The following is a 139277-nucleotide window of genomic DNA, read 5'->3' on the forward strand; positions in this document are numbered from 1 at the left end:
GCACAGTGCTCTTACAGCCTACCGGGAACATCTCTTCCAAAGGCCTGTGAAACACAGTTTCTTTGCAGGCCTGATCTGGTTGAAGAAGGACTTCTGCTCTGGGTGTGCTACATTGCCCTAGATCTGAAAGGCACAACGAGCTGGCTTCTTTCCAAAGGGCGAGTTGGGCCCCACAGCATCTTGCTTCCAGCTCTTTGGGAAGCTAAGAAACAACTCGCTCTGCATGGTGCTCTTACAGCCTACCCGGAACATCTCTTACAAAGGCCTGTGAAACGCAGTTTCTTTGCAGGCCTGATCTGGCTGAAGTAGAACTTCTGCTCTGGGTGTGCTACGTTGCCCTGGAGCTGAAAGGCACAATCCGCAGGCTTCTTTCCAAAGGGCGAGTTGGGCCCCACAGCATCTTGCTTCCAGCTCTTTGGGAAGCTAAGAAACAACTGGCTCTGCAGACCTCTCTTACGGCCAACTGGGAGCATCTCTTGCAAAGGCCTGAGAAATGCAGTTTCTTTGCAGGCCTTATCTCGCTGAGGTAGAACTGCTGCTATGCCATATCCTACTTCGGCCTAGAGTTGCAAGGCTCAAAGTCCTGCCTTGACTCCTCAAGGGCAGACAGGCCCCACAGCGTGGGGCTTCCACCTCTTTAGGCCGCTAAGAAACAACTTGCTCTGCACTGGTGTTTTACAGCCTACAGGGAACGAGTCTTGCAAAGGCCTGTGAAACGCAGTTTATTCCCAGCCCTGATGTGGCTGAAGTAGAACTTCTGCTCTGCCGGGTCCTACATGGCGCTAGAGCTGCAAGGCGCAAAGTCCTGCCTTGATTACACAAGGGTAGACAAGTCCCTCAGGTCCAACATCCAGCTCTTTCGGCAGCTAAGAAACAACTCGCTCTGCATAGGGCTCTTACAGCCTACCGGGAACATGTCTTACAAAGTACTGTGAAACGCAGTTTCTTCAGAGCCCTGATCAGGCTGAAGTAGAACTTCTGCTCTGGGTGTGCCACATTGACCTAGAGCTCAAAGGCACAACGTGCAGGCTTCTTTCCAAAGGGCGAGTTGGGACCCAGAGCATCTTGCTTCCAGCTCTTTGGGAAGCTAAGAAACAACTCGCTCTGCACAGTGCTTTTACAGCCTACTGGGAACATGACATACAAAGGCCTGTGAAACGCAGTTTCTTTGCAGGCCTGATCTGGCTGAAGTAGAACTTCTGCTCTGGGTGTGCCACATTTCCCTAGAGCTGAAAGGCACAACGTGCAGGCTTCTTTCGAAAGGGCGAGTTTGGCCTCAGAGCATCTTGCTTCCAGCTCTTTGGGAAGCTAAGAAACAACTCGCTCTGCACAGTGCTCTTACACCCTACCGGGAACATCTCTTCCAAAGGCCTGTGAAACGCAGTTTCTTTGCAGGCCTGATCTGGCTGAAGTAGGACTTCTGCTCAGGGTGTGCTACTTTGCCCTAGAGCTGAAAGGCACAACGTGCAGGCTTCTTTCCAAAGGGCGAGTTGGGCCCCACAGCATCTTGCTTCCAGCTCTTTGGGAAGCTAAGAAACAACTCGCTCTGCACAGTGCTCTTCCAACCAAGTGAGAACATCTCTTCCAAAGGAATGTGAAACGCAGTTTCTTTGCAGGCCTGATCTGGGTGAAGTAAGTCTTCTGGTCTGGGTGTGCTACTTTGCCCTAGAGCTGAAAGGCACAACGTGCAGGCTTCTTTCCAAAGGGCGAGTTGGGCCCCACAGCATCTTGCTTCCAGCTCTTTGGGAAGCTAAGAAACAACTCGCTCTGCACAGTGCTCTTACAGCCTAGTGGGAACATCTCTTCCAAAGACCCGTGAAACGCAGTTTCTTTGCAGGCCTGATCTGGCTGAAGTGGAACTTCTGCTCTGGGTGTGCTACTTTGCCCTAGAGCTGAAAGGCACAACGTGCAGGCTTCTTTCCAAAGGGCGAGTTGGGCCTCAGAGCATCTTGCTTCGAGCTCTTTGGGAAGCGAAGAAACAACTCGCTCTGCACAGTGCTCTTACAGCCTACCGGGAACATCTCTTCCAAAGGCCTGTGAAACGCAGTTTCTTCCCATCCCTGATCTGGCTGAAGTAGAACTTCTGCTCTGCCGGGTCCTACATGGCGCTGGAGCTGCAAGGCACAAAGTCCTGCCTTGTTTCCACAAGGGTAGACAAGTCCCTCAGGTCCAGCTTCCAGCTCTTTCGGCAGCTAAGAAACAACTCGCTCTGCAGACCTCTCTTACGGCCAACTGGGAGCATCTCTTGCAAAGGCCTGAGAAATGCAGTTTCTTTGCAGGCCTTATCTCACTGAGGTAGAACTGCTGCTATGCCATATCCTACTTCGGCCTAGAGTTGCAAGGCTCAAAGTCCTGCCTTGACTCCTCAAGGGCAGACAGGCTCCACAGCGTGGGGCTTCCACCTCTTTAGGCCGCTAAGAAACAACTTGCTCTGCACTGGTGTTTTACAGCCTACAGGGAACGAGTCTTACAAAGGCCTGTGAAACGCAGTTTCTTCCCAGCCCTGATGTGGCTGAAGTAGAACTTCTGCTCTGCCGGGTCCTACATGGCGCTAGAGCTGCAAGGCGCAAAGTCCTGCCTTGATTCCACAAGGGTAGACAAGTCCCTCAGGTCCAACATCCAGCTCTTTCGGCAGCTAAGAAACAACTCGCTCTGCATAGGGTTCTTACAGCCTACCGGGAACATGTCTCACAAAGGCCTGTGAAACGCAGTTTCTTTCCAGGCCTGTTCTGGCTGAAGTAGAACTTCTGCTCTGGGTGTGCCACATGGCCCTAGAGCTGAAAGGCACAACGTGCAGGCTTCTTTCCTAAGGGCGAGTTGGGCCCCAGAGCCTCTTGCATCCAGCTCTTTGGGAAGCTAAGAAACAACTCGCTCTGCAGACCTCTTACAGCCAACCGGGAACATCTCTTACAAAGGCCTGTGAAACGCAGTTTCTTTGCAGGCCTGATCTGGCTGAAGTGGGACTTCTGCTCTGGGTGTGCTACTTTGCCCTAGAGCTGAAAGGCACAACGTGAAGGCTTCTTTCCAAAGGGCGAGTTGGGCCCCACAGCATCTTGCTTCCAGCTCTTTGGGAAGCTAAGAAACAACTCGCTCTGCACAGTGCTCTTACAGCCTACCGGGAACATCTCTTCCAAAGGCCTGTGAAATGCAGTTTCTTTGCAGGCTTGATCTGGCTGAAGTAGGACTTCTGCTCTGGGTCTGCTACTTTGCCCTAGAGCTGAAAGGGACAACGTGCAGGGTTCTTTCCAAAGGGCGAGTTGGGCCCCTCAGCATCTTGCTTCCAGCTCTTTGCGAACCTACAAAACAACTCGCTCTGCACAGTGCTCTTACAGCCTACCGGGAACATGACTTACAAAGGCCTGTGAAACGCAGTTTCTTTGCAGGCCTGATCTGGCTGAAGTAGGTCTTCTGCTCTGGGTGTGCTACGTTGCCCTGGAGCTGAAAGGCACAATCCGCAGGCTTCTTTCCAAAGGGCGAGTTGGGCCCCACAGCATCTTGCTTCCAGCTCTTTGGGAAGCTAAGAAACAACTGGCTCTGCAGACCTCTCTTACGGCCAACTGGGAGCATCTCTTGCAAAGGCCTGAGAAATGCAGTTTCTTTGCAGGCCTTATCTCGCTGAGGTAGAACTGCTGCTATGCCATATCCTACTTCGGCCTAGAGTTGCAAGGCTCAAAGTCCTGCCTTGACTCCTCAAGGGCAGACAGGCCCCACAGCGTGGGGCTTCCACCTCTTTAGGCCGCTAAGAAACAACTTGCTCTGCACTGGTGTTTTACAGCCTACAGGGAACGAGTCTTGCAAAGGCCTGTGAAACGCAGTTTATTCCCAGCCCTGATGTGGCTGAAGTAGAACTTCTGCTCTGCCGGGTCCTACATGGCGCTAGAGCTGCAAGGCGCAAAGTCCTGCCTTGATTCCACAAGGGTAGACAAGTCCCTCAGGTCCAACATCCAGCTCTTTCGGCAGCTAAGAAACAACTCGCTCTGCATAGGGCTCTTACAGCCTACCGGGAACATGTCTTACAAAGTACTGTGAAACGCAGTTTCTTCAGAGCCCTGATCAGGCTGAAGTAGAACTTCTGCTCTGGGTGTGCCACATTGACCTAGAGCTCAAAGGCACAACGTGCAGGCTTCTTTCCAAAGGGCGAGTTGGGACCCAGAGCATCTTGCTTCCAGCTCTTTGGGAAGCTAAGAAACAACTCGCTCTGCACAGTGCTTTTACAGCCTACTGGGAACATGACATACAAAGGCCTGTGAAACGCAGTTTCTTTGCAGGCCTGATCTGGCTGAAGTAGAACTTCTGCTCTGGGTGTGCCACATTTCCCTAGAGCTGAAAGGCACAACGTGCAGGCTTCTTTCGAAAGGGCGAGTTTGGCCTCAGAGCATCTTGCTTCCAGCTCTTTGGGAAGCTAAGAAACAACTCGCTCTGCACAGTGCTCTTACACCCTACCGGGAACATCTCTTCCAAAGGCCTGTGAAACGCAGTTTCTTTGCAGGCCTGATCTGGCTGAAGTAGGACTTCTGCTCAGGGTGTGCTACTTTGCCCTAGAGCTGAAAGGCACAACGTGCAGGCTTCTTTCCAAAGGGCGAGTTGGGCCCCACAGCATCTTGCTTCCAGCTCTTTGGGAAGCTAAGAAACAACTCGCTCTGCACAGTGCTCTTCCAACCAAGTGAGAACATCTCTTCCAAAGGAATGTGAAACGCAGTTTCTTTGCAGGCCTGATCTGGGTGAAGTAAGTCTTCTGGTCTGGGTGTGCTACTTTGCCCTAGAGCTGAAAGGCACAACGTGCAGGCTTCTTTCCAAAGGGCGAGTTGGGCCCCACAGCATCTTGCTTCCAGCTCTTTGGGAAGCTAAGAAACAACTCGCTCTGCACAGTGCTCTTACAGCCTAGTGGGAACATCTCTTCCAAAGACCCGTGAAACGCAGTTTCTTTGCAGGCCTGATCTGGCTGAAGTGGAACTTCTGCTCTGGGTGTGCTACTTTGCCCTAGAGCTGAAAGGCACAACGTGCAGGCTTCTTTCCAAAGGGCGAGTTGGGCCTCAGAGCATCTTGCTTCGAGCTCTTTGGGAAGCGAAGAAACAACTCGCTCTGCACAGTGCTCTTACAGCCTACCGGGAACATCTCTTCCAAAGGCCTGTGAAACGCAGTTTCTTCCCATCCCTGATCTGGCTGAAGTAGAACTTCTGCTCTGCCGGGTCCTACATGGCGCTGGAGCTGCAAGGCACAAAGTCCTGCCTTGTTTCCACAAGGGTAGACAAGTCCCTCAGGTCCAGCTTCCAGCTCTTTCGGCAGCTAAGAAACAACTCGCTCTGCAGACCTCTCTTACGGCCAACTGGGAGCATCTCTTGCAAAGGCCTGAGAAATGCAGTTTCTTTGCAGGCCTTATCTCACTGAGGTAGAACTGCTGCTATGCCATATCCTACTTCGGCCTAGAGTTGCAAGGCTCAAAGTCCTGCCTTGACTCCTCAAGGGCAGACAGGCTCCACAGCGTGGGGCTTCCACCTCTTTAGGCCGCTAAGAAACAACTTGCTCTGCACTGGTGTTTTACAGCCTACAGGGAACGAGTCTTACAAAGGCCTGTGAAACGCAGTTTCTTCCCAGCCCTGATGTGGCTGAAGTAGAACTTCTGCTCTGCCGGGTCCTACATGGCGCTAGAGCTGCAAGGCGCAAAGTCCTGCCTTGATTCCACAAGGGTAGACAAGTCCCTCAGGTCCAACATCCAGCTCTTTCGGCAGCTAAGAAACAACTCGCTCTGCATAGGGCTCTTACAGCCTACCGGGAACATGTCTCACAAAGGCCTGTGAAACGCAGTTTCTTTCCAGGCCTGTTCTGGCTGAAGTAGAACTTCTGCTCTGGGTGTGCCACATGGCCCTAGAGCTGAAAGGCACAACGTGCAGGCTTCTTTCCTAAGGGCGAGTTGGGCCCCAGAGCCTCTTGCATCCAGCTCTTTGGGAAGCTAAGAAACAACTCGCTCTGCAGACCTCTTACAGCCAACCGGGAACATCTCTTACAAAGGCCTGTGAAACGCAGTTTCTTTGCAGGCCTGATCTGGCTGAAGTGGGACTTCTGCTCTGGGTGTGCTACTTTGCCCTAGAGCTGAAAGGCACAACGTGAAGGCTTCTTTCCAAAGGGCGAGTTGGGCCCCACAGCATCTTGTTTCCAGCTCTTTGGGAAGCTAAGAAACAACTCGCTCTGCACAGTGCTCTTACAGCCTAGTGGGAACATCTCTTCCAAAGGCCTGTGAAACGCAGTTTCTTTGCAGGCCTGATCTGGCTGAAGTAGGTCTTCTGCTCTGGGTGTGCTACTTTGCCCTAGAGCTGAAAGGCACAACGTGCTGGCTTCTTTCCAAAGGGCGAGTTGGGCCCCACAGCATCTTGCTTCCAGCTCTTTGGGAAGCTAAGAAACAACTCGCTCTGCACAGTGCTCTTACAGCCTACCGGGAACATCTCTTCCAAAGGCCTGTGAAATGCAGTTTCTTTGCAGGCTTGATCTGGCTGAAGTAGGACTTCTGCTCTGGGTCTGCTACTTTGCCCTAGAGCTGAAAGGGACAACGTGCAGGGTTCTTTCCAAAGGGCGAGTTGGGCCCCTCAGCATCTTGCTTCCAGCTCTTTGCGAACCTACAAAACAACTCGCTCTGCACAGTGCTCTTACAGCCTACCGGGAACATGACTTACAAAGGCCTGTGAAACGCAGTTTCTTTGCAGGCCTGATCTGGCTGAAGTAGGTCTTCTGCTCTGGGTGTGCTACTTTGCCCTAGAGCTGAAAGGCACAACGTGCTGGCTTCTTTCCAAAGGGCGAGTTGGGCCCCACAGCATCTTGCTTCCAGCTCTTTGGGAAGCTAAGAAACAACTCGCTCTGCACAGTGCTCTTACAGCCTACCGGGAACATGACTTACAAAGGCCTGTGAAACGCAGTTTCTTTGCAGGCCTGATCTGGCTGAAGTAGAACTTCTGCTCTGGGTGTGCCACATGGCCCTAGAGCTGAAAGGCACAACGTGCAGGCTTCTTTCCAATGGGAGAGTTGGGCCCCACAGCATCTTGCTTCCAGCTCTTTGGGAAGCTAAGAAACAACTCACTCCACACAGTGCTCTTACAGCCTACCGGGAACATCTCTTCCAAAGGCCTGTGAAACGCAGTTTCTTTGCAGGCCTGATCTGGCTGAAGTGGAACTTCTGCTCTGGATGTGCCACATTGACCTAGAGCTCAAAGGCACAACGTGCAGGCTTCTTAAAAAAGGGCGAGGTGGGACCCAGAGCATCTTGCTTCCAGCTCTTTGGGAAGCTAAGAAACAACTTGCTCTGCACAGCGCTCTTACAGCCTACCGGGAACATCTCTTACGAAGGCCTGTGAAACGCAGTTTCTTTGCAGTCCTGATGTATCTGAAGTAGAATTCTGCTCCGGGTGTGCTACATACCCCAAGAGCTGAAAGACACAACGTGCAGTCTCCTATCCAAAGGGCGAGTTGGTCCCCAAGGCATCTTGCTTCCAGCTCTTTGGAAGCTGAGAAACAACTCGCTCTGCACAGTGCTCTTACAGCCTACCGGGAACATCTCTTACAAAGGCCTGTGAAACGCAGTTTCTTTGCAGGCCTGATCTGGCTGAAGTAGAACTTCTGCTCTGGGTGTGCTACATTGCCCTAGAGCTGAAAGGCACAACGTGCAGTCTCAGTTCCAAAGGGAGATTTGGGGCCCAGAGAATCTTGCTTCCACCTCTTTGTGAAGCGAAGAAACAACTCGCTCTGCACAGTGCTCTTACAGCCTACCGTGAACATCTCTTCCAAAGGCCTGTTAAACGCAGTTTCTTTGCAGGCCTGATCTGGCTGAAGTAGAACTTCTGCTCTGGTTGGGCCACATGGCCTTAGAGCTGAAAGGCACAACGTGCAGGCTTCTTTCCAAAGGGCGAGTTGGGACCCAGAGCATCTTGCTTCTAGCTCTTTGGGAAGCTAAGAAACAACTCGCTCTGCACAGTGCTCTTACAGCCTACCGGGAACATCTCTTCCAAAGGCCTGTGAAACGCAGTTTCTTCCCAGCCCTGATCTGGCTGAAGTAGAACTTCTGCTCTGCCGGGTCCTACATGGCGCTAGACCTGCAAGGCACAAAGTCTTGCCTTGTTTCCACAAGGGTAGACAAGTCCCTCAGGTCCAGATTCCAGCTCTTTCGGCAGCTAAGAAACAACTCGCTCTGCACAGTGCTCTTACAGCCTACCGGGAACATCTCTTACAAAGGCCTGTGAAACGCAGTTTCTTTGCAGGCCTGATCTGGCTGAAGTAGAACTTCTGCTCTGGGTGTGCCACATGGCCCTAGAGCTGAAAGGCACAACGTGCAGGCTTCTTTCCAAAGGGCGAGTTGGGCCCCAGAGCCTCTTGCATCCAGCTCTTTGGGAAGCTAAGAAACAACTCGCTCTGCAGACCTCTTACAGCCAACCGGGAACATCTCTTACAAAGGCCTGTGAAACGCAGTTTCTTTGCAGGCCTGATCTGGCTGAAGTGGGACTTCTGCTCTGGGTGTGCTACTTTGCCCTAGAGCTGAAAGGCACAACGTGAAGGCTTCTTTCCAAAGGGCGAGTTGGGCCCCACAGCATCTTGTTTCCAGCTCTTTGTGAAGCTAAGAAACAACTCGCTCTGCACAGTGCTCTTACAGCCTAGTGGGAACATCTCTTCCAAAGGCCTGTGAAACGCAGTTTCTTTGCAGGCCTGATCTGGCTGAAGTAGGTCTTCTGCTCTGGGTGTGCTACTTTGCCCTAGAGCTGAAAGGCACAACGTGCTGGCTTCTTTCCAAAGGGCGAGTTGGGCCCCACAGCATCTTGCTTCCAGCTCTTTGGGAAGCTAAGAAACAACTCGCTCTGCACAGTGCTCTTACAGCCTACCGGGAACATCTCTTCCAAAGGCCTGTGAAATGCAGTTTCTTTGCAGGCTTGATCTGGCTGAAGTAGGACTTCTGCTCTGGGTCTGCTACTTTGCCCTAGAGCTGAAAGGGACAACGTGCAGGGTTCTTTCCAAAGGGCGAGTTGGGCCCCTCAGCATCTTGCTTCCAGCTCTTTGCGAACCTACAAAACAACTCGCTCTGCACAGTGCTCTTACAGCCTACCGGGAACATGACTTACAAAGGCCTGTGAAACGCAGTTTCTTTGCAGGCCTGATCTGGCTGAAGTAGAACTTCTGCTCTGGGTGTGCCACATGGCCCTAGAGCTGAAAGGCACAACGTGCAGGCTTCTTTCCAAAGGGAGAGTTGGGCCCCACAGCATCTTGCTTCCAGCTCTTTGGGAAGCTAAGAAACAACTCACTCCACACAGTGCTCTTACAGCCTACCGGGAACATCTCTTCCAAAGGCCTGTGAAACGCAGTTTCTTTGCAGGCCTGATCTGGCTGAAGTGGAACTTCTGCTCTGGATGTGCCACATTGACCTAGAGCTCAAAGGCACAACGTGCAGGCTTCTTAAAAAAGGGCGAGGTGGGACCCAGAGCATCTTGCTTCCAGCTCTTTGGGAAGCTAAGAAACAACTCGCTCTGCACAGCGCTCTTACAGCCTACCGGGAACATCTCTTACGAAGGCCTGTGAAACGCAGTTTCTTTGCAGTCCTGATGTATCTGAAGTAGAATTCTGCTCCGGGTGTGCTACATACCCCAAGAGCTGAAAGACACAACGTGCAGTCTCCTATCCAAAGGGCGAGTTGGTCCCCAAAGCATCTTGCTTCCAGCTCTTTGGAAGCTGAGAAACAACTCGCTCTGCACAGTGCTCTTACAGCCTACCGGGAACATCTCTTACAAAGGCCTGTGAAACGCAGTTTCTTTGCAGGCCTGATCTGGCTGAAGTAGAACTTCTGCTCTGGGTGTGCTACATTGCCCTAGAGCTGAAAGGCACAACGTGCAGTCTCAGTTCCAAAGGGAGATTTGGGGCCCAGAGAATCTTGCTTCCACCTCTTTGTGAAGCGAAGAAACAACTCGCTCTGCACAGTGCTCTTACAGCCTACCGTGAACATCTCTTCCAAAGGCCTGTTAAACGCAGTTTCTTTGCAGGCCTGATCTGGCTGAAGTAGAACTTCTGCTCTGGTTGGGCCACATGGCCCTAGAGCTGAAAGGCACAACGTGCAGGCTTCTTTCCAAAGGGCGAGTTGGGACCCAGAGCATCTTGCTTCCAGCTCTTTGGGAAGCTAAGAAACAACTCGCTCTGCACAGTGCTCTTACAGCCTTCGGGAACATCTCTTCCAAAGGCCTGTGAAACGCAGTTTCTTCCCAGCCCTGATCTGGCTGAAGTAGAACTTCTGCTCTGCCGGGTCCTACATGGCGCTGGAGCTGCAAGGCACAAAGTCCTGCCTTGTTTCCACAAGGGTAGACAAGTCCCTCAGGTCCAGCTTCCAGCTCTTTCGGCAGCTAAGAAACAACTCGCTCTGCAGACCTCTCTTACGGCCAACTGGGAGCATCTCTTGCAAAGGCCTGAGAAATGCAGTTTCTTTGCAGGCCTTATCTCACTGAGGTAGAACTGCTGCTATGCCATATCCTACTTCGGCCTAGAGTTGCAAGGCTCAAAGTCCTGCCTTGACTCCTCAAGGGCAGACAGGCTCCACAGCGTGGGGCTTCCACCTCTTTAGGCCGCTAAGAAACAACTTGCTCTGCACTGGTGTTTTACAGCCTACAGGGAACGAGTCTTACAAAGGCCTGTGAAACGCAGTTTCTTCCCAGCCCTGATGTGGCTGAAGTAGAACTTCTGCTCTGCCGGGTCCTACATGGCGCTAGAGCTGCAAGGCGCAAAGTCCTGCCTTGATTCCACAAGGGTAGACAAGTCCCTCAGGTCCAACATCCAGCTCTTTCGGCAGCTAAGAAACAACTCGCTCTGCATAGGGCTCTTACAGCCTACCGGGAACATGTCTCACAAAGGCCTGTGAAACGCAGTTTCTTTCCAGGCCTGTTCTGGCTGAAGTAGAACTTCTGCTCTGGGTGTGCCACATGGCCCTAGAGCTGAAAGGCACAACGTGCAGGCTTCTTTCCTAAGGGCGAGTTGGGCCCCAGAGCCTCTTGCATCCAGCTCTTTGGGAAGCTAAGAAACAACTCGCTCTGCAGACCTCTTACAGCCAACCGGGAACATCTCTTACAAAGGCCTGTGAAACGCAGTTTCTTTGCAGGCCTGATCTGGCTGAAGTGGGACTTCTGCTCTGGGTGTGCTACTTTGCCCTAGAGCTGAAAGGCACAACGTGAAGGCTTCTTTCCAAAGGGCGAGTTGGGCCCCACAGCATCTTGTTTCCAGCTCTTTGGGAAGCTAAGAAACAACTCGCTCTGCACAGTGCTCTTACAGCCTAGTGGGAACATCTCTTCCAAAGGCCTGTGAAACGCAGTTTCTTTGCAGGCCTGATCTGGCTGAAGTAGGTCTTCTGCTCTGGGTGTGCTACTTTGCCCTAGAGCTGAAAGGCACAACGTGCTGGCTTCTTTCCAAAGGGCGAGTTGGGCCCCACAGCATCTTGCTTCCAGCTCTTTGGGAAGCTAAGAAACAACTCGCTCTGCACAGTGCTCTTACAGCCTACCGGGAACATCTCTTCCAAAGGCCTGTGAAATGCAGTTTCTTTGCAGGCTTGATCTGGCTGAAGTAGGACTTCTGCTCTGGGTCTGCTACTTTGCCCTAGAGCTGAAAGGGACAACGTGCAGGGTTCTTTCCAAAGGGCGAGTTGGGCCCCTCAGCATCTTGCTTCCAGCTCTTTGCGAACCTACAAAACAACTCGCTCTGCACAGTGCTCTTACAGCCTACCGGGAACATGACTTACAAAGGCCTGTGAAACGCAGTTTCTTTGCAGGCCTGATCTGGCTGAAGTAGGTCTTCTGCTCTGGGTGTGCTACTTTGCCCTAGAGCTGAAAGGCACAACGTGCTGGCTTCTTTCCAAAGGGCGAGTTGGGCCCCACAGCATCTTGCTTCCAGCTCTTTGGGAAGCTAAGAAACAACTCGCTCTGCACAGTGCTCTTACAGCCTACCGGGAACATGACTTACAAAGGCCTGTGAAACGCAGTTTCTTTGCAGGCCTGATCTGGCTGAAGTAGAACTTCTGCTCTGGGTGTGCCACATGGCCCTAGAGCTGAAAGGCACAACGTGCAGGCTTCTTTCCAATGGGAGAGTTGGGCCCCACAGCATCTTGCTTCCAGCTCTTTGGGAAGCTAAGAAACAACTCACTCCACACAGTGCTCTTACAGCCTACCGGGAACATCTCTTCCAAAGGCCTGTGAAACGCAGTTTCTTTGCAGGCCTGATCTGGCTGAAGTGGAACTTCTGCTCTGGATGTGCCACATTGACCTAGAGCTCAAAGGCACAACGTGCAGGCTTCTTAAAAAAGGGCGAGGTGGGACCCAGAGCATCTTGCTTCCAGCTCTTTGGGAAGCTAAGAAACAACTTGCTCTGCACAGCGCTCTTACAGCCTACCGGGAACATCTCTTACGAAGGCCTGTGAAACGCAGTTTCTTTGCAGTCCTGATGTATCTGAAGTAGAATTCTGCTCCGGGTGTGCTACATACCCCAAGAGCTGAAAGACACAACGTGCAGTCTCCTATCCAAAGGGCGAGTTGGTCCCCAAGGCATCTTGCTTCCAGCTCTTTGGAAGCTGAGAAACAACTCGCTCTGCACAGTGCTCTTACAGCCTACCGGGAACATCTCTTACAAAGGCCTGTGAAACGCAGTTTCTTTGCAGGCCTGATCTGGCTGAAGTAGAACTTCTGCTCTGGGTGTGCTACATTGCCCTAGAGCTGAAAGGCACAACGTGCAGTCTCAGTTCCAAAGGGAGATTTGGGGCCCAGAGAATCTTGCTTCCACCTCTTTGTGAAGCGAAGAAACAACTCGCTCTGCACAGTGCTCTTACAGCCTACCGTGAACATCTCTTCCAAAGGCCTGTTAAACGCAGTTTCTTTGCAGGCCTGATCTGGCTGAAGTAGAACTTCTGCTCTGGTTGGGCCACATGGCCCTAGAGCTGAAAGGCACAACGTGCAGGCTTCTTTCCAAAGGGCGAGTTGGGACCCAGAGCATCTTGCTTCTAGCTCTTTGGGAAGCTAAGAAACAACTCGCTCTGCACAGTGCTCTTACAGCCTACCGGGAACATCTCTTCCAAAGGCCTGTGAAACGCAGTTTCTTCCCAGCCCTGATCTGGCTGAAGTAGAACTTCTGCTCTGCCGGGTCCTACATGGCGCTAGACCTGCAAGGCACAAAGTCTTGCCTTGTTTCCACAAGGGTAGACAAGTCCCTCAGGTCCAGATTCCAGCTCTTTCGGCAGCTAAGAAACAACTCGCTCTGCACAGTGCTCTTACAGCCTACCGGGAACATCTCTTACAAAGGCCTGTGAAACGCAGTTTCTTTGCAGGCCTGATCTGGCTGAAGTAGAACTTCTGCTCTGGGTGTGCCACATGGCCCTAGAGCTGAAAGGCACAACGTGCAGGCTTCTTTCCAAAGGGCGAGTTGGGCCCCAGAGCCTCTTGCATCCAGCTCTTTGGGAAGCTAAGAAACAACTCGCTCTGCAGACCTCTTACAGCCAACCGGGAACATCTCTTACAAAGGCCTGTGAAACGCAGTTTCTTTGCAGGCCTGATCTGGCTGAAGTGGGACTTCTGCTCTGGGTGTGCTACTTTGCCCTAGAGCTGAAAGGCACAACGTGAAGGCTTCTTTCCAAAGGGCGAGTTGGGCCCCACAGCATCTTGTTTCCAGCTCTTTGTGAAGCTAAGAAACAACTCGCTCTGCACAGTGCTCTTACAGCCTAGTGGGAACATCTCTTCCAAAGGCCTGTGAAACGCAGTTTCTTTGCAGGCCTGATCTGGCTGAAGTAGGTCTTCTGCTCTGGGTGTGCTACTTTGCCCTAGAGCTGAAAGGCACAACGTGCTGGCTTCTTTCCAAAGGGCGAGTTGGGCCCCACAGCATCTTGCTTCCAGCTCTTTGGGAAGCTAAGAAACAACTCGCTCTGCACAGTGCTCTTACAGCCTACCGGGAACATCTCTTCCAAAGGCCTGTGAAATGCAGTTTCTTTGCAGGCTTGATCTGGCTGAAGTAGGACTTCTGCTCTGGGTCTGCTACTTTGCCCTAGAGCTGAAAGGGACAACGTGCAGGGTTCTTTCCAAAGGGCGAGTTGGGCCCCTCAGCATCTTGCTTCCAGCTCTTTGCGAACCTACAAAACAACTCGCTCTGCACAGTGCTCTTACAGCCTACCGGGAACATGACTTACAAAGGCCTGTGAAACGCAGTTTCTTTGCAGGCCTGATCTGGCTGAAGTAGAACTTCTGCTCTGGGTGTGCCACATGGCCCTAGAGCTGAAAGGCACAACGTGCAGGCTTCTTTCCAAAGGGAGAGTTGGGCCCCACAGCATCTTGCTTCCAGCTCTTTGGGAAGCTAAGAAACAACTCACTCCACACAGTGCTCTTACAGCCTACCGGGAACATCTCTTCCAAAGGCCTGTGAAACGCAGTTTCTTTGCAGGCCTGATCTGGCTGAAGTGGAACTTCTGCTCTGGATGTGCCACATTGACCTAGAGCTCAAAGGCACAACGTGCAGGCTTCTTAAAAAAGGGCGAGGTGGGACCCAGAGCATCTTGCTTCCAGCTCTTTGGGAAGCTAAGAAACAACTCGCTCTGCACAGCGCTCTTACAGCCTACCGGGAACATCTCTTACGAAGGCCTGTGAAACGCAGTTTCTTTGCAGTCCTGATGTATCTGAAGTAGAATTCTGCTCCGGGTGTGCTACATACCCCAAGAGCTGAAAGACACAACGTGCAGTCTCCTATCCAAAGGGCGAGTTGGTCCCCAAAGCATCTTGCTTCCAGCTCTTTGGAAGCTGAGAAACAACTCGCTCTGCACAGTGCTCTTACAGCCTACCGGGAACATCTCTTACAAAGGCCTGTGAAACGCAGTTTCTTTGCAGGCCTGATCTGGCTGAAGTAGAACTTCTGCTCTGGGTGTGCTACATTGCCCTAGAGCTGAAAGGCACAACGTGCAGTCTCAGTTCCAAAGGGAGATTTGGGGCCCAGAGAATCTTGCTTCCACCTCTTTGTGAAGCGAAGAAACAACTCGCTCTGCACAGTGCTCTTACAGCCTACCGTGAACATCTCTTCCAAAGGCCTGTTAAACGCAGTTTCTTTGCAGGCCTGATCTGGCTGAAGTAGAACTTCTGCTCTGGTTGGGCCACATGGCCCTAGAGCTGAAAGGCACAACGTGCAGGCTTCTTTCCAAAGGGCGAGTTGGGACCCAGAGCATCTTGCTTCCAGCTCTTTGGGAAGCTAAGAAACAACTCGCTCTGCACAGTGCTCTTACAGCCTTCGGGAACATCTCTTCCAAAGGCCTGTGAAACGCAGTTTCTTCCCAGCCCTGATCTGGCTGAAGTAGAACTTCTGCTCTGCCGGGTCCTACATGGCGCTAGACCTGCAAGGCACAAAGTCTTGCCTTGTTTCCACAAGGGTAGACAAGTCCCTCAGGTCCAGATTCCAGCTCTTTCGGCAGCTAAGAAACAACTCGCTCTGCACAGTGCTCTTACAGCCTACCGGGAACATCTCTTACAAAGGCCTGTGAAACGCAGTTTCTTTCCAGGCCTGTTCTGGCTGAAGTAGAACTTCTGCTCTGGGTGTGCCACATGGCCCTAGAGCTGAAAGGCACAACGTGCAGGCTTCTTTCCAAAGGGCGAGTTGGGCCCCAAAGCCTCTTGCATCCAGCTCTTTGGGAAGCTAAGAAACAACTCGCTCTGCAGACCTCTTACAGCCAACCGGGAACATCTCTTACAAAGGCCTGTGAAACGCAGTTTCTTTGCAGGCCTGATCTGGCTGAAGTGGGACTTCTGCTCTGGGTGTGCTACTTTGCCCTAGAGCTGAAAGGCACAACGTGCAGGCTTCTTTCCAAAGGGCGAGTTGGGCCCCACAGCATCTTGTTTCCAGCTCTTTGGGAAGCTAAGAAACAACTCGCTCTGCACAGTGCTCTTACAGCCTACCGGGAACATCTCTTCCAAAGGCCTGTGAAACGCAGTTTCTTTGCAGGCCTGATCTGGCTGAAGTAGGTCTTCTGCTCTGGGTGTGCTACTTTGCCCTAGAGCTGAAAGGCACAACGTGCTGGCTTCTTTCCAAAGGGCGAGTTGGGCCCCACAGCATCTTGCTTCCAGCTCTTTGGGAAGCTAAGAAACAACTCGCTCTGCACAGTGCTCTTACAGCCTACCGGGAACATCTCTTCCAAAGGCCTGTGAAATGCAGTTTCTTTGCAGGCTTGATCTGGCTGAAGTAGGACGTCTGCTCTGGGTCTGCTACTTTGCCCTAGAGCTGAAAGGCACAACGTGCAGGCTTCTTTCCAAAGGGCGAGTTGGGCCCCACAGCATCTTCCTTCCAGCTCTTTGGGAACCTAAGAAACAACTCGCTCTGCACAGTGCTCTTACAGCCTAGTGGTTACATCTCTTCCAATGGCCCGTGAAACGCAGTTTCTTTGCAGGCCTGATCTGGCTGAAGCAGGTCTTCTGCTCTGGGTGTGCTACTTTGTCCTAGAGCTGAAAGGCACAACGTGCAGGCTTCTTTCCAAAGGGCGAGTTGGGCCTCAGAGCATCTTGCTTCCAGCTCTTTGGGAAGCGAAGAAACAACTCGCTCTGCACAGTGCTCTTACAGCCTACCGGGAAGATCTCTTCCAAAGGCCTGTGAAACGCAGTTTCTTCCCAGCCCTGATCTGGCTGAAGTAGAACTTCTGGTCTGCCGGGTCCTACATGGCGCTAGAGCTGCAAGGCACAAAGTCTTGCCTTGTTTCCACAAGGGTAGACAAGTCCCTCAGGTCCAGATTCCAGCTCTTTCGGCAGCTAAGAAATAACACGCTCTGCACAGTGCTCTTACAGCCTACCGGGAACATCTCTTCCAAAGGGCTGTGAAACGCAGTTTCTTTGCAGGCCTGATCTGGCTGAAGTAGAACTTCTGCTCTGGGTGTGCTACGTTGCCCTGGAGCTGAAAGGCACAATCCGCAGGCTTCTTTCCAAAGGACGATTTGGGCCCCATAGCATCTTCCTTCCAGCTCTTTGGGAAGCTAAGAAGCAACTGGCTCTGCAGACCTCTCTTACAGCCAACTGGGAGCATCTCTTGCAAAGGCCTGAGAAATGCAGTTTCTTTGCAGGCCTTATCTCGCTGAGGTAGAACTGCTGCTATGCCATATCCTACTTCGGCCTAGAGTTGCAAGGCTCAAAGTCCTGCCTTGACTCCTCAAGGGCAGACAGGCCCCACAGCGTGGGGATTCCACCTCTTTGGGCAGCTAAGAAACAACTTGCTCTGCACTGGTGTTTTACAGCCTACAGGGAACGAGTCTTACAAAGGCCTGTGAAACGCAGTTTCTTCCCAGCCCTGATGTGGCTGAAGTAGAACTTCTGCTCTGCCGGGTCCTACATGGCGCTAGAGCTGCAAGGCACAAAGTCCTGCCTTGTTTCCACAAGGGTAGACAAGTCCCTCAGGTCCAGCTTCCAGCTCTTTCGGCAGCTAAGAAACAACTCGCTCTGCACAGTGCTCTTACAGCCTACCGGGAGCATCTCTTCCAAAGGCCTGTGAAACGCAGTTTCTTTCCAGGCCTGTTCTGGCTGAAGTAGAACTTCTGCTCTGGGTGTGCCACATGGCCCTAGAGCTGAAAGGCACAACGTGCAGGCTTCTTTCCAAAGGGCGAGTTGGGCCCCAGAGCCTCTTGCATCCAGCTCTTTGGGAAGCTAAGAAACAACTCGCTCTGCAGACCTCTTACAGCCAACCGGGAACATCTCTTACAAAGGCCTGTGAAACGCAGTTTCTTTGCAGGCCTGATCTGGCTGAAGTGGGACTTCTGCTCTGGGTGTGCTACTTTGCCCTAGAGCTGAAAGGCACAACGTGAAGGCTTCTTTCCAAAGGGCGAGTTGGGCCCCACAGCATCTTGTTTCCAGCTCTTTGGGAAGCTAAGAAACAACTCGCTCTGCACAGTGCTCTTACAGCCTAGTGGGAACATCTCTTCCAAAGGCCTGTGAAACGCAGTTTCTTTGCAGGCCTGATCTGGCTGAAGTAGGTCTTCTGCTCTGGGTGTGCTACTTTGCCCTAGAGCTGAAAGGCACAACGTGCTGGCTTCTTTCCAAAGGGCGAGTTGGGCCCCACAGCATCTTGCTTCCAGCTCTTTGGGAAGCTAAGAAACAACTCGCTCTGCACAGTGCTCTTACAGCCTACCGGGAACATCTCTTCCAAAGGCCTGTGAAATGCAGTTTCTTTGCAGGCTTGATCTGGCTGAAGTAGGACTTCTGCTCTGGGTCTGCTACTTTGCCCTAGAGCTGAAAGGGACAACGTGCAGGGTTCTTTCCAAAGGGCGAGTTGGGCCCCTCAGCATCTTGCTTCCAGCTCTTTGCGAACCTACAAAACAACTCGCTCTGCACAGTGCTCTTACAGCCTACCGGGAACATGACTTACAAAGGCCTGTGAAACGCAGTTTCTTTGCAGGCCTGATCTGGCTGAAGTAGGTCTTCTGCTCTGGGTGTGCTACTTTGCCCTAGAGCTGAAAGGCACAACGTGCTGGCTTCTTTCCAAAGGGCGAGTTGGGCCCCACAGCATCTTGCTTCCAGCTCTTTGGGAAGCTAAGAAACAACTCGCTCTGCACAGTGCTCTTACAGCCTACCGGGAACATCTCTTCCAAAGGCCTGTGAAATGCAGTTTCTTTGCAGGCTTGATCTGGCTGAAGTAGGACTTCTGCTCTGGGTCTGCTACTTTGCCCTAGAGCTGAAAGGGACAACGTGCAGGGTTCTTTCCAAAGGGCGAGTTGGGCCCCTCAGCATCTTGCTTCCAGCTCTTTGCGAACCTACAAAACAACTCGCTCTGCACAGTGCTCTTACAGCCTACCGGGAACATGACTTACAAAGGCCTGTGAAACGCAGTTTCTTTGCAGGCCTGATCTGGCTGAAGTAGAACTTCTGCTCTGGGTGTGCCACATGGCCCTAGAGCTGAAAGGCACAACGTGCAGGCTTCTTTCCAAAGGGAGAGTTGGGCCCCACAGCATCTTGCTTCCAGCTCTTTGGGAAGCTAAGAAACAACTCACTCCACACAGTGCTCTTACAGCCTACCGGGAACATCTCTTCCAAAGGCCTGTGAAACGCAGTTTCTTTGCAGGCCTGATCTGGCTGAAGTGGAACTTCTGCTCTGGATGTGCCACATTGACCTAGAGCTCAAAGGCACAACGTGCAGGCTTCTTAAAAAAGGGCGAGGTGGGACCCAGAGCATCTTGCTTCCAGCTCTTTGGGAAGCTAAGAAACAACTTGCTCTGCACAGCGCTCTTACAGCCTACCGGGAACATCTCTTACGAAGGCCTGTGAAACGCAGTTTCTTTGCAGTCCTGATGTATCTGAAGTAGAATTCTGCTCCGGGTGTGCTACATACCCCAAGAGCTGAAAGACACAACGTGCAGTCTCCTATCCAAAGGGCGAGTTGGTCCCCAAGGCATCTTGCTTCCAGCTCTTTGGAAGCTGAGAAACAACTCGCTCTGCACAGTGCTCTTACAGCCTACCGGGAACATCTCTTACAAAGGCCTGTGAAACGCAGTTTCTTTGCAGGCCTGATCTGGCTGAAGTAGAACTTCTGCTCTGGGTGTGCTACATTGCCCTAGAGCTGAAAGGCACAACGTGCAGTCTCAGTTCCAAAGGGAGATTTGGGGCCCAGAGAATCTTGCTTCCACCTCTTTGTGAAGCGAAGAAACAACTCGCTCTGCACAGTGCTCTTACAGCCTACCGTGAACATCTCTTCCAAAGGCCTGTTAAACGCAGTTTCTTTGCAGGCCTGATCTGGCTGAAGTAGAACTTCTGCTCTGGTTGGGCCACATGGCCCTAGAGCTGAAAGGCACAACGTGCTGGCTTCTTTCCAAAGGGCGAGTTGGGACCCAGAGCATCTTGCTTCTAGCTCTTTGGGAAGCTAAGAAACAACTCGCTCTGCACAGTGCTCTTACAGCCTACCGGGAACATCTCTTCCAAAGGCCTGTGAAACGCAGTTTCTTCCCAGCCCTGATCTGGCTGAAGTAGAACTTCTGCTCTGCCGGGTCCTACATGGCGCTAGACCTGCAAGGCACAAAGTCTTGCCTTGTTTCCACAAGGGTAGACAAGTCCCTCAGGTCCAGATTCCAGCTCTTTCGGCAGCTAAGAAACAACTCGCTCTGCACATTGCTCTTACAGCCTACCGGGAACATCTCTTCCAAAGGCCTGTGAAACGCAGTTTCTTTGCAGGCCTGATCTGGCTGAAGTAGAACTTCTGCTCTGGGTGTGCCACATGGCCCTAGAGCTGAAAGGCACAACGTGCAGGCTTCTTTCCAAAGGGCGAGTTGGGCCCCAGAGCCTCTTGCATCCAGCTCTTTGGGAAGCTAAGAAACAACTCGCTCTGCAGACCTCTTACAGCCAACCGGGAACATCTCTTACAAAGGCCTGTGAAACGCAGTTTCTTTGCAGGCCTGATCTGGCTGAAGTGGGACTTCTGCTCTGGGTGTGCTACTTTGCCCTAGAGCTGAAAGGCACAACGTGAAGGCTTCTTTCCAAAGGGCGAGTTGGGCCCCACAGCATCTTGTTTCCAGCTCTTTGGGAAGCTAAGAAACAACTCGCTCTGCACAGTGCTCTTACAGCCTAGTGGGAACATCTCTTCCAAAGGCCTGTGAAACGCAGTTTCTTTGCAGGCCTGATCTGGCTGAAGTAGGTCTTCTGCTCTGGGTGTGCTACTTTGCCCTAGAGCTGAAAGGCACAACGTGCTGGCTTCTTTCCAAAGGGCGAGTTGGGCCCCACAGCATCTTGCTTCCAGCTCTTTGGGAAGCTAAGAAACAACTCGCTCTGCACAGTGCTCTTACAGCCTACCGGGAACATCTCTTCCAAAGGCCTGTGAAATGCAGTTTCTTTGCAGGCTTGATCTGGCTGAAGTAGGACTTCTGCTCTGGGTCTGCTACTTTGCCCTAGAGCTGAAAGGGACAACGTGCAGGGTTCTTTCCAAAGGGCGAGTTGGGCCCCTCAGCATCTTGCTTCCAGCTCTTTGCGAACCTACAAAACAACTCGCTCTGCACAGTGCTCTTACAGCCTACCGGGAACATGACTTACAAAGGCCTGTGAAACGCAGTTTCTTTGCAGGCCTGATCTGGCTGAAGTAGAACTTCTGCTCTGGGTGTGCCACATGGCCCTAGAGCTGAAAGGCACAACGTGCAGGCTTCTTTCCAAAGGGAGAGTTGGGCCCCACAGCATCTTGCTTCCAGCTCTTTGGGAAGCTAAGAAACAACTCACTCCACACAGTGCTCTTACAGCCTACCGGGAACATCTCTTCCAAAGGCCTGTGAAACGCAGTTTCTTTGCAGGCCTGATCTGGCTGAAGTGGAACTTCTGCTCTGGATGTGCCACATTGACCTAGAGCTCAAAGGCACAACGTGCAGGCTTCTTAAAAAAGGGCGAGGTGGGACCCAGAGCATCTTGCTTCCAGCTCTTTGGGAAGCTAAGAAACAACTCGCTCTGCACAGCGCTCTTACAGCCTACCGGGAACATCTCTTACGAAGGCCTGTGAAACGCAGTTTCTTTGCAGTCCTGATGTATCTGAAGTAGAATTCTGCTCCGGGTGTGCTACATACCCCAAGAGCTGAAAGACACAACGTGCAGTCTCCTATCCAAAGGGCGAGTTGGTCCCCAAAGCATCTTGCTTCCAGCTCTTTGGAAGCTGAGAAACAACTCGCTCTGCACAGTGCTCTTACAGCCTACCGGGAACATCTCTTACAAAGGCCTGTGAAACGCAGTTTCTTTGCAGGCCTGATCTGGCTGAAGTAGAACTTCTGCTCTGGGTGTGCTACATTGCCCTAGAGCTGAAAGGCACAACGTGCAGTCTCAGTTCCAAAGGGAGATTTGGGGCCCAGAGAATCTTGCTTCCACCTCTTTGTGAAGCGAAGAAACAACTCGCTCTGCACAGTGCTCTTACAGCCTACCGTGAACATCTCTTCCAAAGGCCTGTTAAACGCAGTTTCTTTGCAGGCCTGATCTGGCTGAAGTAGAACTTCTGCTCTGGTTGGGCCACATGGCCCTAGAGCTGAAAGGCACAACGTGCAGGCTTCTTTCCAAAGGGCGAGTTGGGACCCAGAGCATCTTGCTTCCAGCTCTTTGGGAAGCTAGGAAACAACTCGCTCTGCACAGTGCTCTTACAGCCTTCGGGAACATCTCTTCCAAAGGCCTGTGAAACGCAGTTTCTTCCCAGCCCTGATCTGGCTGAAGTAGAACTTCTGCTCTGCCGGGTCCTACATGGCGCTAGACCTGCAAGGCACAAAGTCTTGCCTTGTTTCCACAAGGGTAGACAAGTCCCTCAGGTCCAGATTCCAGCTCTTTCGGCAGCTAAGAAACAACTCGCTCTGCACAGTGCTCTTACAGCCTACCGGGAACATCTCTTACAAAGGCCTGTGAAACGCAGTTTCTTTCCAGGCCTGTTCTGGCTGAAGTAGAACTTCTGCTCTGGGTGTGCCACATGGCCCTAGAGCTGAAAGGCACAACGTGCAGGCTTCTTTCCAAAGGGCGAGTTGGGCCCCAAAGCCTCTTGCATCCAGCTCTTTGGGAAGCTAAGAAACAACTCGCTCTGCAGACCTCTTACAGCCAACCGGGAACATCTCTTACAAAGGCCTGTGAAACGCAGTTTCTTTGCAGGCCTGATCTGGCTGAAGTGGGACTTCTGCTCTGGGTGTGCTACTTTGCCCTAGAGCTGAAAGGCACAACGTGCAGGCTTCTTTCCAAAGGGCGAGTTGGGCCCCACAGCATCTTGTTTCCAGCTCTTTGGGAAGCTAAGAAACAACTCGCTCTGCACAGTGCTCTTACAGCCTACCGGGAACATCTCTTCCAAAGGCCTGTGAAACGCAGTTTCTTTGCAGGCCTGATCTGGCTGAAGTAGGTCTTCTGCTCTGGGTGTGCTACTTTGCCCTAGAGCTGAAAGGCACAACGTGCTGGCTTCTTTCCAAAGGGCGAGTTGGGCCCCACAGCATCTTGCTTCCAGCTCTTTGGGAAGCTAAGAAACAACTCGCTCTGCACAGTGCTCTTACAGCCTACCGGGAACATCTCTTCCAAAGGCCTGTGAAATGCAGTTTCTTTGCAGGCTTGATCTGGCTGAAGTAGGACGTCTGCTCTGGGTCTGCTACTTTGCCCTAGAGCTGAAAGGGACAACGTGCAGGGTTCTTTCCAAAGGGCGAGTTGGGCCCCTCAGCATCTTGCTTCCAGCTCTTTGCGAACCTACAAAACAACTCGCTCTGCACAGTGCTCTTACAGCCTAGTGGGAACATCTCTTCCAAAGGCCTGTGAAACGCAGTTTCTTTGCAGGCCTGATCTGGCTGAAGTAAGTCTTCTTGTCTGGGTGTGCTACTTTGCCCTAGAGCTGAAAGGCACAACGTGCAGGCTTCTTTCCAAAGGGCGAGTTGGGCCCCACAGCATCTTCCTTCCAGCTCTTTGGGAACCTAAGAAACAACTCGCTCTGCACAGTGCTCTTACAGCCTAGTGGTTACATCTCTTCCAAAGGCCCGTCAAACGCAGTTTCTTTGCAGGCCTGATCTGGCTGAAGCAGGTCTTCTGCTCTGGGTGTGCTACTTTGCCCTAGAGCTGAAAGGCACAACGTGCAGGCTTCTTTCCAAAGGGCGAGTTGGGCCTCAGAGCATCTTGCTTCCAGCTCTTTGGGAAGCGAAGAAACAACTCGCTCTGCACAGTGCTCTTACAGCCTACCGGGAAGATCTCTTCCAAAGGCCTGTGAAACGCAGTTTCTTCCCAGCCCTGATCTGGCTGAAGTAGAACTTCTGGTCTGCCGGGTCCTACATGGCGCTAGAGCTGCAAGGCACAAAGTCTTGCCTTGTTTCCACAAGGGTAGACAAGTCCCTCAGGTCCAGATTCCAGCTCTTTCGGCAGCTAAGAAATAACACGCTCTGCACAGTGCTCTTACAGCCTACCGGGAACATGACTTACAAAGGCCTGTGAAACGCAGTTTCTTTGCAGGCCTGATCTGGCTGAAGTAGAACTTCTGCTCTGGGTGTGCCACATGGCCCTAGAGCTGAAAGGCACAACGTGCTGGCTTCTTTCCAAAGGGAGAGTTGGGCCCCACAGCATCTTGCTTCCAGCTCTTTGGGAAGCTAAGAAACAACTCACTCCACACAGTGCTCTTACAGCCTACCGGGAACATCTCTTCCAAAGGCCTGTGAAACGCAGTTTCTTTGCAGGCCTGATCTGGCTGAAGTGGAACTTCTGCTCTGGATGTGCCACATTGACCTAGAGCTCAAAGGCACAACGTGCAGGCTTCTTAAAAAAGGGCGAGGTGGGACCCAGAGCATCTTGCTTCCAGCTCTTTGGGAAGCTAAGAAACAACTCGCTCTGCACAGCGCTCTTACAGCCTACCGGGAACATCTCTTACGAAGGCCTGTGAAACGCAGTTTCTTTGCAGTCCTGATGTATCTGAAGTAGAATTCTGCTCCGGGTGTGCTACATACCCCAAGAGCTGAAAGACACAACGTGCAGTCTCCTATCCAAAGGGCGAGTTGGTCCCCAAAGCATCTTGCTTCCAGCTCTTTGGAAGCTGAGAAACAACTCGCTCTGCACAGTGCTCTTACAGCCTTCGGGAACATCTCTTCCAAAGGCCTGTGAAACGCAGTTTCTTCCCAGCCCTGATCTGGCTGAAGTAGAACTTCTGCTCTGCCGGGTCCTACATGGCGCTAGACCTGCAAGGCACAAAGTCTTGCCTTGTTTCCACAAGGGTAGACAAGTCCCTCAGGTCCAGATTCCAGCTCTTTCGGCAGCTAAGAAACAACTCGCTCTGCACAGTGCTCTTACAGCCTACCGGGAACATCTCTTACAAAGGCCTGTGAAACGCAGTTTCTTTCCAGGCCTGTTCTGGCTGAAGTAGAACTTCTGCTCTGGGTGTGCCACATGGCCCTAGAGCTGAAAGGCACAACGTGCAGGCTTCTTTCCAAAGGGCGAGTTGGGCCCCAAAGCCTCTTGCATCCAGCTCTTTGGGAAGCTAAGAAACAACTCGCTCTGCAGACCTCTTACAGCCAACCGGGAACATCTCTTACAAAGGCCTGTGAAACGCAGTTTCTTTGCAGGCCTGATCTGGCTGAAGTGGGACTTCTGCTCTGGGTGTGCTACTTTGCCCTAGAGCTGAAAGGCACAACGTGCAGGCTTCTTTCCAAAGGGCGAGTTGGGCCCCACAGCATCTTGTTTCCAGCTCTTTGGGAAGCTAAGAAACAACTCGCTCTGCACAGTGCTCTTACAGCCTACCGGGAACATCTCTTCCAAAGGCCTGTGAAACGCAGTTTCTTTGCAGGCCTGATCTGGCTGAAGTAGGTCTTCTGCTCTGGGTGTGCTACTTTGCCCTAGAGCTGAAAGGCACAACGTGCTGGCTTCTTTCCAAAGGGCGAGTTGGGCCCCACAGCATCTTGCTTCCAGCTCTTTGGGAAGCTAAGAAACAACTCGCTCTGCACAGTGCTCTTACAGCCTACCGGGAACATCTCTTCCAAAGGCCTGTGAAATGCAGTTTCTTTGCAGGCTTGATCTGGCTGAAGTAGGACTTCTGCTCTGGGTCTGCTACTTTGCCCTAGAGCTGAAAGGGACAACGTGCAGGGTTCTTTCCAAAGGGCGAGTTGGGCCCCTCAGCATCTTGCTTCCAGCTCTTTGCGAACCTACAAAACAACTCGCTCTGCACAGTGCTCTTACAGCCTAGTGGGAACATCTCTTCCAAAGGCCTGTGAAACGCAGTTTCTTTGCAGGCCTGATCTGGCTGAAGTAAGTCTTCTTGTCTGGGTGTGCTACTTTGCCCTAGAGCTGAAAGGCACAACGTGCAGGCTTCTTTCCAAAGGGCGAGTTGGGCCCCACAGCATCTTCCTTCCAGCTCTTTGGGAACCTAAGAAACAACTCGCTCTGCACAGTGCTCTTACAGCCTAGTGGTTACATCTCTTCCAAAGGCCCGTGAAACGCAGTTTCTTTGCAGGCCTGATCTGGCTGAAGCAGGTCTTCTGCTCTGGGTGTGCTACTTTGTCCTAGAGCTGAAAGGCACAACGTGCAGGCTTCTTTCCAAAGGGCGAGTTGGGCCTCAGAGCATCTTGCTTCCAGCTCTTTGGGAAGCGAAGAAACAACTCGCTCTGCACAGTGCTCTTACAGCCTACCGGGAAGATCTCTTCCAAAGGCCTGTGAAACGCAGTTTCTTCCCAGCCCTGATCTGGCTGAAGTAGAACTTCTGCTCTGCCGGGTCCTACATGGCGCTAGACCTGCAAGGCACAAAGTCTTGCCTTGTTTCCACAAGGGTAGACAAGTCCCTCAGGTCCAGATTCCAGCTCTTTCGGCAGCTAAGAAATAACACGCTCTGCACAGTGCTCTTACAGCCTACCGGGAACATCTCTTCCAAAGGGCTGTGAAACGCAGTTTCTTTGCAGGCCTGATCTGGCTGAAGTAGAACTTCTGCTCTGGGTGTGCTACATTGCCCTGGAGCTGAAAGGCACTATCCGCAGGCTTCTTTCCAAAGGACGATTTGGGCCCCATAGCATCTTCCTTCCAGCTCTTTGGGAAGCTAAGAAGCAACTGGCTCTGCAGACCTCTCTTACAGCCAACTGGGAGCATCTCTTGCAAAGGCCTGAGAAATGCAGTTTCTTTGCAGGCCTTATCTCGCTGAGGTAGAACTGCTGCTATGCCATATCCTACTTCGGCCTAGAGTTGCAAGGCTCAAAGTCCTGCCTTGACTCCTCAAGGGCAGACAGGCCCCACAGCGTGGGGATTCCACCTCTTTGGGCAGCTAAGAAACAACTTGCTCTGCACTGGTGTTTTACAGCCTACAGGGAACGAGTCTTACAAAGGCCTGTGAAACGCAGTTTCTTCCCAGCCCTGATGTGGCTGAAGTAGAACTTCTGCTCTGCCGGGTCCTACATGGCGCTAGAGCTGCAAGGCACAAAGTCCTGCCTTGTTTCCACAAGGGTAGACAAGTCCCTCAGGTCCAGCTTCCAGCTCTTTCGGCAGCTAAGAAACAACTCGCTCTGCACAGTGCTCTTACAGCCTACCGGGAGCATCTCTTCCAAAGGCCTGTGAAACGCAGTTTCTTTCCAGGCCTGTTCTGGCTGAAGTAGAACTTCTGCTCTGGGTGTGCCACATGGCCCTAGAGCTGAAAGGCACAACGTGCAGGCTTCTTTCCAAAGGGCGAGTTGGGCCCCAGAGCCTCTTGCATCCAGCTCTTTGGGAAGCTAAGAAACAACTCGCTCTGCGCAGTGCTCTTACAGCCTAGTGGGAACATCTCTTCCAAAGGCCTGTGAAACGCAGTTTCTTTGCAGGCCTGATCTGGCTGAAGTGGGACTTCTGCTCTGGGTGTGCTACTTTGCCCTAGAGCTGAAAGGCACAACGTGAAGGCTTCTTTCCAAAGGGCGAGTTGGGCCCCACAGCATCTTGTTTCCAGCTCTTTGGGAAGCTAAGAAACAACTCGCTCTGCACAGTGCTCTTACAGCCTAGTGGGAACATCTCTTCCAAAGGCCTGTGAAACGCAGTTTCTTTGCAGGCCTGATCTGGCTGAAGTAGGTCTTCTGCTCTGGGTGTGCTACTTTGCCCTAGAGCTGAAAGGCACAACGTGCTGGCTTCTTTCCAAAGGGCGAGTTGGGCCCCACAGCATCTTGCTTCCAGCTCTTTGGGAAGCTAAGAAACAACTCGCTCTGCACAGTGCTCTTACAGCCTACCGGGAACATCTCTTCCAAAGGCCTGTGAAATGCAGTTTCTTTGCAGGCTTGATCTGGCTGAAGTAGGACTTCTGCTCTGGGTCTGCTACTTTGCCCTAGAGCTGAAAGGGACAACGTGCAGGGTTCTTTCCAAAGGGCGAGTTGGGCCCCTCAGCATCTTGCTTCCAGCTCTTTGCGAACCTACAAAACAACTCGCTCTGCACAGTGCTCTTACAGCCTACCGGGAACATGACTTACAAAGGCCTGTGAAACGCAGTTTCTTTGCAGGCCTGATCTGGCTGAAGTAGGTCTTCTGCTCTGGGTGTGCTACTTTGCCCTAGAGCTGAAAGGCACAACGTGCTGGCTTCTTTCCAAAGGGCGAGTTGGGCCCCACAGCATCTTGCTTCCAGCTCTTTGGGAAGCTAAGAAACAACTCGCTCTGCACAGTGCTCTTACAGCCTACCGGGAACATCTCTTCCAAAGGCCTGTGAAATGCAGTTTCTTTGCAGGCTTGATCTGGCTGAAGTAGGACTTCTGCTCTGGGTCTGCTACTTTGCCCTAGAGCTGAAAGGGACAACGTGCAGGGTTCTTTCCAAAGGGCGAGTTGGGCCCCTCAGCATCTTGCTTCCAGCTCTTTGCGAACCTACAAAACAACTCGCTCTGCACAGTGCTCTTACAGCCTACCGGGAACATGACTTACAAAGGCCTGTGAAACGCAGTTTCTTTGCAGGCCTGATCTGGCTGAAGTAGGTCTTCTGCTCTGGGTGTGCTACTTTGCCCTAGAGCTGAAAGGCACAACGTGCTGGCTTCTTTCCAAAGGGCGAGTTGGGCCCCACAGCATCTTGCTTCCAGCTCTTTGGGAAGCTAAGAAACAACTCGCTCTGCACAGTGCTCTTACAGCCTACCGGGAACATCTCTTCCAAAGGCCTGTGAAATGCAGTTTCTTTGCAGGCTTGATCTGGCTGAAGTAGGACTTCTGCTCTGGGTCTGCTACTTTGCCCTAGAGCTGAAAGGGACAACGTGCAGGGTTCTTTCCAAAGGGCGAGTTGGGCCCCTCAGCATCTTGCTTCCAGCTCTTTGCGAACCTACAAAACAACTCGCTCTGCACAGTGCTCTTACAGCCTACCGGGAACATGACTTACAAAGGCCTGTGAAACGCACTTTCTTTGCAGGCCTGATCTGGCTGAAGTAGAACTTCTGCTCTGGGTGTGCTACATTGCCCTAGAGCTGAAAGGCACAACGTGCAGTCTCAGTTCCAAAGGGAGATTTGGGGCCCAGAGAATCTTGCTTCCACCTCTTTGTGAAGCGAAGAAACAACTCGCTCTGCACAGTGCTCTTACAGCCTACCGTGAACATCTCTTCCAAAGGCCTGTTAAACGCAGTTTCTTTGCAGGCCTGATCTGGCTGAAGTAGAACTTCTGCTCTGGTTGGGCCACATGGCCCTAGAGCTGAAAGGCACAACGTGCAGGCTTCTTTCCAAAGGGCGAGTTGGGACCCAGAGCATCTTGCTTCCAGCTCTTTGGGAAGCTAAGAAACAACTCGCTCTGCACAGTGCTCTTACAGCCTTCGGGAACATCTCTTCCAAAGGCCTGTGAAACGCAGTTTCTTCCCAGCCCTGATCTGGCTGAAGTAGAACTTCTGCTCTGCCGGGTCCTACATGGCGCTAGACCTGCAAGGCACAAAGTCTTGCCTTGTTTCCACAAGGGTAGACAAGTCCCTCAGGTCCAGATTCCAGCTCTTTCGGCAGCTAAGAAACAACTCGCTCTGCACAGTGCTCTTACAGCCTACCGGGAACATCTCTTACAAAGGCCTGTGAAACGCAGTTTCTTTCCAGGCCTGTTCTGGCTGAAGTAGAACTTCTGCTCTGGGTGTGCCACATGGCCCTAGAGCTGAAAGGCACAACGTGCAGGCTTCTTTCCAAAGGGCGAGTTGGGCCCCAAAGCCTCTTGCATCCAGCTCTTTGGGAAGCTAAGAAACAACTCGCTCTGCAGACCTCTTACAGCCAACCGGGAACATCTCTTACAAAGGCCTGTGAAACGCAGTTTCTTTGCAGGCCTGATCTGGCTGAAGTAGGTCTTCTGCTCTGGGTGTGCTACTTTGCCCTAGAGCTGAAAGGCACAACGTGCTGGCTTCTTTCCAAAGGGCGAGTTGGGCCCCACAGCATCTTGCTTCCAGCTCTTTGGGAAGCTAAGAAACAACTCGCTCTGCACAGTGCTCCTACAGCCTACCGGGAACATCTCTTCCAAAGGCCTGTGAAATGCAGTTTCTTTGCAGGCTTGATCTGGCTGAAGTAGGACTTCTGCTCTGGGTCTGCTACTTTGCCCTAGAGCTGAAAGGGACAACGTGCAGGGTTCTTTCCAAAGGGCGAGTTGGGCCCCTCAGCATCTTGCTTCCAGCTCTTTGCGAACCTACAAAACAACTCGCTCTGCACAGTGCTCTTACAGCCTAGTGGGAACATCTCTTCCAAAGGCCTGTGAAACGCAGTTTCTTTGCAGGCCTGATCTGGCTGAAGTAAGTCTTCTTGTCTGGGTGTGCTACTTTGCCCTAGAGCTGAAAGGCACAACGTGCAGGCTTCTTTCCAAAGGGCGAGTTGGGCCCCACAGCATCTTCCTTCCAGCTCTTTGGGAACCTAAGAAACAACTCGCTCTGCACAGTGCTCTTACAGCCTAGTGGTTACATCTCTTCCAAAGGCCCGTGAAACGCAGTTTCTTTGCAGGCCTGATCTGGCTGAAGCAGGTCTTCTGCTCTGGGTGTGCTACTTTGTCCTAGAGCTGAAAGGCACAACGTGCAGGCTTCTTTCCAAAGGGCGAGTTGGGCCTCAGAGCATCTTGCTTCCAGCTCTTTGGGAAGCGAAGAAACAACTCGCTCTGCACAGTGCTCTTACAGCCTACCGGGAAGATCTCTTCCAAAGGCCTGTGAAACGCAGTTTCTTCCCAGCCCTGATCTGGCTGAAGTAGAACTTCTGGTCTGCCGGGTCCTACATGGCGCTAGAGCTGCAAGGCACAAAGTCTTGCCTTGTTTCCACAAGGGTAGACAAGTCCCTCAGGTCCAGATTCCAGCTCTTTCGGCAGCTAAGAAATAACACGCTCTGCACAGTGCTCTTACAGCCTACCGGGAACATCTCTTCCAAAGGGCTGTGAAACACAGTTTCTTTGCAGGCCTGATCTGGCTGAAGTAGAACTTCTGCTCTGGGTGTGCTACGTTGCCCTGGAGCTGAAAGGCACAATCCGCAGGCTTCTTTCCAAAGGACGATTTGGGCCCCATAGCATCTTCCTTCCAGCTCTTTGGGAAGCTAAGAAGCAACTGGCTCTGCAGACCTCTCTTACAGCCAACTGGGAGCATCTCTTGCAAAGGCCTGAGAAATGCAGTTTCTTTGCAGGCCTTATCTCGCTGAGGTAGAACTGCTGCTATGCCATATCCTACTTCGGCCTAGAGTTGCAAGGCTCAAAGTCCTGCCTTGACTCCTCAAGGGCAGACAGGCCCCACAGCGTGGGGATTCCACCTCTTTGGGCAGCTAAGAAACAACTTGCTCTGCACTGGTGTTTTACAGCCTACAGGGAACGAGTCTTACAAAGGCCTGTGAAACGCAGTTTCTTCCCAGCCCTGATGTGGCTGAAGTAGAACTTCTGCTCTGCCGGGTCCTACATGGCGCTAGAGCTGCAAGGCACAAAGTCCTGCCTTGTTTCCACAAGGGTAGACAAGTCCCTCAGGTCCAGCTTCCAGCTCTTTCGGCAGCTAAGAAACAACTCGCTCTGCACAGTGCTCTTACAGCCTACCGGGAGCATCTCTTCCAAAGGCCTGTGAAACGCAGTTTCTTTCCAGGCCTGTTCTGGCTGAAGTAGAACTTCTGCTCTGGGTGTGCCACATGGCCCTAGAGCTGAAAGGCACAACGTGCAGGCTTCTTTCCAAAGGGCGAGTTGGGCCCCAGAGCCTCTTGCATCCAGCTCTTTGGGAAGCTAAGAAACAACTCGCTCTGCAGACCTCTTACAGCCAACCGGGAACATCTCTTACAAAGGCCTGTGAAACGCAGTTTCTTTGCAGGCCTGATCTGGCTGAAGTGGGACTTCTGCTCTGGGTGTGCTACTTTGCCCTAGAGCTGAAAGGCACAACGTGAAGGCTTCTTTCCAAAGGGCGAGTTGGGCCCCACAGCATCTTGCTTCCAGCTCTTTGGGAAGCTAAGAAACAACTCGCTCTGCACAGTGCTCTTACAGCCTACCGTGAACATCTCTTCCAAAGGCCTGTTAAACGCAGTTTCTTTGCAGGCCTGATCTGGCTGAAGTAGAACTTCTGCTTTGGTTGGGCCACATGGCCCTAGAGCTGAAAGGCACAACGTGCAGGCTTCTTTCCAAAGGGCGACTTGGGACCCAGAGCATCTTGCTTCTAGCTCTTTGGGAAGCTAAGAAACAACTCGCTCTGCACAGTGCTCTTACAGCCTACCGGGAACATCTCTTCCAAAGGCCTGTGAAACGCAGTTTCTTCCCAGCCCTGATCTGGCTGAAGTAGAACTTCTGCTCTGCCGGGTCCTACATGGCGCTAGACCTGCAAGGCACAAAGTCTTGCCTTGTTTCCACAAGGGTAGACAAGTCCCTCAGGTCCAGATTCCAGCTCTTTCGGCAGCTAAGAAACAACTCGCTCTGCACATTGCTCTTACAGCCTACCGGGAACATCTCTTCCAAAGGCCTGTGAAACGCAGTTTCTTTGCAGGCCTGATCTGGCTGAAGTAGAACTTCTGCTCTGGGTGTGCCACATGGCCCTAGAGCTGAAAGGCACAACGTGCAGGCTTCTTTCCAAAGGGCGAGTTGGGCCCCAGAGCCTCTTGCATCCAGCTCTTTGGGAAGCTAAGAAACAACTCGCTCTGCAGACCTCTTACAGCCAACCGGGAACATCTCTTACAAAGGCCTGTGAAACGCAGTTTCTTTGCAGGCCTGATCTGGCTGAAGTGGGACTTCTGCTCTGGGTGTGCTACTTTGCCCTAGAGCTGAAAGGCACAACGTGAAGGCTTCTTTCCAAAGGGCGAGTTGGGCCCCACAGCATCTTGTTTCCAGCTCTTTGGGAAGCTAAGAAACAACTCGCTCTGCACAGTGCTCTTACAGCCTAGTGGGAACATCTCTTCCAAAGGCCTGTGAAACGCAGTTTCTTTGCAGGCCTGATCTGGCTGAAGTAGGTCTTCTGCTCTGGGTGTGCTACTTTGCCCTAGAGCTGAAAGGCACAACGTGCTGGCTTCTTTCCAAAGGGCGAGTTGGGCCCCACAGCATCTTGCTTCCAGCTCTTTGGGAAGCTAAGAAACAACTCGCTCTGCACAGTGCTCTTACAGCCTACCGGGAACATCTCTTCCAAAGGCCTGTGAAATGCAGTTTCTTTGCAGGCTTGATCTGGCTGAAGTAGGACTTCTGCTCTGGGTCTGCTACTTTGCCCTAGAGCTGAAAGGGACAACGTGCAGGGTTCTTTCCAAAGGGCGAGTTGGGCCCCTCAGCATCTTGCTTCCAGCTCTTTGCGAACCTACAAAACAACTCGCTCTGCACAGTGCTCTTACAGCCTACCGGGAACATGACTTACAAAGGCCTGTGAAACGCAGTTTCTTTGCAGGCCTGATCTGGCTGAAGTAGAACTTCTGCTCTGGGTGTGCCACATGGCCCTAGAGCTGAAAGGCACAACGTGCAGGCTTCTTTCCAAAGGGAGAGTTGGGCCCCACAGCATCTTGCTTCCAGCTCTTTGGGAAGCTAAGAAACAACTCACTCCACACAGTGCTCTTACAGCCTACCGGGAACATCTCTTCCAAAGGCCTGTGAAACGCAGTTTCTTTGCAGGCCTGATCTGGCTGAAGTGGAACTTCTGCTCTGGATGTGCCACATTGACCTAGAGCTCAAAGGCACAACGTGCAGGCTTCTTAAAAAAGGGCGAGGTGGGACCCAGAGCATCTTGCTTCCAGCTCTTTGGGAAGCTAAGAAACAACTCGCTCTGCACAGCGCTCTTACAGCCTACCGGGAACATCTCTTACGAAGGCCTGTGAAACGCAGTTTCTTTGCAGTCCTGATGTATCTGAAGTAGAATTCTGCTCCGGGTGTGCTACATACCCCAAGAGCTGAAAGACACAACGTGCAGTCTCCTATCCAAAGGGCGAGTTGGTCCCCAAAGCATCTTGCTTCCAGCTCTTTGGAAGCTGAGAAACAACTCGCTCTGCACAGTGCTCTTACAGCCTACCGTGAACATCTCTTACAAAGGCCTGTGAAACGCAGTTTCTTTGCAGGCCTGATCTGGCTGAAGTAGAACTTCTGCTCTGGGTGTGCTACATTGCCCTAGAGCTGAAAGGCACAACGTGCAGTCTCAGTTCCAAAGGGAGATTTGGGGCCCAGAGAATCTTGCTTCCACCTCTTTGTGAAGCGAAGAAACAACTCGCTCTGCACAGTGCTCTTACAGCCTACCGGGTGCATGTCTTCCAAAGGCCTGTGAAACGCAGTTTCTTTGCAGGCCTGATCTGGCTGAAGTAGGACTTCTGCTCTGGGTGTGCTACTTTGCCCTAGAGCTGAAAGGCACAACGTGCAGGCTGCTTTCTAAAGGGCGACTTGGGCCCCACAGCATCTTGTTTCCAGCTCTTTGGGAAGCTAAGAAACAACTCGCTCTGCACAGTGCTCTTACAGCCTACCGGGAACATCTCTTCCAAAGGCCTGTGAAACGCAGTTTCTTTGCAGGTCTGATCTGGCTGAAGTAGGACTTCTGCTCTGGGTGTGCTACTTTGCCCTAGAGCTGAAAGGCACAACGTGCTGGCTTCTTTCCAAAGGGAGAGTTGGGCCTCAGAGCATCTTGCTTCCAGCTCTTTGGGAAGCAAAGAAACAACTCGCTCTGCACAGTGCTCTTACAGCCTACCGGGAACATCTCTTCCAAAGGCCTGTGAAACGCAGTTTCTTCCCATCCCTGATCTGGCTGAAGTAGAACTTCTGCTCTGCCGGGTCCTACATGGCGCTGGAGCTGCAAGGCAAAAAGTCCTGCCTTGTTTCCACAAGGGTAGACAAGTCCCTCAGGTCCAGCTTCCAGCTCTTTCGGCAGCTAAGAAACAACTCGCTCTGCACAGTGCTCTTACAGCCTACCGGGAACATCTCTTCCAAAGGCCTGTGAAACGCAGTTTCTTTGCAGGCCTGATCTGGCTGAAGTAGGACTTCTGCTCTGGGTGTGCTACTTTGCCCTAGAGCTGAAAGGCACAATGTGCTGGCTTCTTTCCAAAGGGCGAGTTGGGCCCCACAGCATCTTGCTTCCAGCTCTTTGGGAAGCTAAGAAACAACTCGCTCTGCACAGTGCTCTTACAGCCTACCGGGAACATCTCTTCCAAAGGCCTCTGAAACGCAGTTTCTTTGCAGGCTTGATCTGGCTGAAGTAGGACTTCTGCTCTGGGTGTGCTACTTTGCCCTAGAGCTGAAAGGCACAACGTGCTGGCTTCTTTCCAAAGGGCGAGTTGGGCCCCACAGCATCTTGCTTCCAGCTCTTTGGGAAGCTAAGAAACAACTCGCTCTGCACAGTGCTCTTCCAACCAAGTGAGAACATCTCTTCCAAAGGAATGTGAAACGCAGTTTCTTTGCAGGCCTGATCTGGGTGAAGTAAGTCTTCTGGTCTGGGTGTGCTACTTTGCCCTAGAGCTGAAAGGCACAACGTGCAGGCTTCTTTCCAAAGGGCGAGTTGGGCCTCAGAGCATCTTGCTTCCAGCTCTTTGGGAAGCGAAGAAACAACTCGCTCTGCACAGTGCTCTTACAGCCTACCGGGAACATCTCTTCCAAAGGCCTGTGAAACGCAGTTTCTTCCCATCCCTGATCTGGCTGAAGTAGAACTTCTGCTCTGCCGGGTCCTACATGGCGCTGGAGCTGCAAGGCACAAAGTCCTGCCTTGTTTCCACAAGGGTAGACAAGTCCCTCAGGTCCAGCTTCCAGCTCTTTCGGCAGCTAAGAAACAACTCGCTCTGCACAGTGCTCTTACAGCCTACCGGGAGCATCTCTTCCAAAGACCTGTGAAACGCAGTTTCTTTGCAGGCCTGATCTGGCTGAAGTAGAACTTCTGCTCTGGGTTTGCTACATTGCCCTGGAGCTGAGAGGCACAACCCGCAGTTTTCTTTCCAAAGGGCGAGTTGGGCCCCAAAGCATCTTGCTTCCAGCTCTTTGGGAAGCTAAGAAACTATTCGCTCTGCAGACCTCTCTTACAGCCAACCGGGAACATCTCTTGCAAAGGCCTGAGAAATACAGTTTCCTTGCAGGCCTTATCTCGCTGAGGTAGAACTGCTGCTATGCCGTGTCCTACATCGGCCTAGAGTTGCAAGGCTCAAAGTCCTGCCTTGACTCCTCAAGGGCAGACAGGCCCCACAGCGTGGGGCTTCCACCTCTTTGGGCAGCTAAGAAACAACTTGCTCTGCACTGGTGTTTTACAGCCTACAGGGAACGAGTCTTACAAAGGCCTGTGAAACGCAGTTTCTTCCCAGCCCTGATGTGGCTGAAGTAGAACTTCTGCTCTGCCGGGTCCTACATGGCGCTAGAGCTGCAAGGCACAAAGTCCTGCCTTGTTTCCACAAGGGTAGACAAGTCCCTCAGGTCCAGCTTCCAGCTCTTTCGGCAGCTAAGAAACAACTCGCTCTGCACAGTGCTCTTACAGCCTACCGGGAGCATCTCTTCCAAAGGCCTGTGAAACGCAGTTTCTTTCCAGGCCTGTTCTGGCTGAAGTAGAACTTCTGCTCTGGGTGTGCCACATGGCCCTAGAGCTGAAAGGCACAACGTGCAGGCTTCTTTCCAAAGGGTGAGTTGGACCACAAAGCATCTTGCTTTCAGCTCTTTGGGAAGCTGAGAAACAACTAGCTCTGCAGACCTCTCTTACAGCCAACCGGGAACATCTCTTCCAAAGGCCTGTGAAACGCAGTTTCTTTGCAAGCCTGATCTGGCTGAAGTAGGACTTCTGCTCTGGGTGTGCTACTTTGCCCTAGAGCTGAAAGGCACAACGTGAAGGCTTCTTTCCAAAGGGCGAGTTGGGCCCCACAGCATCTTGCTTCCAGCTCTTTGGGAAGCTAAGAAACAACTCGCTCTGCACAGTGCTCTTACAGCCTACCGTGAACATCTCTTCCAAAGGCCTGTTAAACGCAGTTTCTTTGCAGGCCTGATCTGGCTGAAGTAGAACTTCTGCTTTGGTTGGGCCACATGGCCCTAGAGCTGAAAGGCACAACGTGCAGGCTTCTTTCCAAAGGGCGACTTGGGACCCAGAGCATCTTGCTTCTAGCTCTTTGGGAAGCTAAGAAACAACTCGCTCTGCACAGTGCTCTTACAGCCTACCGGGAACATCTCTTCCAAAGGCCTGTGAAACGCAGTTTCTTCCCAGCCCTGATCTGGCTGAAGTAGAACTTCTGCTCTGCCGGGTCCTACATGGCGCTAGACCTGCAAGGCACAAAGTCTTGCCTTGTTTCCACAAGGGTAGACAAGTCCCTCAGGTCCAGATTCCAGCTCTTTCGGCAGCTAAGAAACAACTCGCTCTGCACATTGCTCTTACAGCCTACCGGGAACATCTCTTCCAAAGGCCTGTGAAACGCAGTTTCTTTGCAGGCCTGATCTGGCTGAAGTAGAACTTCTGCTCTGGGTGTGCCACATGGCCCTAGAGCTGAAAGGCACAACGTGCAGGCTTCTTTCCAAAGGGCGAGTTGGGCCCCAGAGCCTCTTGCATCCAGCTCTTTGGGAAGCTAAGAAACAACTCGCTCTGCAGACCTCTTACAGCCAACCGGGAACATCTCTTACAAAGGCCTGTGAAACGCAGTTTCTTTGCAGGCCTGATCTGGCTGAAGTGGGACTTCTGCTCTGGGTGTGCTACTTTGCCCTAGAGCTGAAAGGCACAACGTGAAGGCTTCTTTCCAAAGGGCGAGTTGGGCCCCACAGCATCTTGTTTCCAGCTCTTTGGGAAGCTAAGAAACAACTCGCTCTGCACAGTGCTCTTACAGCCTAGTGGGAACATCTCTTCCAAAGGCCTGTGAAACGCAGTTTCTTTGCAGGCCTGATCTGGCTGAAGTAGGTCTTCTGCTCTGGGTGTGCTACTTTGCCCTAGAGCTGAAAGGCACAACGTGCTGGCTTCTTTCCAAAGGGCGAGTTGGGCCCCACAGCATCTTGCTTCCAGCTCTTTGGGAAGCTAAGAAACAACTCGCTCTGCACAGTGCTCTTACAGCCTACCGGGAACATCTCTTCCAAAGGCCTGTGAAATGCAGTTTCTTTGCAGGCTTGATCTGGCTGAAGTAGGACTTCTGCTCTGGGTCTGCTACTTTGCCCTAGAGCTGAAAGGGACAACGTGCAGGGTTCTTTCCAAAGGGCGAGTTGGGCCCCTCAGCATCTTGCTTCCAGCTCTTTGCGAACCTACAAAACAACTCGCTCTGCACAGTGCTCTTACAGCCTACCGGGAACATGACTTACAAAGGCCTGTGAAACGCAGTTTCTTTGCAGGCCTGATCTGGCTGAAGTAGAACTTCTGCTCTGGGTGTGCCACATGGCCCTAGAGCTGAAAGGCACAACGTGCAGGCTTCTTTCCAAAGGGAGAGTTGGGCCCCACAGCATCTTGCTTCCAGCTCTTTGGGAAGCTAAGAAACAACTCACTCCACACAGTGCTCTTACAGCCTACCGGGAACATCTCTTCCAAAGGCCTGTGAAACGCAGTTTCTTTGCAGGCCTGATCTGGCTGAAGTGGAACTTCTGCTCTGGATGTGCCACATTGACCTAGAGCTCAAAGGCACAACGTGCAGGCTTCTTAAAAAAGGGCGAGGTGGGACCCAGAGCATCTTGCTTCCAGCTCTTTGGGAAGCTAAGAAACAACTCGCTCTGCACAGCGCTCTTACAGCCTACCGGGAACATCTCTTACGAAGGCCTGTGAAACGCAGTTTCTTTGCAGTCCTGATGTATCTGAAGTAGAATTCTGCTCCGGGTGTGCTACATACCCCAAGAGCTGAAAGACACAACGTGCAGTCTCCTATCCAAAGGGCGAGTTGGTCCCCAAAGCATCTTGCTTCCAGCTCTTTGGAAGCTGAGAAACAACTCGCTCTGCACAGTGCTCTTACAGCCTACCGTGAACATCTCTTACAAAGGCCTGTGAAACGCAGTTTCTTTGCAGGCCTGATCTGGCTGAAGTAGAACTTCTGCTCTGGGTGTGCTACATTGCCCTAGAGCTGAAAGGCACAACGTGCAGTCTCAGTTCCAAAGGGAGATTTGGGGCCCAGAGAATCTTGCTTCCACCTCTTTGTGAAGCGAAGAAACAACTCGCTCTGCACAGTGCTCTTACAGCCTACCGGGTGCATGTCTTCCAAAGGCCTGTGAAACGCAGTTTCTTTGCAGGCCTGATCTGGCTGAAGTAGGACTTCTGCTCTGGGTGTGCTACTTTGCCCTAGAGCTGAAAGGCACAACGTGCAGGCTGCTTTCTAAAGGGCGACTTGGGCCCCACAGCATCTTGTTTCCAGCTCTTTGGGAAGCTAAGAAACAACTCGCTCTGCACAGTGCTCTTACAGCCTACCGGGAACATCTCTTCCAAAGGCCTGTGAAACGCAGTTTCTTTGCAGGTCTGATCTGGCTGAAGTAGGACTTCTGCTCTGGGTGTGCTACTTTGCCCTAGAGCTGAAAGGCACAACGTGCTGGCTTCTTTCCAAAGGGAGAGTTGGGCCTCAGAGCATCTTGCTTCCAGCTCTTTGGGAAGCAAAGAAACAACTCGCTCTGCACAGTGCTCTTACAGCCTACCGGGAACATCTCTTCCAAAGGCCTGTGAAACGCAGTTTCTTCCCATCCCTGATCTGGCTGAAGTAGAACTTCTGCTCTGCCGGGTCCTACATGGCGCTGGAGCTGCAAGGCAAAAAGTCCTGCCTTGTTTCCACAAGGGTAGACAAGTCCCTCAGGTCCAGCTTCCAGCTCTTTCGGCAGCTAAGAAACAACTCGCTCTGCACAGTGCTCTTACAGCCTACCGGGAACATCTCTTCCAAAGGCCTGTGAAACGCAGTTTCTTTGCAGGCCTGATCTGGCTGAAGTAGGACTTCTGCTCTGGGTGTGCTACTTTGCCCTAGAGCTGAAAGGCACAATGTGCTGGCTTCTTTCCAAAGGGCGAGTTGGGCCCCACAGCATCTTGCTTCCAGCTCTTTGGGAAGCTAAGAAACAACTCGCTCTGCACAGTGCTCTTACAGCCTACCGGGAACATCTCTTCCAAAGGCCTCTGAAACGCAGTTTCTTTGCAGGCTTGATCTGGCTGAAGTAGGACTTCTGCTCTGGGTGTGCTACTTTGCCCTAGAGCTGAAAGGCACAACGTGCTGGCTTCTTTCCAAAGGGCGAGTTGGGCCCCACAGCATCTTGCTTCCAGCTCTTTGGGAAGCTAAGAAACAACTCGCTCTGCACAGTGCTCTTCCAACCAAGTGAGAACATCTCTTCCAAAGGAATGTGAAACGCAGTTTCTTTGCAGGCCTGATCTGGGTGAAGTAAGTCTTCTGGTCTGGGTGTGCTACTTTGCCCTAGAGCTGAAAGGCACAACGTGCAGGCTTCTTTCCAAAGGGCGAGTTGGGCCTCAGAGCATCTTGCTTCCAGCTCTTTGGGAAGCGAAGAAACAACTCGCTCTGCACAGTGCTCTTACAGCCTACCGGGAACATCTCTTCCAAAGGCCTGTGAAACGCAGTTTCTTCCCATCCCTGATCTGGCTGAAGTAGAACTTCTGCTCTGCCGGGTCCTACATGGCGCTGGAGCTGCAAGGCACAAAGTCCTGCCTTGTTTCCACAAGGGTAGACAAGTCCCTCAGGTCCAGCTTCCAGCTCTTTCGGCAGCTAAGAAACAACTCGCTCTGCACAGTGCTCTTACAGCCTACCGGGAGCATCTCTTCCAAAGACCTGTGAAACGCAGTTTCTTTGCAGGCCTGATCTGGCTGAAGTAGAACTTCTGCTCTGGGTTTGCTACATTGCCCTGGAGCTGAGAGGCACAACCCGCAGTTTTCTTTCCAAAGGGCGAGTTGGGCCCCAAAGCATCTTGCTTCCAGCTCTTTGGGAAGCTAAGAAACTATTCGCTCTGCAGACCTCTCTTACAGCCAACCGGGAACATCTCTTGCAAAGGCCTGAGAAATACAGTTTCCTTGCAGGCCTTATCTCGCTGAGGTAGAACTGCTGCTATGCCGTGTCCTACATCGGCCTAGAGTTGCAAGGCTCAAAGTCCTGCCTTGACTCCTCAAGGGCAGACAGGCCCCACAGCGTGGGGCTTCCACCTCTTTGGGCAGCTAAGAAACAACTTGCTCTGCACTGGTGTTTTACAGCCTACAGGGAACGAGTCTTACAAAGGCCTGTGAAACGCAGTTTCTTCCCAGGCCTGATCTGGCTGAAGTAGAACTTCTGCTCTGCTGGGTCCTACATGGCGCTAGAGCTGCAAGGCACAAAGTCCTGCCTTGTTTCCACAAGGGTAGACAAGTCCCTCAGGTCCAGCTTCCAGCTCTTTCGGCAGCTAAGAAACAAATCGCTCTGCACAGTGCTCTTACGGCCTACCGGGAACATCTCTTACAAAGGCCTGTGAAACGCAGTTTCTTTCCAGGCCTGTTCTGGCTGAAGTAGAACTTCTGCTCTGGGTGAGCCACGTGGCCCTAGAGCTGAAAGGCACAACGTGCAGGCTTCTTTCCAAAGGGCGAGTTGGGCCCCAAAGCCTCTTGCATCCAGCTCTTTGGGAAGCTAAGAAACAACTCGCTCTGCAGACCTCTTACAGCCAACCGGGAACATCTCTTACAAAGGCCTGTGAAACGCAGTTTCTTTGCAGGCCTGATCTGGCTGAAGTGGGACTTCTGCTCTGGGTGTGCTACTTTGCCCTAGAGCTGAAAGGCACAACGTGCAGGCTTCTTTCCAAAGGGCGAGTTGGGCCCCACAGCATCTTGTTTCCAGCTCTTTGGGAAGCTAAGAAACAACTCGCTCTGCACAGTGCTCTTACAGCCTACCGGGAACATCTCTTCCAAAGGCCTGTGAAACGCAGTTTCTTTGCAGGCCTGATCTGGCTGAAGTAGGTCTTCTGCTCTGGGTGTGCTACTTTGCCCTAGAGCTGAAAGGCACAACGTGCTGGCTTCTTTCCAAAGGGCGAGTTGGGCCCCACAGCATCTTGCTTCCAGCTCTTTGGGAAGCTAAGAAACAACTCGCTCTGCACAGTGCTCTTACAGCCTACCGGGAACATCTCTTCCAAAGGCCTGTGAAATGCAGTTTCTTTGCAGGCTTGATCTGGCTGAAGTAGGACGTCTGCTCTGGGTCTGCTACTTTGCCCTAGAGCTGAAAGGGACAACGTGCAGGGTTCTTTCCAAAGGGCGAGTTGGGCCCCTCAGCATCTTGCTTCCAGCTCTTTGCGAACCTACAAAACAACTCGCTCTGCACAGTGCTCTTACAGCCTAGTGGGAACATCTCTTCCAAAGGCCTGTGAAACGCAGTTTCTTTGCAGGCCTGATCTGGCTGAAGTAAGTCTTCTTGTCTGGGTGTGCTACTTTGCCCTAGAGCTGAAAGGCACAACGTGCAGGCTTCTTTCCAAAGGGCGAGTTGGGCCCCACAGCATCTTCCTTCCAGCTCTTTGGGAACCTAAGAAACAACTCGCTCTGCACAGTGCTCTTACAGCCTAGTGGTTACATCTCTTCCAAAGGCCCGTCAAACGCAGTTTCTTTGCAGGCCTGATCTGGCTGAAGCAGGTCTTCTGCTCTGGGTGTGCTACTTTGCCCTAGAGCTGAAAGGCACAACGTGCAGGCTTCTTTCCAAAGGGCGAGTTGGGCCTCAGAGCATCTTGCTTCCAGCTCTTTGGGAAGCGAAGAAACAACTCGCTCTGCACAGTGCTCTTACAGCCTACCGGGAAGATCTCTTCCAAAGGCCTGTGAAACGCAGTTTCTTCCCAGCCCTGATCTGGCTGAAGTAGAACTTCTGGTCTGCCGGGTCCTACATGGCGCTAGAGCTGCAAGGCACAAAGTCTTGCCTTGTTTCCACAAGGGTAGACAAGTCCCTCAGGTCCAGATTCCAGCTCTTTCGGCAGCTAAGAAATAACACGCTCTGCACAGTGCTCTTACAGCCTACCGGGAACATGACTTACAAAGGCCTGTGAAACGCAGTTTCTTTGCAGGCCTGATCTGGCTGAAGTAGAACTTCTGCTCTGGGTGTGCCACATGGCCCTAGAGCTGAAAGGCACAACGTGCAGGCTTCTTTCCAAAGGGAGAGTTGGGCCCCACAGCATCTTGCTTCCAGCTCTTTGGGAAGCTAAGAAACAACTCACTCCACACAGTGCTCTTACAGCCTACCGGGAACATCTCTTCCAAAGGCCTGTGAAACGCAGTTTCTTTGCAGGCCTGATCTGGCTGAAGTGGAACTTCTGCTCTGGATGTGCCACATTGACCTAGAGCTCAAAGGCACAACGTGCAGGCTTCTTAAAAAAGGGCGAGGTGGGACCCAGAGCATCTTGCTTCCAGCTCTTTGGGAAGCTAAGAAACAACTCGCTCTGCACAGCGCTCTTACAGCCTACCGGGAACATCTCTTACGAAGGCCTGTGAAACGCAGTTTCTTTGCAGTCCTGATGTATCTGAAGTAGAATTCTGCTCCGGGTGTGCTACATACCCCAAGAGCTGAAAGACACAACGTGCAGTCTCCTATCCAAAGGGCGAGTTGGTCCCCAAAGCATCTTGCTTCCAGCTCTTTGGAAGCTGAGAAACAACTCGCTCTGCACAGTGCTCTTACAGCCTTCGGGAACATCTCTTCCAAAGGCCTGTGAAACGCAGTTTCTTCCCAGCCCTGATCTGGCTGAAGTAGAACTTCTGCTCTGCCGGGTCCTACATGGCGCTAGACCTGCAAGGCACAAAGTCTTGCCTTGTTTCCACAAGGGTAGACAAGTCCCTCAGGTCCAGATTCCAGCTCTTTCGGCAGCTAAGAAACAACTCGCTCTGCACAGTGCTCTTACAGCCTACCGGGAACATCTCTTACAAAGGCCTGTGAAACGCAGTTTCTTTCCAGGCCTGTTCTGGCTGAAGTAGAACTTCTGCTCTGGGTGTGCCACATGGCCCTAGAGCTGAAAGGCACAACGTGCAGGCTTCTTTCCAAAGGGCGAGTTGGGCCCCAAAGCCTCTTGCATCCAGCTCTTTGGGAAGCTAAGAAACAACTCGCTCTGCAGACCTCTTACAGCCAACCGGGAACATCTCTTACAAAGGCCTGTGAAACGCAGTTTCTTTGCAGGCCTGATCTGGCTGAAGTGGGACTTCTGCTCTGGGTGTGCTACTTTGCCCTAGAGCTGAAAGGCACAACGTGCAGGCTTCTTTCCAAAGGGCGAGTTGGGCCCCACAGCATCTTGTTTCCAGCTCTTTGGGAAGCTAAGAAACAACTCGCTCTGCACAGTGCTCTTACAGCCTACCGGGAACATCTCTTCCAAAGGCCTGTGAAACGCAGTTTCTTTGCAGGCCTGATCTGGCTGAAGTAGGTCTTCTGCTCTGGGTGTGCTACTTTGCCCTAGAGCTGAAAGGCACAACGTGCTGGCTTCTTTCCAAAGGTCGAGTTGGGCCCCACAGCATCTTGCTTCCAGCTCTTTGGGAAGCTAAGAAACAACTCGCTCTGCACAGTGCTCTTACAGCCTACCGGGAACATCTCTTCCAAAGGCCTGTGAAATGCAGTTTCTTTGCAGGCTTGATCTGGCTGAAGTAGGACTTCTGCTCTGGGTCTGCTACTTTGCCCTAGAGCTGAAAGGGACAACGTGCAGGGTTCTTTCCAAAGGGCGAGTTGGGCCCCTCAGCATCTTGCTTCCAGCTCTTTGCGAACCTACAAAACAACTCGCTCTGCACAGTGCTCTTACAGCCTAGTGGGAACATCTCTTCCAAAGGCCTGTGAAACGCAGTTTCTTTGCAGGCCTGATCTGGCTGAAGTAAGTCTTCTTGTCTGGGTGTGCTACTTTGCCCTAGAGCTGAAAGGCACAACGTGCAGGCTTCTTTCCAAAGGGCGAGTTGGGCCCCACAGCATCTTCCTTCCAGCTCTTTGGGAACCTAAGAAACAACTCGCTCTGCACAGTGCTCTTACAGCCTAGTGGTTACATCTCTTCCAAAGGCCCGTGAAACGCAGTTTCTTTGCAGGCCTGATCTGGCTGAAGCAGGTCTTCTGCTCTGGGTGTGCTACTTTGTCCTAGAGCTGAAAGGCACAACGTGCAGGCTTCTTTCCAAAGGGCGAGTTGGGCCTCAGAGCATCTTGCTTCCAGCTCTTTGGGAAGCGAAGAAACAACTCGCTCTGCACAGTGCTCTTACAGCCTACCGGGAAGATCTCTTCCAAAGGCCTGTGAAACGCAGTTTCTTCCCAGCCCTGATCTGGCTGAAGTAGAACTTCTGGTCTGCCGGGTCCTACATGGCGCTAGAGCTGCAAGGCACAAAGTCTTGCCTTGTTTCCACAAGGGTAGACAAGTCCCTCAGGTCCAGATTCCAGCTCTTTCGGCAGCTAAGAAATAACACGCTCTGCACAGTGCTCTTACAGCCTACCGGGAACATCTCTTCCAAAGGGCTGTGAAACGCAGTTTCTTTGCAGGCCTGATCTGGCTGAAGTAGAACTTCTGCTCTGGGTGTGCTACATTGCCCTGGAGCTGAAAGGCACTATCCGCAGGCTTCTTTCCAAAGGACGATTTGGGCCCCATAGCATCTTCCTTCCAGCTCTTTGGGAAGCTAAGAAGCAACTGGCTCTGCAGACCTCTCTTACAGCCAACTGGGAGCATCTCTTGCAAAGGCCTGAGAAATGCAGTTTCTTTGCAGGCCTTATCTCGCTGAGGTAGAACTGCTGCTATGCCATATCCTACTTCGGCCTAGAGTTGCAAGGCTCAAAGTCCTGCCTTGACTCCTCAAGGGCAGACAGGCCCCACAGCGTGGGGATTCCACCTCTTTGGGCAGCTAAGAAACAACTTGCTCTGCACTGGTGTTTTACAGCCTACAGGGAACGAGTCTTACAAAGGCCTGTGAAACGCAGTTTCTTCCCAGCCCTGATGTGGCTGAAGTAGAACTTCTGCTCTGCCGGGTCCTACATGGCGCTAGAGCTGCAAGGCACAAAGTCCTGCCTTGTTTCCACAAGGGTAGACAAGTCCCTCAGGTCCAGCTTCCAGCTCTTTCGGCAGCTAAGAAACAACTCGCTCTGCACAGTGCTCTTACAGCCTACCGGGAGCATCTCTTCCAAAGGCCTGTGAAACGCAGTTTCTTTCCAGGCCTGTTCTGGCTGAAGTAGAACTTCTGCTCTGGGTGTGCCACATGGCCCTAGAGCTGAAAGGCACAACGTGCAGGCTTCTTTCCAAAGGGCGAGTTGGGCCCCAGAGCCTCTTGCATCCAGCTCTTTGGGAAGCTAAGAAACAACTCGCTCTGCGCAGTGCTCTTACAGCCTAGTGGGAACATCTCTTCCAAAGGCCTGTGAAACGCAGTTTCTTTGCAGGCCTGATCTGGCTGAAGTGGGACTTCTGCTCTGGGTGTGCTACTTTGCCCTAGAGCTGAAAGGCACAACGTGAAGGCTTCTTTCCAAAGGGCGAGTTGGGCCCCACAGCATCTTGTTTCCAGCTCTTTGGGAAGCTAAGAAACAACTCGCTCTGCACAGTGCTCTTACAGCCTAGTGGGAACATCTCTTCCAAAGGCCTGTGAAACGCAGTTTCTTTGCAGGCCTGATCTGGCTGAAGTAGGTCTTCTGCTCTGGGTGTGCTACTTTGCCCTAGAGCTGAAAGGCACAACGTGCTGGCTTCTTTCCAAAGGGCGAGTTGGGCCCCACAGCATCTTGCTTCCAGCTCTTTGGGAAGCTAAGAAACAACTCGCTCTGCACAGTGCTCTTACAGCCTACCGGGAACATCTCTTCCAAAGGCCTGTGAAATGCAGTTTCTTTGCAGGCTTGATCTGGCTGAAGTAGGACTTCTGCTCTGGGTCTGCTACTTTGCCCTAGAGCTGAAAGGGACAACGTGCAGGGTTCTTTCCAAAGGGCGAGTTGGGCCCCTCAGCATCTTGCTTCCAGCTCTTTGCGAACCTACAAAACAACTCGCTCTGCACAGTGCTCTTACAGCCTACCGGGAACATGACTTACAAAGGCCTGTGAAACGCAGTTTCTTTGCAGGCCTGATCTGGCTGAAGTAGGTCTTCTGCTCTGGGTGTGCTACTTTGCCCTAGAGCTGAAAGGCACAACGTGCTGGCTTCTTTCCAAAGGGCGAGTTGGGCCCCACAGCATCTTGCTTCCAGCTCTTTGGGAAGCTAAGAAACAACTCGCTCTGCACAGTGCTCTTACAGCCTACCGGGAACATCTCTTCCAAAGGCCTGTGAAATGCAGTTTCTTTGCAGGCTTGATCTGGCTGAAGTAGGACTTCTGCTCTGGGTCTGCTACTTTGCCCTAGAGCTGAAAGGGACAACGTGCAGGGTTCTTTCCAAAGGGCGAGTTGGGCCCCTCAGCATCTTGCTTCCAGCTCTTTGCGAACCTACAAAACAACTCGCTCTGCACAGTGCTCTTACAGCCTACCGGGAACATGACTTACAAAGGCCTGTGAAACGCAGTTTCTTTGCAGGCCTGATCTGGCTGAAGTAGGTCTTCTTCTCTGGGTGTGCTACTTTGCCCTAGAGCTGAAAGGCACAACGTGCTGGCTTCTTTCCAAAGGGCGAGTTGGGCCCCACAGCATCTTGCTTCCAGCTCTTTGGGAAGCTAAGAAACAACTCGCTCTGCACAGTGCTCTTACAGCCTACCGGGAACATCTCTTCCAAAGGCCTGTGAAATGCAGTTTCTTTGCAGGCTTGATCTGGCTGAAGTAGGACTTCTGCTCTGGGTCTGCTACTTTGCCCTAGAGCTGAAAGGGACAACGTGCAGGGTTCTTTCCAAAGGGCGAGTTGGGCCCCTCAGCATCTTGCTTCCAGCTCTTTGCGAACCTACAAAACAACTCGCTCTGCACAGTGCTCTTACAGCCTACCGGGAACATGACTTACAAAGGCCTGTGAAACGCACTTTCTTTGCAGGCCTGATCTGGCTGAAGTAGAACTTCTGCTCTGGGTGTGCTACATTGCCCTAGAGCTGAAAGGCACAACGTGCAGTCTCAGTTCCAAAGGGAGATTTGGGGCCCAGAGAATCTTGCTTCCACCTCTTTGTGAAGCGAAGAAACAACTCGCTCTGCACAGTGCTCTTACAGCCTACCGTGAACATCTCTTCCAAAGGCCTGTTAAACGCAGTTTCTTTGCAGGCCTGATCTGGCTGAAGTAGAACTTCTGCTCTGGTTGGGCCACATGGCCCTAGAGCTGAAAGGCACAACGTGCAGGCTTCTTTCCAAAGGGCGAGTTGGGACCCAGAGCATCTTGCTTCCAGCTCTTTGGGAAGCTAAGAAACAACTCGCTCTGCACAGTGCTCTTACAGCCTTCGGGAACATCTCTTCCAAAGGCCTGTGAAACGCAGTTTCTTCCCAGCCCTGATCTGGCTGAAGTAGAACTTCTGCTCTGCCGGGTCCTACATGGCGCTAGACCTGCAAGGCACAAAGTCTTGCCTTGTTTCCACAAGGGTAGACAAGTCCCTCAGGTCCAGATTCCAGCTCTTTCGGCAGCTAAGAAACAACTCGCTCTGCACAGTGCTCTTACAGCCTACCGGGAACATCTCTTACAAAGGCCTGTGAAACGCAGTTTCTTTCCAGGCCTGTTCTGGCTGAAGTAGAACTTCTGCTCTGGGTGTGCCACATGGCCCTAGAGCTGAAAGGCACAACGTGCAGGCTTCTTTCCAAAGGGCGAGTTGGGCCCCAAAGCCTCTTGCATCCAGCTCTTTGGGAAGCTAAGAAACAACTCGCTCTGCAGACCTCTTACAGCCAACCGGGAACATCTCTTACAAAGGCCTGTGAAACGCAGTTTCTTTGCAGGCCTGATCTGGCTGAAGTAGGTCTTCTGCTCTGGGTGTGCTACTTTGCCCTAGAGCTGAAAGGCACAACGTGCTGGCTTCTTTCCAAAGGGCGAGTTGGGCCCCACAGCATCTTGCTTCCAGCTCTTTGGGAAGCTAAGAAACAACTCGCTCTGCACAGTGCTCCTACAGCCTACCGGGAACATCTCTTCCAAAGGCCTGTGAAATGCAGTTTCTTTGCAGGCTTGATCTGGCTGAAGTAGGACTTCTGCTCTGGGTCTGCTACTTTGCCCTAGAGCTGAAAGGGACAACGTGCAGGGTTCTTTCCAAAGGGCGAGTTGGGCCCCTCAGCATCTTGCTTCCAGCTCTTTGCGAACCTACAAAACAACTCGCTCTGCACAGTGCTCTTACAGCCTAGTGGGAACATCTCTTCCAAAGGCCTGTGAAACGCAGTTTCTTTGCAGGCCTGATCTGGCTGAAGTAAGTCTTCTTGTCTGGGTGTGCTACTTTGCCCTAGAGCTGAAAGGCACAACGTGCAGGCTTCTTTCCAAAGGGCGAGTTGGGCCCCACAGCATCTTCCTTCCAGCTCTTTGGGAACCTAAGAAACAACTCGCTCTGCACAGTGCTCTTACAGCCTAGTGGTTACATCTCTTCCAAAGGCCCGTGAAACGCAGTTTCTTTGCAGGCCTGATCTGGCTGAAGCAGGTCTTCTGCTCTGGGTGTGCTACTTTGTCCTAGAGCTGAAAGGCACAACGTGCAGGCTTCTTTCCAAAGGGCGAGTTGGGCCTCAGAGCATCTTGCTTCCAGCTCTTTGGGAAGCGAAGAAACAACTCGCTCTGCACAGTGCTCTTACAGCCTACCGGGAAGATCTCTTCCAAAGGCCTGTGAAACGCAGTTTCTTCCCAGCCCTGATCTGGCTGAAGTAGAACTTCTGGTCTGCCGGGTCCTACATGGCGCTAGAGCTGCAAGGCACAAAGTCTTGCCTTGTTTCCACAAGGGTAGACAAGTCCCTCAGGTCCAGATTCCAGCTCTTTCGGCAGCTAAGAAATAACACGCTCTGCACAGTGCTCTTACAGCCTACCGGGAACATCTCTTCCAAAGGGCTGTGAAACGCAGTTTCTTTGCAGGCCTGATCTGGCTGAAGTAGAACTTCTGCTCTGGGTGTGCTACGTTGCCCTGGAGCTGAAAGGCACAATCCGCAGGCTTCTTTCCAAAGGACGATTTGGGCCCCATAGCATCTTCCTTCCAGCTCTTTGGGAAGCTAAGAAGCAACTGGCTCTGCAGACCTCTCTTACAGCCAACTGGGAGCATCTCTTGCAAAGGCCTGAGAAATGCAGTTTCTTTGCAGGCCTTATCTCGCTGAGGTAGAACTGCTGCTATGCCATATCCTACTTCGGCCTAGAGTTGCAAGGCTCAAAGTCCTGCCTTGACTCCTCAAGGGCAGACAGGCCCCACAGCGTGGGGATTCCACCTCTTTGGGCAGCTAAGAAACAACTTGCTCTGCACTGGTGTTTTACAGCCTACAGGGAACGAGTCTTACAAAGGCCTGTGAAACGCAGTTTCTTCCCAGCCCTGATGTGGCTGAAGTAGAACTTCTGCTCTGCCGGGTCCTACATGGCGCTAGAGCTGCAAGGCACAAAGTCCTGCCTTGTTTCCACAAGGGTAGACAAGTCCCTCAGGTCCAGCTTCCAGCTCTTTCGGCAGCTAAGAAACAACTCGCTCTGCACAGTGCTCTTACAGCCTACCGGGAGCATCTCTTCCAAAGGCCTGTGAAACGCAGTTTCTTTCCAGGCCTGTTCTGGCTGAAGTAGAACTTCTGCTCTGGGTGTGCCACATGGCCCTAGAGCTGAAAGGCACAACGTGCAGGCTTCTTTCCAAAGGGCGAGTTGGGCCCCAGAGCCTCTTGCATCCAGCTCTTTGGGAAGCTAAGAAACAACTCGCTCTGCAGACCTCTTACAGCCAACCGGGAACATCTCTTACAAAGGCCTGTGAAACGCAGTTTCTTTGCAGGCCTGATCTGGCTGAAGTGGGACTTCTGCTCTGGGTGTGCTACTTTGCCCTAGAGCTGAAAGGCACAACGTGAAGGCTTCTTTCCAAAGGGCGAGTTGGGCCCCACAGCATCTTGCTTCCAGCTCTTTGGGAAGCTAAGAAACAACTCGCTCTGCACAGTGCTCTTACAGCCTACCGTGAACATCTCTTCCAAAGGCCTGTTAAACGCAGTTTCTTTGCAGGCCTGATCTGGCTGAAGTAGAACTTCTGCTTTGGTTGGGCCACATGGCCCTAGAGCTGAAAGGCACAACGTGCAGGCTTCTTTCCAAAGGGCGACTTGGGACCCAGAGCATCTTGCTTCTAGCTCTTTGGGAAGCTAAGAAACAACTCGCTCTGCACAGTGCTCTTACAGCCTACCGGGAACATCTCTTCCAAAGGCCTGTGAAACGCAGTTTCTTCCCAGCCCTGATCTGGCTGAAGTAGAACTTCTGCTCTGCCGGGTCCTACATGGCGCTAGACCTGCAAGGCACAAAGTCTTGCCTTGTTTCCACAAGGGTAGACAAGTCCCTCAGGTCCAGATTCCAGCTCTTTCGGCAGCTAAGAAACAACTCGCTCTGCACATTGCTCTTACAGCCTACCGGGAACATCTCTTCCAAAGGCCTGTGAAACGCAGTTTCTTTGCAGGCCTGATCTGGCTGAAGTAGAACTTCTGCTCTGGGTGTGCCACATGGCCCTAGAGCTGAAAGGCACAACGTGCAGGCTTCTTTCCAAAGGGCGAGTTGGGCCCCAGAGCCTCTTGCATCCAGCTCTTTGGGAAGCTAAGAAACAACTCGCTCTGCAGACCTCTTACAGCCAACCGGGAACATCTCTTACAAAGGCCTGTGAAACGCAGTTTCTTTGCAGGCCTGATCTGGCTGAAGTGGGACTTCTGCTCTGGGTGTGCTACTTTGCCCTAGAGCTGAAAGGCACAACGTGAAGGCTTCTTTCCAAAGGGCGAGTTGGGCCCCACAGCATCTTGTTTCCAGCTCTTTGGGAAGCTAAGAAACAACTCGCTCTGCACAGTGCTCTTACAGCCTAGTGGGAACATCTCTTCCAAAGGCCTGTGAAACGCAGTTTCTTTGCAGGCCTGATCTGGCTGAAGTAGGTCTTCTGCTCTGGGTGTGCTACTTTGCCCTAGAGCTGAAAGGCACAACGTGCTGGCTTCTTTCCAAAGGGCGAGTTGGGCCCCACAGCATCTTGCTTCCAGCTCTTTGGGAAGCTAAGAAACAACTCGCTCTGCACAGTGCTCTTACAGCCTACCGGGAACATCTCTTCCAAAGGCCTGTGAAATGCAGTTTCTTTGCAGGCTTGATCTGGCTGAAGTAGGACTTCTGCTCTGGGTCTGCTACTTTGCCCTAGAGCTGAAAGGGACAACGTGCAGGGTTCTTTCCAAAGGGCGAGTTGGGCCCCTCAGCATCTTGCTTCCAGCTCTTTGCGAACCTACAAAACAACTCGCTCTGCACAGTGCTCTTACAGCCTACCGGGAACATGACTTACAAAGGCCTGTGAAACGCAGTTTCTTTGCAGGCCTGATCTGGCTGAAGTAGAACTTCTGCTCTGGGTGTGCCACATGGCCCTAGAGCTGAAAGGCACAACGTGCAGGCTTCTTTCCAAAGGGAGAGTTGGGCCCCACAGCATCTTGCTTCCAGCTCTTTGGGAAGCTAAGAAACAACTCACTCCACACAGTGCTCTTACAGCCTACCGGGAACATCTCTTCCAAAGGCCTGTGAAACGCAGTTTCTTTGCAGGCCTGATCTGGCTGAAGTGGAACTTCTGCTCTGGATGTGCCACATTGACCTAGAGCTCAAAGGCACAACGTGCAGGCTTCTTAAAAAAGGGCGAGGTGGGACCCAGAGCATCTTGCTTCCAGCTCTTTGGGAAGCTAAGAAACAACTCGCTCTGCACAGCGCTCTTACAGCCTACCGGGAACATCTCTTACGAAGGCCTGTGAAACGCAGTTTCTTTGCAGTCCTGATGTATCTGAAGTAGAATTCTGCTCCGGGTGTGCTACATACCCCAAGAGCTGAAAGACACAACGTGCAGTCTCCTATCCAAAGGGCGAGTTGGTCCCCAAAGCATCTTGCTTCCAGCTCTTTGGAAGCTGAGAAACAACTCGCTCTGCACAGTGCTCTTACAGCCTACCGTGAACATCTCTTACAAAGGCCTGTGAAACGCAGTTTCTTTGCAGGCCTGATCTGGCTGAAGTAGAACTTCTGCTCTGGGTGTGCTACATTGCCCTAGAGCTGAAAGGCACAACGTGCAGTCTCAGTTCCAAAGGGAGATTTGGGGCCCAGAGAATCTTGCTTCCACCTCTTTGTGAAGCGAAGAAACAACTCGCTCTGCACAGTGCTCTTACAGCCTACCGGGTGCATGTCTTCCAAAGGCCTGTGAAACGCAGTTTCTTTGCAGGCCTGATCTGGCTGAAGTAGGACTTCTGCTCTGGGTGTGCTACTTTGCCCTAGAGCTGAAAGGCACAACGTGCAGGCTGCTTTCTAAAGGGCGACTTGGGCCCCACAGCATCTTGTTTCCAGCTCTTTGGGAAGCTAAGAAACAACTCGCTCTGCACAGTGCTCTTACAGCCTACCGGGAACATCTCTTCCAAAGGCCTGTGAAACGCAGTTTCTTTGCAGGTCTGATCTGGCTGAAGTAGGACTTCTGCTCTGGGTGTGCTACTTTGCCCTAGAGCTGAAAGGCACAACGTGCTGGCTTCTTTCCAAAGGGAGAGTTGGGCCTCAGAGCATCTTGCTTCCAGCTCTTTGGGAAGCAAAGAAACAACTCGCTCTGCACAGTGCTCTTACAGCCTACCGGGAACATCTCTTCCAAAGGCCTGTGAAACGCAGTTTCTTCCCATCCCTGATCTGGCTGAAGTAGAACTTCTGCTCTGCCGGGTCCTACATGGCGCTGGAGCTGCAAGGCAAAAAGTCCTGCCTTGTTTCCACAAGGGTAGACAAGTCCCTCAGGTCCAGCTTCCAGCTCTTTCGGCAGCTAAGAAACAACTCGCTCTGCACAGTGCTCTTACAGCCTACCGGGAACATCTCTTCCAAAGGCCTGTGAAACGCAGTTTCTTTGCAGGCCTGATCTGGCTGAAGTAGGACTTCTGCTCTGGGTGTGCTACTTTGCCCTAGAGCTGAAAGGCACAATGTGCTGGCTTCTTTCCAAAGGGCGAGTTGGGCCCCACAGCATCTTGCTTCCAGCTCTTTGGGAAGCTAAGAAACAACTCGCTCTGCACAGTGCTCTTACAGCCTACCGGGAACATCTCTTCCAAAGGCCTCTGAAACGCAGTTTCTTTGCAGGCTTGATCTGGCTGAAGTAGGACTTCTGCTCTGGGTGTGCTACTTTGCCCTAGAGCTGAAAGGCACAACGTGCTGGCTTCTTTCCAAAGGGCGAGTTGGGCCCCACAGCATCTTGCTTCCAGCTCTTTGGGAAGCTAAGAAACAACTCGCTCTGCACAGTGCTCTTCCAACCAAGTGAGAACATCTCTTCCAAAGGAATGTGAAACGCAGTTTCTTTGCAGGCCTGATCTGGGTGAAGTAAGTCTTCTGGTCTGGGTGTGCTACTTTGCCCTAGAGCTGAAAGGCACAACGTGCAGGCTTCTTTCCAAAGGGCGAGTTGGGCCTCAGAGCATCTTGCTTCCAGCTCTTTGGGAAGCGAAGAAACAACTCGCTCTGCACAGTGCTCTTACAGCCTACCGGGAACATCTCTTCCAAAGGCCTGTGAAACGCAGTTTCTTCCCATCCCTGATCTGGCTGAAGTAGAACTTCTGCTCTGCCGGGTCCTACATGGCGCTGGAGCTGCAAGGCACAAAGTCCTGCCTTGTTTCCACAAGGGTAGACAAGTCCCTCAGGTCCAGCTTCCAGCTCTTTCGGCAGCTAAGAAACAACTCGCTCTGCACAGTGCTCTTACAGCCTACCGGGAGCATCTCTTCCAAAGACCTGTGAAACGCAGTTTCTTTGCAGGCCTGATCTGGCTGAAGTAGAACTTCTGCTCTGGGTTTGCTACATTGCCCTGGAGCTGAGAGGCACAACCCGCAGTTTTCTTTCCAAAGGGCGAGTTGGGCCCCAAAGCATCTTGCTTCCAGCTCTTTGGGAAGCTAAGAAACTATTCGCTCTGCAGACCTCTCTTACAGCCAACCGGGAACATCTCTTGCAAAGGCCTGAGAAATACAGTTTCCTTGCAGGCCTTATCTCGCTGAGGTAGAACTGCTGCTATGCCGTGTCCTACATCGGCCTAGAGTTGCAAGGCTCAAAGTCCTGCCTTGACTCCTCAAGGGCAGACAGGCCCCACAGCGTGGGGCTTCCACCTCTTTGGGCAGCTAAGAAACAACTTGCTCTGCACTGGTGTTTTACAGCCTACAGGGAACGAGTCTTACAAAGGCCTGTGAAACGCAGTTTCTTCCCAGGCCTGATCTGGCTGAAGTAGAACTTCTGCTCTGCTGGGTCCTACATGGCGCTAGAGCTGCAAGGCACAAAGTCCTGCCTTGTTTCCACAAGGGTAGACAAGTCCCTCAGGTCCAGCTTCCAGCTCTTTCGGCAGCTAAGAAACAAATCGCTCTGCACAGTGCTCTTACGGCCTACCAGGAACATCTCTTACAAAGGCCTGTGAAACGCAGTTTCTTTCCAGGCCTGTTCTGGCTGAAGTAGAACTTCTGCTCTGGGTGAGCCACGTGGCCCTAGAGCTGAAAGGCACAACGTGCAGGCTTCTTTCCAAAGGGCGAGTTGGGCCCCAAAGCCTCTTGCATCCAGCTCTTTGGGAAGCTAAGAAACAACTCGCTCTGCAGACCTCTTACAGCCAACCGGGAACATCTCTTACAAAGGCCTGTGAAACGCAGTTTCTTTGCAGGCCTGATCTGGCTGAAGTGGGACTTCTGCTCTGGGTGTGCTACTTTGCCCTAGAGCTGAAAGGCACAACGTGCAGGCTTCTTTCCAAAGGGCGAGTTGGGCCCCACAGCATCTTGTTTCCAGCTCTTTGGGAAGCTAAGAAACAACTCGCTCTGCACAGTGCTCTTACAGCCTACCGGGAACATCTCTTCCAAAGGCCTGTGAAACGCAGTTTCTTTGCAGGCCTGATCTGGCTGAAGTAGGACTTCTGCTCTGGGTGTGCTACTTTGCCCTAGAGCTGAAAGGCACAACGTGCTGGCTTCTTTCCAAAGGGCGAGTTGGGCCCCACAGCATCTTGCTTCCAGCTCTTTGGGAAGCGAAGAAACAACTCGCTCTGCACAGTGCTCTTACAGCCTACCGGGAACATCTCTTCCAAAGGCCTGTGAAACGCAGTTTCTTTGCAGGCTTGATCTGGCTGAAGTAGGACTTCTGCTCTGGGTCTGCTACTTTGCCCTAGAGCTGAAAGGGACAACGTGCAGGGTTCTTTCCAAAGGGCGAGTTGGGCCCCTCAGCATCTTGCTTCCAGCTCTTTGCGAACCTACAAAACAACTCGCTCTGCACAGTGCTCTTACAGACTAGTGGGAACATCTCTTCCAAAGGCCTGTGAAACGCAGTTTCTTTGCAGGCCTGATCTGGCTGAAGTAAGTCTTCTTGTCTGGGTGTGCTACTTTGCCCTAGAGCTGAAAGGCACAACGTGCAGGCTTCTTTCCAAAGGGCGAGTTGGGCCCCACAGCATCTTCCTTCCAGCTCTTTGGGAACCTAAGAAACAACTCGCTCTGCACAGTGCTCTTACAGCCTAGTGGTTACATCTCTTCCAAAGGCCCGTGAAACACAGTTTCTTTGCAGGCCTGATCTGGCTGAAGCAGGTCTTCTGCTCTGGGTGTGCTACTTTGCCCTAGAGCTGAAAGGCACAACGTGCAGGCTTCTTTCCAAAGGGCGAGTTGGGCCTCAGAGCATCTTGCTTCCAGCTCTTTGGGAAGCGAAGAAACAACTCGCTCTGCACAGTGCTCTTACAGCCTACCGGGAAGATCTCTTCCAAAGGCCTGTGAAACGAAGTTTCTTCCCAGCCCTGATCTGGCTGAAGTAGAACTTCTGGTCTGCCGGGTCCTACATGGCGCTAGAGCTGCAAGGCACAAAGTCTTGCCTTGTTTCCACAAGGGTAGACAAGTCCCTCAGGTCCAGATCCCAGCTCTTTCGGCAGCTAAGAAATAACACGCTCTGCACAGTGCTCTTACAGCCTACCGGGAACATCTCTTCCAAAGGGCTGTGAAACGCAGTTTCTTTGCAGGCCTGATCTGGCTGAAGTAGAACTTCTGCTCTGGGTGTGCTACGTTGCCCTGGAGCTGAAAGGCAAAATCCGCAGGCTTCTTTCCAAAGGACGATTTGGGCCCCACAGCATCTTCCTTCCAGCTCTTTGGGAAGCTAAGAAGCAACTGGCTCTGCAGACCTCTCTTACAGCCAACTGGGAGCATCTCTTGCAAAGGCCTGAGAAATGCAGTTTCTTTGCAGGCCTTATCTCGCTGAGGTAGAACTGCTGCTATGCCATATCCTACTTTGGCCTAGAGTTGCAAGGCTCAAAGTCCTGCCTTGACTCCTCAAGGGCAGACAGGCCCCACAGCGTGGGGATTCCACCTCTTTGGGCAGCTAAGAAACAACTTGCTCTGCACTGGTGTTTTACAGCCTACAGGGAACGAGTCTTACAAAGGCCTGTGAAACGCAGTTTCTTCCCAGCCCTGATGTGGCTGAAGTAGAACTTCTGCTCTGCCGGGTCCTACATGGCGCTAGAGCTGCAAGGCACAAAGTCCTGCCTTGTTTCCACAAGGGTAGACAAGTCCCTCAGGTCCAGCTTCCAGCTCTTTCGGCAGCTAAGAAACAACTCGCTCTGCACAGTGCTCTTACAGCCTACCGGGAGCATCTCTTCCAAAGGCCTGTGAAACGCAGTTTCTTTCCAGGCCTGTTCTGGCTGAAGTAGAACTTCTGCTCTGGGTGTGCCACATGGCCCTAGAGCTGAAAGGCACAACGTGCAGGCTTCTTTCCAAAGGGCGAGTTGGGCCCCAGAGCCTCTTGCATCCAGCTCTTTGGGAAGCTAAGAAACAACTCGCTCTGCAGACCTCTTACAGCCAACCGGGAACATCTCTTACAAAGGCCTGTGAAACGCAGTTTCTTTGCAGGCCTGATCTGGCTGAAGTGGGACTTCTGCTCTGGGTGTGCTACTTTGCCCTAGAGCTGAAAGGCACAACGTGAAGGCTTCTTTCCAAAGGGCGAGTTGGGCCCCACAGCATCTTGTTTCCAGCTCTTTGGGAAGCTAAGAAACAACTCGCTCTGCACAGTGCTCTTACAGCCTAGTGGGAACATCTCTTCCAAAGGCCTGTGAAACGCAGTTTCTTTGCAGGCCTGATCTGGCTGAAGTAGGTCTTCTGCTCTGGGTGTGCTACTTTGCCCTAGAGCTGAAAGGCACAACGTGCTGGCTTCTTTCCAAAGGGCGAGTTGGGCCCCACAGCATCTTGCTTCCAGCTCTTTGGGAAGCTAAGAAACAACTCGCTCTGCACAGTGCTCTTACAGCCTACCGGGAACATCTCTTCCAAAGGCCTGTGAAATGCAGTTTCTTTGCAGGCTTGATCTGGCTGAAGTAGGACTTCTGCTCTGGGTCTGCTACTTTGCCCTAGAGCTGAAAGGGACAACGTGCAGGGTTCTTTCCAAAGGGCGAGTTGGGCCCCTCAGCATCTTGCTTCCAGCTCTTTGCGAACCTACAAAACAACTCGCTCTGCACAGTGCTCTTACAGCCTACCGGGAACATGACTTACAAAGGCCTGTGAAACGCAGTTTCTTTGCAGGCCTGATCTGGGTGAAGTAGAACTTCTGCTCTGGGTGTGCCACATGGCCCTAGAGCTGAAAGGCACAACGTGCAGGCTTCTTTCCAAAGGGAGAGTTGGGCCCCACAGCATCTTGCTTCCAGCTCTTTGGGAAGCTAAGAAACAACTCACTCCACACAGTGCTCTTACAGCCTACCGGGAACATCTCTTCCAAAGGCCTGTGAAACGCAGTTTCTTTGCAGGCCTGATCTGGCTGAAGTGGAACTTCTGCTCTGGATGTGCCACATTGACCTAGAGCTCAAAGGCACAACGTGCAGGCTTCTTAAAAAAGGGCGAGGTGGGACCCAGAGCATCTTGCTTCCAGCTCTTTGGGAAGCTAAGAAACAACTCGCTCTGCACAGCGCTCTTACAGCCTACCGGGAACATCTCTTACGAAGGCCTGTGAAACGCAGTTTCTTTGCAGTCCTGATGTATCTGAAGTAGAATTCTGCTCCGGGTGTGCTACATACCCCAAGAGCTGAAAGACACAACGTGCAGTCTCCTATCCAAAGGGCGAGTTGGTCCCCAAAGCATCTTGCTTCCAGCTCTTTGGAAGCTGAGAAACAACTCGCTCTGCACAGTGCTCTTACAGCCTACCGGGAACATCTCTTACAAAGGCCTGTGAAACGCAGTTTCTTTGCAGGCCTGATCTGGCTGAAGTAGAACTTCTGCTCTGGGTGTGCTACATTGCCCTAGAGCTGAAAGGCACAACGTGCAGTCTCAGTTCCAAAGGGAGATTTGGGGCCCAGAGAATCTTGCTTCCACCTCTTTGTGAAGCGAAGAAACAACTCGCTCTGCACAGTGCTCTTACAGCCTACCGTGAACATCTCTTCCAAAGGCCTGTTAAACGCAGTTTCTTTGCAGGCCTGATCTGGCTGAAGTAGAACTTCTGCTCTGGTTGGGCCACATGGCCCTAGAGCTGAAAGGCACAACGTGCAGGCTTCTTTCCAAAGGGCGTGTTGGGACCCAGAGCATCTTGCTTCTAGCTCTTTGGGAAGCTAAGAAACAACTCGCTCTGCACAGTGCTCTTACAGCCTACCGGGAACATCTCTTCCAAAGGCCTGTGAAACGCAGTTTCTTCCCAGCCCTGATCTGGCTGAAGTAGAACTTCTGCTCTGCCGGGTCCTACATGGCGCTAGAGCTGCAAGGCACAAAGTCTTGCCTTGTTTCCACAAGGGTAGACAAGTCCCTCAGGTCCAGATTCCAGCTCTTTCGGCAGCTAAGAAACAACTCGCTCTGCACATTGCTCTTACAGCCTACCGGGAACATCTCTTACAAAGAACTGTGAAACGCAGTTTCTTTCCAGGCCTGTTCTGGCTGAAGTAGAACTTCTGCTCTGGGTGTGCCACATGGCCCTAGAGCTGAAAGGCACAACGTGCAGGCTTCTTTCCAAAGGGCGAGTTGGGCCCCAGAGCCTCTTGCATCCAGCTCTTTGGGAAGCTAAGAAACAACTCGCTCTGCAGACCTCTTACAGCCAACCGGGAACATCTCTTACAAAGGCCTGTGAAACGCAGTTTCTTTGCAGGCCTGATCTGGCTGAAGTGGGACTTCTGCTCTGGGTGTGCTACTTTGCCCTAGAGCTGAAAGGCACAACGTGAAGGCTTCTTTCCAAAGGGCGAGTTGGGCCCCACAGCATCTTGTTTCCAGCTCTTTGGGAAGCTAAGAAACAACTCGCTCTGCACAGTGCTCTTACAGCCTAGTGGGAACATCTCTTCCAAAGGCCTGTGAAACGCAGTTTCTTTGCAGGCCTGATCTGGCTGAAGTAGGTCTTCTGCTCTGGGTGTGCTACTTTGCCCTAGAGCTGAAAGGCACAACGTGCTGGCTTCTTTCCAAAGGGCGAGTTGGGCCCCACAGCATCTTGCTTCCAGCTCTTTGGGAAGCTAAGAAACAACTCGCTCTGCACAGTGCTCTTACAGCCTACCGGGAACATCTCTTCCAAAGGCCTGTGAAATGCAGTTTCTTTGCAGGCTTGATCTGGCTGAAGTAGGACTTCTGCTCTGGGTCTGCTACTTTGCCCTAGAGCTGAAAGGGACAACGTGCAGGGTTCTTTCCAAAGGGCGAGTTGGGCCCCTCAGCATCTTGCTTCCAGCTCTTTGCGAACCTACAAAACAACTCGCTCTGCACAGTGCTCTTACAGCCTACCGGGAACATGACTTACAAAGGCCTGTGAAACGCAGTTTCTTTGCAGGCCTGATCTGGCTGAAGTAGAACTTCTGCTCTGGGTGTGCCACATGGCCCTAGAGCTGAAAGGCACAACGTGCAGGCTTCTTTCCAAAGGGAGAGTTGGGCCCCACAGCATCTTGCTTCCAGCTCTTTGGGAAGCTAAGAAACAACTCACTCCACACAGTGCTCTTACAGCCTACCGGGAACATCTCTTCCAAAGGCCTGTGAAACGCAGTTTCTTCCCATCCCTGATCTGGCTGAAGTAGAACTTCTGCTCTGCCGGGTCCTACATGGCGCTGGAGCTGCAAGGCACAAAGTCCTGCCTTGTTTCCACAAGGGTAGACAAGTCCCTCAGGTCCAGCTTCCAGCTCTTTCGGCAGCTAAGAAACAACTCGCTCTGCACAGTGCTCTTACAGCCTACCGGGAGCATCTCTTCCAAAGACCTGTGAAACGCAGTTTCTTTGCAGGCCTGATCTGGCTGAAGTAGAACTTCTGCTCTGGGTTTGCTACATTGCTCTGGAGCTGAGAGGCACAACCCGCAGTTTTCTTTCCAAAGGGCGAGTTGGGCCCCAAAGCATCTTGCTTCCAGCTCTTTGGGAAGCTAAGAAACTATTCGCTCTGCAGACCTCTCTTACAGCCAACCGGGAACATCTCTTGCAAAGGCCTGAGAAATACAGTTTCCTTGCAGGCCTTATCTCGCTGAGGTAGAACTGCTGCTATGCCGTGTCCTACATCGGCCTAGAGTTGCAAGGCTCAAAGTCCTGCCTTGACTCCTCAAGGGCAGACAGGCCCCACAGCGTGGGGCTTCCACCTCTTTGGGCAGCTAAGAAACAACTTGCTCTGCACTGGTGTTTTACAGCCTACAGGGAACGAGTCTTACAAAGGCCTGTGAAACGCAGTTTCTTCCCAGGCCTGATCTGGCTGAAGTAGAACTTCTGCTCTGCTGGGTCCTACATGGCGCTAGAGCTGCAAGGCACAAAGTCCTGCCTTGTTTCCACAAGGGTAGACAAGTCCCTCAGGTCCAGCTTCCAGCTCTTTCGGCAGCTAAGAAACAAATCGCTCTGCACAGTGCTCTTACGGCCTACCGGGAACATCTCTTCCAAAGGCCTGTGAAACGCAGTTTCTTTCCAGGCCTGTTCTGGCTGAAGTAGAACTTCTGCTCTGGGTGTGCCACATGGCCCTAGAGCTGAAAGGCACAACGTGCAGGCTTCTTTCCAAAGGGCGAGTTGGGCCCCAGAGCCTCTTGCATCCAGCTCTTTGGGAAGCTAAGAAACAACTCGCTCTGCAGACCTCTTACAGCCAACCGGGAACATCTCTTACAAAGGCCTGTGAAACGCAGTTTCTTTGCAGGCCTGATCTGGCTGAAGTGGGACTTCTGCTCTGGGTGTGCTACTTTGCCCTAGAGCTGAAAGGCACAACGTGCTGGCTTCTTTCCAAAGGGCGAGTTGGGCCCCACAGCATCTTGTTTCCAGCTCTTTGGGAAGCTAAGAAACAACTCGCTCTGCACAGTGCTCTTACAGCCTACCGGGAACATCTCTTCCAAAGGCCTGTGAAACGCAGTTTCTTTGCAGGCCTGATCTGGCTGAAGTAGGACTTCTGCTCTGGGTGTGCTACTTTGCCCTAGAGCTGAAAGGCAAAACGTGCTGGCTTCTTTCCAAAGGGCGAGTTGGGCCCCACAGCATCTTGCTTCCAGCTCTTTGGGAAGCTAAGAAACAACTCGCTCTGCACAGTGCTCTTACAGCCTACCGGGAACATCTCTTCCAAAGGCCTGTGAAACGCAGTTTCTTTGCAGGCTTGATCTGGCTGAAGTAGGACTTCTGCTCTGGGTCTGCTACTTTGCCCTAGAGCTGAAAGGGACAACGTGCAGGGTTCTTTCCAAAGGGCGAGTTGGGCCCCTCAGCATCTTGCTTCCAGCTCTTTGCGAACCTACAAAACAACTCGCTCTGCACAGTGCTCTTACAGCCTAGTGGGAACATCTCTTCCAAAGGCCTGTGTAACGCAGTTTCTTTGCAGGCCTGATCTGGCTGAAGTAAGTCTTCTTGTCTGGGTGTGCTACTTTGCCCTAGAGCTGAAAGGCACAACGTGCAGGCTTCTTTCCAAAGGGCGAGTTGGGCCCCACAGCATCTTCCTTCCAGCTCTTTGGGAACCTAAGAAACAACTCGCTCTGCACAGTGCTCTTACAGCCTAGTGGTTACATCTCTTCCAAAGGCCCGTGAAACACAGTTTCTTTGCAGGCCTGATCTGGCTGAAGCAGGTCTTCTGCTCTGGGTGTGCTACTTTGCCCTAGAGCTGAAAGGCACAACGTGCAGGCTTCTTTCCAAAGGGCGAGTTGGGCCTCAGAGCATCTTGCTTCCAGCTCTTTGGGAAGCGAAGAAACAACTCGCTCTGCACAGTGCTCTTACAGCCTACCGGGAAGATCTCTTCCAAAGGCCTGTGAAACGCAGTTTCTTCCCAGCCCTGATCTGGCTGAAGTAGAACTTCTGGTCTGCCGGGTCCTACATGGCGCTAGAGCTGCAAGGCACAAAGTCTTGCCTTGTTTCCACAAGGGTAGACAAGTCCCTCAGGTCCAGATTCCAGCTCTTTCGGCAGCTAAGAAATAACACGCTCTGCACAGTGCTCTTACAGCCTACCGGGAACATCTCTTCCAAAGGGCTGTGAAACGCAGTTTCTTTGCAGGCCTGATCTGGCTGAAGTAGAACTTCTGCTCTGGGTGTGCTACGTTGCCCTGGAGCTGAAAGGCAAAATCCGCAGGCTTCTTTCCAAAGGACGATTTGGGCCCCACAGCATCTTCCTTCCAGCTCTTTGGGAAGCTAAGAAGCAACTGGCTCTGCAGACCTCTCTTACAGCCAACTGGGAGCATCTCTTGCAAAGGCCTGAGAAATGCAGTTTCTTTGCAGGCCTTATCTCGCTGAGGTAGAACTGCTGCTATGCCATATCCTACTTCGGCCTAGAGTTGCAAGGCTCAAAGTCCTGCCTTGACTCCTCAAGGGCAGACAGGCCCCACAGCGTGGGGATTCCACCTCTTTGGGCAGCTAAGAAACAACTTGCTCTGCACTGGTGTTTTACAGCCTACAGGGAACGAGTCTTACAAAGGCCTGTGAAACGCAGTTTCTTCCCAGCCCTGATGTGGCTGAAGTAGAACTTCTGCTCTGCCGGGTCCTACATGGCGCTAGAGCTGCAAGGCACAAAGTCCTGCCTTGTTTCCACAAGGGTAGACAAGTCCCTCAGGTCCAGCTTCCAGCTCTTTCGGCAGCTAAGAAACAACTCGCTCTGCACAGTGCTCTTACAGCCTACCGGGAGCATCTCTTCCAAAGGCCTGTGAAACGCAGTTTCTTTCCAGGCCTGTTCTGGCTGAAGTAGAACTTCTGCTCTGGGTGTGCCACATGGCCCTAGAGCTGAAAGGCACAACGTGCAGGCTTCTTTCCAAAGGGCGAGTTGGGCCCCAGAGCCTCTTGCATCCAGCTCTTTGGGAAGCTAAGAAACAACTCGCTCTGCAGACCTCTTACAGCCAACCGGGAACATCTCTTACAAAGGCCTGTGAAACGCAGTTTATTTGCAGGCCTGATCTGGCTGAAGTGGGACTTCTGCTCTGGGTGTGCTACTTTGCCCTAGAGCTGAAAGGCACAACGTGAAGGCTTCTTTCCAAAGGGCGAGTTGGGCCCCACAGCATCTTGTTTCCAGCTCTTTGGGAAGCTAAGAAACAACTCGCTCTGCACAGTGCTCTTACAGCCTAGTGGGAACATCTCTTCCAAAGGCCTGTGAAACGCAGTTTCTTTGCAGGCCTGATCTGGCTGAAGTAGGTCTTCTGCTCTGGGTGTGCTACTTTGCCCTAGAGCTGAAAGGCACAACGTGCTGGCTTCTTTCCAAAGGGCGAGTTGGGCCCCACAGCATCTTGCTTCCAGCTCTTTGGGAAGCTAAGAAACAACTCGCTCTGCACAGTGCTCTTACAGCCTACCGGGAACATCTCTTCCAAAGGCCTGTGAAATGCAGTTTCTTTGCAGGCTTGATCTGGCTGAAGTAGGACTTCTGCTCTGGGTCTGCTACTTTGCCCTAGAGCTGAAAGGGACAACGTGCAGGGTTCTTTCCAAAGGGCGAGTTGGGCCCCTCAGCATCTTGCTTCCAGCTCTTTGCGAACCTACAAAACAACTCGCTCTGCACAGTGCTCTTACAGCCTACCGGGAACATGACTTACAAAGGCCTGTGAAACGCAGTTTCTTTGCAGGCCTGATCTGGCTGAAGTAGAACTTCTGCTCTGGGTGTGCCACATGGCCCTAGAGCTGAAAGGCACAACGTGCAGGCTTCTTTCCAAAGGGAGAGTTGGGCCCCACAGCATCTTGCTTCCAGCTCTTTGGGAAGCTAAGAAACAACTCACTCCACACAGTGCTCTTACAGCCTACCGGGAACATCTCTTCCAAAGGCCTGTGAAACGCAGTTTCTTTGCAGGCCTGATCTGGCTGAAGTGGAACTTCTGCTCTGGATGTGCCACATTGACCTAGAGCTCAAAGGCACAACGTGCAGGCTTCTTAAAAAAGGGCGAGGTGGGACCCAGAGCATCTTGCTTCCAGCTCTTTGGGAAGCTAAGAAACAACTCGCTCTGCACAGCGCTCTTACAGCCTACCGGGAACATCTCTTACGAAGGCCTGTGAAACGCAGTTTCTTTGCAGTCCTGATGTATCTGAAGTAGAATTCTGCTCCGGGTGTGCTACATACCCCAAGAGCTGAAAGACACAACGTGCAGTCTCCTATCCAAAGGGCGAGTTGGTCCCCAAAGCATCTTGCTTCCAGCTCTTTGGAAGCTGAGAAACAACTCGCTCTGCACAGTGCTCTTACAGCCTACCGGGAACATCTCTTACAAAGGCCTGTGAAACGCAGTTTCTTTGCAGGCCTGATCTGGCTGAAGTAGAACTTCTGCTCTGGGTGTGCTACATTGCCCTAGAGCTGAAAGGCACAACGTGCAGTCTCAGTTCCAAAGGGAGATTTGGGGCCCAGAGAATCTTGCTTCCACCTCTTTGTGAAGCGAAGAAACAACTCGCTCTGCACAGTGCTCTTACAGCCTACCGTGAACATCTCTTCCAAAGGCCTGTTAAACGCAGTTTCTTTGCAGGCCTGATCTGGCTGAAGTAGAACTTCTGCTCTGGTTGGGCCACATGGCCCTAGAGCTGAAAGGCACAACGTGCAGGCTTCTTTCCAAAGGGCGAGTTGGGACCCAGAGCATCTTGCTTCCAGCTCTTTGGGAAGCTAAGAAACAACTCGCTCTGCACAGTGCTCTTACAGCCTTCGGGAACATCTCTTCCAAAGGCCTGTGAAACGCAGTTTCTTCCCAGCCCTGATCTGGCTGAAGTAGAACTTCTGCTCTGCCGGGTCCTACATGGCGCTAGACCTGCAAGGCACAAAGTCTTGCCTTGTTTCCACAAGGGTAGACAAGTCCCTCAGGTCCAGATTCCAGCTCTTTCGGCAGCTAAGAAACAACTCGCTCTGCACAGTGCTCTTACAGCCTACCGGGAACATCTCTTACAAAGGCCTGTGAAACGCAGTTTCTTTCCAGGCCTGTTCTGGCTGAAGTAGAACTTCTGCTCTGGGTGTGCCACATGGCCCTAGAGCTGAAAGGCACAACCTGCAGGCTTCTTTCCAAAGGGCGAGTTGGGCCCCAAAGCCTCTTGCATCCAGCTCTTTGGGAAGCTAAGAAACAACTCGCTCTGCAGACCTCTTACAGCCAACCGGGAACATCTCTTACAAAGGCCTGTGAAACGCAGTTTCTTTGCAGGCCTGATCTGGCTGAAGTGGGACTTCTGCTCTGGGTGTGCTACTTTGCCCTAGAGCTGAAAGGCACAACGTGCAGGCTTCTTTCCAAAGGGCGAGTTGGGCCCCACAGCATCTTGTTTCCAGCTCTTTGGGAAGCTAAGAAACAACTCGCTCTGCACAGTGCTCTTACAGCCTACCGGGAACATCTCTTCCAAAGGCCTGTGAAACGCAGTTTCTTTGCAGGCCTGATCTGGCTGAAGTAGGTCTTCTGCTCTGGGTGTGCTACTTTGCCCTAGAGCTGAAAGGCACAACGTGCTGGCTTCTTTCCAAAGGGCGAGTTGGGCCCCACAGCATCTTGCTTCCAGCTCTTTGGGAAGCTAAGAAACAACTCGCTCTGCACAGTGCTCTTACAGCCTACCGGGAACATCTCTTCCAAAGGCCTGTGAAATGCAGTTTCTTTGCAGGCTTGATCTGGCTGAAGTAGGACTTCTGCTCTGGGTCTGCTACTTTGCCCTAGAGCTGAAAGGGACAACGTGCAGGGTTCTTTCCAAAGGGCGAGTTGGGCCCCTCAGCATCTTGCTTCCAGCTCTTTGCGAACCTACAAAACAACTCGCTCTGCACAGTGCTCTTACAGCCTAGTGGGAACATCTCTTCCAAAGGCCTGTGAAACGCAGTTTCTTTGCAGGCCTGAACTGGCTGAAGTAAGTCTTCTTGTCTGGGTGTGCTACTTTGCCCTAGAGCTGAAAGGCACAACGTGCAGGCTTCTTTCCAAAGGGCGAGTTGGGCCCCACAGCATCTTCCTTCCAGCTCTTTGGGAACCTAAGAAACAACTCGCTCTGCACAGTGCTCTTACAGCCTAGTGGTTACATCTCTTCCAAAGGCCCGTGAAACGCAGTTTCTTTGCAGGCCTGATCTGGCTGAAGCAGGTCTTCTGCTCTGGGTGTGCTACTTTGTCCTAGAGCTGAAAGGCACAACATGCAGGCTTCTTTCCAAAGGGCGAGTTGGGCCTCAGAGCATCTTGCTTCCAGCTCTTTGGGAAGCGAAGAAACAACTCGCTCTGCACAGTGCTCTTCCAACCAAGTGAGAACATCTCTTCCAAAGGAATGTGAAACGCAGTTTCTTTGCAGGCCTGATCTGGGTGAAGTAAGTCTTCTGGTCTGGGTGTGCTACTTTGCCCTAGAGCTGAAAGGCACAACGTGCAGGCTTCTTTCCAAAGGGCGAGTTGGGCCCCACAGCATCTTGCTTCCAGCTCTTTGGGAAGCTAAGAAACAACTCGCTCTGCACAGTGCTCTTACAGCCTAGTGGGAACATCTCTTCCAAAGGCCCGTGAAACGCAGTTTCTTTGCAGGCCTGATCTGGCTGAAGTGGGACTTCTGCTCTGGGTGTGCTACTTTGCCCTAGAGCTGAAAGGCACAACTTGAAGGCTTCTTTCCAAAGGGCGAGTTGGGCCCCACAGCATCTTGTTTCCAGCTCTTTGGGAAGCTAAGAAACAACTCGCTCTGCACAGTGCTCTTACAGCCTAGTGGGAACATCTCTTCCAAAGGCCTGTGAAACGCAGTTTCTTCCCATCCCTGATCTGGCTGAAGTAGAACTTCTGCTCTGCCGGGTCCTACATGGCGCTGGAGCTGCAAGGCACAAAGTCCTGCCTTGTTTCCACAAGGGTAGACAAGTCCCTCAGGTCCAGCTTCCAGCTCTTTCGGCAGCTAAGAAACAACTCGCTCTGCACAGTGCTCTTACAGCCTACCGGGAGTATCTCTTCCAAAGACCTGTGAAACGCAGTTTCTTTGCAGGCCTGATCTGGCTGAAGTAGAACTTCTGCTCTGGGTTTGCTACATTGCCCTGGAGCTGAGAGGCACAACCCGCAGTTTTCTTTCCAAAGGGCGAGTTGGGCCCCAAAGCATCTTGCTTCCAGCTCTTTGGGAAGCTAAGAAACTATTCGCTCTGCAGACCTCTCTTACAGCCAACCGGGAACATCTCTTGCAAAGGCCTGAGAAATACAGTTTCCTTGCAGGCCTTATCTCGCTGAGGTAGAACTGCTGCTATGCCGTGTCCTACATCGGCCTAGAGTTGCAAGGCTCAAAGTCCTGCCTTGACTCCTCAAGGGCAGACAGGCCCCACAGCGTGGGGCTTCCACCTCTTTGGGCAGCTAAGAAACAACTTGCTCTGCACTGGTGTTTTACAGCCTACAGGGAACGAGTCTTACAAAGGCCTGTGAAACGCAGTTTCTTCCCAGGCCTGATCTGGCTGAAGTAGAACTTCTGCTCTGCTGGGTCCTACATGGCGCTAGAGCTGCAAGGCACAAAGTCCTGCCTTGTTTCCACAAGGGTAGACAAGTCCCTCAGGTCCAGCTTCCAGCTCTTTCGGCAGCTAAGAAACAAATCGCTCTGCACAGTGCTCTTACGGCCTACCGGGAACATCTCTTACAAAGGCCTGTGAAACGCAGTTTCTTTCCAGGCCTGTTCTGGCTGAAGTAGAACTTCTGCTCTGGGTGAGCCACGTGGCCCTAGAGCTGAAAGGCACAACGTGCAGGCTTCTTTCCAAAGGGCGAGTTGGGCCCCAAAGCCTCTTGCATCCAGCTCTTTGGGAAGCTAAGAAACAACTCGCTCTGCAGACCTCTTACAGCCAACCGGGAACATCTCTTACAAAGGCCTGTGAAACGCAGTTTCTTTGCAGGCCTGATCTGGCTGAAGTAGGACTTCTGCTCTGGGTGTGCTACTTTGCCCTAGAGCTGAAAGGCACAACGTGAAGGCTTCTTTCCAAAGGGCGAGTTGGGCCCCACAGCATCTTGTTTCCAGCTCTTTGGGAAGCTAAGAAACAACTCGCTCTGCACAGTGCTCTTACAGCCTACCGGGAACATCTCTTCCAAAGGCCTGTGAAACGCAGTTTCTTTGCAGGCCTGATCTGGCTGAAGTAGGACTTCTGCTCTGGGTGTGCTACTTTGCCCTAGAGCTGAAAGGCACAACGTGCTGGCTTCTTTCCAAAGGGCGAGTTGGGCCCCACAGCATCTTGCTTCCAGCTCTTTGGGAAGCTAAGAAACAACTCGCTCTGCACAGTGCTCTTACAGCCTACCGGGAACATCTCTTCCAAAGGCCTGTGAAACGCAGTTTCTTTGCAGGCTTGATCTGGCTGAAGTAGGACTTCTGCTCTGGGTCTGCTACTTTGCCCTAGAGCTGAAAGGGACAACGTGCAGGGTTCTTTCCAAAGGGCGAGTTGGGCCCCTCAGCATCTTGCTTCCAGCTCTTTGCGAACCTACAAAACAACTCGCTCTGCACAGTGCTCTTACAGCCTAGTGGGAACATCTCTTCCAAAGGCCTGTGAAACGCAGTTTCTTTGCAGGCCTGATCTGGCTGAAGTAAGTCTTCTTGTCTGGGTGTGCTACTTTGCCCTAGAGCTGAAAGGCACAACGTGCAGGCTTCTTTCCAAAGGGCGAGTTGGGCCCCACAGCATCTTCCTTCCAGCTCTTTGGGAACCTAAGAAACAACTCGCTCTGCACAGTGCTCTTACAGCCTAGTGGTTACATCTCTTCCAAAGGCCCGTGAAACACAGTTTCTTTGCAGGCCTGATCTGGCTGAAGCAGGTCTTCTGCTCTGGGTGTGCTACTTTGCCCTAGAGCTGAAAGGCACAACGTGCAGGCTTCTTTCCAAAGGGCGAGTTGGGCCTCAGAGCATCTTGCTTCCAGCTCTTTGGGAAGCGAAGAAACAACTGGCTCTGCACAGTGCTCTTACAGCCTACCGGGAAGATCTCTTCCAAAGGCCTGTGAAACGCAGTTTCTTCCCAGCCCTGATCTGGCTGAAGTAGAACTTCTGGTCTGCCGGGTCCTACATGGCGCTAGAGCTGCAAGGCACAAAGTCTTGCCTTGTTTCCACAAGGGTAGACAAGTCCCTCAGGTCCAGATTCCAGCTCTTTCGGCAGCTAAGAAATAACACGCTCTGCACAGTGCTCTTACAGCCTACCGGGAACATCTCTTCCAAAGGGCTGTGAAACGCAGTTTCTTTGCAGGCCTGATCTGGCTGAAGTAGAACTTCTGCTCTGGGTGTGCTACGTTGCCCTGGAGCTGAAAGGCACAATCCGCAGGCTTCTTTCCAAAGGACGATTTGGGCCCCACAGCATCTTCCTTCCAGCTCTTTGGGAAGCTAAGAAGCAACTGGCTCTGCAGACCTCTCTTACAGCCAACTGGGAGCATCTCTTGCAAAGGCCTGAGAAATGCAGTTTCTTTGCAGGCCTTATCTCGCTGAGGTAGAACTGCTGCTATGCCATATCCTACTTTGGCCTAGAGTTGCAAGGCTCAAAGTCCTGCCTTGACTCCTCAAGGGCAGACAGGCCCCACAGCGTGGGGATTCCACCTCTTTGGGCAGCTAAGAAACAACTTGCTCTGCACTGGTGTTTTACAGCCTACAGGGAACGAGTCTTACAAAGGCCTGTGAAACGCAGTTTCTTCCCAGCCCTGATGTGGCTGAAGTAGAACTTCTGCTCTGCCGGGTCCTACATGGCGCTAGAGCTGCAAGGCACAAAGTCCTGCCTTGTTTCCACAAGGGTAGACAAGTCCCTCAGGTCCAGCTTCCAGCTCTTTCGGCAGCTAAGAAACAACTCGCTCTGCACAGTGCTCTTACAGCCTACCGGGAGCATCTCTTCCAAAGGCCTGTGAAACGCAGTTTCTTTCCAGGCCTGTTCTGGCTGAAGTAGAACTTCTGCTCTGGGTGTGCCACATGGCCCTAGAGCTGAAAGGCACAACGTGCAGGCTTCTTTCCAAAGGGCGAGTTGGGCCCCAGAGCCTCTTGCATCCAGCTCTTTGGGAAGCTAAGAAACAACTCGCTCTGCAGACCTCTTACAGCCAACCGGGAACATCTCTTACAAAGGCCTGTGAAACGCAGTTTCTTTGCAGGCCTGATCTGGCTGAAGTGGGACTTCTGCTCTGGGTGTGCTACTTTGCCCTAGAGCTGAAAGGCACAACGTGAAGGCTTCTTTCCAAAGGGCGAGTTGGGCCCCACAGCATCTTGTTTCCAGCTCTTTGGGAAGCTAAGAAACAACTCGCTCTGCACAGTGCTCTTACAGCCTAGTGGGAACATCTCTTCCAAAGGCCTGTGAAACGCAGTTTCTTTGCAGGCCTGATCTGGCTGAAGTAGGTCTTCTGCTCTGGGTGTGCTACTTTGCCCTAGAGCTGAAAGGCACAACGTGCTGGCTTCTTTCCAAAGGGCGAGTTGGGCCCCACAGCATCTTGCTTCCAGCTCTTTGGGAAGCTAAGAAACAACTCGCTCTGCACAGTGCTCTTACAGCCTACCGGGAACATCTCTTCCAAAGGCCTGTGAAATGCAGTTTCTTTGCAGGCTTGATCTGGCTGAAGTAGGACTTCTGCTCTGGGTCTGCTACTTTGCCCTAGAGCTGAAAGGGACAACGTGCAGGGTTCTTTCCAAAGGGCGAGTTGGGCCCCTCAGCATCTTGCTTCCAGCTCTTTGCGAACCTACAAAACAACTCGCTCTGCACAGTGCTCTTACAGCCTACCGGGAACATGACTTACAAAGGCCTGTGAAACGCAGTTTCTTTGCAGGCCTGATCTGGCTGAAGTAGAACTTCTGCTCTGGGTGTGCCACATGGCCCTAGAGCTGAAAGGCACAACGTGCAGGCTTCTTTCCAAAGGGAGAGTTGGGCCCCACAGCATCTTGCTTCCAGCTCTTTGGGAAGCTAAGAAACAACTCACTCCACACAGTGCTCTTACAGCCTACCGGGAACATCTCTTCCAAAGGCCTGTGAAACGCAGTTTCTTTGCAGGCCTGATCTGGCTGAAGTGGAACTTCTGCTCTGGATGTGCCACATTGACCTAGAGCTCAAAGGCACAACGTGCAGGCTTCTTAAAAAAGGGCGAGGTGGGACCCAGAGCATCTTGCTTCCAGCTCTTTGGGAAGCTAAGAAACAACTCGCTCTGCACAGCGCTCTTACAGCCTACCGGGAACATCTCTTACGAAGGCCTGTGAAACGCAGTTTCTTTGCAGTCCTGATGTATCTGAAGTAGAATTCTGCTCCGGGTGTGCTACATACCCCAAGAGCTGAAAGACACAACGTGCAGTCTCCTATCCAAAGGGCGAGTTGGTCCCCAAAGCATCTTGCTTCCAGCTCTTTGGAAGCTGAGAAACAACTCGCTCTGCACAGTGCTCTTACAGCCTACCGGGAACATCTCTTACAAAGGCCTGTGAAACGCAGTTTCTTTGCAGGCCTGATCTGGCTGAAGTAGAACTTCTGCTCTGGGTGTGCTACATTGCCCTAGAGCTGAAAGGCACAACGTGCAGTCTCAGTTCCAAAGGGAGATTTGGGGCCCAGAGAATCTTGCTTCCACCTCTTTGTGAAGCGAAGAAACAACTCGCTCTGCACAGTGCTCTTACAGCCTACCGTGAACATCTCTTCCAAAGGCCTGTTAAACGCAGTTTCTTTGCAGGCCTGATCTGGCTGAAGTAGAACTTCTGCTCTGGTTGGGCCACATGGCCCTAGAGCTGAAAGGCACAACGTGCAGGCTTCTTTCCAAAGGGCGTGTTGGGACCCAGAGCATCTTGCTTCTAGCTCTTTGGGAAGCTAAGAAACAACTCGCTCTGCACAGTGCTCTTACAGCCTACCGGGAACATCTCTTCCAAAGGCCTGTGAAACGCAGTTTCTTCCCAGCCCTGATCTGGCTGAAGTAGAACTTCTGCTCTGCCGGGTCCTACATGGCGCTAGACCTGCAAGGCACAAAGTCTTGCCTTGTTTCCACAAGGGTAGACAAGTCCCTCAGGTCCAGATTCCAGCTCTTTCGGCAGCTAAGAAACAACTCGCTCTGCACATTGCTCTTACAGCCTACCGGGAACATCTCTTACAAAGGCCTGTGAAACGCAGTTTCTTTCCAGGCCTGTTCTGGCTGAAGTAGAACTTCTGCTCTGGGTGTGCCACATGGCCCTAGAGCTGAAAGGCACAACGTGCAGGCTTCTTTCCAAAGGGCGAGTTGGGCCCCAGAGCCTCTTGCATCCAGCTCTTTGGGAAGCTAAGAAACAACTCGCTCTGCAGACCTCTTACAGCCAACCGGGAACATCTCTTACAAAGGCCTGTGAAACGCAGTTTCTTTGCAGGCCTGATCTGGCTGAAGTGGGACTTCTGCTCTGGGTGTGCTACTTTGCCCTAGAGCTGAAAGGCGCAACGTGCTGGCTTCTTTCCAAAGGGCGAGTTGGGCCCCACAGCATCTTGCTTCCAGCTCTTTGGGAAGCTAAGAAACAACTCGCTCTGCACAGTGCTCTTACAGCCTACCGGGAAGATCTCTTCCAAAGGCCTGTGAAACGCAGTTTCTTCCCAGCCCTGATCTGGCTGAAGTAGAACTTCTGGTCTGCCGGGTCCTACATGGCGCTAGAGCTGCAAGGCACAAAGTCTTGCCTTGTTTCCACAAGGGTAGACAAGTCCCTCAGGTCCAGATTCCAGCTCTTTCGGCAGCTAAGAAATAACACGCTCTGCACAGTGCTCTTACAGCCTACCGGGAACATCTCTTCCAAAGGGCTGTGAAACGCAGTTTCTTTGCAGGCCTGATCTGGCTGAAGTAGAACTTCTGCTCTGGGTGTGCTACGTTGCCCTGGACCTGAAAGGCACAATCCGCAGGCTTCTTTCCAAAGGACGATTTGGGCCCCATAGCATCTTCCTTCCAGCTCTTTGGGAAGCTAAGAAGCAACTGGCTCTGCAGACCTCTCTTACAGCCAACTGGGAGCATCTCTTGCAAAGGCCTGAGAAATGCAGTTTCTTTGCAGGCCTTATCTCGCTGAGGTAGAACTGCTGCTATGCCATATCCTACTTCGGCCTAGAGTTGCAAGGCTCAAAGTCCTGCCTTGACTCCTCAAGGGCAGACAGGCCCCACAGCGTGGGGATTCCACCTCTTTGGGCAGCTAAGAAACAACTTGCTCTGCACTGGTGTTTTACAGCCTACAGGGAACGAGTCTTACAAAGGCCTGTGAAACGCAGTTTCTTCCCAGCCCTGATGTGGCTGAAGTAGAACTTCTGCTCTGCCGGGTCCTACATGGCGCTAGAGCTGCAAGGCACAAAGTCCTGCCTTGTTTCCACAAGGGTAGACAAGTCCCTCAGGTCCAGCTTCCAGCTCTTTCGGCAGCTAAGAAACAACTCGCTCTGCACAGTGCTCTTACAGCCTACCGGGAGCATCTCTTCCAAAGGCCTGTGAAGCGCAGTTTCTTTGCAGGCCTGATCTGGCTGAAGTAGAACTTCTGCTCTGGGTGTGCTACTTTGCCCTAGAGCTGAAAGGCACAACGTGCAGGCTTCTTTCCAAACGGCGAGTTGGGCATCAAAGCATCTTTCTTCCAGCTCTTTGGGAAGCTAAGAAACAACTCGCTCTGCACAGTGCTTTTACAGCCTACCGGGAACATGACTTACAAATGCCTGTGAAACGCAGTTTCTTTGCAGGCCTGATCTGGCTGAAGTAGAACTTCTGCTCTGGGTGTGCCACATTGCCCTAGAGCTGAAAGGCACAACGTGCAGGCTTCTTTCCAAAGGGCGAGTTGGGCCTCAGAGCATCTTGCTTCCAGCTCTTTGGGAAGCTAAGAAACAACTCGCTCTGCACAGTGCTCTTACAGCCTACCGGGTGCATCTCTTCCAAAGTCCTGTGAAACGCAGTTTCTTTGCAGGCCTGATCTGGATGAAGTAGGACTTCTGCTCTGGGTGTGCTACTTTGCCCTAGAGCTGAAAGGCACAACGTGCTGGCTTCTTTCCAAAGGGCGAGTTGGGCCCCACAGCATCTTGCTTCCAGCTCTTTGGGAAGCTAAGAAACAACTCGCTCTGCACAGTGCTCTTACAGCCTAGTGGGAACATCTCTTCCAAAGGCCCGTGAAACGCAGTTTCTTTGCAGGCCTGATCTGGCTGAAGTGGGACTTCTGCTCTGGGTGTGCTACTTTGCCCTAGAGCTGAAAGGCACAACTTGAAGGCTTCTTTCCAAAGGGCGAGTTGGGCCCCACAGCATCTTGTTTCCAGCTCTTTGGGAAGCTAAGAAACAACTCGCTCTGCACAGTGCTCTTACAGCCTAGTGGGAACATCTCTTCCAAAGGCCTGTGAAACGCAGTTTCTTCCCATCCCTGATCTGGCTGAAGTAGAACTTCTGCTCTGCCGGGTCCTACATGGCGCTGGAGCTGCAAGGCACAAAGTCCTGCCTTGTTTCCACAAGGGTAGACAAGTCCCTCAGGTCCAGCTTCCAGCTCTTTCGGCAGCTAAGAAACAACTCGCTCTGCACAGTGCTCTTACAGCCTACCGGGAGCATCTCTTCCAAAGACCTGTGAAACGCAGTTTCTTTGCAGGCCTGATCTGGCTGAAGTAGAACTTCTGCTCTGGGTTTGCTACATTGCCCTGGAGCTGAGAGGCACAACCCGCAGTTTTCTTTCCAAAGGGCGAGTTGGGCCCCAAAGCATCTTGCTTCCAGCTCTTTGGGAAGCTAAGAAACTATTCGCTCTGCAGACCTCTCTTACAGCCAACCGGGAACATCTCTTGCAAAGGCCTGAGAAATACAGTTTCCTTGCAGGCCTTATCTCGCTGAGGTAGAACTGCTGCTATGCCGTGTCCTACATCGGCCTAGAGTTGCAAGGCTCAAAGTCCTGCCTTGACTCCTCAAGGGCAGACAGGCCCCACAGCGTGGGGCTTCCACCTCTTTGGGCAGCTAAGAAACAACTTGCTCTGCACTGGTGTTTTACAGCCTACAGGGAACGAGTCTTACAAAGGCCTGTGAAACGCAGTTTCTTCCCAGGCCTGATCTGGCTGAAGTAGAACTTCTGCTCTGCTGGGTCCTACATGGCGCTAGAGCTGCAAGGCACAAAGTCCTGCCTTGTTTCCACAAGGGTAGACAAGTCCCTCAGGTCCAGCTTCCAGCTCTTTCGGCAGCTAAGAAACAAATCGCTCTGCACAGTGCTCTTACGGCCTACCGGGAACATCTCTTCCAAAGGCCTGTGAAACGCAGTTTCTTTCCAGGCCTGTTCTGGCTGAAGTAGAACTTCTGCTCTGGGTGAGCCACGTGGCCCTAGAGCTGAAAGGCACAACGTGCAGGCTTCTTTCCAAAGGGCGAGCTGGGCCCCAAAGCCTCTTGCATCCAGCTCTTTGGGAAGCTAAGAAACAACTCGCTCTGCAGACCTCTTACAGCCAACCGGGAACATCTCTTACAAAGGCCTGTGAAACGCAGTTTCTTTGCAGGCCTGATCTGGCTGAAGTAGGACTTCTGCTCTGGGTGTGCTACTTTGCCCTAGAGCTGAAAGGCACAACGTGCAGGCTTCTTTCCAAAGGGCGAGTTGGGCCCCACAGCGTCTTGTTTCCAGCTCTTTGGGAAGCTAAGAAACAACTCGCTCTGCACAGTGCTCTTACAGCCTACCGGGAACATCTCTTCCAAAGGCCTGTGAAACGCAGTTTCTTTGCAGGCCTGATCTGGCTGAAGTAGGACTTCTGCTCTGGGTGTGCTACTTTGCCCTAGAGCTGAAAGGCAAAACGTGCTGGCTTCTTTCCAAAGGGCGAGTTGGGCCCCACAGCATCTTGCTTCCAGCTCTTTGGGAAGCTAAGAAACAACTCGCTCTGCACAGTGCTCTTACAGCCTACCGGGAACATCTCTTCCAAAGGCCTGTGAAACGCAGTTTCTTTGCAGGCTTGATCTGGCTGAAGTAGGACTTCTGCTCTGGGTCTGCTACTTTGCCCTAGAGCTGAAAGGGACAACGTGCAGGGTTCTTTCCAAAGGGCGAGTTGGGCCCCTCAGCATCTTGCTTCCAGCTCTTTGCGAACCTACAAAACAACTCGCTCTGCACAGTGCTCTTACAGCCTAGTGGGAACATCTCTTCCAAAGGCCTGTGTAACGCAGTTTCTTTGCAGGCCTGATCTGGCTGAAGTAAGTCTTCTTGTCTGGGTGTGCTACTTTGCCCTAGAGCTGAAAGGCACAACGTGCAGGCTTCTTTCCAAAGGGCGAGTTGGGCCCCACAGCATCTTCCTTCCAGCTCTTTGGGAACCTAAGAAACAACTCGCTCTGCACAGTGCTCTTACAGCCTAGTGGTTACATCTCTTCCAAAGGCCCGTGAAACACAGTTTCTTTGCAGGCCTGATCTGGCTGAAGCAGGTCTTCTGCTCTGGGTGTGCTACTTTGCCCTAGAGCTGAAAGGCACAACGTGCAGGCTTCTTTCCAAAGGGCGAGTTGGGCCTCAGAGCATCTTGCTTCCAGCTCTTTGGGCAGCGAAGAAACAACTCGCTCTGCACAGTGCTCTTACAGCCTACCGGGAAGATCTCTTCCAAAGGCCTGTGAAACGCAGTTTCTTCCCAGCCCTGATCTGGCTGAAGTAGAACTTCTGGTCTGCCGGGTCCTACATGGCGCTAGAGCTGCAAGGCACAAAGTCTTGCCTTGTTTCCACAAGGGTAGACAAGTCCCTCAGGTCCAGATTCCAGCTCTTTCGGCAGCTAAGAAATAACACGCTCTGCACAGTGCTCTTACAGCCTACCGGGAACATCTCTTCCAAAGGGCTGTGAAACGCAGTTTCTTTGCAGGCCTGATCTGGCTGAAGTAGAACTTCTGCTCTGGGTGTGCTACGTTGCCCTGGAGCTGAAAGGCAAAATCCGCAGGCTTCTTTCCAAAGGACGATTTGGGCCCCACAGCATCTTCCTTCCAGCTCTTTGGGAAGCTAAGAAGCAACTGGCTCTGCAGACCTCTCTTACAGCCAACTGGGAGCATCTCTTGCAAAGGCCTGAGAAATGCAGTTTCTTTGCAGGCCTTATCTCGCTGAGGTAGAACTGCTGCTATGCCATATCCTACTTCGGCCTAGAGTTGCAAGGCTCAAAGTCCTGCCTTGACTCCTCAAGGGCAGACAGGCCCCACAGCGTGGGGATTCCACCTCTTTGGGCAGCTAAGAAACAACTTGCTCTGCACTGGTGTTTTACAGCCTACAGGGAACGAGTCTTACAAAGGCCTGTGAAACGCAGTTTCTTCCCAGCCCTGATGTGGCTGAAGTAGAACTTCTGCTCTGCCGGGTCCTACATGGCGCTAGAGCTGCAAGGCACAAAGTCCTGCCTTGTTTCCACAAGGGTAGACAAGTCCCTCAGGTCCAGCTTCCAGCTCTTTCGGCAGCTAAGAAACAACTCGCTCTGCACAGTGCTCTTACAGCCTACCGGGAGCATCTCTTCCAAAGGCCTGTGAAACGCAGTTTCTTTCCAGGCCTGTTCTGGCTGAAGTAGAACTTCTGCTCTGGGTGTGCCACATGGCCCTAGAGCTGAAAGGCACAACGTGCAGGCTTCTTTCCAAAGGGCGAGTTGGGCCCCAGAGCCTCTTGCATCCAGCTCTTTGGGAAGCTAAGAAACAACTCGCTCTGCAGACCTCTTACAGCCAACCGGGAACATCTCTTACAAAGGCCTGTGAAACGCAGTTTCTTTGCAGGCCTGATCTGGCTGAAGTGGGACTTCTGCTCTGGGTGTGCTACTTTGCCCTAGAGCTGAAAGGCACAACGTGAAGGCTTCTTTCCAAAGGGCGAGTTGGGCCCCACAGCATCTTGTTTCCAGCTCTTTGGGAAGCTAAGAAACAACTCGCTCTGCACAGTGCTCTTACAGCCTAGTGGGAACATCTCTTCCAAAGGCCTGTGAAACGCAGTTTCTTTGCAGGCCTGATCTGGCTGAAGTAGGTCTTCTGCTCTGGGTGTGCTACTTTGCCCTAGAGCTGAAAGGCACAACGTGCTGGCTTCTTTCCAAAGGGCGAGTTGGGCCCCACAGCATCTTGCTTCCAGCTCTTTGGGAAGCTAAGAAACAACTCGCTCTGCACAGTGCTCTTACAGCCTACCGGGAACATCTCTTCCAAAGGCCTGTGAAATGCAGTTTCTTTGCAGGCTTGATCTGGCTGAAGTAGGACTTCTGCTCTGGGTCTGCTACTTTGCCCTAGAGCTGAAAGGGACAACGTGCAGGGTTCTTTCCAAAGGGCGAGTTGGGCCCCTCAGCATCTTGCTTCCAGCTCTTTGCGAACCTACAAAACAACTCGCTCTGCACAGTGCTCTTACAGCCTACCGGGAACATGACTTACAAAGGCCTGTGAAACGCAGTTTCTTTGCAGGCCTGATCTGGCTGAAGTAGAACTTCTGCTCTGGGTGTGCCACATGGCCCTAGAGCTGAAAGGCACAACGTGCAGGCTTCTTTCCAAAGGGAGAGTTGGGCCCCACAGCATCTTGCTTCCAGCTCTTTGGGAAGCTAAGAAACAACTCACTCCACACAGTGCTCTTACAGCCTACCGGGAACATCTCTTCCAAAGGCCTGTGAAACGCAGTTTCTTTGCAGGCCTGATCTGGCTGAAGTGGAACTTCTGCTCTGGATGTGCCACATTGACCTAGAGCTCAAAGGCACAACGTGCAGGCTTCTTAAAAAAGGGCGAGGTGGGACCCAGAGCATCTTGCTTCCAGCTCTTTGGGAAGCTAAGAAACAACTCGCTCTGCACAGCGCTCTTACAGCCTACCGGGAACATCTCTTACGAAGGCCTGTGAAACGCAGTTTCTTTGCAGTCCTGATGTATCTGAAGTAGAATTCTGCTCCGGGTGTGCTACATACCCCAAGAGCTGAAAGACACAACGTGCAGTCTCCTATCCAAAGGGCGAGTTGGTCCCCAAAGCATCTTGCTTCCAGCTCTTTGGAAGCTGAGAAACAACTCGCTCTGCACAGTGCTCTTACAGCCTACCGGGAACATCTCTTACAAAGGCCTGTGAAACGCAGTTTCTTTGCAGGCCTGATCTGGCTGAAGTAGAACTTCTGCTCTGGGTGTGCTACATTGCCCTAGAGCTGAAAGGCACAACGTGCAGTCTCAGTTCCAAAGGGAGATTTGGGGCCCAGAGAATCTTGCTTCCACCTCTTTGTGAAGCGAAGAAACAACTCGCTCTGCACAGTGCTCTTACAGCCTACCGTGAACATCTCTTCCAAAGGCCTGTTAAACGCAGTTTCTTTGCAGGCCTGATCTGGCTGAAGTAGAACTTCTGCTCTGGTTGGGCCACATGGCCCTAGAGCTGAAAGGCACAACGTGCAGGCTTCTTTCCAAAGGGCGAGTTGGGACCCAGAGCATCTTGCTTCCAGCTCTTTGGGAAGCTAAGAAACAACTCGCTCTGCACAGTGCTCTTACAGCCTTCGGGAACATCTCTTCCAAAGGCCTGTGAAACGCAGTTTCTTCCCAGCCCTGATCTGGCTGAAGTAGAACTTCTGCTCTGCCGGGTCCTACATGGCGCTAGACCTGCAAGGCACAAAGTCTTGCCTTGTTTCCACAAGGGTAGACAAGTCCCTCAGGTCCAGATTCCAGCTCTTTCGGCAGCTAAGAAACAACTCGCTCTGCACAGTGCTCTTACAGCCTACCGGGAACATCTCTTACAAAGGCCTGTGAAACGCAGTTTCTTTCCAGGCCTGTTCTGGCTGAAGTAGAACTTCTGCTCTGGGTGTGCCACATGGCCCTAGAGCTGAAAGGCACAACGTGCAGGCTTCTTTCCAAAGGGCGAGTTGGGCCCCAAAGCCTCTTGCATCCAGCTCTTTGGGAAGCTAAGAAACAACTCGCTCTGCAGACCTCTTACAGCCAACCGGGAACATCTCTTACAAAGGCCTGTGAAACGCAGTTTCTTTGCAGGCCTGATCTGGCTGAAGTGGGACTTCTGCTCTGGGTGTGCTACTTTGCCCTAGAGCTGAAAGGCACAACGTGCAGGCTTCTTTCCAAAGGGCGAGTTGGGCCCCACAGCATCTTGTTTCCAGCTCTTTGGGAAGCTAAGAAACAACTCGCTCTGCACAGTGCTCTTACAGCCTACCGGGAACATCTCTTCCAAAGGCCTGTGAAACGCAGTTTCTTTGCAGGCCTGATCTGGCTGAAGTAGGTCTTCTGCTCTGGGTGTGCTACTTTGCCCTAGAGCTGAAAGGCACAACGTGCTGGCTTCTTTCCAAAGGTCGAGTTGGGCCCCACAGCATCTTGCTTCCAGCTCTTTGGGAAGCTAAGAAACAACTCGCTCTGCACAGTGCTCTTACAGCCTACCGGGAACATCTCTTCCAAAGGCCTGTGAAACGCAGTTTCTTTGCAGGCTTGATCTGGCTGAAGTAGGACTTCTGCTCTGGGTCTGCTACTTTGCCCTAGAGCTGAAAGGGACAACGTGCAGGGTTCTTTCCAAAGGGCGAGTTGGGCCCCTCAGCATCTTGCTTCCAGCTCTTTGCGAACCTACAAAACAACTCGCTCTGCACAGTGCTCTTACAGCCTAGTGGGAACATCTCTTCCAAAGGCCTGTGAAACGCAGTTTCTTTGCAGGCCTGATCTGGCTGAAGTAAGTCTTCTTGTCTGGGTGTGCTACTTTGCCCTAGAGCTGAAAGGCACAACGTGCAGGCTTCTTTCCAAAGGGCGAGTTGGGCCCCACAGCATCTTCCTTCCAGCTCTTTGGGAACCTAAGAAACAACTCGCTCTGCACAGTGCTCTTACAGCCTAGTGGTTACATCTCTTCCAAAGGCCCGTGAAACGCAGTTTCTTTGCAGGCCTGATCTGGCTGAAGCAGGTCTTCTGCTCTGGGTGTGCTACTTTGTCCTAGAGCTAAAAGGCACAACATGCAGGCTTCTTTCCAAAGGGCGAGTTGGGCCTCAGAGCATCTTGCTTCCAGCTCTTTGGGAAGCGAAGAAACAACTCGCTCTGCACAGTGCTCTTCCAACCAAGTGAGAACATCTCTTCCAAAGGAATGTGAAACGCAGTTTCTTTGCAGGCCTGATCTGGGTGAAGTAAGTCTTCTGGTCTGTGTGTGCTACTTTGCCCTAGAGCTGAAAGGCACAACGTGCAGGCTTCTTTCCAAAGGGCGAGTTGGGCCCCACAGCATCTTGCTTCCAGCTCTTTGGGAAGCTAAGAAACAACTCGCTCTGCACAGTGCTCTTACAGCCTAGTGGGAACATCTCTTCCAAAGGCCCGTGAAACGCAGTTTCTTTGCAGGCCTGATCTGGCTGAAGTGGGACTTCTGCTCTGGGTGTGCTACTTTGCCCTAGAGCTGAAAGGCACAACTTGAAGGCTTCTTTCCAAAGGGCGAGTTGGGCCCCACAGCATCTTGTTTCCAGCTCTTTGGGAAGCTAAGAAACAACTCGCTCTGCACAGTGCTCTTACAGCCTAGTGGGAACATCTCTTCCAAAGGCCTGTGAAACGCAGTTTCTTCCCATCCCTGATCTGGCTGAAGTAGAACTTCTGCTCTGCCGGGTCCTACATGGCGCTGGAGCTGCAAGGCACAAAGTCCTGCCTTGTTTCCACAAGGGTAGACAAGTCCCTCAGGTCCAGCTTCCAGCTCTTTCGGCAGCTAAGAAACAACTCGCTCTGCACAGTGCTCTTACAGCCTACCGGGAGCATCTCTTCCAAAGACCTGTGAAACGCAGTTTCTTTGCAGGCCTGATCTGGCTGAAGTAGAACTTCTGCTCTGGGTTTGCTACATTGCCCTGGAGCTGAGAGGCACAACCCGCAGTTTTCTTTCCAAAGGGCGAGTTGGGCCCCAAAGCATCTTGCTTCCAGCTCTTTGGGAAGCTAAGAAACTATTCGCTCTGCAGACCTCTCTTACAGCCAACCGGGAACATCTCTTGCAAAGGCCTGAGAAATACAGTTTCCTTGCAGGCCTTATCTCGCTGAGGTAGAACTGCTGCTATGCCGTGTCCTACATCGGCCTAGAGTTGCAAGGCTCAAAGTCCTGCCTTGACTCCTCAAGGGCAGACAGGCCCCACAGCGTGGGGCTTCCACCTCTTTGGGCAGCTAAGAAACAACTTGCTCTGCACTGGTGTTTTACAGCCTACAGGGAACGAGTCTTACAAAGGCCTGTGAAACGCAGTTTCTTCCCAGGCCTGATCTGGCTGAAGTAGAACTTCTGCTCTGCTGGGTCCTACATGGCGCTAGAGCTGCAAGGCACAAAGTCCTGCCTTGTTTCCACAAGGGTAGACAAGTCCCTCAGGTCCAGCTTCCAGCTCTTTCGGCAGCTAAGAAACAAATCGCTCTGCACAGTGCTCTTACGGCCTACCGGGAACATCTCTTACAAAGGCCTGTGAAACGCAGTTTCTTTCCAGGCCTGTTCTGGCTGAAGTAGAACTTCTGCTCTGGGTGAGCCACGTGGCCCTAGAGCTGAAAGGCACAACGTGCAGGCTTCTTTCCAAAGGGCGAGTTGGGCCCCAAAGCCTCTTGCATCCAGCTCTTTGGGAAGCTAAGAAACAACTCGCTCTGCAGACCTCTTACAGCCAACCGGGAACATCTCTTACAAAGGCCTGTGAAACGCAGTTTCTTTGCAGGCCTGATCTGGCTGAAGTAGGACTTCTGCTCTGGGTGTGCTACTTTGCCCTAGAGCTGAAAGGCACAACGTGAAGGCTTCTTTCCAAAGGGCGAGTTGGGCCCCACAGCATCTTGTTTCCAGCTCTTTGGGAAGCTAAGAAACAACTCGCTCTGCACAGTGCTCTTACAGCCTACCGGGAACATCTCTTCCAAAGGCCTGTGAAACGCAGTTTCTTTGCAGGCCTGATCTGGCTGAAGTAGGACTTCTGCTCTGGGTGTGCTACTTTGCCCTAGAGCTGAAAGGCACAACGTGCTGGCTTCTTTCCAAAGGGCGAGTTGGGCCCCACAGCATCTTGCTTCCAGCTCTTTGGGAAGCTAAGAAACAACTCGCTCTGCACAGTGCTCTTACAGCCTACCGGGAACATCTCTTCCAAAGGCCTGTGAAACGCAGTTTCTTTGCAGGCTTGATCTGGCTGAAGTAGGACTTCTGCTCTGGGTCTGCTACTTTGCCCTAGAGCTGAAAGGGACAACGTGCAGGGTTCTTTCCAAAGGGCGAGTTGGGCCCCTCAGCATCTTGCTTCCAGCTCTTTGCGAACCTACAAAACAACTCGCTCTGCACAGTGCTCTTACAGCCTAGTGGGAACATCTCTTCCAAAGGCCTGTGAAACGCAGTTTCTTTGCAGGCCTGATCTGGCTGAAGTAAGTCTTCTTGTCTGGGTGTGCTACTTTGCCCTAGAGCTGAAAGGCACAACGTGCAGGCTTCTTTCCAAAGGGCGAGTTGGGCCCCACAGCATCTTCCTTCCAGCTCTTTGGGAACCTAAGAAACAACTCGCTCTGCACAGTGCTCTTACAGCCTAGTGGTTACATCTCTTCCAAAGGCCCGTGAAACACAGTTTCTTTGCAGGCCTGATCTGGCTGAAGCAGGTCTTCTGCTCTGGGTGTGCTACTTTGCCCTAGAGCTGAAAGGCACAACGTGCAGGCTTCTTTCCAAAGGGCGAGTTGGGCCTCAGAGCATCTTGCTTCCAGCTCTTTGGGAAGCGAAGAAACAACTCGCTCTGCACAGTGCTCTTACAGCCTACCGGGAAGATCTCTTCCAAAGGCCTGTGAAACACAGTTTCTTCCCAGCCCTGATCTGGCTGAAGTAGAACTTCTGGTCTGCCGGGTCCTACATGGCGCTAGAGCTGCAAGGCACAAAGTCTTGCCTTGTTTCCACAAGGGTAGACAAGTCCCTCAGGTCCAGATTCCAGCTCTTTCGGCAGCTAAGAAATAACACGCTCTGCACAGTGCTCTTACAGCCTACCGGGAACATCTCTTCCAAAGGGCTGTGAAACGCAGTTTCTTTGCAGGCCTGATCTGGCTGAAGTAGAACTTCTGCTCTGGGTGTGCTACGTTGCCCTGGAGCTGAAAGGCAAAATCCGCAGGCTTCTTTCCAAAGGACGATTTGGGCCCCACAGCATCTTCCTTCCAGCTCTTTGGGAAGCTAAGAAGCAACTGGCTCTGCAGACCTCTCTTACAGCCAACTGGGAGCATCTCTTGCAAAGGCCTGAGAAATGCAGTTTCTTTGCAGGCCTTATCTCGCTGAGGTAGAACTGCTGCTATGCCATATCCTACTTTGGCCTAGAGTTGCAAGGCTCAAAGTCCTGCCTTGACTCCTCAAGGGCAGACAGGCCCCACAGCGTGGGGATTCCACCTCTTTGGGCAGCTAAGAAACAACTTGCTCTGCACTGGTGTTTTACAGCCTACAGGGAACGAGTCTTACAAAGGCCTGTGAAACGAAGTTTCTTCCCAGCCCTGATGTGGCTGAAGTAGAACTTCTGCTCTGCCGGGTCCTACATGGCGCTAGAGCTGCAAGGCACAAAGTCCTGCCTTGTTTCCACAAGGGTAGACAAGTCCCTCAGGTCCAGCTTCCAGCTCTTTCGGCAGCTAAGAAACAACTCGCTCTGCACAGTGCTCTTACAGCCTACCGGGAGCATCTCTTCCAAAGGCCTGTGAAACGCAGTTTCTTTCCAGGCCTGTTCTGGCTGAAGTAGAACTTCTGCTCTGGGTGTGCCACATGGCCCTAGAGCTGAAAGGCACAACGTGCAGGCTTCTTTCCAAAGGGCGAGTTGGGCCCCAGAGCCTCTTGCATCCAGCTCTTTGGGAAGCTAAGAAACAACTCGCTCTGCAGACCTCTTACAGCCAACCGGGAACATCTCTTACAAAGGCCTGTGAAACGCAGTTTATTTGCAGGCCTGATCTGGCTGAAGTGGGACTTCTGCTCTGGGTGTGCTACTTTGCCCTAGAGCTGAAAGGCACAACGTGAAGGCTTCTTTCCAAAGGGCGAGTTGGGCCCCACAGCATCTTGTTTCCAGCTCTTTGGGAAGCTAAGAAACAACTCGCTCTGCACAGTGCTCTTACAGCCTAGTGGGAACATCTCTTCCAAAGGCCTGTGAAACGCAGTTTCTTTGCAGGCCTGATCTGGCTGAAGTAGGTCTTCTGCTCTGGGTGTGCTACTTTGCCCTAGAGCTGAAAGGGACAACGTGCAGGGTTCTTTCCAAAGGGCGAGTTGGGCCCCTCAGCATCTTGCTTCCAGCTCTTTGCGAACCTACAAAACAACTCGCTCTGCACAGTGCTCTTACAGCCTACCGGGAACATGACTTACAAAGGCCTGTGAAACGCAGTTTCTTTGCAGGCCTGATCTGGGTGAAGTAGAACTTCTGCTCTGGGTGTGCCACATGGCCCTAGAGCTGAAAGGCACAACGTGCAGGCTTCTTTCCAAAGGGAGAGTTGGGCCCCACAGCATCTTGCTTCCAGCTCTTTGGGAAGCTAAGAAACAACTCACTCCACACAGTGCTCTTACAGCCTACCGGGAACATCTCTTCCAAAGGCCTGTGAAACGCAGTTTCTTTGCAGGCCTGATCTGGCTGAAGTGGAACTTCTGCTCTGGATGTGCCACATTGACCTAGAGCTCAAAGGCACAACGTGCAGGCTTCTTAAAAAAGGGCGAGGTGGGACCCAGAGCATCTTGCTTCCAGCTCTTTGGGAAGCTAAGAAACAACTCGCTCTGCACAGCGCTCTTACAGCCTACCGGGAACATCTCTTACGAAGGCCTGTGAAACGCAGTTTCTTTGCAGTCCTGATGTATCTGAAGTAGAATTCTGCTCCGGGTGTGCTACATACCCCAAGAGCTGAAAGACACAACGTGCAGTCTCCTATCCAAAGGGCGAGTTGGTCCCCAAAGCATCTTGCTTCCAGCTCTTTGGAAGCTGAGAAACAACTCGCTCTGCACAGTGCTCTTACAGCCTACCGGGAACATCTCTTACAAAGGCCTGTGAAACGCAGTTTCTTTGCAGGCCTGATCTGGCTGAAGTAGAACTTCTGCTCTGGGTGTGCTACATTGCCCTAGAGCTGAAAGGCACAACGTGCAGTCTCAGTTCCAAAGGGAGATTTGGGGCCCAGAGAATCTTGCTTCCACCTCTTTGTGAAGCGAAGAAACAACTCGCTCTGCACAGTGCTCTTACAGCCTACCGTGAACATCTCTTCCAAAGGCCTGTTAAACGCAGTTTCTTTGCAGGCCTGATCTGGCTGAAGTAGAACTTCTGCTCTGGTTGGGCCACATGGCCCTAGAGCTGAAAGGCACAACGTGCAGGCTTCTTTCCAAAGGGCGTGTTGGGACCCAGAGCATCTTGCTTCTAGCTCTTTGGGAAGCTAAGAAACAACTCGCTCTGCACAGTGCTCTTACAGCCTACCGGGAACATCTCTTCCAAAGGCCTGTGAAACGCAGTTTCTTCCCAGCCCTGATCTGGCTGAAGTAGAACTTCTGCTCTGCCGGGTCCTACATGGCGCTAGACCTGCAAGGCACAAAGTCTTGCCTTGTTTCCACAAGGGTAGACAAGTCCCTCAGGTCCAGATTCCAGCTCTTTCGGCAGCTAAGAAACAACTCGCTCTGCACATTGCTCTTACAGCCTACCGGGAACATCTCTTACAAAGGCCTGTGAAACGCAGTTTCTTTCCAGGCCTGTTCTGGCTGAAGTAGAACTTCTGCTCTGGGTGTGCCACATGGCCCTAGAGCTGAAAGGCACAACGTGCAGGCTTCTTTCCAAAGGGCGAGTTGGGCCCCAGAGCCTCTTGCATCCAGCTCTTTGGGAAGCTAAGAAACAACTCGCTCTGCAGACCTCTTACAGCCAACCGGGAACATCTCTTACAAAGGCCTGTGAAACGCAGTTTCTTTGCAGGCCTGATCTGGCTGAAGTGGGACTTCTGCTCTGGGTGTGCTACTTTGCCCTAGAGCTGAAAGGCACAACTTGAAGGCTTCTTTCCAAAGGGCGAGTTGGGCCCCACAGCATCTTGTTTCCAGCTCTTTGGGAAGCTAAGAAACAACTCGCTCTGCACAGTGCTCTTACAGCCTAGTGGGAACATCTCTTCCAAAGGCCTGTGAAACGCAGTTTCTTTGCAGGCCTGATCTGGCTGAAGTAGGTCTTCTGCTCTGGGTGTGCTACTTTGCCCTAGAGCTGAAAGGCACAACGTGCTGGCTTCTTTCCAAAGGGCGAGTTGGGCCCCACAGCATCTTGCTTCCAGCTCTTTGGGAAGCTAAGAAACAACTCGCTCTGCACAGTGCTCTTACAGCCTACCGGGAACATCTCTTCCAAAGGCCTGTGAAATGCAGTTTCTTTGCAGGCTTGATCTGGCTGAAGTAGGACTTCTGCTCTGGGTCTGCTACTTTGCCCTAGAGCTGAAAGGGACAACGTGCAGGGTTCTTTCCAAAGGGCGAGTTGGGCCCCTCAGCATCTTGCTTCCAGCTCTTTGCGAACCTACAAAACAACTCGCTCTGCACAGTGCTCTTACAGCCTACCAGGAACATGACTTACAAAGGCCTGTGAAACGCAGTTTCTTTGCAGGCCTGATCTGCCTGAAGTGGAACTTCTGCTCTGGATGTGCCACATTGACCTAGAGCTCAAAGGCACAACGTGCAGGCTTCTTAAAAAAGGGCGAGGTGGGACCCAGAGCATCTTGCTTCCAGCTCTTTGGGAAGCTAAGAAACAACTCGCTCTGCACAGCGCTCTTACAGCCTACCGGGAACATCTCTTACGAAGGCCTGTGAAACGCAGTTTCTTTGCAGTCCTGATGTATCTGAAGTAGAATTCTGCTCCGGGTGTGCTACATAGCCCAAGAGCTGAAAGACACAACGTGCAGTCTCCTATCCAAAGGGCGAGTTGGTCCCCAAAGCATCTTGCTTCCAGCTCTTTGGAAGCTGAGAAACAACTCGCTCTGCACAGTGCTCTTACAGCCTACCGGGAACATCTCTTACAAAGGCCTGTGAAACGCAGTTTCTTTGCAGGCCTGATCTGGCTGAAGTAGGACTTCTGCTCTGGGTGTGCTACATTGCCCTAGAGCTGAAAGGGACAACGTGCAGTCTCAGTTCCAAAGGGCGATTTGGGGCCCAGAGAATCTTGCTTCCATCTCTTTGTGAAGCGAAGAAACAACTCGCTCTGCACAGTGCTCTTACAGCCTACCGTGAACATCTCTTCCAAAGGCCTGTTAAACGCAGTTTCTTTGCAGGCCTGATCTGGCTGAAGTAGAACTTCTGCTCTGGTTGGGCCACATGGCCCTAGAGCTGAAAGGCACAACGTGCAGGCTTCTTTCCAAAGGGCGAGTTGGGACCCAGAGCATCTTGCTTCCAGCTCTTTGGGAAGCTAAGAAACAACTCGCTCTGCACAGTGCTCTTACAGCCTTCGGGAACATCTCTTCCAAAGGCCTGTGAAACGCAGTTTCTTCCCAGCCCTGATCTGGCTGAAGTAGAACTTCTGCTCTGCCGGGTCCTACATGGCGCTAGAGCTGCAAGGCACAAAGTCCTGCCTTGTTTCCACAAGGGTAGACAAGTCCCTCAGGTCCAGCTTCCAGCTCTTTCGGCAGCTAAGAAACAACTCGCTCTGCACAGTGCTCTTACAGCCTACCGGGAGCATCTCTTCCAAAGGCCTGTGAAACGCAGTTTCTTTCCAGGCCTGTTCTGGCTGAAGTAGAACTTCTGCTCTGGGTGTGCCACATGGCCCTAGAGCTGAAAGGCACAACGTGCAGGCTTCTTTCCAAAGGGCGAGTTGGGCCCCAGAGCCTCTTGCATCCAGCTCTTTGGGAAGCTAAGAAACAACTCGCTCTGCAGACCTCTTACAGCCAACCGGGAACATCTCTTACAAAGGCCTGTGAAACGCAGTTTCTTTGCAGGCCTGATCTGGCTGAAGTGGGACTTCTGCTCTGGGTGTGCTACTTTGCCCTAGAGCTGAAAGGCACAACGTGAAGGCTTCTTTCCAAAGGGCGAGTTGGGCCCCACAGCATCTTGTTTCCAGCTCTTTGGGAAGCTAAGAAACAACTCGCTCTGCACAGTGCTCTTACAGCCTAGTGGGAACATCTCTTCCAAAGGCCTGTGAAACGCAGTTTCTTTGCAGGCCTGATCTGGCTGAAGTAGGTCTTCTGCTCTGGGTGTGCTACTTTGCCCTAGAGCTGAAAGGCACAACGTGCTGGCTTCTTTCCAAAGGGCGAGTTGGGCCCCACAGCATCTTGCTTCCAGCTCTTTGGGAAGCTAAGAAACAACTCGCTCTGCACAGTGCTCTTACAGCCTACCGGGAACATCTCTTCCAAAGGCCTGTGAAATGCAGTTTCTTGGCAGGCTTGATCTGGCTGAAGTAGGACTTCTGCTCTGGGTCTGCTACTTTGCCCTAGAGCTGAAAGGGACAACGTGCAGGGTTCTTTCCAAAGGGCGAGTTGGGCCCCTCAGCATCTTGCTTCCAGCTCTTTGCGAACCTACAAAACAACTCGCTCTGCACAGTGCTCTTACAGCCTACCGGGAACATGACTTACAAAGGCCTGTGAAACGCAGTTTCTTTGCAGGCCTGATCTGGCTGAAGTAGGTCTTCTGCTCTGGGTGTGCTACTTTGCCCTAGAGCTGAAAGGCACAACGTGCTGGCTTCTTTCCAAAGGGCGAGTTGGGCCCCACAGCATCTTGCTTCCAGCTCTTTGGGAAGCTAAGTAACAACTCGCTCTGCACAGTGCTCTTACAGCCTACCGGGAACATCTCTTCCAAAGGCCTGTGAAATGCAGTTTCTTTGCAGGCTTGATCTGGCTGAAGTAGGACTTCTGCTCTGGGTCTGCTACTTTGCCCTAGAGCTGAAAGGGACAACGTGCAGGGTTCTTTCCAAAGGGCGAGTTGGGCCCCTCAGCATCTTGCTTCCAGCTCTTTGCGAACCTACAAAACAACTCGCTCTGCACAGTGCTCTTACAGCCTACCGGGAACATGACTTACAAAGGCCTGTGAAACGCAGTTTCTTTGCAGGCCTGATCTGGCTGAAGTAGAACTTCTGCTCTGGGTGTGCTACATTGCCCTAGAGCTGAAAGGCACAACGTGCAGTCTCAGTTCCAAAGGGAGATTTGGGGCCCAGAGAATCTTGCTTCCACCTCTTTGTGAAGCGAAGAAACAACTCGCTCTGCACAGTGCTCTTACAGCCTACCGTGAACATCTCTTCCAAAGGCCTGTTAAACGCAGTTTCTTTGCAGGCCTGATCTGGCTGAAGTAGAACTTCTGCTCTGGTTGGGCCACATGGCCCTAGAGCTGAAAGGCACAACGTGCAGGCTTCTTTCCAAAGGGCGAGTTGGGACCCAGAGCATCATGCTTCCAGCTCTTTGGGAAGCTAAGAAACAACTCGCTCTGCACAGTGCTCTTACAGCCTTCGGGAACATCTCTTCCAAAGGCCTGTGAAACGCAGTTTCTTCCCAGCCCTGATCTGGCTGAAGTAGAACTTCTGCTCTGCCGGGTCCTACATGGCGCTAGACCTGCAAGGCACAAAGTCTTGCCTTGTTTCCACAAGGGTAGACAAGTCCCTCAGGTCCAGATTCCAGTTCTTTCGGCAGCTAAGAAACAACTCGCTCTGCACAGTGCTCTTACAGCCTACCGGGAACATCTCTTACAAAGGCCTGTGAAACGCAGTTTCTTTCCAGGCCTGTTCTGGCTGAAGTAGAACTTCTGCTCTGGGTGTGCCACATGGCCCTAGAGCTGAAAGGCACAACGTGCAGGCTTCTTTCCAAAGGGCGAGTTGGGCCCCAAAGCCTCTTGCATCCAGCTCTTTGGGAAGCTAAGAAACAACTCGCTCTGCAGACCTCTTACAGCCAACCGGGAACATCTCTTACAAAGGCCTGTGAAACGCAGTTTCTTTGCAGGCCTGATCTGGCTGAAGTGGGACTTCTGCTCTGGGTGTGCTACTTTGCCCTAGAGCTGAAAGGCACAACGTGCAGGCTTCTTTCCAAAGGGCGAGTTGGGCCCCACAGCATCTTCCTTCCAGCTCTTTGGGAACCTAAGAAACAACTCGCTATGCACAGTGCTCTTACAGCCTAGTGGTTACATCTCTTCCAAAGGCCCGTGAAACGCAGTTTCTTTGCAGGCCTGATCTGGCTGAAGCAGGTCTTCTGCTCTGGGTGTGCTACTTTGTCCTAGAGCTGAAAGGCACAACGTGCAGGCTTCTTTCCAAAGGGCGAGTTGGGCCTCAGAGCATCTTGCTTCCAGCTCTTTGGGAAGCGAAGAAACAACTCGCTCTGCACAGTGCTCTTACAGCCTACCGGGAAGATCTCTTCCAAAGGCCTGTGAAACGCAGTTTCTTCCCAGCCCTGATCTGGCTGAAGTAGAACTTCTGGTCTGCCGGGTCCTACATGGCGCTAGAGCTGCAAGGCACAAAGTCTTGCCTTGTTTCCACAAGGGTAGACAAGTCCCTCAGGTCCAGATTCCAGCTCTTTCGGCAGCTAAGAAATAACACGCTCTGCACAGTGCTCTTACAGCCTACCGGGAACATCTCTTCCAAAGGGCTGTGAAACGCAGTTTCTTTGCAGGCCTGATCTGGCTGAAGTAGAACTTCTGCTCTGGGTGTGCTACGTTGCCCTGGAGCTGAAAGGCACAATCCGCAGGCTTCTTTCCAAAGGACGATTTGGGCCCCATAGCATCTTCCTTCCAGCTCTTTGGGAAGCTAATAAGCAACTGGCTCTGCAGACCTCTCTTACAGCCAACTGGGAGCATCTCTTGCAAAGGCCTGAGAAATGCAGTTTCTTTGCAGGCCTTATCTCGCTGAGGTAGAACTGCTGCTATGCCATATCCTACTTCGGCCTAGAGTTGCAAGGCTCAAAGTCCTGCCTTGACTCCTCAAGGGCAGACAGGCCCCACAGCATGGGGATTCCACCTCTTTGGGCAGCTAAGAAACAACTTGCTCTGCACTGGTGTTTTACAGCCTACAGGGAACGAGTCTTACAAAGGCCTGTGAAACGCAGTTTCTTCCCAGCCCTGATGTGGCTGAAGTAGAACTTCTGCTCTGCCGGGTCCTACATGGCGCTAGAGCTGCAAGGCACAAAGTCCTGCCTTGTTTCCACAAGGGTAGACAAGTCCCTCAGGTCCAGCTTCCAGCTCTTTCGGCAGCTAAGAAACAACTCGCTCTGCACAGTGCTCTTACAGCCTACCGGGAGCATCTCTTCCAAAGGCCTGTGAAACGCAGTTTCTTTCCAGGCCTGTTCTGGCTGAAGTAGAACTTCTGCTCTGGGTGTGCCACATGGCCCTAGAGCTGAAAGGCACAACGTGCAGGCTTCTTTCCAAAGGGCGAGTTGGGCCCCAGAGCCTCTTGCATCCAGCTCTTTGGGAAGCTAAGAAACAACTCGCTCTGCAGACCTCTTACAGCCAACCGGGAACATCTCTTACAAAGGCCTGTGAAACGCAGTTTCTTTGCAGGCCTGATCTGGCTGAAGTGGGACTTCTGCTCTGGGTGTGCTACTTTGCCCTAGAGCTGAAAGGCACAACGTGAAGGCTTCTTTCCAAAGGGCGAGTTGGGCCCCACAGCATCTTGTTTCCAGCTCTTTGGGAAGCTAAGAAACAACTCGCTCTGCACAGTGCTCTTACAGCCTAGTGGGAACATCTCTTCCAAAGGCCTGTGAAACGCAGTTTCTTTGCAGGCCTGATCTGGCTGAAGTAGGTCTTCTGCTCTGGGTGTGCTACTTTGCCCTAGAGCTGAAAGGCACAACGTGCTGGCTTCTTTCCAAAGGGCGAGTTGGGCCCCACAGCATCTTGCTTCCAGCTCTTTGGGAAGCTAAGAAACAACTCGCTCTGCACAGTGCTCTTACAGCCAACCGGGAACATCTCTTCCAAAGGCCTGTGAAATGCAGTTTCTTGGCAGGCTTGATCTGGCTGAAGTAGGACTTCTGCTCTGGGTCTGCTACTTTGCCCTAGAGCTGAAAGGGACAACGTGCAGGGTTGTTTCCAAAGGGCGAGTTGGGCCCCTCAGCATCTTGCTTCCAGCTCTTTGCGAACCTACAAAACAACTCGCTCTGCACAGTGCTCTTACAGCCTACCGGGAACATGACTTACAAAGGCCTGTGAAACGCAGTTTCTTTGCAGGCCTGATCTGGCTGAAGTAGGTCTTCTGCTCTGGGTGTGCTACCTTGCCCTAGAGCTGAAAGGCACAACGTGCTGGCTTCTTTCCAAAGGGCGAGTTGGGCCCCACAGCATCTTGCTTCCAGCTCTTTGGGAAGCTAAGAAACAACTCGCTCTGCACAGTGCTCTTACAGCCTACCGGGAACATCTCTTCCAAAGGCCTGTGAAATGCAGTTTCTTTGCAGGCTTGATCTGGCTGAAGTAGGACTTCTGCTCTGGGTCTGCTACTTTGCCCTAGAGCTGAAAGGGACAACGTGCAGGGTTCTTTCCAAAGGGCGAGTTGGGCCCCTCAGCATCTTGCTTCCAGCTCTTTGCGAACCTACAAAACAACTCGCTCTGCACAGTGCTCTTACAGCCTACCGGGAACATGACTTACAAAGGCCTGTGAAACGCAGTTTCTTTGCAGGCCTGATCTGGCTGAAGTAGAACTTCTGCTCTGGGTGTGCCACATGGCCCTAGAGCTGAAAGGCACAACGTGCAGGCTTCTTTCCAAAGGGAGAGTTGGGCCCCACAGCATCTTGCTTCCAGCTCTTTGGGAAGCTAAGAAACAACTCACTCCACACAGTGCTCTTACAGCCTACCGGGAACATCTCTTCCAAAGGCCTGTGAAACGCAGTTTCTTTGCAGGCCTGATCTGGCTGAAGTGGAACTTCTGCTCTGGATGTGCCACATTGACCTAGAGCTCAAAGGCACAACGTGCAGGCTTCTTAAAAAAGGGCGAGGTGGGACCCAGAGCATCTTGCTTCCAGCTCTTTGGGAAGCTAAGAAACAACTCGCTCTGCACAGCGCTCTTACAGCCTACCGGGAACATCTCTTACGAAGGCCTGTGAAACGCAGTTTCTTTGCAGTCCTGATGTATCTGAAGTAGAATTCTGCTCCGGGTGTGTTACATACCCCAAGAGCTGAAAGACACAACGTGCAGTCTCCTATCCAAAGGGCGAGTTGGTCCCCAAGGCATCTTGCTTCCAGCTCTTTGGAAGCTGAGAAACAACTCGCTCTGCACAGTGCTCTTACAGCCTACCGGGAACATCTCTTACAAAGGCCTGTGAAACGCAGTTTCTTTGCAGGCCTGATCTGGCTGAAGTAGAACTTCTGCTCTGGGTGTGCTACATTGCCCTAGAGCTGAAAGGCACAACGTGCAGTCTCAGTTCCAAAGGGAGATTTGGGGCCCAGAGAATCTTGCTTCCACCTCTTTGTGAAGCGAAGAAACAACTCGCTCTGCACAGTGCTCTTACAGCCTACCGTGAACATCTCTTCCAAAGGCCTGTTAAACGCAGTTTCTTTGCAGGCCTGATCTGGCTGAAGTAGAACTTCTGCTCTGGTTGGGCCACATGGCCCTAGAGCTGAAAGGCACAACGTGCAGGCTTCTTTCCAAAGGGCGAGTTGGGACCCAGAGCATCTTGCTTCTAGCTCTTTGGGAAGCTAAGAAACAACTCGCTCTGCACAGTGCTCTTACAGCCTACCGGGAACATCTCTTCCAAAGGCCTGTGAAACGCAGTTTCTTCCCAGCCCTGATCTGGCTGAAGTAGAACTTCTGCTCTGCCGGGTCCTACATGGCGCTAGACCTGCAAGGCACAAAGTCTTGCCTTGTTTCCACAAGGGTAGACAAGTCCCTCAGGTCCAGATTCCAGCTCTTTCGGCAGCTAAGAAACAACTCGCTCTGCACATTGCTCTTACAGCCTACCGGGAACATCTCTTCCAAAGGCCTGTGAAACGCAGTTTCTTTGCAGGCCTGATCTGGCTGAAGTAGAACTTCTGCTCTGGGTGTGCCACATGGCCCTAGAGCTGAAAGGCACAACGTGCAGGCTTCTTTCCAAAGGGCGAGTTGGGCCCCAGAGCCTCTTGCATCCAGCTCTTTGGGAAGCTAAGAAACAACTCGCTCTGCAGACCTCTTACAGCCAACCGGGAACATCTCTTACAAAGGCCTGTGAAACGCAGTTTCTTTGCAGGCCTGATCTGGCTGAAGTGGGACTTCTGCTCTGGGTGTGCTACTTTGCCCTAGAGCTGAAAGGCACAACGTGAAGGCTTCTTTCCAAAGGGCGAGTTGGGCCCCACAGCATCTTCCTTCCAGCTCTTTGGGAACCTAAGAAACAACTCGCTATGCACAGTGCTCTTACAGCCTAGTGGTTACATCTCTTCCAAAGGCCCGTGAAACGCAGTTTCTTTGCAGGCCTGATCTGGCTGAAGCAGGTCTTCTGCTCTGGGTGTGCTACTTTGTCCTAGAGCTGAAAGGCACAACGTGCAGGCTTCTTTCCAAAGGGCGAGTTGGGCCTCAGAGCATCTTGCTTCCAGCTCTTTGGGAAGCGAAGAAACAACTCGCTCTGCACAGTGCTCTTACAGCCTACCGGGAAGATCTCTTCCAAAGGCCTGTGAAACGCAGTTTCTTCCCAGCCCTGATCTGGCTGAAGTAGAACTTCTGGTCTGCCGGGTCCTACATGGCGCTAGAGCTGCAAGGCACAAAGTCTTGCCTTGTTTCCACAAGGGTAGACAAGTCCCTCAGGTCCAGATTCCAGCTCTTTCGGCAGCTAAGAAATAACACGCTCTGCACAGTGCTCTTACAGCCTACCGGGAACATCTCTTCCAAAGGGCTGTGAAACGCAGTTTCTTTGCAGGCCTGATCTGGCTGAAGTAGAACTTCTGCTCTGGGTGTGCTACGTTGCCCTGGAGCTGAAAGGCACAATCCGCAGGCTTCTTTCCAAAGGACGATTTGGGCCCCATAGCATCTTCCTTCCAGCTCTTTGGGAAGCTAATAAGCAACTGGCTCTGCAGACCTCTCTTACAGCCAACTGGGAGCATCTCTTGCAAAGGCCTGAGAAATGCAGTTTCTTTGCAGGCCTTATCTCGCTGAGGTAGAACTGCTGCTATGCCATATCCTACTTCGGCCTAGAGTTGCAAGGCTCAAAGTCCTGCCTTGACTCCTCAAGGGCAGACAGGCCCCACAGCATGGGGATTCCACCTCTTTGGGCAGCTAAGAAACAACTTGCTCTGCACTGGTGTTTTACAGCCTACAGGGAACGAGTCTTACAAAGGCCTGTGAAACGCAGTTTCTTCCCAGCCCTGATGTGGCTGAAGTAGAACTTCTGCTCTGCCGGGTCCTACATGGCGCTAGAGCTGCAAGGCACAAAGTCCTGCCTTGTTTCCACAAGGGTAGACAAGTCCCTCAGGTCCAGCTTCCAGCTCTTTCGGCAGCTAAGAAACAACTCGCTCTGCACAGTGCTCTTACAGCCTACCGGGAGCATCTCTTCCAAAGGCCTGTGAAACGCAGTTTCTTTCCAGGCCTGTTCTGGCTGAAGTAGAACTTCTGCTCTGGGTGTGCCACATGGCCCTAGAGCTGAAAGGCACAACGTGCAGGCTTCTTTCCAAAGGGCGAGTTGGGCCCCAGAGCCTCTTGCATCCAGCTCTTTGGGAAGCTAAGAAACAACTCGCTCTGCAGACCTCTTACAGCCAACCGGGAACATCTCTTACAAAGGCCTGTGAAACGCAGTTTCTTTGCAGGCCTGATCTGGCTGAAGTGGGACTTCTGCTCTGGGTGTGCTACTTTGCCCTAGAGCTGAAAGGCACAACGTGAAGGCTTCTTTCCAAAGGGCGAGTTGGGCCCCACAGCATCTTGTTTCCAGCTCTTTGGGAAGCTAAGAAACAACTCGCTCTGCACAGTGCTCTTACAGCCTAGTGGGAACATCTCTTCCAAAGGCCTGTGAAACGCAGTTTCTTTGCAGGCCTGATCTGGCTGAAGTAGGTCTTCTGCTCTGGGTGTGCTACTTTGCCCTAGAGCTGAAAGGCACAACGTGCTGGCTTCTTTCCAAAGGGCGAGTTGGGCCCCACAGCATCTTGCTTCCAGCTCTTTGGGAAGCTAAGAAACAACTCGCTCTGCACAGTGCTCTTACAGCCAACCGGGAACATCTCTTCCAAAGGCCTGTGAAATGCAGTTTCTTGGCAGGCTTGATCTGGCTGAAGTAGGACTTCTGCTCTGGGTCTGCTACTTTGCCCTAGAGCTGAAAGGGACAACGTGCAGGGTTGTTTCCAAAGGGCGAGTTGGGCCCCTCAGCATCTTGCTTCCAGCTCTTTGCGAACCTACAAAACAACTCGCTCTGCACAGTGCTCTTACAGCCTACCGGGAACATGACTTACAAAGGCCTGTGAAACGCAGTTTCTTTGCAGGCCTGATCTGGCTGAAGTAGGTCTTCTGCTCTGGGTGTGCTACCTTGCCCTAGAGCTGAAAGGCACAACGTGCTGGCTTCTTTCCAAAGGGCGAGTTGGGCCCCACAGCATCTTGCTTCCAGCTCTTTGGGAAGCTAAGAAACAACTCGCTCTGCACAGTGCTCTTACAGCCTACCGGGAACATCTCTTCCAAAGGCCTGTGAAATGCAGTTTCTTTGCAGGCTTGATCTGGCTGAAGTAGGACTTCTGCTCTGGGTCTGCTACTTTGCCCTAGAGCTGAAAGGGACAACGTGCAGGGTTCTTTCCAAAGGGCGAGTTGGGCCCCTCAGCATCTTGCTTCCAGCTCTTTGCGAACCTACAAAACAACTCGCTCTGCACAGTGCTCTTACAGCCTACCGGGAACATGACTTACAAAGGCCTGTGAAACGCAGTTTCTTTGCAGGCCTGATCTGGCTGAAGTAGAACTTCTGCTCTGGGTGTGCCACATGGCCCTAGAGCTGAAAGGCACAACGTGCAGGCTTCTTTCCAAAGGGAGAGTTGGGCCCCACAGCATCTTGCTTCCAGCTCTTTGGGAAGCTAAGAAACAACTCACTCCACACAGTGCTCTTACAGCCTACCGGGAACATCTCTTCCAAAGGCCTGTGAAACGCAGTTTCTTTGCAGGCCTGATCTGGCTGAAGTGGAACTTCTGCTCTGGATGTGCCACATTGACCTAGAGCTCAAAGGCACAACGTGCAGGCTTCTTAAAAAAGGGCGAGGTGGGACCCAGAGCATCTTGCTTCCAGCTCTTTGGGAAGCTAAGAAACAACTCGCTCTGCACAGCGCTCTTACAGCCTACCGGGAACATCTCTTACGAAGGCCTGTGAAACGCAGTTTCTTTGCAGTCCTGATGTATCTGAAGTAGAATTCTGCTCCGGGTGTGTTACATACCCCAAGAGCTGAAAGACACAACGTGCAGTCTCCTATCCAAAGGGCGAGTTGGTCCCCAAGGCATCTTGCTTCCAGCTCTTTGGAAGCTGAGAAACAACTCGCTCTGCACAGTGCTCTTACAGCCTACCGGGAACATCTCTTACAAAGGCCTGTGAAACGCAGTTTCTTTGCAGGCCTGATCTGGCTGAAGTAGAACTTCTGCTCTGGGTGTGCTACATTGCCCTAGAGCTGAAAGGCACAACGTGCAGTCTCAGTTCCAAAGGGAGATTTGGGGCCCAGAGAATCTTGCTTCCACCTCTTTGTGAAGCGAAGAAACAACTCGCTCTGCACAGTGCTCTTACAGCCTACCGTGAACATCTCTTCCAAAGGCCTGTTAAACGCAGTTTCTTTGCAGGCCTGATCTGGCTGAAGTAGAACTTCTGCTCTGGTTGGGCCACATGGCCCTAGAGCTGAAAGGCACAACGTGCAGGCTTCTTTCCAAAGGGCGAGTTGGGACCCAGAGCATCTTGCTTCTAGCTCTTTGGGAAGCTAAGAAACAACTCGCTCTGCACAGTGCTCTTACAGCCTACCGGGAACATCTCTTCCAAAGGCCTGTGAAACGCAGTTTCTTCCCAGCCCTGATCTGGCTGAAGTAGAACTTCTGCTCTGCCGGGTCCTACATGGCGCTAGACCTGCAAGGCACAAAGTCTTGCCTTGTTTCCACAAGGGTAGACAAGTCCCTCAGGTCCAGATTCCAGCTCTTTCGGCAGCTAAGAAACAACTCGCTCTGCACATTGCTCTTACAGCCTACCGGGAACATCTCTTCCAAAGGCCTGTGAAACGCAGTTTCTTTGCAGGCCTGATCTGGCTGAAGTAGAACTTCTGCTCTGGGTGTGCCACATGGCCCTAGAGCTGAAAGGCACAACGTGCAGGCTTCTTTCCAAAGGGCGAGTTGGGCCCCAGAGCCTCTTGCATCCAGCTCTTTGGGAAGCTAAGAAACAACTCGCTCTGCAGACCTCTTACAGCCAACCGGGAACATCTCTTACAAAGGCCTGTGAAACGCAGTTTCTTTGCAGGCCTGATCTGGCTGAAGTGGGACTTCTGCTCTGGGTGTGCTACTTTGCCCTAGAGCTGAAAGGCACAACGTGAAGGCTTCTTTCCAAAGGGCGAGTTGGGCCCCACAGCATCTTGTTTCCAGCTCTTTGGGAAGCTAAGAAACAACTCGCTCTGCACAGTGCTCTTACAGCCTAGTGGGAACATCTCTTCCAAAGGCCTGTGAAACGCAGTTTCTTTGCAGGCCTGATCTGGCTGAAGTAGGTCTTCTGCTCTGGGTGTGCTACTTTGCCCTAGAGCTGAAAGGCACAACGTGCTGGCTTCTTTCCAAAGGGCGAGTTGGGCCCCACAGCATCTTGCTTCCAGCTCTTTGGGAAGCTAAGAAACAACTCGCTCTGCACAGTGCTCTTACAGCCTACCGGGAACATCTCTTCCAAAGGCCTGTGAAACGCAGTTTCTTCCCATCCCTGATCTGGCTGAAGTAGAACTTCTGCTCTGCCGGGTCCTACATGGCGCTGGAGCTGCAAGGCACAAAGTCCTGCCTTGTTTCCACAAGGGTAGACAAGTCCCTCAGGTCCAGCTTCCAGCTCTTTCGGCAGCTAAGAAACAACTCGCTCTGCACAGTGCTCTTACAGCCTACCGGGAGCATCTCTTCCAAAGACCTGTGAAACGCAGTTTCTTTGCAGGCCTGATCTGGCTGAAGTAGAACTTCTGCTCTGGGTTTGCTACATTGCCCTGGAGCTGAGAGGCTCAACCCGCAGTTTTCTTTCCAAAGGGCGAGTTGGGCCCCAAAGCATCTTGCTTCCAGCTCTTTGGGAAGCTAAGAAACTATTCGCTCTGCAGACCTCTCTTACAGCCAACCGGGAACATCTCTTGCAAAGGCCTGAGAAATACAGTTTCCTTGCAGGCCTTATCTCGCTGAGGTAGAACTGCTGCTATGCCGTGTCCTACATCGGCCTAGAGTTGCAAGGCTCAAAGTCCTGCCTTGACTCCTCAAGGGCAGACAGGCCCCACAGCGTGGGGCTTCCACCTCTTTGGGCAGCTAAGAAACAACTTGCTCTGCACTGGTGTTTTACAGCCTACAGGGAACGAGTCTTACAAAGGCCTGTGAAACGCAGTTTCTTCCCAGGCCTGATCTGGCTGAAGTAGAACTTCTGCTCTGCTGGGTCCTACATGGCGCTAGAGCTGCAAGGCACAAAGTCCTGCCTTGTTTCCACAAGGGTAGACAAGTCCCTCAGGTCCAGCTTCCAGCTCTTTCGGCAGCTAAGAAACAAATCGCTCTGCACAGTGCTCTTACGGCCTACCGGGAACATCTCTTACAAAGGCCTGTGAAACGCAGTTTCTTTCCAGGCCTGTTCTGGCTGAAGTAGAACTTCTGCTCTGGGTGAGCCACGTGGCCCTAGAGCTGAAAGGCACAACGTGCAGGCTTCTTTCCAAAGGGCGAGTTGGGCCCCAAAGCCTCTTGCATCCAGCTCTTTGGGAAGCTAAGAAACAACTCGCTCTGCAGACCTCTTACAGCCAACCGGGAACATCTCTTACAAAGGCCTGTGAAACGCAGTTTCTTTGCAGGCCTGATCTGGCTGAAGTAGGACTTCTGCTCTGGGTGTGCTACTTTGCCCTAGAGCTGAAAGGCACAACGTGCAGGCTTCTTTCCAAAGGGCGAGTTGGGCCCCACAGCATCTTGTTTCCAGCTCTTTGGGAAGCTAAGAAACAACTCGCTCTGCACAGTGCTCTTACAGCCTACCGGGAACATCTCTTCCAAAGGCCTGTGAAACGCAGTTTCTTTGCAGGCCTGATCTGGCTGAAGTAGGACTTCTGCTCTGGGTGTGCTACTTTGCCCTAGAGCTGAAAGGCACAACGTGCTGGCTTCTTTCCAAAGGGCGAGTTGGGCCCCACAGCATCTTGCTTCCAGCTCTTTGGGAAGCTAAGAAACAACTCGCTCTGCACAGTGCTCTTACAGCCTACCGGGAACATCTCTTCCAAAGGCCTGTGAAACGCAGTTTCTTTGCAGGCTTGATCTGGCTGAAGTAGGACTTCTGCTCTGGGTCTGCTACTTTGCCCTAGAGCTGAAAGGGACAACGTGCAGGGTTCTTTCCAAAGGGCGAGTTGGGCCCCTCAGCATCTTGCTTCCAGCTCTTTGCGAACCTACAAAACAACTCGCTCTGCACAGTGCTCTTACAGCCTAGTGGGAACATCTCTTCCAAAGGCCTGTGAAACGCAGTTTCTTTGCAGGCCTGATCTGGCTGAAGTAAGTCTTCTTGTCTGGGTGTGCTACTTTGCCCTAGAGCTGAAAGGCACAACGTGCAGGCTTCTTTCCAAAGGGCGAGTTGGGCCCCACAGCATCTTCCTTCCAGCTCTTTGGGAACCTAAGAAACAACTCGCTCTGCACAGTGCTCTTACAGCCTAGTGGTTACATCTCTTCCAAAGGCCCGTGAAACACAGTTTCTTTGCAGGCCTGATCTGGCTGAAGCAGGTCTTCTGCTCTGGGTGTGCTACTTTGCCCTAGAGCTGAAAGGCACAACGTGCAGGCTTCTTTCCAAAGGGCGAGTTGGGCCTCAGAGCATCTTGCTTCCAGCTCTTTGGGAAGCGAAGAAACAACTCGCTCTGCACAGTGCTCTTACAGCCTACCGGGAAGATCTCTTCCAAAGGCCTGTGAAACGCAGTTTCTTCCCAGCCCTGATCTGGCTGAAGTAGAACTTCTGGTCTGCCGGGTCCTACATGGCGCTAGAGCTGCAAGGCACAAAGTCTTGCCTTGTTTCCACAAGGGTAGACAAGTCCCTCAGGTCCAGATTCCAGCTCTTTCGGCAGCTAAGAAATAACACGCTCTGCACAGTGCTCTTACAGCCTACCGGGAACATCTCTTCCAAAGGGCTGTGAAACGCAGTTTCTTTGCAGGCCTGATCTGGCTGAAGTAGAACTTCTGCTCTGGGTGTGCTACGTTGCCCTGGAGCTGAAAGGCACAATCCGCAGGCTTCTTTCCAAAGGACGATTTGGGCCCCATAGCATCTTCCTTCCAGCTCTTTGGGAAGCTAAGAAGCAACTGGCTCTGCAGACCTCTCTTACAGCCAACTGGGAGCATCTCTTGCAAAGGCCTGAGAAATGCAGTTTCTTTGCAGGCCTTATCTCGCTGAGGTAGAACTGCTGCTATGCCATATCCTACTTCGGCCTAGAGTTGCAAGGCTCAAAGTCCTGCCTTGACTCCTCAAGGGCAGACAGGCCCCACAGCGTGGGGATTCCACCTCTTTGGGCAGCTAAGAAACAACTTGCTCTGCACTGGTGTTTTACAGCCTACAGGGAACGAGTCTTACAAAGGCCTGTGAAACGCAGTTTCTTCCCAGCCCTGATGTGGCTGAAGTAGAACTTCTGCTCTGCCGGGTCCTACATGGCGCTAGAGCTGCAAGGCACAAAGTCCTGCCTTGTTTCCACAAGGGTAGACAAGTCCCTCAGGTCCAGCTTCCAGCTCTTTCGGCAGCTAAGAAACAACTCGCTCTGCACAGTGCTCTTACAGCCTACCGGGAGCATCTCTTCCAAAGGCCTGTGAAACGCAGTTTCTTTCCAGGCCTGTTCTGGCTGAAGTAGAACTTCTGCTCTGGGTGTGCCACATGGCCCTAGAGCTGAAAGGCACAACGTGCAGGCTTCTTTCCAAAGGGCGAGTTGGGCCCCAGAGCCTCTTGCATCCAGCTCTTTGGGAAGCTAAGAAACAACTCGCTCTGCAGACCTCTTACAGCCAACCGGGAACATCTCTTACAAAGGCCTGTGAAACGCAGTTTCTTTGCAGGCCTGATCTGGCTGAAGTGGGACTTCTGCTCTGGGTGTGCTACTTTGCCCTAGAGCTGAAAGGCACAACTTGAAGGCTTCTTTCCAAAGGGCGAGTTGGGCCCCACAGCATCTTGTTTCCAGCTCTTTGGGAAGCTAAGAAACAACTCGCTCTGCACAGTGCTCTTACAGCCTAGTGGGAACATCTCTTCCAAAGGCCTGTGAAACGCAGTTTCTTTGCAGGCCTGATCTGGCTGAAGTAGGTCTTCTGCTCTGGGTGTGCTACTTTGCCCTAGAGCTGAAAGGCACAACGTGCTGGCTTCTTTCCAAAGGGCGAGTTGGGCCCCACAGCATCTTGCTTCCAGCTCTTTGGGAAGCTAAGAAACAACTCGCTCTGCACAGTGCTCTTACAGCCTACCGGGAACATCTCTTCCAAAGGCCTGTGAAATGCAGTTTCTTTGCAGGCTTGATCTGGCTGAAGTAGGACTTCTGCTCTGGGTCTGCTACTTTGCCCTAGAGCTGAAAGGGACAACGTGCAGGGTTCTTTCCAAAGGGCGAGTTGGGCCCCTCAGCATCTTGCTTCCAGCTCTTTGCGAACCTACAAAACAACTCGCTCTGCACAGTGCTCTTACAGCCTACCGGGAACATGACTTACAAAGGCCTGTGAAACGCAGTTTCTTTGCAAGCCTGATCTGGCTGAAGTGGAACTTCTGCTCTGGATGTGCCACATTGACCTAGAGCTCAAAGGCACAACGTGCAGGCTTCTTAAAAAAGGGCGAGGTGGGACCCAGAGCATCTTGCTTCCAGCTCTTTGGGAAGCTAAGAAACAACTCGCTCTGCACAGCGCTCTTACAGCCTACCGGGAACATCTCTTACGAAGGCCTGTGAAACGCAGTTTCTTTGCAGTCCTGATGTATCTGAAGTAGAATTCTGCTCCGGGTGTGCTACATACCCCAAGAGCTGAAAGACACAACGTGCAGTCTCCTATCCAAAGGGCGAGTTGGTCCCCAAAGCATCTTGCTTCCAGCTCTTTGGAAGCTGAGAAACAACTCGCTCTGCACAGTGCTCTTACAGCCTACCGGGAACATCTCTTACAAAGGCCTGTGAAACGCAGTTTCTTTGCAGGCCTGATCTGGCTGAAGTAGAACTTCTGCTCTGGGTGTGCTACATTGCCCTAGAGCTGAAAGGCACAACGTGCAGTCTCAGTTCCAAAGGGAGATTTGGGGCCCAGAGAATCTTGCTTCCACCTCTTTGTGAAGCGAAGAAACAACTCGCTCTGCACAGTGCTCTTACAGCCTACCGTGAACATCTCTTCCAAAGGCCTGTTAAACGCAGTTTCTTTGCAGGCCTGATCTGGCTGAAGTAGAACTTCTGCTCTGGTTGGGCCACATGGCCCTAGAGCTGAAAGGCACAACGTGCAGGCTTCTTTCCAAAGGGCGAGTTGGGTCCCAGAGCATCTTGCTTCCAGCTCTTTGGGAAGCTAAGAAACAACTCGCTCTGCACAGTGCTCTTACAGCCTTCGGGAACATCTCTTCCAAAGGCCTGTGAAACGCAGTTTCTTCCCAGCCCTGATCTGGCTGAAGTAGAACTTCTGCTCTGCCGGGTCCTACATGGCGCTAGACCTGCAAGGCACAAAGTCTTGCCTTGTTTCCACAAGGGTAGACAAGTCCCTCAGGTCCAGATTCCAGCTCTTTCGGCAGCTAAGAAACAACTCGCTCTGCACAGTGCTCTTACAGCCTACCGGGAACATCTCTTACAAAGGCCTGTGAAACGCAGTTTCTTTCCAGGCCTGTTCTGGCTGAAGTAGAACTTCTGCTCTGGGTGTGCCACATGGCCCTAGAGCTGAAAGGCACAACGTGCAGGCTTCTTTCCAAAGGGCGAGTTGGGCCCCAAAGCCTCTTGCATCCAGCTCTTTGGGAAGCTAAGAAACAACTCGCTCTGCAGACCTCTTACAGCCAACCGGGAACATCTCTTACAAAGGCCTGTGAAACGCAGTTTCTTTGCAGGCCTGATCTGGCTGAAGTGGGACTTCTGCTCTGGGTGTGCTACTTTGCCCTAGAGCTGAAAGGCACAACGTGCTGGCTTCTTTCCAAAGGGCGAGTTGGGCCCCACAGCATCTTGCTTCCAGCTCTTTGGGAAGCTAAGAAACAACTCGCTCTGCACAGTGCTCTTACAGCCTACCGGGAACATCTCTTCCAAAGGCCTGTGAAACGCAGTTTCTTCCCAGCCCTGATCTGGCTGAAGTAGAACTTCTGGTCTGCCGGGTCCTACATGGCGCTAGAGCTGCAAGGCACAAAGTCTTGCCTTGTTTCCACAAGGGTAGACAAGTCCCTCAGGTCCAGATTCCAGCTCTTTCGGCAGCTAAGAAATAACACGCTCTGCACAGTGCTCTTACAGCCTACCGGGAACATCTCTTCCAAAGGGCTGTGAAACGCAGTTTCTTTGCAGGCCTGATCTGGCTGAAGTAGAACTTCTGCTCTGGGTGTGCTACGTTGCCCTGGAGCTGAAAGGCACAATCCGCAGGCTTCTTTCCAAAGGACGATTTGGGCCCCATAGCATCTTCCTTCCAGCTCTTTGGGAAGCTAAGAAGCAACTGGCTCTGCAGACCTCTCTTACAGCCAACTGGGAGCATCTCTTGCAAAGGCCTGAGAAATGCAGTTTCTTTGCAGGCCTTATCTCGCTGAGGTAGAACTGCTGCTATGCCATATCCTACTTCGGCCTAGAGTTGCAAGGCTCAAAGTCCTGCCTTGACTCCTCAAGGGCAGACAGGCCCCACAGCGTGGGGATTCCACCTCTTTGGGCAGCTAAGAAACAACTTGCTCTGCACTGGTGTTTTACAGCCTACAGGGAACGAGTCTTACAAAGGCCTGTGAAACGCAGTTTCTTCCCAGCCCTGATGTGGCTGAAGTAGAACTTCTGCTCTGCCGGGTCCTACATGGCGCTAGAGCTGCAAGGCACAAAGTCCTGCCTTGTTTCCACAAGGGTAGACAAGTCCCTCAGGTCCAGCTTCCAGCTCTTTCGGCAGCTAAGAAACAACTCGCTCTGCACAGTGCTCTTACAGCCTACCGGGAGCATCTCTTCCAAAGGCCTGTGAAACGCAGTTTCTTTCCAGGCCTGTTCTGGCTGAAGTAGAACTTCTGCTCTGGGTGTGCCACATGGCCCTAGAGCTGAAAGGCACAACGTGCAGGCTTCTTTCCAAAGGGCGAGTTGGGCCCCAGAGCCTCTTGCATCCAGCTCTTTGGGAAGCTAAGAAACAACTCGCTCTGCAGACCTCTTACAGCCAACCGGGAACATCTCTTACAAAGGCCTGTGAAACGCAGTTTCTTTGCAGGCCTGATCTGGCTGAAGTGGGACTTCTGCTCTGGGTGTGCTACTTTGCCCTAGAGCTGAAAGGCACAACGTGAAGGCTTCTTTCCAAAGGGCGAGTTGGGCCCCACAGCATCTTGTTTCCAGCTCTTTGGGAAGCTAAGAAACAACTCGCTCTGCACAGTGCTCTTACAGCCTAGTGGGAACATCTCTTCCAAAGGCCTGTGAAACGCAGTTTCTTTGCAGGCCTGATCTGGCTGAAGTAGGTCTTCTGCTCTGGGTGTGCTACTTTGCCCTAGAGCTGAAAGGCACAACGTGCTGGCTTCTTTCCAAAGGGCGAGTTGGGCCCCACAGCATCTTGCTTCCAGCTCTTTGGGAAGCTAAGAAACAACTCGCTCTGCACAGTGCTCTTACAGCCTACCGGGAACATCTCTTCCAAAGGCCTGTGAAATGCAGTTTCTTGGCAGGCTTGATCTGGCTGAAGTAGGACTTCTGCTCTGGGTCTGCTACTTTGCCCTAGAGCTGAAAGGGACAACGTGCAGGGTTCTTTCCAAAGGGCGAGTTGGGCCCCTCAGCATCTTGCTTCCAGCTCTTTGCGAACCTACAAAACAACTCGCTCTGCACAGTGCTCTTACAGCCTACCGGGAACATGACTTACAAAGGCCTGTGAAACGCAGTTTCTTTGCAGGCCTGATCTGGCTGAAGTAGGTCTTCTGCTCTGGGTGTGCTACTTTGCCCTAGAGCTGAAAGGCACAACGTGCTGGCTTCTTTCCAAAGGGCGAGTTGGGCCCCACAGCATCTTGCTTCCAGCTCTTTGGGAAGCTAAGAAACAACTCGCTCTGCACAGTGCTCTTACAGCCTACCGGGAACATCTCTTCCAAAGGCCTGTGAAATGCAGTTTCTTTGCAGGCTTGATCTGGCTGAAGTAGGACTTCTGCTCTGGGTCTGCTACTTTGCCCTAGAGCTGAAAGGGACAACGTGCAGGGTTCTTTCCAAAGGGCGAGTTGGGCCCCTCAGCATCTTGCTTCCAGCTCTTTGCGAACCTACAAAACAACTCGCTCTGCACAGTGCTCTTACAGCCTACCGGGAACATGACTTACAAAGGCCTGTGAAACGCAGTTTCTTTGCAGGCCTGATCTGGCTGAAGTAGAACTTCTGCTCTGGGTGTGCCACATTGCCCTAGAGCTGAAAGGCACAACGTGCAGTCTCAGTTCCAAAGGGAGATTTGGGGCCCAGAGAATCTTGCTTCCACCTCTTTGTGAAGCGAAGAAACAACTCGCTCTGCACAGTGCTCTTACAGCCTACCGTGAACATCTCTTCCAAAGGCCTGTTAAACGCAGTTTCTTTGCAGGCCTGATCTGGCTGAAGTAGAACTTCTGCTCTGGTTGGGCCACATGGCCCTAGAGCTGAAAGGCACAACGTGCAGGCTTCTTTCCAAATGGCGAGTTGGGACCCAGAGCATCATGCTTCCAGCTCTTTGGGAAGCTAAGAAACAACTCGCTCTGCACAGTGCTCTTACAGCCTTCGGGAACATCTCTTCCAAAGGCCTGTGAAACGCAGTTTCTTCCCAGCCCTGATCTGGCTGAAGTAGAACTTCTGCTCTGCCGGGTCCTACATGGCGCTAGACCTGCAAGGCACAAAGTCTTGCCTTGTTTCCACAAGGGTAGACAAGTCCCTCAGGTCCAGATTCCAGTTCTTTCGGCAGCTAAGAAACAACTCGCTCTGCACAGTGCTCTTACAGCCTACCGGGAACATCTCTTACAAAGGCCTGTGAAACGCAGTTTCTTTCCAGGCCTGTTCTGGCTGAAGTAGAACTTCTGCTCTGGGTGTGCCACATGGCCCTAGAGCTGAAAGGCACAACGTGCAGGCTTCTTTCCAAAGGGCGAGTTGGGCCCCAAAGCCTCTTGCATCCAGCTCTTTGGGAAGCTAAGAAACAACTCGCTCTGCAGACCTCTTACAGCCAACCGGGAACATCTCTTACAAAGGCCTGTGAAACGCAGTTTCTTTGCAGGCCTGATCTGGCTGAAGTGGGACTTCTGCTCTGGGTGTGCTACTTTGCCCTAGAGCTGAAAGGCACAACGTGCAGGCTTCTTTCCAAAGGGCGAGTTGGGCCCCACAGCATCTTCCTTCCAGCTCTTTGGGAACCTAAGAAACAACTCGCTCTGCACAGTGCTCTTACAGCCTAGTGGTTACATCTCTTCCAAAGGCCCGTGAAACGCAGTTTCTTTGCAGGCCTGATCTGGCTGAAGCAGGTCTTCTGCTCTGGGTGTGCTACTTTGTCCTAGAGCTGAAAGGCACAACGTGCAGGCTTCTTTCCAAAGGGCGAGTTGGGCCTCAGAGCATCTTGCTTCCAGCTCTTTGGGAAGCGAAGAAACAACTCGCTCTGCACAGTGCTCTTACAGCCTACCGGGAAGATCTCTTCCAAAGGCCTGTGAAACGCAGTTTCTTCCCAGCCCTGATCTGGCTGAAGTAGAACTTCTGGTCTGCCGGGTCCTACATGGCGCTAGAGCTGCAAGGCACAAAGTCTTGCCTTGTTTCCACAAGGGTAGACAAGTCCCTCAGGTCCAGATTCCAGCTCTTTCGGCAGCTAAGAAATAACACGCTCTGCACAGTGCTCTTACAGCCTACCGGGAACATCTCTTCCAAAGGGCTGTGAAACGCAGTTTCTTTGCAGGCCTGATCTGGCTGAAGTAGAACTTCTGCTCTGGGTGTGCTACGTTGCCCTGGAGCTGAAAGGCACAATCCGCAGGCTTCTTTCCAAAGGACGATTTGGGCCCCATAGCATCTTCCTTCCAGCTCTTTGGGAAGCTAAGAAGCAACTGGCTCTGCAGACCTCTCTTACAGCCAACTGGGAGCATCTCTTGCAAAGGCCTGAGAAATGCAGTTTCTTTGCAGGCCTTATCTCGCTGAGGTAGAACTGCTGCTATGCCATATCCTACTTCGGCCTAGAGTTGCAAGGCTCAAAGTCCTGCCTTGACTCCTCAAGGGCAGACAGGCCCCACAGCGTGGGGATTCCACCTCTTTGGGCAGCTAAGAAACAACTTGCTCTGCACTGGTGTTTTACAGCCTACAGGGAACGAGTCTTACAAAGGCCTGTGAAACGCAGTTTCTTCCCAGCCCTGATGTGGCTGAAGTAGAACTTCTGCTCTGCCGGGTCCTACATGGCGCTAGAGCTGCAAGGCACAAAGTCCTGCCTTGTTTCCACAAGGGTAGACAAGTCCCTCAGGTCCAGCTTCCAGCTCTTTCGGCAGCTAAGAAACAACTCGCTCTGCACAGTGCTCTTACAGCCTACCGGGAGCATCTCTTCCAAAGGCCTGTGAAACGCAGTTTCTTTCCAGGCCTGTTCTGGCTGAAGTAGAACTTCTGCTCTGGGTGTGCCACATGGCCCTAGAGCTGAAAGGCACAACGTGCAGGCTTCTTTCCAAAGGGCGAGTTGGGCCCCAGAGCCTCTTGCATCCAGCTCTTTGGGAAGCTAAGAAACAACTCGCTCTGCAGACCTCTTACAGCCAACCGGGAACATCTCTTACAAAGGCCTGTGAAACGCAGTTTCTTTGCAGGCCTGATCTGGCTGAAGTGGGACTTCTGCTCTGGGTGTGCTACTTTGCCCTAGAGCTGAAAGGCACAACGTGAAGGCTTCTTTCCAAAGGGCGAGTTGGGCCCCACAGCATCTTGTTTCCAGCTCTTTGGGAAGCTAAGAAACAACTCGCTCTGCACAGTGCTCTTACAGCCTAGTGGGAACATCTCTTCCAAAGGCCTGTGAAACGCAGTTTCTTTGCAGGCCTGATCTGGCTGAAGTAGGTCTTCTGCTCTGGGTGTGCTACTTTGCCCTAGAGCTGAAAGGCACAACGTGCTGGCTTCTTTCCAAAGGGCGAGTTGGGCCCCACAGCATCTTGCTTCCAGCTCTTTGGGAAGCTAAGAAACAACTCGCTCTGCACAGTGCTCTTACAGCCAACCGGGAACATCTCTTCCAAAGGCCTGTGAAATGCAGTTTCTTGGCAGGCTTGATCTGGCTGAAGTAGGACTTCTGCTCTGGGTCTGCTACTTTGCCCTAGAGCTGAAAGGGACAACGTGCAGGGTTGTTTCCAAAGGGCGAGTTGGGCCCCTCAGCATCTTGCTTCCAGCTCTTTGCGAACCTACAAAACAACTCGCTCTGCACAGTGCTCTTACAGCCTACCGGGAACATGACTTACAAAGGCCTGTGAAACGCAGTTTCTTTGCAGGCCTGATCTGGCTGAAGTAGGTCTTCTGCTCTGGGTGTGCTACTTTGCCCTAGAGCTGAAAGGCACAACGTGCTGGCTTCTTTCCAAAGGGCGAGTTGGGCCCCACAGCATCTTGCTTCCAGCTCTTTGGGAAGCTAAGAAACAACTCGCTCTGCACAGTGCTCTTACAGCCTACCGGGAACATCTCTTCCAAAGGCCTGTGAAATGCAGTTTCTTTGCAGGCTTGATCTGGCTGAAGTAGGACTTCTGCTCTGGGTCTGCTACTTTGCCCTAGAGCTGAAAGGGACAACGTGCAGGGTTCTTTCCAAAGGGCGAGTTGGGCCCCTCAGCATCTTGCTTCCAGCTCTTTGCGAACCTACAAAACAACTCGCTCTGCACAGTGCTCTTACAGCCTACCGGGAACATGACTTACAAAGGCCTGTGAAACGCAGTTTCTTTGCAGGCCTGATCTGGCTGAAGTAGAACTTCTGCTCTGGGTGTGCCACATGGCCCTAGAGCTGAAAGGCACAACGTGCAGGCTTCTTTCCAAAGGGAGAGTTGGGCCCCACAGCATCTTGCTTCCAGCTCTTTGGGAAGCTAAGAAACAACTCACTCCACACAGTGCTCTTACAGCCTACCGGGAACATCTCTTCCAAAGGCCTGTGAAACGCAGTTTCTTTGCAGGCCTGATCTGGCTGAAGTGGAACTTCTGCTCTGGATGTGCCACATTGACCTAGAGCTCAAAGGCACAACGTGCAGGCTTCTTAAAAAAGGGCGAGGTGGGACCCAGAGCATCTTGCTTCCAGCTCTTTGGGAAGCTAAGAAACAACTCGCTCTGCACAGCGCTCTTACAGCCTACCGGGAACATCTCTTACGAAGGCCTGTGAAACGCAGTTTCTTTGCAGTCCTGATGTATCTGAAGTAGAATTCTGCTCCGGGTGTGTTACATACCCCAAGAGCTGAAAGACACAACGTGCAGTCTCCTATCCAAAGGGCGAGTTGGTCCCCAAGGCATCTTGCTTCCAGCTCTTTGGAAGCTGAGAAACAACTCGCTCTGCACAGTGCTCTTACAGCCTACCGGGAACATCTCTTACAAAGGCCTGTGAAACGCAGTTTCTTTGCAGGCCTGATCTGGCTGAAGTAGAACTTCTGCTCTGGGTGTGCTACATTGCCCTAGAGCTGAAAGGCACAACGTGCAGTCTCAGTTCCAAAGGGAGATTTGGGGCCCAGAGAATCTTGCTTCCACCTCTTTGTGAAGCGAAGAAACAACTCGCTCTGCACAGTGCTCTTACAGCCTACCGTGAACATCTCTTCCAAAGGCCTGTTAAACGCAGTTTCTTTGCAGGCCTGATCTGGCTGAAGTAGAACTTCTGCTCTGGTTGGGCCACATGGCCCTAGAGCTGAAAGGCACAACGTGCAGGCTTCTTTCCAAAGGGCGAGTTGGGACCCAGAGCATCTTGCTTCTAGCTCTTTGGGAAGCTAAGAAACAACTCGCTCTGCACAGTGCTCTTACAGCCTACCGGGAACATCTCTTCCAAAGGCCTGTGAAACGCAGTTTCTTCCCAGCCCTGATCTGGCTGAAGTAGAACTTCTGCTCTGCCGGGTCCTACATGGCGCTAGACCTGCAAGGCACAAAGTCTTGCCTTGTTTCCACAAGGGTAGACAAGTCCCTCAGGTCCAGATTCCAGCTCTTTCGGCAGCTAAGAAACAACTCGCTCTGCACATTGCTCTTACAGCCTACCGGGAACATCTCTTCCAAAGGCCTGTGAAACGCAGTTTCTTTGCAGGCCTGATCTGGCTGAAGTAGAACTTCTGCTCTGGGTGTGCCACATGGCCCTAGAGCTGAAAGGCACAACGTGCAGGCTTCTTTCCAAAGGGCGAGTTGGGCCCCAGAGCCTCTTGCATCCAGCTCTTTGGGAAGCTAAGAAACAACTCGCTCTGCAGACCTCTTACAGCCAACCGGGAACATCTCTTACAAAGGCCTGTGAAACGCAGTTTCTTTGCAGGCCTGATCTGGCTGAAGTGGGACTTCTGCTCTGGGTGTGCTACTTTGCCCTAGAGCTGAAAGGCACAACGTGAAGGCTTCTTTCCAAAGGGCGAGTTGGGCCCCACAGCATCTTGTTTCCAGCTCTTTGGGAAGCTAAGAAACAACTCGCTCTGCACAGTGCTCTTACAGCCTAGTGGGAACATCTCTTCCAAAGGCCTGTGAAACGCAGTTTCTTTGCAGGCCTGATCTGGCTGAAGTAGGTCTTCTGCTCTGGGTGTGCTACTTTGCCCTAGAGCTGAAAGGCACAACGTGCTGGCTTCTTTCCAAAGGGCGAGTTGGGCCCCACAGCATCTTGCTTCCAGCTCTTTGGGAAGCTAAGAAACAACTCGCTCTGCACAGTGCTCTTACAGCCTACCGGGAACATCTCTTCCAAAGGCCTGTGAAACGCAGTTTCTTCCCATCCCTGATCTGGCTGAAGTAGAACTTCTGCTCTGCCGGGTCCTACATGGCGCTGGAGCTGCAAGGCACAAAGTCCTGCCTTGTTTCCACAAGGGTAGACAAGTCCCTCAGGTCCAGCTTCCAGCTCTTTCGGCAGCTAAGAAACAACTCGCTCTGCACAGTGCTCTTACAGCCTACCGGGAGCATCTCTTCCAAAGACCTGTGAAACGCAGTTTCTTTGCAGGCCTGATCTGGCTGAAGTAGAACTTCTGCTCTGGGTTTGCTACATTGCCCTGGAGCTGAGAGGCTCAACCCGCAGTTTTCTTTCCAAAGGGCGAGTTGGGCCCCAAAGCATCTTGCTTCCAGCTCTTTGGGAAGCTAAGAAACTATTCGCTCTGCAGACCTCTCTTACAGCCAACCGGGAACATCTCTTGCAAAGGCCTGAGAAATACAGTTTCCTTGCAGGCCTTATCTCGCTGAGGTAGAACTGCTGCTATGCCGTGTCCTACATCGGCCTAGAGTTGCAAGGCTCAAAGTCCTGCCTTGACTCCTCAAGGGCAGACAGGCCCCACAGCGTGGGGCTTCCACCTCTTTGGGCAGCTAAGAAACAACTTGCTCTGCACTGGTGTTTTACAGCCTACAGGGAACGAGTCTTACAAAGGCCTGTGAAACGCAGTTTCTTCCCAGGCCTGATCTGGCTGAAGTAGAACTTCTGCTCTGCTGGGTCCTACATGGCGCTAGAGCTGCAAGGCACAAAGTCCTGCCTTGTTTCCACAAGGGTAGACAAGTCCCTCAGGTCCAGCTTCCAGCTCTTTCGGCAGCTAAGAAACAAATCGCTCTGCACAGTGCTCTTACGGCCTACCGGGAACATCTCTTACAAAGGCCTGTGAAACGCAGTTTCTTTCCAGGCCTGTTCTGGCTGAAGTAGAACTTCTGCTCTGGGTGAGCCACGTGGCCCTAGAGCTGAAAGGCACAACGTGCAGGCTTCTTTCCAAAGGGCGAGTTGGGCCCCAAAGCCTCTTGCATCCAGCTCTTTGGGAAGCTAAGAAACAACTCGCTCTGCAGACCTCTTACAGCCAACCGGGAACATCTCTTACAAAGGCCTGTGAAACGCAGTTTCTTTGCAGGCCTGATCTGGCTGAAGTAGGACTTCTGCTCTGGGTGTGCTACTTTGCCCTAGAGCTGAAAGGCACAACGTGCAGGCTTCTTTCCAAAGGGCGAGTTGGGCCCCACAGCATCTTGTTTCCAGCTCTTTGGGAAGCTAAGAAACAACTCGCTCTGCACAGTGCTCTTACAGCCTACCGGGAACATCTCTTCCAAAGGCCTGTGAAACGCAGTTTCTTTGCAGGCCTGATCTGGCTGAAGTAGGACTTCTGCTCTGGGTGTGCTACTTTGCCCTAGAGCTGAAAGGCAAAACGTGCTGGCTTCTTTCCAAAGGGCGAGTTGGGCCCCACAGCATCTTGCTTCCAGCTCTTTGGGAAGCTAAGAAACAACTCGCTCTGCACAGTGCTCTTACAGCCTACCGGGAACATCTCTTCCAAAGGCCTGTGAAACGCAGTTTCTTTGCAGGCTTGATCTGGCTGAAGTAGGACTTCTGCTCTGGGTCTGCTACTTTGCCCTAGAGCTGAAAGGGACAACGTGCAGGGTTCTTTCCAAAGGGCGAGTTGGGCCCCTCAGCATCTTGCTTCCAGCTCTTTGCGAACCTACAAAACAACTCGCTCTGCACAGTGCTCTTACAGCCTAGTGGGAACATCTCTTCCAAAGGCCTGTGAAACGCAGTTTCTTTGCAGGCCTGATCTGGCTGAAGTAAGTCTTCTTGTCTGGGTGTGCTACTTTGCCCTAGAGCTGAAAGGCACAACGTGCAGGCTTCTTTCCAAAGGGCGAGTTGGGCCCCACAGCATCTTCCTTCCAGCTCTTTGGGAACCTAAGAAACAACTCGCTCTGCACAGTGCTCTTACAGCCTAGTGGTTACATCTCTTCCAAAGGCCCGTGAAACACAGTTTCTTTGCAGGCCTGATCTGGCTGAAGCAGGTCTTCTGCTCTGGGTGTGCTACTTTGCCCTAGAGCTGAAAGGCACAACGTGCAGGCTTCTTTCCAAAGGGCGAGTTGGGCCTCAGAGCATCTTGCTTCCAGCTCTTTGGGAAGCGAAGAAACAACTCGCTCTGCACAGTGCTCTTACAGCCTACCGGGAAGATCTCTTCCAAAGGCCTGTGAAACGCAGTTTCTTCCCAGCCCTGATCTGGCTGAAGTAGAACTTCTGGTCTGCCGGGTCCTACATGGCGCTAGAGCTGCAAGGCACAAAGTCTTGCCTTGTTTCCACAAGGGTAGACAAGTCCCTCAGGTCCAGATTCCAGCTCTTTCGGCAGCTAAGAAATAACACGCTCTGCACAGTGCTCTTACAGCCTACCGGGAACATCTCTTCCAAAGGGCTGTGAAACGCAGTTTCTTTGCAGGCCTGATCTGGCTGAAGTAGAACTTCTGCTCTGGGTGTGCTACGTTGCCCTGGAGCTGAAAGGCACAATCCGCAGGCTTCTTTCCAAAGGACGATTTGGGCCCCATAGCATCTTCCTTCCAGCTCTTTGGGAAGCTAAGAAGCAACTGGCTCTGCAGACCTCTCTTACAGCCAACTGGGAGCATCTCTTGCAAAGGCCTGAGAAATGCAGTTTCTTTGCAGGCCTTATCTCGCTGAGGTAGAACTGCTGCTATGCCATATCCTACTTCGGCCTAGAGTTGCAAGGCTCAAAGTCCTGCCTTGACTCCTCAAGGGCAGACAGGCCCCACAGCGTGGGGATTCCACCTCTTTGGGCAGCTAAGAAACAACTTGCTCTGCACTGGTGTTTTACAGCCTACAGGGAACGAGTCTTACAAAGGCCTGTGAAACGCAGTTTCTTCCCAGCCCTGATGTGGCTGAAGTAGAACTTCTGCTCTGCCGGGTCCTACATGGCGCTAGAGCTGCAAGGCACAAAGTCCTGCCTTGTTTCCACAAGGGTAGACAAGTCCCTCAGGTCCAGCTTCCAGCTCTTTCGGCAGCTAAGAAACAACTCGCTCTGCACAGTGCTCTTACAGCCTACCGGGAGCATCTCTTCCAAAGGCCTGTGAAACGCAGTTTCTTTCCAGGCCTGTTCTGGCTGAAGTAGAACTTCTGCTCTGGGTGTGCCACATGGCCCTAGAGCTGAAAGGCACAACGTGCAGGCTTCTTTCCAAAGGGCGAGTTGGGCCCCAGAGCCTCTTGCATCCAGCTCTTTGGGAAGCTAAGAAACAACTCGCTCTGCAGACCTCTTACAGCCAACCGGGAACATCTCTTACAAAGGCCTGTGAAACGCAGTTTCTTTGCAGGCCTGATCTGGCTGAAGTGGGACTTCTGCTCTGGGTGTGCTACTTTGCCCTAGAGCTGAAAGGCACAACGTGAAGGCTTCTTTCCAAAGGGCGAGTTGGGCCCCACAGCATCTTGTTTCCAGCTCTTTGGGAAGCTAAGAAACAACTCGCTCTGCACAGTGCTCTTACAGCCTAGTGGGAACATCTCTTCCAAAGGCCTGTGAAACGCAGTTTCTTTGCAGGCCTGATCTGGCTGAAGTAGGTCTTCTGCTCTGGGTGTGCTACTTTGCCCTAGAGCTGAAAGGCACAACGTGCTGGCTTCTTTCCAAAGGGCGAGTTGGGACCCAGAGCATCTTGCTTCTAGCTCTTTGGGAAGCTAAGAAACAACTCGCTCTGCACAGTGCTCTTACAGCCTACCGGGAACATCTCTTCCAAAGGCCTGTGAAACGCAGTTTCTTCCCAGCCCTGATCTGGCTGAAGTAGGACTTCTGCTCTGGTTGTGCTACTTTGCCCTAGAGCTGAAAGGCACAACGTGCAGGCTTCTTTCCAAAGGGCGAGTTGGGCCCCACAGCATCTTGCTTCCAGCTCTTTGGGAAGCTAAGAAACAACTCGCTCTGCACAGTGCTCTTCCAACCAAGTGAGAACATCTCTTCCAAAGGAATGTGAAACGCAGTTTCTTTGCAGGCCTGATCTGGGTGAAGTAAGTCTTCTGGTCTGGGTGTGCTACTTTGCCCTAGAGCTGAAAGGCACAACGTGCAGGCTTCTTTCCAAAGGGCGAGTTGGGCCTCAGAGCATCTTGCTTCCAGCTCCTTGGGAAGCGAAGAAACAACTCGCTCTGCACAGTGCTCTTACAGCCTACCGGGAACATCTCTTCCAAAGGCCTGTGAAACGCAGTTTCTTCCCATCCCTGATCTGGCTGAAGTAGAACGTCTGCTCTGCCGGGTCCTACATGGCGCTGGAGCTGCAAGGCACAAAGTCCTGCCTTGTTTCCACAAGGGTAGACAAGTCCCTCAGGTCCAGCTTCCAGCTCTTTCGGCAGCTAAGAAACAACTCGCTCTGCACAGTGCTCTTACAGCCTACCGGGAGCATCTCTTCCAAAGACCTGTGAAACGCAGTTTCTTTGCAGGCCTGATCTGGCTGAAGTAGAACTTCTGCTCTGGGTTTGCTACATTGCCCTGGAGCTGAGAGGCACAACCCGCAGTTTTCTTTCCAAAGGGCGAGTTGGGCCCCAAAGCATCTTGCTTCCAGCTCTTTGGGAAGCTAAGAAACTATTCGCTCTGCAGACCTCTCTTACAGCCAACCGGGAACATCTCTTGCAAAGGCCTGAGAAATACAGTTTCCTTGCAGGCCTTATCTCGCTGAGGTAGAACTGCTGCTATGCCGTGTCCTACATCGGCCTAGAGTTGCAAGGCTCAAAGTCCTGCCTTGACTCCTCAAGGGCAGACAGGCCCCACAGCGTGGGGCTTCCACCTCTTTGGGCAGCTAAGAAACAACTTGCTCTGCACTGGTGTTTTACAGCCTACAGGGAACGAGTCTTACAAAGGCCTGTGAAACGCAGTTTCTTCCCAGGCCTGATCTGGCTGAAGTAGAACTTCTGCTCTGCTGGGTCCTACATGGCGCTAGAGCTGCAAGGCACAAAGTCCTGCCTTGTTTCCACAAGGGTAGACAAGTCCCTCAGGTCCAGCTTCCAGCTCTTTCGGCAGCTAAGAAACAAATCGCTCTGCACAGTGCTCTTACGGCCTACCGGGAACATCTCTTCCAAAGGCCTGTGAAACGCAGTTTCTTTCCAGGCCTGTTCTGGCTGAAGTAGAACTTCTGCTCTGGGTGAGCCACGTGGCCCTAGAGCTGAAAGGCACAACGTGCAGGCTTCTTTCCAAAGGGCGAGTTGGGCCCCAAAGCCTCTTGCATCCAGCTCTTTGGGAAGCTAAGAAACAACTCGCTCTGCAGACCTCTTACAGCCAACCGGGAACATCTCTTACAAAGGCCTGTGAAACGCAGTTTCTTTGCAGGCCTGATCTGGCTGAAGTAGGACTTCTGCTCTGGGTGTGCTACTTTGCCCTAGAGCTGAAAGGCACAACGTGCAGGCTTCTTTCCAAAGGGCGAGTTGGGCCCCACAGCATCTTGTTTCCAGCTCTTTGGGAAGCTAAGAAACAACTCGCTCTGCACAGTGCTCTTACAGCCTACCGGGAACATCTCTTCCAAAGGCCTGTGAAACGCAGTTTCTTTGCAGGCCTGATCTGGCTGAAGTAGGACTTCTGCTCTGGGTGTGCTACTTTGCCCTAGAGCTGAAAGGCAAAACGTGCTGGCTTCTTTCCAAAGGGCGAGTTGGGCCCCACAGCATCTTGCTTCCAGCTCTTTGGGAAGCTAAGAAACAACTCGCTCTGCACAGTGCTCTTACAGCCTACCGGGAACATCTCTTCCAAAGGCCTGTGAAACGCAGTTTCTTTGCAGGCTTGATCTGGCTGAAGTAGGACTTCTGCTCTGGGTCTGCTACTTTGCCCTAGAGCTGAAAGGGACAACGTGCAGGGTTCTTTCCAAAGGGCGAGTTGGGCCCCTCAGCATCTTGCTTCCAGCTCTTTGCGAACCTACAAAACAACTCGCTCTGCACAGTGCTCTTACAGCCTAGTGGGAACATCTCTTCCAAAGGCCTGTGTAACGCAGTTTCTTTGCAGGCCTGATCTGGCTGAAGTAAGTCTTCTTGTCTGGGTGTGCTACTTTGCCCTAGAGCTGAAAGGCACAACGTGCAGGCTTCTTTCCAAAGGGCGAGTTGGGCCCCACAGCATCTTCCTTCCAGCTCTTTGGGAACCTAAGAAACAACTCGCTCTGCACAGTGCTCTTACAGCCTAGTGGTTACATCTCTTCCAAAGGCCCGTGAAACACAGTTTCTTTGCAGGCCTGATCTGGCTGAAGCAGGTCTTCTGCTCTGGGTGTGCTACTTTGCCCTAGAGCTGAAAGGCACAACGTGCAGGCTTCTTTCCAAAGGGCGAGTTGGGCCTCAGAGCATCTTGCTTCCAGCTCTTTGGGAAGCGAAGAAACAACTCGCTCTGCACAGTGCTCTTACAGCCTACCGGGAAGATCTCTTCCAAAGGCCTGTGAAACGCAGTTTCTTCCCAGCCCTGAATTGGCTGAAGTAGAACTTCTGGTCTGCCGGGTCCTACATGGCGCTAGAGCTGCAAGGCACAAAGTCTTGCCTTGTTTCCACAAGGGTAGACAAGTCCCTCAGGTCCAGATTCCAGCTCTTTCGGCAGCTAAGAAATAACACGCTCTGCACAGTGCTCTTACAGCCTACCGGGAACATCTCTTCCAAAGGGCTGTGAAACGCAGTTTCTTTGCAGGCCTGATCTGGCTGAAGTAGAACTTCTGCTCTGGGTGTGCTACGTTGCCCTGGAGCTGAAAGGCAAAATCCGCAGGCTTCTTTCCAAAGGATGATTTGGGCCCCACAGCATCTTCCTTCCAGCTCTTTGGGAAGCTAAGAAGCAACTGGCTCTGCAGACCTCTCTTACAGCCAACTGGGAGCATCTCTTGCAAAGGCCTGAGAAATGCAGTTTCTTTGCAGGCCTTATCTCGCTGAGGTAGAACTGCTGCTATGCCATATCCTACTTCGGCCTAGAGTTGCAAGGCTCAAAGTCCTGCCTTGACTCCTCAAGGGCAGACAGGCCCCACAGCGTGGGGATTCCACCTCTTTGGGCAGCTAAGAAACAACTTGCTCTGCACTGGTGTTTTACAGCCTACAGGGAACGAGTCTTACAAAGGCCTGTGAAACGCAGTTTCTTCCCAGCCCTGATGTGGCTGAAGTAGAACTTCTGCTCTGCCGGGTCCTACATGGCGCTAGAGCTGCAAGGCACCAAGTCCTGCCTTGTTTCCACAAGGGTAGACAAGTCCCTCAGGTCCAGCTTCCAGCTCTTTCGGCAGCTAAGAAACAACTCGCTCTGCACAGTGCTCTTACAGCCTACCGGGAGCATCTCTTCCAAAGGCCTGTGAAACGCAGTTTCTTTCCAGGCCTGTTCTGGCTGAAGTAGAACTTCTGCTCTGGGTGTGCCACATGGCCCTAGAGCTGAAAGGCACAACGTGCAGGCTTCTTTCCAAAGGGCGAGTTGGGCCCCAGAGCCTCTTGCATCCAGCTCTTTGGGAAGCTAAGAAACAACTCGCTCTGCAGACCTCTTACAGCCAACCGGGAACATCTCTTACAAAGGCCTGTGAAACGCAGTTTCTTTGCAGGCCTGATCTGGCTGAAGTGGGACTTCTGCTCTGGGTGTGCTACTTTGCCCTAGAGCTGAAAGGCACAACGTGAAGGCTTCTTTCCAAAGGGCGAGTTGGGCCCCACAGCATCTTGTTTCCAGCTCTTTGGGAAGCTAAGAAACAACTCGCTCTGCACAGTGCTCTTACAGCCTAGTGGGAACATCTCTTCCAAAGGCCTGTGAAACGCAGTTTCTTTGCAGGCCTGATCTGGCTGAAGTAGGTCTTCTGCTCTGGGTGTGCTACTTTGCCCTAGAGCTGAAAGGCACAACGTGCTGGCTTCTTTCCAAAGGGCGAGTTGGGCCCCACAGCATCTTGCTTCCAGCTCTTTGGGAAGCTAAGAAACAACTCGCTCTGCACAGTGCTCTTACAGCCTACCGGGAACATCTCTTCCAAAGGCCTGTGAAACGCAGTTTCTTTGCAGGCTTGATCTGGCTGAAGTAGGACTTCTGCTCTGGGTCTGCTACTTTGCCCTAGAGCTGAAAGGGACAACGTGCAGGGTTCTTTCCAAAGGGCGAGTTGGGCCCCTCAGCATCTTGCTTCCAGCTCTTTGCGAACCTACAAAACAACTCGCTCTGCACAGTGCTCTTACAGCCTACCGGGAACATGACTTACAAAGGCCTGTGAAACGCAGTTTCTTTGCAGGCCTGATCTGGCTGAAGTAGAACTTCTGCTCTGGGTGTGCCACATGGCCCTAGAGCTGAAAGGCACAACGTGCAGGCTTCTTTCCAAAGGGAGAGTTGGGCCCCACAGCATCTTGCTTCCAGCTCTTTGGGAAGCTAAGAAACAACTCACTCCACACAGTGCTCTTACAGCCTACCGGGAACATCTCTTCCAAAGGCCTGTGAAACGCAGTTTCTTCCCATCCCTGATCTGGCTGAAGTAGAACTTCTGCTCTGCCGGGTCCTACATGGCGCTGGAGCTGCAAGGCACAAAGTCCTGCCTTGTTTCCACAAGGGTAGACAAGTCCCTCAGGTCCAGCTTCCAGCTCTTTCGGCAGCTAAGAAACAACTCGCTCTGCACAGTGCTCTTACAGCCTACCGGGAGCATCTCTTCCAAAGACCTGTGAAACGCAGTTTCTTTGCAGGCCTGATCTGGCTGAAGTAGAACTTCTGCTCTGGGTTTGCTACATTGCCCTGGAGCTGAGAGGCACAACCCGCAGTTTTCTTTCCAAAGGGCGAGTTGGGCCCCAAAGCATCTTGCTTCCAGCTCTTTGGGAAGCTAAGAAACTATTCGCTCTGCAGACCTCTCTTACAGCCAACCGGGAACATCTCTTGCAAAGGCCTGAGAAATACAGTTTCCTTGCAGGCCTTATCTCGCTGAGGTAGAACTGCTGCTATGCCGTGTCCTACATCGGCCTAGAGTTGCAAGGCTCAAAGTCCTGCCTTGACTCCTCAAGGGCAGACAGGCCCCACAGCGTGGGGCTTCCACCTCTTTGGGCAGCTAAGAAACAACTTGCTCTGCACTGGTGTTTTACAGCCTACAGGGAACGAGTCTTACAAAGGCCTGTGAAACGCAGTTTCTTCCCAGGCCTGATCTGGCTGAAGTAGAACTTCTGCTCTGCTGGGTCCTACATGGCGCTAGAGCTGCAAGGCACAAAGTCCTGCCTTGTTTCCACAAGGGTAGACAAGTCCCTCAGGTCCAGCTTCCAGCTCTTTCGGCAGCTAAGAAACAAATCGCTCTGCACAGTGCTCTTACGGCCTACCGGGAACATCTCTTCCAAAGGCCTGTGAAACGCAGTTTCTTTCCAGGCCTGTTCTGGCTGAAGTAGAACTTCTGCTCTGGGTGAGCCACGTGGCCCTAGAGCTGAAAGGCACAACGTGCAGGCTTCTTTCCAAAGGGCGAGTTGGGCCCCAAAGCCTCTTGCATCCAGCTCTTTGGGAAGCTAAGAAACAACTCGCTCTGCAGACCTCTTACAGCCAAGCGGGAACATCTCTTACAAAGGCCTGTGAAACGCAGTTTCTTTGCAGGCCTGATCTGGCTGAAGTAGGACTTCTGCTCTGGGTGTGCTACTTTGCCCTAGAGCTGAAAGGCACAACGTGCAGGCTTCTTTCCAAAGGGCGAGTTGGGCCCCACAGCATCTTGTTTCCAGCTCTTTGGGAAGCTAAGAAACAACTCGCTCTGCACAGTGCTCTTACAGCCTACCGGGAACATCTCTTCCAAAGGCCTGTGAAACGCAGTTTCTTTGCAGGCCTGATCTGGCTGAAGTAGGACTTCTGCTCTGGGTGTGCTACTTTGCCCTAGAGCTGAAAGGCAAAACGTGCTGGCTTCTTTCCAAAGGGCGAGTTGGGCCCCACAGCATCTTGCTTCCAGCTCTTTGGGAAGCTAAGAAACAACTCGCTCTGCACAGTGCTCTTACAGCCTACCGGGAACATCTCTTCCAAAGGCCTGTGAAATGCAGTTTCTTGGCAGGCTTGATCTGGCTGAAGTAGGACTTCTGCTCTGGGTCTGCTACTTTGCCCTAGAGCTGAAAGGGACAACGTGCAGGGTTCTTTCCAAAGGGCGAGTTGGGCCCCTCAGCATCTTGCTTCCAGCTCTTTGCGAACCTACAAAACAACTCGCTCTGCACAGTGCTCTTACAGCCTAGTGGGAACATCTCTTCCAAAGGCCTGTGTAACGCAGTTTCTTTGCAGGCCTGATCTGGCTGAAGTAAGTCTTCTTGTCTGGGTGTGCTACTTTGCCCTAGAGCTGAAAGGCACAACGTGCAGGCTTCTTTCCAAAGGGCGAGTTGGGCCCCACAGCATCTTCCTTCCAGCTCTTTGGGAACCTAAGAAACAACTCGCTCTGCACAGTGCTCTTACAGCCTAGTGGTTACATCTCTTCCAAAGGCCCGTGAAACACAGTTTCTTTGCAGGCCTGATCTGGCTGAAGCAGGTCTTCTGCTCTGGGTGTGCTACTTTGTCCTAGAGCTGAAAGGCACAACGTGCAGGCTTCTTTCCAAAGGGCGAGTTGGGCCTCAGAGCATCTTGCTTCCAGCTCTTTGGGAAGCGAAGAAACAACTCGCTCTGCACAGTGCTCTTACAGCCTACCGGGAAGATCTCTTCCAAAGGCCTGTGAAACGCAGTTTCTTCCCAGCCCTGATCTGGCTGAAGTAGAACTTCTGGTCTGCCGGGTCCTACATGGCGCTAGAGCTGCAAGGCACAAAGTCTTGCCTTGTTTCCACAAGGGTAGACAAGTCCCTCAGGTCCAGATTCCAGCTCTTTCGGCAGCTAAGAAATAACACGCTCTGCACAGTGCTCTTACAGCCTACCGGGAACATCTCTTCCAAAGGGCTGTGAAACGCAGTTTCTTTGCAGGCCTGATCTGGCTGAAGTAGAACTTCTGCTCTGGGTGTGCTACGTTGCCCTGGAGCTGAAAGGCAAAATCCGCAGGCTTCTTTCCAAAGGACGATTTGGGCCCCACAGCATCTTCCTTCCAGCTCTTTGGGAAGCTAAGAAGCAACTGGCTCTGCAGACCTCTCTTACAGCCAACTGGGAGCATCTCTTGCAAAGGCCTGAGAAATGCAGTTTCTTTGCAGGCCTTATCTCGCTGAGGTAGAACTGCTGCTATGCCATATCCTACTTCGGCCTAGAGTTGCAAGGCTCAAAGTCCTGCCTTGACTCCTCAAGGGCAGACAGGCCCCACAGCGTGGGGATTCCACCTCTTTGGGCAGCTAAGAAACAACTTGCTCTGCACTGGTGTTTTACAGCCTACAGGGAACGAGTCTTACAAAGGCCTGTGAAACGCAGTTTCTTCCCAGCCCTGATGTGGCTGAAGTAGAACTTCTGCTCTGCCGGGTCCTACATGGCGCTAGAGCTGCAAGGCACAAAGTCCTGCCTTGTTTCCACAAGGGTAGACAAGTCCCTCAGGTCCAGCTTCCAGCTCTTTCGGCAGCTAAGAAACAACTCGCTCTGCACAGTGCTCTTACAGCCTACCGGGAGCATCTCTTCCAAAGGCCTGTGAAACGCAGTTTCTTTCCAGGCCTGTTCTGGCTGAAGTAGAACTTCTGCTCTGGGTGTGCCACATGGCCCTAGAGCTGAAAGGCACAACGTGCAGGCTTCTTTCCAAAGGGCGAGTTGGGCCCCAGAGCCTCTTGCATCCAGCTCTTTGGGAAGCTAAGAAACAACTCGCTCTGCAGACCTCTTACAGCCAACCGGGAACATCTCTTACAAAGGCCTGTGAAACGCAGTTTCTTTGCAGGCCTGATCTGGCTGAAGTGGGACTTCTGCTCTGGGTGTGCTACTTTGCCCTAGAGCTGAAAGGCACAACGTGAAGGCTTCTTTCCAAAGGGCGAGTTGGGCCCCACAGCATCTTGTTTCCAGCTCTTTGGGAAGCTAAGAAACAACTCGCTCTGCACAGTGCTCTTACAGCCTAGTGGGAACATCTCTTCCAAAGGCCTGTGAAACGCAGTTTCTTTGCAGGCCTGATCTGGCTGAAGTAGGTCTTCTGCTCTGGGTGTGCTACTTTGCCCTAGAGCTGAAAGGCACAACGTGCTGGCTTCTTTCCAAAGGGCGAGTTGGGCCCCACAGCATCTTGCTTCCAGCTCTTTGGGAAGCTAAGAAACAACTCGCTCTGCACAGTGCTCTTACAGCCTACCGGGAACATCTCTTCCAAAGGCCTGTGAAATGCAGTTTCTTTGCAGGCTTGATCTGGCTGAAGTAGGACTTCTGCTCTGGGTCTGCTACTTTGCCCTAGAGCTGAAAGGGACAACGTGCAGGGTTCTTTCCAAAGGGCGAGTTGGGCCCCTCAGCATCTTGCTTCCAGCTCTTTGCGAACCTACAAAACAACTCGCTCTGCACAGTGCTCTTACAGCCTACCGGGAACATGACTTACAAAGGCCTGTGAAACGCAGTTTCTTTGCAGGCCTGATCTGGCTGAAGTAGAACTTCTGCTCTGGGTGTGCCACATGGCCCTAGAGCTGAAAGGCACAACGTGCAGGCTTCTTTCCAAAGGGAGAGTTGGGCCCCACAGCATCTTGCTTCCAGCTCTTTGGGAAGCTAAGAAACAACTCACTCCACACAGTGCTCTTACAGCCTACCGGGAACATCTCTTCCAAAGGCCTGTGAAACGCAGTTTCTTTGCAGGCCTGATCTGGCTGAAGTGGAACTTCTGCTCTGGATGTGCCACATTGACCTAGAGCTCAAAGGCACAACGTGCAGGCTTCTTAAAAAAGGGCGAGGTGGGACCCAGAGCATCTTGCTTCCAGCTCTTTGGGAAGCTAAGAAACAACTCGCTCTGCACAGCGCTCTTACAGCCTACCGGGAACATCTCTTACGAAGGCCTGTGAAACGCAGTTTCTTTGCAGTCCTGATGTATCTGAAGTAGAATTCTGCTCCGGGTGTGCTACATACCCCAAGAGCTGAAAGACACAACGTGCAGTCTCCTATCCAAAGGGCGAGTTGGTCCCCAAAGCATCTTGCTTCCAGCTCTTTGGAAGCTGAGAAACAACTCGCTCTGCACAGTGCTCTTACAGCCTACCGGGAACATCTCTTACAAAGGCCTGTGAAACGCAGTTTCTTTGCAGGCCTGATCTGGCTGAAGTAGAACTTCTGCTCTGGGTGTGCTACATTGCCCTAGAGCTGAAAGGCACAACGTGCAGTCTCAGTTCCAAAGGGAGATTTGGGGCCCAGAGAATCTTGCTTCCACCTCTTTGTGAAGCGAAGAAACAACTCGCTCTGCACAGTGCTCTTACAGCCTACCGTGAACATCTCTTCCAAAGGCCTGTTAAACGCAGTTTCTTTGCAGGCCTGATCTGGCTGAAGTAGAACTTCTGCTCTGGTTGGGCCACATGGCCCTAGAGCTGAAAGGCACAACGTGCAGGCTTCTTTCCAAAGGGCGAGTTGGGACCCAGAGCATCTTGCTTCCAGCTCTTTGGGAAGCTAAGAAACAACTCGCTCTGCACAGTGCTCTTACAGCCTTCGGGAACATCTCTTCCAAAGGCCTGTGAAACGCAGTTTCTTCCCAGCCCTGATCTGGCTGAAGTAGAACTTCTGCTCTGCCGGGTCCTACATGGCGCTAGACCTGCAAGGCACAAAGTCTTGCCTTGTTTCCACAAGGGTAGACAAGTCCCTCAGGTCCAGATTCCAGCTCTTTCGGCAGCTAAGAAACAACTCGCTCTGCACAGTGCTCTTACAGCCTACCGGGAACATCTCTTACAAAGGCCTGTGAAACGCAGTTTCTTTCCAGGCCTGTTCTGGCTGAAGTAGAACTTCTGCTCTGGGTGTGCCACATGGCCCTAGAGCTGAAAGGCACAACGTGCAGGCTTCTTTCCAAAGGGCGAGTTGGGCCCCAAAGCCTCTTGCATCCAGCTCTTTGGGAAGCTAAGAAACAACTCGCTCTGCAGACCTCTTACAGCCAAGCGGGAACATCTCTTACAAAGGCCTGTGAAACGCAGTTTCTTTGCAGGCCTGATCTGGCTGAAGTAGGACTTCTGCTCTGGGTGTGCTACTTTGCCCTAGAGCTGAAAGGCACAACGTGCAGGCTTCTTTCCAAAGGGCGAGTTGGGCCCCACAGCATCTTGTTTCCAGCTCTTTGGGAAGCTAAGAAACAACTCGCTCTGCACAGTGCTCTTACAGCCTACCGGGAACATCTCTTCCAAAGGCCTGTGAAACGCAGTTTCTTTGCAGGCCTGATCTGGCTGAAGTAGGACTTCTGCTCTGGGTGTGCTACTTTGCCCTAGAGCTGAAAGGCAAAACGTGCTGGCTTCTTTCCAAAGGGCGAGTTGGGCCCCACAGCATCTTGCTTCCAGCTCTTTGGGAAGCTAAGAAACAACTCGCTCTGCACAGTGCTCTTACAGCCTACCGGGAACATCTCTTCCAAAGGCCTGTGAAATGCAGTTTCTTGGCAGGCTTGATCTGGCTGAAGTAGGACTTCTGCTCTGGGTCTGCTACTTTGCCCTAGAGCTGAAAGGGACAACGTGCAGGGTTCTTTCCAAAGGGCGAGTTGGGCCCCTCAGCATCTTGCTTCCAGCTCTTTGCGAACCTACAAAACAACTCGCTCTGCACAGTGCTCTTACAGCCTAGTGGGAACATCTCTTCCAAAGGCCTGTGTAACGCAGTTTCTTTGCAGGCCTGATCTGGCTGAAGTAAGTCTTCTTGTCTGGGTGTGCTACTTTGCCCTAGAGCTGAAAGGCACAACGTGCAGGCTTCTTTCCAAAGGGCGAGTTGGGCCCCACAGCATCTTCCTTCCAGCTCTTTGGGAACCTAAGAAACAACTCGCTCTGCACAGTGCTCTTACAGCCTAGTGGTTACATCTCTTCCAAAGGCCCGTGAAACGCAGTTTCTTTGCAGGCCTGATCTGGCTGAAGCAGGTCTTCTGCTCTGAGTGTGCTACTTTGTCCTAGAGCTGAAAGGCACAACATGCAGGCTTCTTTCCAAAGGGCGAGTTGGGCCTCAGAGCATCTTGCTTCCAGCTCTTTGGGAAGCGAAGAAACAACTCGCTCTGCACAGTGCTCTTCCAACCAAGTGAGAACATCTCTTCCAAAGGAATGTGAAACGCAGTTTCTTTGCAGGCCTGATCTGGGTGAAGTAAGTCTTCTGGTCTGGGTGTGCTACTTTGCCCTAGAGCTGAAAGGCACAACGTGCAGGCTTCTTTCCAAAGGGCGAGTTGGGCCCCACAGCATCTTGCTTCCAGCTCTTTGGGAAGCTAAGAAACAACTCGCTCTGCACAGTGCTCTTACAGCCTAGTGGGAACATCTCTTCCAAAGGCCCGTGAAACGCAGTTTCTTTGCAGGCCTGATCTGGCTGAAGTGGGACTTCTGCTCTGGGTGTGCTACTTTGCCCTAGAGCTGAAAGGCACAACTTGAAGGCTTCTTTCCAAAGGGCGAGTTGGGCCCCACAGCATCTTGTTTCCAGCTCTTTGGGAAGCTAAGAAACAACTCGCTCTGCACAGTGCTCTTACAGCCTAGTGGGAACATCTCTTCCAAAGGCCTGTGAAACGCAGTTTCTTCCCATCCCTGATCTGGCTGAAGTAGAACTTCTGCTCTGCCGGGTCCTACATGGCGCTGGAGCTGCAAGGCACAAAGTCCTGCCTTGTTTCCACAAGGGTAGACAAGTCCCTCAGGTCCAGCTTCCAGCTCTTTCGGCAGCTAAGAAACAACTCGCTCTGCACAGTGCTCTTACAGCCTACCGGGAGCATCTCTTCCAAAGACCTGTGAAACGCAGTTTCTTTGCAGGCCTGATCTGGCTGAAGTAGAACTTCTGCTCTGGGTTTGCTACATTGCCCTGGAGCTGAGAGGCACAACCCGCAGTTTTCTTTCCAAAGGGCGAGTTGGGCCCCAAAGCATCTTGCTTCCAGCTCTTTGGGAAGCTAAGAAACTATTCGCTCTGCAGACCTCTCTTACAGCCAACCGGGAACATCTCTTGCAAAGGCCTGAGAAATACAGTTTCCTTGCAGGCCTTATCTCGCTGAGGTAGAACTGCTGCTATGCCGTGTCCTACATCGGCCTAGAGTTGCAAGGCTCAAAGTCCTGCCTTGACTCCTCAAGGGCAGACAGGCCCCACAGCGTGGGGCTTCCACCTCTTTGGGCAGCTAAGAAACAACTTGCTCTGCACTGGTGTTTTACAGCCTACAGGGAACGAGTCTTACAAAGGCCTGTGAAACGCAGTTTCTTCCCAGGCCTGATCTGGCTGAAGTAGAACTTCTGCTCTGCTGGGTCCTACATGGCGCTAGAGCTGCAAGGCACAAAGTCCTGCCTTGTTTCCACAAGGGTAGACAAGTCCCTCAGGTCCAGCTTCCAGCTCTTTCGGCAGCTAAGAAACAAATCGCTCTTCACAGTGCTCTTACGGCCTACCGGGAACATCTCTTACAAAGGCCTGTGAAACGCAGTTTCTTTCCAGGCCTGTTCTGGCTGAAGTAGAACTTCTGCTCTGGGTGAGCCACGTGGCCCTAGAGCTGAAAGGCACAACGTGCAGGCTTCTTTCCAAAGGGCGAGTTGGGCCCCAAAGCCTCTTGCATCCAGCTCTTTGGGAAGCTAAGAAACAACTCGCTCTGCAGACCTCTTACAGCCAACCGGGAACATCTCTTACAAAGGCCTGTGAAACGCAGTTTCTTTGCAGGCCTGATCTGGCTGAAGTAGGACTTCTGCTCTGGGTGTGCTACTTTGCCCTAGAGCTGAAAGGCACAACGTGCAGGCTTCTTTCCAAAGGGCGAGTTGGGCCCCACAGCATCTTGTTTCCAGCTCTTTGGGAAGCTAAGAAACAACTCGCTCTGCACAGTGCTCTTACAGCCTACCGGGAACATCTCTTCCAAAGGCCTGTGAAACGCAGTTTCTTTGCAGGCCTGATCTGGCTGAAGTAGGACTTCTGCTCTGGGTGTGCTACTTTGCCCTAGAGCTGAAAGGCACAACGTGCTGGCTTCTTTCCAAAGGGCGAGTTGGGCCCCACAGCATCTTGCTTCCAGCTCTTTGGGAAGCTAAGAAACAACTCGCTCTGCACAGTGCTCTTACAGCCTACCGGGAACATCTCTTCCAAAGGCCTGTGAAACGCAGTTTCTTTGCAGGCTTGATCTGGCTGAAGTAGGACTTCTGCTCTGGGTCTGCTACTTTGCCCTAGAGCTGAAAGGGACAACGTGCAGGGTTCTTTCCAAAGGGCGAGTTGGGCCCCTCAGCATCTTGCTTCCAGCTCTTTGCGAACCTACAAAACAACTCGCTCTGCACAGTGCTCTTACAGCCTAGTGGGAACATCTCTTCCAAAGGCCTGTGAAACGCAGTTTCTTTGCAGGCCTGATCTGGCTGAAGTAAGTCTTCTTGTCTGGGTGTGCTACTTTGCCCTAGAGCTGAAAGGCACAACGTGCAGGCTTCTTTCCAAAGGGCGAGTTGGGCCCCACAGCATCTTCCTTCCAGCTCTTTGGGAACCTAAGAAACAACTCGCTCTGCACAGTGCTCTTACAGCCTAGTGGTTACATCTCTTCCAAAGGCCCGTGAAACACAGTTTCTTTGCAGGCCTGATCTGGCTGAAGCAGGTCTTCTGCTCTGGGTGTGCTACTTTGCCCTACAGCTGAAAGGCACAACGTGCAGGCTTCTTTCCAAAGGGCGAGTTGGGCCTCAGAGCATCTTGCTTCCAGCTCTTTGGGAAGCGAAGAAACAACTGGCTCTGCACAGTGCTCTTACAGCCTACCGGGAAGATCTCTTCCAAAGGCCTGTGAAACGCAGTTTCTTCCCAGCCCTGATCTGGCTGAAGTAGAACTTCTGGTCTGCCGGGTCCTACATGGCGCTAGAGCTGCAAGGCACAAAGTCTTGCCTTGTTTCCACAAGGGTAGACAAGTCCCTCAGGTCCAGATTCCAGCTCTTTCGGCAGCTAAGAAATAACACGCTCTGCACAGTGCTCTTACAGCCTACCGGGAACATCTCTTCCAAAGGGCTGTGAAACGCAGTTTCTTTGCAGGCCTGATCTGGCTGAAGTAGAACTTCTGCTCTGGGTGTGCTACGTTGCCCTGGAGCTGAAAGGCAAAATCCGCAGGCTTCTTTCCAAAGGACGATTTGGGCCCCACAGCATCTTCCTTCCAGCTCTTTGGGAAGCTAAGAAGCAACTGGCTCTGCAGACCTCTCTTACAGCCAACTGGGAGCATCTCTTGCAAAGGCCTGAGAAATGCAGTTTCTTTGCAGGCCTTATCTCGCTGAGGTAGAACTGCTGCTATGCCATATCCTACTTTGGCCTAGAGTTGCAAGGCTCAAAGTCCTGCCTTGACTCCTCAAGGGCAGACAGGCCCCACAGCGTGGGGATTCCACCTCTTTGGGCAGCTAAGAAACAACTTGCTCTGCACTGGTGTTTTACAGCCTACAGGGAACGAGTCTTACAAAGGCCTGTGAAACGCAGTTTCTTCCCAGCCCTGATGTGGCTGAAGTAGAACTTCTGCTCTGCCGGGTCCTACATGGCGCTAGAGCTGCAAGGCACAAAGTCCTGCCTTGTTTCCACAAGGGTAGACAAGTCCCTCAGGTCCAGCTTCCAGCTCTTTCGGCAGCTAAGAAACAACTCGCTCTGCACAGTGCTCTTACAGCCTACCGGGAGCATCTCTTCCAAAGGCCTGTGAAACGCAGTTTCTTTCCAGGCCTGTTCTGGCTGAAGTAGAACTTCTGCTCTGGGTGTGCCACATGGCCCTAGAGCTGAAAGGCACAACGTGCAGGCTTCTTTCCAAAGGGCGAGTTGGGCCCCAGAGCCTCTTGCATCCAGCTCTTTGGGAAGCTAAGAAACAACTCGCTCTGCAGACCTCTTACAGCCAACCGGGAACATCTCTTACAAAGGCCTGTGAAACGCAGTTTCTTTGCAGGCCTGATCTGGCTGAAGTGGGACTTCTGCTCTGGGTGTGCTACTTTGCCCTAGAGCTGAAAGGCACAACGTGAAGGCTTCTTTCCAAAGGGCGAGTTGGGCCCCACAGCATCTTGTTTCCAGCTCTTTGGGAAGCTAAGAAACAACTCGCTCTGCACAGCGCTCTTACAGCCTACCGGGAACATCTCTTACGAAGGCCTGTGAAACGCAGTTTCTTTGCAGTCCTGATGTATCTGAAGTAGAATTCTGCTCCGGGTGTGCTACATACCCCAAGAGCTGAAAGACACAACGTGCAGTCTCCTATCCAAAGGGCGAGTTGGTCCCCAAAGCATCTTGCTTCCAGCTCTTTGGAAGCTGAGAAACAACTCGCTCTGCACAGTGCTCTTACAGCCTACCGGGAACATCTCTTACAAAGGCCTGTGAAACGCAGTTTCTTTGCAGGCCTGATCTGGCTGAAGTAGAACTTCTGCTCTGGGTGTGCTACATTGCCCTAGAGCTGAAAGGCACAACGTGCAGTCTCAGTTCCAAAGGGAGATTTGGGGCCCAGAGAATCTTGCTTCCACCTCTTTGTGAAGCGAAGAAACAACTCGCTCTGCACAGTGCTCTTACAGCCTACCGTGAACATCTCTTCCAAAGGCCTGTTAAACGCAGTTTCTTTGCAGGCCTGATCTGGCTGAAGTAGAACTTCTGCTCTGGTTGGGCCACATGGCCCTAGAGCTGAAAGGCACAACGTGCAGGCTTCTTTCCAAAGGGCGAGTTGGGACCCAGAGCATCTTGCTTCCAGCTCTTTGGGAAGCTAAGAAACAACTCGCTCTGCACAGTGCTCTTACAGCCTTCGGGAACATCTCTTCCAAAGGCCTGTGAAACGCAGTTTCTTCCCAGCCCTGATCTGGCTGAAGTAGAACTTCTGCTCTGCCGGGTCCTACATGGCGCTAGACCTGCAAGGCACAAAGTCTTGCCTTGTTTCCACAAGGGTAGACAAGTCCCTCAGGTCCAGATTCCAGCTCTTTCGGCAGCTAAGAAACAACTCGCTCTGCACAGTGCTCTTACAGCCTACCGGGAACATCTCTTACAAAGGCCTGTGAAACGCAGTTTCTTTCCAGGCCTGTTCTGGCTGAAGTAGAACTTCTGCTCTGGGTGTGCCACATGGCCCTAGAGCTGAAAGGCACAACGTGCAGGCTTCTTTCCAAAGGGCGAGTTGGGCCCCAAAGCCTCTTGCATCCAGCTCTTTGGGAAGCTAAGAAACAACTCGCTCTGCAGACCTCTTACAGCCAACCGGGAACATCTCTTACAAAGGCCTGTGAAACGCAGTTTCTTTGCAGGCCTGATCTGGCTGAAGTGGGACTTCTGCTCTGGGTGTGCTACTTTGCCCTAGAGCTGAAAGGCACAACGTGCTGGCTTCTTTCCAAAGGGCGAGTTGGGCCCCACAGCATCTTGCTTCCAGCTCTTTGGGAAGCTAAGAAACAACTCGCTCTGCACAGTGCTCTTACAGCCTACCGGGAACATCTCTTCCAAAGGCCTGTGAAACGCAGTTTCTTCCCAGCCCTGATCTGGCTGAAGTAGAACTTCTGGTCTGCCGGGTCCTACATGGCGCTAGAGCTGCAAGGCACAAAGTCTTGCCTTGTTTCCACAAGGGTAGACAAGTCCCTCAGGTCCAGATTCCAGCTCTTTCGGCAGCTAAGAAATAACACGCTCTGCACAGTGCTCTTACAGCCTACCGGGAACATCTCTTCCAAAGGGCTGTGAAACGCAGTTTCTTTGCAGGCCTGATCTGGCTGAAGTAGAACTTCTGCTCTGGGTGTGCTACGTTGCCCTGGAGCTGAAAGGCAAAATCCGCAGGCTTCTTTCCAAAGGACGATTTGGGCCCCACAGCATCTTCCTTCCAGCTCTTTGGGAAGCTAAGAAGCAACTGGCTCTGCAGACCTCTCTTACAGCCAACTGGGAGCATCTCTTGCAAAGGCCTGAGAAATGCAGTTTCTTTGCAGGCCTTATCTCGCTGAGGTAGAACTGCTGCTATGCCATATCCTACTTCGGCCTAGAGTTGCAAGGCTCAAAGTCCTGCCTTGACTCCTCAAGGGCAGACAGGCCCCACAGCGTGGGGATTCCACCTCTTTGGGCAGCTAAGAAACAACTTGCTCTGCACTGGTGTTTTACAGCCTACAGGGAACGAGTCTTACAAAGGCCTGTGAAACGCAGTTTCTTCCCAGCCCTGATGTGGCTGAAGTAGAACTTCTGCTCTGCCGGGTCCTACATGGCGCTAGAGCTGCAAGGCACAAAGTCCTGCCTTGTTTCCACAAGGGTAGACAAGTCCCTCAGGTCCAGCTTCCAGCTCTTTCGGCAGCTAAGAAACAACTCGCTCTGCACAGTGCTCTTACAGCCTACCGGGAGCATCTCTTCCAAAGGCCTGTGAAACGCAGTTTCTTTCCAGGCCTGTTCTGGCTGAAGTAGAACTTCTGCTCTGGGTGTGCCACATGGCCCTAGAGCTGAAAGGCACAACGTGCAGGCTTCTTTCCAAAGGGCGAGTTGGGCCCCAGAGCCTCTTGCATCCAGCTCTTTGGGAAGCTAAGAAACAACTCGCTCTGCAGACCTCTTACAGCCAACCGGGAACATCTCTTACAAAGGCCTGTGAAACGCAGTTTCTTTGCAGGCCTGATCTGGCTGAAGTGGGACTTCTGCTCTGGGTGTGCTACTTTGCCCTAGAGCTGAAAGGCACAACGTGAAGGCTTCTTTCCAAAGGGCGAGTTGGGCCCCACAGCATCTTGTTTCCAGCTCTTTGGGAAGCTAAGAAACAACTCGCTCTGCACAGTGCTCTTACAGCCTAGTGGGAACATCTCTTCCAAAGGCCTGTGAAACGCAGTTTCTTTGCAGGCCTGATCTGGCTGAAGTAGGTCTTCTGCTCTGGGTGTGCTACTTTGCCCTAGAGCTGAAAGGCACAACGTGCTGGCTTCTTTCCAAAGGGCGAGTTGGGCCCCACAGCATCTTGCTTCCAGCTCTTTGGGAAGCTAAGAAACAACTCGCTCTGCACAGTGCTCTTACAGCCTACCGGGAACATCTCTTCCAAAGGCCTGTGAAATGCAGTTTCTTTGCAGGCCTGATCTGGCTGAAGTAGGACTTCTGCTCTGGGTCTGCTACTTTGCCCTAGAGCTGAAAGGGACAACGTGCAGGGTTCTTTCCAAAGGGCGAGTTGGGGCCCTCAGCATCTTGCTTCCAGCTCTTTGCGAACCTACAAAACAACTCGCTCTGCACAGTGCTCTTACAGCCTACCGGGAACATGACTTACAAAGGCCTGTGAAACGCAGTTTCTTTGCAGGCCTGATCTGGCTGAAGTAGAACTTCTGCTCTGGGTGTGCCACATGGCCCTAGAGCTGAAAGGCACAACGTGCAGGCTTCTTTCCAAAGGGAGAGTTGGGCCCCACAGAATCTTGCTTCCAGCTCTTTGGGAAGCTAAGAAACAACTCACTCCACACAGTGCTCTTACAGCCTACCGGGAACATCTCTTCCAAAGGCCTGTGAAACGCAGTTTCTTTGCAGGCCTGATCTGGCTGAAGTGGAACTTCTGCTCTGGATGTGCCACATTGACCTAGAGCTCAAAGGCACAACGTGCAGGCTTCTTAAAAAAGGGCGAGGTGGGACCCAGAGCATCTTGCTTCCAGCTCTTTGGGAAGCTAAGAAACAACTCGCTCTGCACAGCGCTCTTACAGCCTACCGGGAACATCTCTTACGAAGGCCTGTGAAACGCAGTTTCTTTGCAGTCCTGATGTATCTGAAGTAGAATTCTGCTCCGGGTGTGCTACATACCCCAAGAGCTGAAAGACACAACGTGCAGTCTCCTATCCAAAGGGCGAGTTGGTCCCCAAAGCATCTTGCTTCCAGCTCTTTGGAAGCTGAGAAACAACTCGCTCTGCACAGTGCTCTTACAGCCTACCGGGAACATCTCTTACAAAGGCCTGTGAAACGCAGTTTCTTTGCAGGCCTGATCTGGCTGAAGTAGAACTTCTGCTCTGGGTGTGCTACATTGCCCTAGAGCTGAAAGGCACAACGTGCAGTCTCAGTTCCAAAGGGAGATTTGGGGCCCAGAGAATCTTGCTTCCATCTCTTGGTGAAGGGAAGAAACAACTCGCTCTGCACAGTGCTCTTACAGCCTACCGTGAACATCTCTTCCAAAGGCCTGTTAAACGCAGTTTCTTTGCAGGCCTGATCTGGCTGAAGTAGAACTTCTGCACTGGTTGGGCCACATGGCCCTAGAGCTGAAAGGCACAAAGTGCAGGCTTCTTTCCAAAGGGCGAGTTGGGACCCAGAGCATCTTGCTTCCAGCTCTTTGGGAAGCTAAGAAACAACTCGCTCTGCACAGTGCTCTTACAGCCTTCCGGGAACATCTCTTCCAAAGGCCTGTGAAACGCAGTTTCTTCCCAGCCCTGATCTGGCTGAAGTAGAACTTCTGCTCTGCCGGGTCCTACATGGCGCTAGACCTGCAAGGCACAAAGTCTTGCCTTGTTTCCACAAGGGTAGACAAGTCCCTCAGGTCCAGATTCCAGCTCTTTCGGCAGCTAAGAAACAACTCGCTCTGCACAGTGCTCTTACAGCCTACCGGGAACATCTCTTACAAAGGCCTGTGAAACGCAGCTTCTTTGCAGGCCTGATCTGGCTGAAGTAGGACTTCTGCACTGGGTGTGCTACTTTGCCCTAGAGCTGAAAGGCACAACGTGCAGGCTTCTTTCCAAAGGGCGAGTTGGGCCCCACAGCATCTTGCTTCCAGCTCTTTGGGAAGCGAAGAAACAACTCGCTCTGCACAGTGCTCTTACAGCCTACCGGGAACATCTCTTCCAAAGGCCTGTGAAAGGCAGTTTCTTTGCAGGCCTGATCTGGCTGAAGTAGGACTTCTGCTCAGGGTGTGCTACTTTGCCCTAGAGCTGAAAGGCACAACGTGCAGGCTTCTTTCCAAAGGGCGAGTTGGGCCCCACAGCATCTTGTTTCCAGCTCTTTGGGAAGCTAAGAAACAACTCGCTCTGCACAGTGCTCTTACAGCCTACCGGGACCATCTCTTCCAAAGGCCTGTGAAACGCAGTTTCTTTGCAGGCCTGATCTGGCTGAAGTAGGACTTCTGCTCAGGGTGTGCTACTTTGCCCTAGAGCTGAAAGGCACAACGTGCAGGCTTCTTTCCAAAGGGCGAGTTGGGCCCCACAGCATCTTGCTTCCAGCTCTTTGGGAAGCTAAGAAACAACTCGCTCTGCACAGTGCTCTTACAGCCTACCGGGAACATCCCTTCCAAAGGCCTTTGAAATACAGATTCTTTGGAGGCCTGATCTGGCTGAAGTAGGACTTCTGCTCTGGGTGTGCTACATTGCCCTAGAGCTGAAAGGCACAACGTGCAGGATTCTTTCCAAAGGGCGAGTTGGGCCCCACAGCAAATTGCTTCCAGCTCTTTGGGAAGCTAAGAAACAACTCTCTCTGCACAGTGCTCTTACAGCCTACCAGGAACATCCCTTCCAAAGGCCTTTGAAATACAGATTCTTTGGAGGCCTGATCTGGCTGAAGTAGAACTTCTGCTCTGGGTGTGCTACATTGCCCTAGAGCTGAAAGGCACAACGTGCAGTCTCCTTTCCAAAGGGCGATTCGGGCCCCAAAGCATCTTGCTTTCAGCTCTTTGGGAAGCTAAGAACCAACTCGCTCTGACAGTGCTCTTACAGCCTAGGGAGAACATATCTTACAAAAGCATGTGAAACGCAGTTTCTATGCAGGCCTGATCTGGCTGAAGTAGAACTTCTGCTCTGGGTGTGCTACATTCCCATAGAGCTGCAAGGCTCAAAGTGATGTCTTCTTTAGAAAGGGCGAGTTGGGCTCCAAAGCATCTTGCTTCCAGCTCTTTGGGAAGCTAAGAAACAACTCGCTCTGCACGGTGCTCTTACAGCCTACCCGGAACATCTCTTACAAAGGCCTGTGAAACGCAGTTTCTTTGCAGGCCTGATCTGGCTGAAGTAGAACTTCTGCTCTGGGTGTGCTACATTGCCCTGGAGCTGAAAGGCACAACCCGCAGTCTTCTTTCCAAAGGGCGAGTTGGGCCCCAAAGCATCTTGCTTCCAGCTCTTTGGGAAGCTAAGAAACAACTCGCTCTGCAGACCTCTCTTACAGCCAACCGGGAACATCTCTTGCAAAGGCCTGAGAAATGCAGTTTCTTTGCAGGCCTTATCTCGCTGAGGTAGAACTGCTGCTATGCCGTGTCCTACATCGGCCTAGAGTTGCAAGGCTCAAAGTCCTGTCTTGACTCCTCAAGGGCAGACAGGCCCCACAGCGTGGGGCTTCCACCTCTTTGGGCAGCTAAGAAACAACTCGCTCTGCTCTGGTGTTTTACAGCCTACAGGGAACGAGTCTTACAAAGGCCTGTGAAACGCAGTTTCTTCCCAGCCCTGATCTGGCTGAAGTAGAAATTCTGCTCTGCCGGGTCCTACATGGCGCTAGAGCTGCAAGGCACAAAGTCCTGCCTTGACTCCACAAGGGTAGACAAGTCCCTCAGGTCCAGCATCCAGCTCTTTCGGCAGCTAAGAAACAACTCGCTCTGCATAGGGCTCTTACAGCCTACCGGGAACATGTCTTACAAAGGACTGTGAAACGCAGTTTCTTCCCAGCCCTGATCTGGCTGAAGTAGAACTTCTGCTCTGCCGTGTGCAACATGGCCCTAGAGATGCAAGGCACAAAGTCCTGCCTTGTTTCCCCAAAGGGGAGACTAGTACCTCAGCGTCCAGCTTCCAGCTCTTGGAGCAGCTAAGAAACAGCTTGCTGTGCACAGGGCTCTTCCAGCCTACCTGGAACATGTCTTACAAAGGCCTGTGAAACGCAGTTTCTTTGCAGGCCTGATCTGGCTGAAGTAGGACTTCTGCTCTGGGTGTGCTACATTGCCCTAGAGCTGAAAGGCACAACGTGGTGTCTCCTTTCCAAAGGCCGAGTTGGGCCCCAAAGCATCTTGCTT

Source organism: Equus caballus, chromosome 24 (assembly GCF_041296265.1).
Source record: "Equus caballus isolate H_3958 breed thoroughbred chromosome 24, TB-T2T, whole genome shotgun sequence".
In the NCBI taxonomy this organism is placed as follows: Eukaryota; Metazoa; Chordata; class Mammalia; order Perissodactyla; family Equidae; genus Equus; species Equus caballus.